General features: G+C 36.7%; 6 protein-coding genes and 1 long non-coding RNA gene across 14 annotated transcripts; 2 read left to right on the top strand and 5 right to left on the bottom strand.

Annotated features, from left to right (window-relative positions):
* The first annotated feature begins 68247 nt into the window (after positions 1–68247).
* On the top strand, positions 68248–71731 carry LOC149948391 (uncharacterized). The gene is made up of 5 exons (XM_090173349.1): positions 68248–70818; positions 70877–71059; positions 71119–71346; positions 71401–71469; positions 71530–71731. The coding sequence occupies exons 1-5, from the start codon at positions 68416–68418 to the stop codon at positions 71641–71643; spliced, it is 2997 nt and encodes a 998-aa protein (XP_090029475.1). The 5' UTR covers positions 68248–68415; the 3' UTR covers positions 71644–71731.
* Positions 71732–71766: 35 nt separating this feature from the next.
* LOC149948390 (E3 ubiquitin-protein ligase KCMF1-like) lies at positions 71767–77022 on the bottom strand. 6 transcript variants are annotated; one of them, XM_090173355.1, is made up of 7 exons: positions 76671–77022; positions 75496–75663; positions 75276–75430; positions 75107–75208; positions 74797–75028; positions 74389–74674; positions 71767–74316 (listed from the first exon to the last, which is right to left on the bottom strand). In XM_090173355.1, the coding sequence occupies exons 1-7, from the start codon at positions 76684–76686 to the stop codon at positions 73452–73454; spliced, it is 1824 nt and encodes a 607-aa protein (XP_090029481.1). In that variant the 5' UTR covers positions 76687–77022; the 3' UTR covers positions 71767–73451. The 6 variants fall into 6 exon arrangements, with proteins under 6 accessions (XP_090029481.1, XP_090029482.1, XP_090029477.1 ...); XM_090173356.1 differs by having other exon boundaries at positions 74389–74661; positions 74796–75028; positions 75291–75430; XM_090173351.1 differs by lacking the exon at positions 76671–77022 and adding an exon at positions 76315–76538 and having other exon boundaries at positions 74389–74661; positions 74796–75028.
* Positions 77023–77822: 800 nt separating this feature from the next.
* Hsc70-5 (Heat shock protein 70 cognate 5) lies at positions 77823–81070 on the bottom strand. The gene is made up of 12 exons (XM_090173348.1): positions 80741–81070; positions 80541–80593; positions 80204–80473; positions 80020–80144; positions 79774–79954; positions 79554–79716; positions 78956–79486; positions 78676–78898; positions 78505–78599; positions 78336–78428; positions 78127–78267; positions 77823–77973 (listed from the first exon to the last, which is right to left on the bottom strand). The coding sequence occupies exons 1-12, from the start codon at positions 80843–80845 to the stop codon at positions 77884–77886; spliced, it is 2070 nt and encodes a 689-aa protein (XP_090029474.1). The 5' UTR covers positions 80846–81070; the 3' UTR covers positions 77823–77883.
* Positions 81071–81779: 709 nt separating this feature from the next.
* Positions 81780–83418, bottom strand: LOC149948388 (nucleoplasmin-like protein ANO39). 2 transcript variants are annotated; one of them, XM_090173391.1, is made up of 7 exons: positions 83070–83411; positions 82702–82799; positions 82415–82634; positions 82194–82345; positions 82076–82119; positions 81988–82015; positions 81780–81929 (listed from the first exon to the last, which is right to left on the bottom strand). In XM_090173391.1, the coding sequence occupies exons 1-7, from the start codon at positions 83089–83091 to the stop codon at positions 81906–81908; spliced, it is 588 nt and encodes a 195-aa protein (XP_090029517.1). In that variant the 5' UTR covers positions 83092–83411; the 3' UTR covers positions 81780–81905. The 2 variants fall into 2 exon arrangements, 1 of the variants encoding a protein (XP_090029517.1); XR_016480632.1 differs by lacking the exon at positions 81780–81929 and having other exon boundaries at positions 81995–82015; positions 82076–82141; positions 83070–83418.
* On the top strand, positions 83313–101891 carry unc80 (unc80, NALCN channel complex subunit). Its single transcript, XM_090173389.1, has 52 exons — positions 83313–83590; positions 83675–83723; positions 83787–83807; positions 84065–84144; positions 84667–84895; positions 84970–85305; positions 85365–85454; positions 85511–85713; positions 85789–86761; positions 86816–87075; positions 87255–87496; positions 87568–88055; positions 88126–88279; positions 88357–88641; positions 88738–88928; positions 88985–89197; positions 89259–89397; positions 89469–89735; positions 90119–90247; positions 90325–90495; positions 90562–90758; positions 90818–91279; positions 91353–91673; positions 91839–91973; positions 92040–92247; positions 92607–92750; positions 92822–93006; positions 93098–93181; positions 93410–93478; positions 93539–93637; positions 93706–93802; positions 93867–94168; positions 94234–94278; positions 94348–94532; positions 94594–94723; positions 94784–95068; positions 95135–95292; positions 95356–95481; positions 95549–95777; positions 95845–96048; positions 96122–96217; positions 96405–96575; positions 96638–96761; positions 96814–97077; positions 97153–97241; positions 97296–97464; positions 97528–97782; positions 97964–98173; positions 98743–98913; positions 99532–99800; positions 99863–99987; positions 100048–101891. Exons 1-52 carry the CDS (start codon positions 83496–83498, stop codon positions 100250–100252), a joined length of 10428 nt encoding a protein of 3475 aa, XP_090029515.1. The 5' UTR covers positions 83313–83495; the 3' UTR covers positions 100253–101891.
* LOC149948387 (uncharacterized) lies at positions 83780–99632 on the bottom strand. Of its 2 annotated transcripts, XR_016480634.1 has the most exons (7): positions 99554–99632; positions 97520–97778; positions 97378–97418; positions 97123–97309; positions 85003–85440; positions 84630–84935; positions 83780–84468 (listed from the first exon to the last, which is right to left on the bottom strand). It is a non-coding gene; the product is annotated as an uncharacterized LOC149948387 (long non-coding RNA). The 2 variants fall into 2 exon arrangements; XR_016480633.1 differs by lacking the exon at positions 85003–85440.
* On the bottom strand, positions 101857–131024 carry bun (TSC22 domain family member bunched). The gene is made up of 3 exons (XM_090173390.1): positions 129208–131024; positions 104230–104284; positions 101857–103106 (listed from the first exon to the last, which is right to left on the bottom strand). The coding sequence occupies exons 1-3, from the start codon at positions 130803–130805 to the stop codon at positions 102813–102815; spliced, it is 1947 nt and encodes a 648-aa protein (XP_090029516.1). The 5' UTR covers positions 130806–131024; the 3' UTR covers positions 101857–102812.
* Positions 131025–144179: the final 13155 nt, after the last annotated feature.

The raw sequence follows: 144179 nt of genomic DNA, 5'->3' as shown, positions 1-144179 counted from the left end.
TTGACGCGGTTTTCGCCATAAATTTCAGTTTTTAACGGGCTATAATAATCAGCTAGGCTAATACCCAAGGCACCACCTTAGGCCTAAGTCATCAAGCGACTTTTGAAGCCATTAATTCAGGTGGTCGGGTTACAATGCGTAGGAGGGTGGTGGCAAGCCCTGCATGCCACGAGATCGAGCCAACAGCTCCCTACACTAACTATTACCGTTAACCTCGACAAGTTTTTATGGAAGGGGAAACCGAAGAACTCGGGGGAAAACCCCTTAAACCAGTGGGGAGAGAACTTGCAAACTCAACGCAGAAGGAGTTATTCCGAGTTTTCACCCAGTGCCACAAGCTGGGATCGAACCCGGCTCCTCTTGCTGCGAGGCGAAAGTGCTAACCACTCCGCCACTATATAGGGCTATATAACTGGTTAAAGCCTGACCGTTCCCCTTTAAGTAAAATCTTTAATAAGAATAACTTACTATTGTAAATTTGTACTCTTTAAGGCCAAATTTTCTGAACCCCCATAAGTTTCCCTGACTTCTGTCTACCAGAACCCGGGCAAATTCAGAAAACGCTTTTTTTACCGTCATTTCAACCGTAATACAGTTTTGATTTCCCACACCAGGGCAAATGTAATAACGAAGGAATAAATCTTCACTTCCAATTATATTTAATGGAATCGAAATAGTGATCGATTTTGTCTATCTAGTTAATCGATTGCCCCGTACGATGCATTTATCAATTCGGTCATTCCAGCGATTACATACTTTACGATGTATAATGGCTTTAAACGCTTAAAGGTTCTTTGACTCTACTCAATGATTTTCTATCAAATCAAATATTAATGGTTTAATTAAGGAAAAATAGGAAGCAAACATTAGAATGATATAAAACATACGAATCAAGAAATTGATTTCACAAACATGTAAGAACAGAAGTATCTATTCCAGGGAAGTATGCAATTGTACGTGTATTTTGTAAGTAAAATGTTATAAAATAAACAACATGGGGTCTATAAAAATGTTATATTTTCATTATTTAATTAACGCTTTTCAGAACTTTTTTACCAAAAAAAAATTCCCCACGTGAAACCAAATAAATTTACGTAATTTTTCCAAAAAAAAACGATATCCTAAATATAATATTACGAATTATTTCGGTTTGGCAGGGCGCAGAGTTTAATATTTGTCTGGTGAAACCAAATACGTGGGAAACAAAAACCTAAAATTACCTATATAAAAAAAGTAATAATCCCCATGTAAAGAATATAAGTCATATTCCCCATATAAAAAATAAGTCATATTCCCCATATAAAAATGAGTAATATTCCCCATGTAAAATTAAGTAATATTCCCCATGTAAAATTAAGTAATATTCCCCATGTAAAATTAAGTAATATTCCCCATGTAAAAATTAAATAATATTCCCATGTAAAAATTAAGTAATATTCCCCATGTAAAAAATAAGTAATATTCCCCATGTAAATAAGTAATATTCCCCGTGTAGAAATGAGTAATATACCCCATGTAAAAATCAGTAATATTCCCATGTAAAAATTAAGTAATATATTAAGTAATATTCCCCATGTAAAAATTAAGTAATATATTAAGTAATATTCCCCATGTAAAAATTAAGTAATATATTAAGTAATATTCCCCATGTAAAAATTAAGTAATATATTAAGTAATATTCCCCATGTAAAAATTAAGTAATACATTAAGTAATATTCCCCATGTAAAAATTAAGTAATATATTAAGTAATATTCCCCATGTAAAAATTAAGTAATACATTAAGTAATATTCCCCATGTAAAAATTAAGTAATATATTAAGTAATATTCACCATGTAAAAATTAAGTAATATATTAAGTAATATTCCCCATGTAAAAATTAAGAAATTTTCCCCGTGTAAAAATCAGTAATATTCCCATGTAAAAATTAAGTCATATATTTAGTAATATTCCCATGTAAAAATTAAGTAATATATTAAGTAATATTCCCATTGTAAAAATTAAGTAATATTCCCCATGTAAAAATCAGTAATATTCCCATGTAAAAATCAGTAATATTCCCATGTAAAAATTAAGTCATATATTTAGTAATATTCCCATGTAAAAATTAAGTAATATATTAAGTAATATTCCCATTGTAAAAATTAAGTAATATTCCCCATGTAAAAATCAGTAATATTCCCATGTAAAAATCAGTAATATTCCCATGTAAAAATTAAGTAATATTCCCATGTAAAAATCAGTAATATTCCCGTGTAAAAATCAGTAATATTCACCATGTAAAAATTAAGTAATATATTAAGTAATATTCCCCATGTAAAAATTAAGAAATTTTCCCCGTGTAAAAATCAGTAATATTCCCATGTAAAAATCAGTAATATTCCCATGTAAAAATTAAGTCATATATTTAGTAATATTTCCATGTAAAAATTAAGTAATATATTAAGTAATATTCCCCATGTAAAAATTAAGAAATTTTCCCCGTGTAAAAATCAGTAATATTCCCATGTAAAAATCAGTAATATTCCCATGTAAAAATTAAGTCATATATTTAGTAATATTCCCATGTAAAAATTAAGTAATATATTAAGTAATATTCCCATTGTAAAAATTAAGTAATATTCCCCATGTAAAAATCAGTAATATTCCCATGTAAAAATCAGTAATATTCCCATGTACAAATTAAGTAATATTCCCATGTAAAAATTAAGTAATATTCCCATGTAAAAATCAGTAATATTCCCGTGTAAAAATCAGTAATATTCCCCATGTAAAAATCAGTAATATTCCCATGTAAAAATCAGTAATATTCCCATGTAAAAATTAAGTCATATATTTAGTAATATTCCCATGTAAAAATTAAGTAATATATTAAGTAATATTCCCATTGTAAAAATTAAGTAATATTCCCCATGTAAAAATCAGTAATATTCCCATGTAAAAATCAGTAATATTCCCATGTAAAAATTAAGTCATATATTTAGTAATATTCCCATGTAAAAATTAAGTAATATTCCCCATGTAAAAATCAGTAATGTTTCCATGTAAAAATTAAGTAATATTCCCCATGTAAAAATCAGTAATGTTTCCATGTAAAAATTAAGTAATATATTAAGTAATATTCCCATGTAAAAATTAAGTAATATATTAAGTAATATTCCCATGTAAAAATCAGTAATATTCCCCATGTAAAAATCAGTAATATTCCCATGTAAAAATTAAGTAATATATTAAGTAATATTCCCCATGTAAAAATTAAGTAATATATTAAGTAATATTCCCCATGTAAAAATTAAGTAATACATTAAGTAATATTCCCCATGTAAAAATTAAGTAATATATTAAGTAATATTCCCCATGTAAAAATTAAGTAATACATTAAGTAATATTCCCCATGTAAAAATTAAGTAATATATTAAGTAATATTCACCATGTAAAAATTAAGTAATATATTAAGTAATATTCCCCATGTAAAAATTAAGAAATTTTCCCCGTGTAAAAATCAGTAATATTCCCATGTAAAAATCAGTAATATTCCCATGTAAAAATTAAGTCATATATTTAGTAATATTCCCATGTAAAAATTAAGTAATATATTAAGTAATATTCCCATTGTAAAAATTAAGTAATATTCCCCATGTAAAAATCAGTAATATTCCCATGTAAAAATCAGTAATATTCCCATGTAAAAATTAAGTCATATATTTAGTAATATTCCCATGTAAAAATTAAGTAATATATTAAGTAATATTCCCATTGTAAAAATTAAGTAATATTCCCCATGTAAAAATCAGTAATATTTCCATGTAAAAATCAGTAATATTCCCATGTAAAAATTAAGTAATATTCCCATGTAAAAATCAGTAATATTCCCGTGTAAAAATCAGTAATATTCACCATGTAAAAATCAGTAATATTCCCATGTAAAAATCAGTAATATTCCCATGTAAAAATTAAGTCATATATTTAGTAATATTCCCATGTAAAAATTAAGTAATATATTAAGTAATATTCCCATTGTAAAAATTAAGTAATATTCCCCATGTAAAAATCAGTAATATTCCCATGTAAAAATCAGTAATATTCCCATGTAAAAATTAAGTAATATTCCCATGTAAAAATCAGTAATATTCCCGTGTAAAAATCAGTAATATTCACCATGTAAAAATTAAGTAATATATTAAGTAATATTCCCCATGTAAAAATTAAGAAATTTTCCCCGTGTAAAAATCAGTAATATTCCCATGTAAAAATCAGTAATATTCCCATGTAAAAATTAAGTCATATATTTAGTAATATTCCCATGTAAAAATTAAGTAATATATTAAGTAATATTCCCCATGTAAAAATTAAGAAATTTTCCCCGTGTAAAAATCAGTAATATTCCCATGTAAAAATCAGTAATATTCCCATGTAAAAATTAAGTCATATATTTAGTAATATTCCCATGTAAAAATTAAGTAATATATTAAGTAATATTCCCATTGTAAAAATTAAGTAATATTCCCCATGTAAAAATCAGTAATATTCCCATGTAAAAATCAGTAATATTCCCATGTAAAAATTAAGTCATATATTTAGTAATATTCCCATGTAAAAATTAAGTAATATATTAAGTAATATTCCCATTGTAAAAATTAAGTAATATTCCCCATGTAAAAATCAGTAATGTTTCCATGTAAAAATTAAGTAATATTCCCCATGTAAAAATCAGTAATGTTTCCATGTAAAAATTAAGTAATATATTAAGTAATATTCCCATGTAAAAATCAGTAATATTCCCCATGTAAAAATCAGTAATATTTCCATGTAAAAATTAAGTAATATATTAAGTAATATTCCCCATGTAAAAATTAAGTAATATATTAAGTAATATTCCCCATGTAAAAATTAAGTAATACATTAAGTAATATTCCCCATGTAAAAATTAAGTAATATATTAAGTAATATTCCCCATGTAAAAATTAAGTAATACATTAAGTAATATACCCCATGTAAAAATTAAGTAATATATTAAGTAATATTCACCATGTAAAAATTAAGTAATATATTAAGTAATATTCCCCATGTAAAAATTAAGAAATTTTCCCCGTGTAAAAATCAGTAATATTCCCATGTAAAAATCAGTAATATTCCCATGTAAAAATTAAGTCATATATTTAGTAATATTCCCATGTAAAAATTAAGTAATATATTAAGTAATATTCCCATTGTAAAAATTAAGTAATATTGCCCATGTAAAAATCAGTAATATTCCCATGTAAAAATCAGTAATATTCCCATGTAAAAATTAAGTAATATTCCCCATGTAAAAATCAGTAATATTCCCATGTAAAAATCAGTAATATTCCCATGTAAAAATTAAGTAATATTCCCATGTAAAAATCAGTAATATTCCCGTGTAAAAATCAGTAATATTCACCATGTAAAAATTAAGTAATATATTAAGTAATATTCCCCATGTAAAAATTAAGAAATTTTACCCGTGTAAAAATCAGTAATATTCCCATGTAAAAATCAGTAATATTCCCATGTAAAAATTAAGTCATATATTTAGTAATATTCCCATGTAAAAATTAAGTAATATATTAAGTAATATTCCCCATGTAAAAATTAAGAAATTTTCCCCGTGTAAAAATCAGTAATATTCCCATGTAAAAATCAGTAATATTCCCATGTAAAAATCAGTAATATTCCCATGTAAAAATTAAGTCATATATTTAGTAATATTCCCATGTAAAAATTAAGTAATATATTAAGTAATATTCCCATTGTAAAAATTAAGTAATATTCCCCATGTAAAAATCAGTAATATTCCCATGTAAAAATCAGTAATATTCCCATGTAAAAATTAAGTAATATTCCCATGTAAAAATTAAGTAATATTCCCCATGTAAAAATCAGTAATATTCCCATGTAAAAATCAGTAATATTCCCATGTAAAAATTAAGTAATATTCCCATGTAAAAATCAGTAATATTCCCGTGTAAAAATCAGTAATATTCACCATGTAAAAATTAAGTAATATATTAAGTAATATTCCCCATGTAAAAATTAAGAAATTTTCCCCGTGTAAAAATCAGTAATATTCCCATGTAAAAATCAGTAATATTCCCATGTAAAAATTAAGTAATATTCCCATGTAAAAATTAAGTAATATTCCCATGTAAAAATCAGTAATATTCCCGTGTAAAAATCAGTAATATTCCCCATGTAAAAATCAGTAATATTCCCATGTAAAAATCAGTAATATTACCATGTAAAAATTAAGTCATATATTTAGTAATATTCCCATGTAAAAATTAAGTAATATATTAAGTAATATTCCCATTGTAAAAATTAAGTAATATTCCCCATGTAAAAATCAGTAATATTCCCATGTAAAAATCAGTAATATTCCCATGTAAAAATTAAGTCATATATTTAGTAATATTCCCATGTAAAAATTAAGTAATATATTAAGTAATATTCCCATTGTAAAAATTAAGTAATATTCCCCATGTAAAAATCAGTAATGTTTCCATGTAAAAATTAAGTAATATTCCCCATGTAAAAATCAGTAATGTTTCCATGTAAAAATTAAGTAATATATTAAGTAATATTCCCATGTAAAAATCAGTAATATTCCCATGTAAAAATTAAGTCATATATTTAGTAATATTCCCATGTAAAAATTAAGTAATATATTAAGTAATATTCCCATTGTAAAAATTAAGTAATATTCCCCATGTAAAAATCAGTAATGTTTCCATGTAAAAATTAAGTAATATTCCCCATGTAAAAATCAGTAATGTTTCCATGTAAAAATTAAGTAATATATTAAGTAATATTCCCATTTAAAAATTAAGTAATATTCCCCATGTATCTTCATTTGATGGAAATTAATACCTTAAATGCGTTTAAATATTTTTTAAAAAGGGTAAAAGAAATATATTAAACGTGAAAAAGAAAAAAAATGTTTTCGGAGCTTTCCGGATTTCCTTAAGCCCTCGCAACTTTCTACGTTGCTGAAACGAAAACTTTTGTCCAAAGATATATTACTATACATTATACGTTATATAAACTCTACGTATGAAATAAATTATTGACGTTCTAACTATAATTATATAATTAATAATCAATATCGCGGTAAAGACAGCGTCAAAAACTAATAAATCACGTCAATATTTAATTGATAACGTCGCGACCGTTTCGAAGCCGACAACGCTGCCCCTGATAGTCGACTCCACCCTGAACACGAAAGGAGTCGCCTGTTGTCGAAAGCGGACAGCTTATAAAATTCCATTGAGATAAAAATCAAATCCATAAAAAAATAAATCTTCCAAATTGTTCAAAATTGCATCGTGGAATTAAATTTAAATCCATCTGGGAGTCGTCGTGGAGCTGTTGGCCTGCTCGGAACAAAGGTTTATTTTGGGTATTTATTCCATTTCGCCGTGAGCCGCGCGACAAAGGAGTTAGAGAAGACATCCAACAGAGCTACAGTCTGGGGGGTGCACCAGGGGGGGGCTTTTAAAAGGCGGCGGCGGCGGACTTAATCGAGCGTAAGCGGACTCGTTTGGACGTAGGACCGGGCCACGATCAAGAGAGTACCCCCCAAAGGCTCGCGATACTCACACACGGCTCACAAAGTGTCCAAAAGGTTGAGCTTACCGCCGACGGACTCGCGCAGCACCGTCTCCGGCCCAAAACCAGCGCCAGCACCCGTATTTAACGACGGTAGGAGGCGCCGGGGTCGACGCCGCGATTCCAATATTATTGATTCCAGGCGCTCTACATCCCGAAGACGCGATGTTCCTCCAGCCCGCGACCGTGTCCGTACAGGGTGATGCTCGTCGACCGAAACCTGGCCTGCGAGATCGTTTAGCGCGACGACCCACTTCCATTCGATGGCGTCCGGTCTCACGTTTACCGATGAAATTATCTCTCTTTGCGCGGGGATTATTTGAAATTAGTGTTGTTACCTACAGGGTTGGCATAGAACCAGCCATACCGGTTATAGCCACCTGGTTAAATCCAGTTATAGCCACTTGAAAAAAAATCCTGATTTTTGTGGCTTTTTAAAAAAAAAATTACAATATGATTATTTTAGTATATTAATAGTTTTTATTTAGAAATTTTGTTTATTTTTTGTTTCATATTTAGAAACCGGTTTACTTTTACCAGTTTTTCGGTAGGTTTAAAGTTCCAAAGAAAATAACTGATTAACAATGTAACGCTATTAATGTTTTGTAGTATGTTTACTGATATTAGACATTTTATATCGATTAAAAGTTAAAAACATTAAAAACCCTTAAAAAGGAATTTATGTTTCAATTTCTAATTTTTCCGATGTGCGGAAAATTTTCTGGAAAATTATCCGCATTTTATTTTTCCGGAAAATTAACAACACTATTTGAAATCGGCCGGCTTGAAGGATTACTCGTATTTAATCTGATTAGCGCTGTGAAATTATACATTACATACGATATACGAGTGTTTCTAAAAGATTATTCCAAGCGATACGTAAAAATCGTCGGGTTTTGGGTATTCTTTTTCATTACGATGGATTTGGTTAATCACAAAAAGCTTTAAAATGCAGAAATTTTACATCTAAAAAATGTTGTATTTTGAAATATGACGATGTTGAAAATTTAAATGGAAAAATATTTGAAATGCTATTATGTTGAAATTGGAATGTAACTGCGCAACGTCTTTAAATTTGAAATGAAACTGCGCAACATATTTATATTTGAAATGTAACTACATGACGTATTTAAATTTGAAATGTAACTACATGACGTATTTAAATTTGAAATGTAACTACACTACGTCTTTAAATTTTAAATGTAACTACACGACGTATTTAAACTTGAAATGTAACTACACGACGTATTTAAATTTAAAATGTAACTACACGACGTATTTAAATTTGAAATGTAACTACACGACGTATTTAAATTTGAAATGTAACTACACGACGTATTTAAACTTGAAATGTAACTACACGACGTATTTAAATTTGAAATGTAACTACACAGCGTATTTAAATTTGAAATGTAACTACACAGCGTATTTAAATTTTAAATGTAACTACACAGCGTATTTAAATTTTAAATGTATCTAAATAAGGTATTTAAATTTGAAATGTATCTATATAAGGTATTTAAATTTGAAATGTATCTATATAAGGTATTTAAATTTGAAATGTATCTATATAAGGTATTTAAATTTGAAATGTATCTAAATAAGGTATTTAAATTTGAAATGTATCTAAATAAGGTATTTAAATTTGAAATGTATCTAAATAAGGTATTTAAATTTGAAATGTATCTAACTACACAAGGTTTTTAATTTGAAATGTATCTATCTATACAAGGTTTTTAATTTGAAATGTATCTAACTATACAAGGTTTTTTAAATTTGAAATATATCTAACTATACAAGGTTTTTTAAATTTGAAATATATCTATATAACTACACAAGTTTTTTTTTTAATTTTAAACATATCTAACTACACAAGGTTTTTTTTTAATTTTAAACATATCTAACTACACAAGGTTTTTTTTTATTTGAAATGTAACTGTGAAAATTTCCGCCATTGATTTTCTTATATATACACGTCTCTAAGATGAGAGTGTCATTTTCTAAAAATAAATAGGTCTTCAATTGATAGATTCTTCAATCCGCTTAAATAATATTCGGCGTGATGTTTACACCTTTTGGTTTCAAAATACCAAAAATAAAAAGAAAACCGTGTTTTCCATTAGTCGCCTCCCATTTTATCTCGCTCGAAAAGGTAACTTTAGAAACTGGTCCATTTTGAAGAGGCACCCCTCCAAAAGCCTCGAGTGGAAACGCGACTACCCCCATTAGGCCGAACTCGCCGGAGACTCTTTCGGCCGAACGAGAAAAACGAGCCGGATCTAGTTTGCCTTTTTTCAGAAGACGAGGATTTAATGGACAGTATTTAGACTCGGTTAATTAGCGAAGAGAGGATGCTTTCGCGAAATCGCTGCTTGACAGGAAAAAAAAACTATATTTAGGCGCTGATTAATTACGTAGCGAACTAAAATAGACCCGATAAATAAAGATCAGGAAAAGACACTACGAAGCGGCTAGAAATGAAGTTGGAAATTACGCGTCAATTAAACACTCTGGCTATCTAGGATTATAATCACCAGTAACATCGTAAGAATGATAGTTAAATGTAAAAATATTTCGATTTGAAATGTAAAAATAATACAATTTGAAATATAAAAATATTTCAATTTGAAATGTAAAAATATTTCAATTTGAAATGTAAAAATATTTCGATTTGAAATGTAAAAATAATACAATTTGAAATATAAAAATATTTCAATTTGAAATGTAAAAATATTTCAATTTGAAATGTTAAAATATTTCAATTTGAAATGTTAAAATATTACAATTTGAAATGTAAAATATTTCAATTTGAAATGTAAAATATTACAATTTGAAATGTAAAAATATTTCAATTTGAAATGTAAAATATTCCAATTTGAAATGTAAAAATATTTCAATTGAAATGTAAAATATTCCAATTTGAAATGTAAAAATATTTCAATTTGAAATGTAAAAATATTTCAATTTGAAATGTAAAAATATTACAATTTGAAATGTAAAAATATTTCAATTTGAAATGTTAAAATATTACAATAATTTGAAATTTAAAAATATTTCAATTTGAAATGTAAAACTATTTCAATTGAAATGTAAAATATTCCAATTTGAAATGTAAAAATATCTCAATCTGAAATGTAAAATTATCTCAATCTGAAATGAAAATATATAAAAACCTTACTAAATTAAAACCTCAAAGTCGACAGTCTGCTTATCTACGACTAAAATGTTTATTCAAGGCATCTGAAAAATAAAAGAGAAAAAGCTCCACCTGGCAGCAGCTTCGTGAAAATATATACTTCCGGGAACGTGATCGCCTTCGCTCGTTTGTTTACCATTCGACGACAAAGCGAAATTTAAAACGTTTTCAAACAGAAAACCAATTCCAATTTGTGGCCAAATAATGATGAAATTTTGAATCGAAACATAAAATTTACGATTAAAAATATCCGGTTCGTCTATAAAGGAAATTTTTGGAATTTGAGATATAATCGTGTTTTCCTCTCCATTTGGCTGAATTTAAATTTCGCTGATAACTATAGCTCAGAAGGACGTCAACAAAGACTACTAATTTTATTGTGAATTTCCTAATTCGTCGGTGGGCATATAGGCAGAACTTCGCGGAAGTAACAAAAACTAACAAACATTAAAATAAGACTCGTTCGATTCTCCCAACACTAATTGGTCTGTTCGCCAATAACAACATAAAACAACTTTGCTAAGGACTGACACCTGGTCTTTGGAACTGCCAGGTAACGATTTCCGAGAAATCTCCGCCTTGGACCTTTTCCGGAGCAACCAAGGCCTATTGAAAATTGAAACGCTTTTAAAAGTAAAAATACCTATTTTTCAAAATAATGATGAATTTTCGAATAGGAATATAAAATTGATTAGTATAAACACTCGCTTCATTACTGAAGGAACTTGTTTTCGAATTTAGGACGTTTTGGGTCGGATTTATCATCATTAGACCAGCGAAGGTAAATTTTTGGTGATGTACAAAAAATTTCGCTTTTTTGTTTGGTTTTCAATATGTTTATCGGATATTTGATATACATTTTCACTAAAATAGAGCAGAGTTTAGCAAATTTCAAGTCAAATTCAGTATCTAAATCATTTTCAAAAGCTATTCCCACAAGATAATTATATTTTATACAGGGTGTTTTAAAAGGTTATGCAAAAATTTGAAGGATTTGTAGGGGGTGAGTTGAAAAGTATGCCTATTTTCCCCCCATTTTCCTACGATGAGTTGAAAAGAACGCCAGAGAGCTTCAAAGTGTGGCCTACTAGCCCCTGGAAGTAGGCTGCGACAAGCGCGAAACCAAACAGCAGGGAGACGCGAACATTAAGGTTTGGGTTCGTGTGATAGGTGAAAAGGACTTTGTAAACAAATCGAGGTAAACAGCTTAAAAAAGTAAACTTAAACAGTATTTAATTAAATTTAAAGCATAACCTTTTAAAACACCCTGTATAATTACGTATCATATATAATTATATGGTTGCATAAAATATTCTTCTTCTTCCTGATGTTTTTTGTGTTTTTCTACAAATTAGAGATCGATATGTGATTTATTAAATTTTTGGAAATGTAATTTAGGTGTTGGTCCATTTGATCGAAAAATATGTGATCGACAGTCGATCATTATACGTTGCAATTGATCGAAATTCCATTTGATCGAATTTGTCATTTGTTTCATAAGATCGAACCTTCAAATGATCGAATACTATTTGATCGAATTCAAAAGTATTTATAGTACCAGTTGGTATGTTTTTATTTTACCGAATGTCAATATGAAGTGCAGAAGGAATAATGATAGAATAATTCATTGCTTAAGTGCGGAAGGAATAATGATGGAATAATTCATTGCTTTAACTGTAATACTTTTTTACTTTATACACTATATGATGGAATTTTTTATGACATCGACGATAACGGCCCGTTGTTTTTGATATATATAAATAGGGTTAGGTTAGGTTAGGTTAGGTTGATGTACGCGCGCCGTAGGCGCGTATGCACCGTTGTATACGAGGGGTCTGACCACGTTCACGGCCCTTCTATTGCTAAAAATTAGGTACAGAGTTCGTTTTTTTAATAGGTCTTTCTATTAATTATGTCCGAGATAATATTTGGTTTTCTACGTCACTGCGCTCAGGTTTTTTTCTGTATATTATTTTTCTTTAGTACAGTTTAAAGAAATAATTATTATTCATAGAGTCTACTTTATCTCATTCTGACTAGATGTTGCCTTTTCGATTTACTCCCAAAAACTAGTAGTTTTACCCTACAGTAGCTTTCGATCAAATTTCGTTCGATCAACTGCAATTCGATCAAATTTCGTTCGATCAAATGCAATTCGATCAAATGCAATTCGATCCAATTTCGTTCGATCAAATGGAAATTCGATCAAATGGGACCCGTTCGATCATTTCTGAATCGATCAAATAGACTCAAACCGTAATTTCGGGGGCTACAAAATACAAATACATTTACCCCGACTGGAGGGCGAACTGTTGAGGTTAACTATAATAGTTAGTGTATGGAGTTTTTGGCTAGCGTGGCATGAAGGGCTTGCAGTATAACATGGACGTCTGAATCGATGGCTTTAAAAAAGCCTCTAGATGACTTGGGCCTAAGGTGGTGCCTTGGGTATTAGCCTAGCTGGTTACTATTATTATTTACTGTACCCCTATATCGCCGCCATTGCATCAAACTAAACGTGGCAATTATTCCGTTAAAAAATCATTTCCTTTTCTGACATTTCTACTTACGGCTATTTTGTTACTTACGATAGCTGTACGAAAGATCGTTATACCTACTATTACGTTGATAATTATTTTATGGTTAAAAAATAAATTAATTTACCAAGAATTATAATTAATATCGGCAAATCAACTCGCAATTAGATCAAATGATAGGTCGGGCAATTGTCAACAATATCGCGTAATGTTTGTACAATGTTTAGCTCTAACGTTGGTTCGAGTCCCCGAGGGAATTCATAAACGGGTAACGACAATGGATACTTCATTTAGTTAATTCGAGTAGGCGTTGTGGTTGCCTGTACCGCGAAAATGACTGAAATATAAATGCATTTTGAAAGCCAATGTTACGAATACAAAACGAAATAAGGTTATTTGATTACAATAAAGTTTCATTTTACCCTTTATTAATCTTTCACGAACGATGATTTGATTGGTCGGGAAGACATTGCAATGCCCGAAACATCTTTATAGGCATTATACATAAATCAGGAATATACAGGGTGTTTCATAAGGTTATGCAAAAATTTGACGGAGTTGTAGGGGGTGAGTTGAGAAGTATGCCTGTTTTTTTTGCCATTTTCCTACGATGAGTTAAAAGAGCGCCAGAGAGCTTCAAAGTATGGCCTACTAGCCCCTGGAAGTAGGTAGTAGTGTGGTAGGCGAAAAAAGACATTGTAAACAAATCGAGGTAACCAGCGTAAAAAAGTAAACTTAAACAGTATTTAAAGTCCCTGCTGCTTGGTTTGGCGCTTGTCGCAGCCTACTTCCAGGGGCTAGTAGGCCACACTTTGAAGCTCTCTGGCACTCTTTTAACTCATCGTAGGAAAATGGGAAAAACAGGCATACTTCTCAACTCACCCCCTACAACTCCTTCAACTTTTGGCATAACCTTTTGAAACAACCTGTATATCCAAAATTAGGAATGATTATCACTGAGAACGTATTTTGGTTTACGAAGAACGTACGCCTCTATCACACTAGCTATCACGGGAGGTCTTAAAATTTCAGATTTGATTTATAATAAAGATTTGTGTTTTTAGAATTAAACATTTGAAATGTAAAGATAGGCATCTTCAAGGTCGATTCAAGGTCGAGATGGCCATTTGTTAAGCATCTCTCTTAAACGGAAACCCTCCATCTAGTATCGGTCGTAAGAAAGTTTTATAAATTACTTTTCGACTAAAAGTTTTTGAGTTGTTAATTTTCCGGCAAAATAAAATGCGCAAAAATAAAGAATTGAAACATAAATTACTTTTTAAGGGTTTTTAATGTTTTTAACTTTTTATCGATACAAAATGTCTAATAACAGTAAACCTACTACAAAACATTAATAGTGTTACATTGTTAATCAGTTTAAACTAGTCTAGAAGTTTAGTTCAGGGTTGCCACAAAATTTTCAGATTCAAATTCCCTGACTATTCCCTGTTTTCCCTGACCATTTTAAGAGATTTTCCCTGACCTTTCCCTGATTTCCCTGTTTTCCCTGACGTGTGGCAACCCTGTAGTTTTACTTTTAGATTAGAAAAAATGAGGCGGAAATACCGCTTTATTTATATTAGACTAATCATGGAATGAATTTTTTTAAATTTTTTTCGGAAAAATTTCCGGCATACAACTCTAAAACGTCTATAATTAGTTTAGAAATCACTCGTTCTAACTGTTAATTAAGTTAAACCTTTTATTAAAGCTAAATGAAACGAATAAAATGTTAAATTTAACATAAATATCAAAATATTGGGTAGATTCTCAATTATTGTGCCGATAATTTTTTTTTAGAATACGTCCCCACCAGATCGCGTTACTGTTTCACCTTCATTTGGGAATTTCAGTAACCATCTTCTTATAGATTTTGTTTCGGTGTTAGTTTGTTAGTTGACGTTTAATTAAATTTTAGTATTTGCAATTATATCTCAATTTTTATTAGCTTAAAAGATGAATCATAGTTAGAAGGGTTTTCATCCGTGTTCTTCGGTTTCCCCTTCCATAAAATCATCCAATTATTTTCTAAAAAATATCTCCCATAAAACTTAAAAATCGACTACAAATTTCATATTTTTCTTATTAACGTTAAGTACTTGAAGCCAACTAGCACGTGGATTGCCCAAGGCCTTACCAGAACAAACGTACTCGACAATACCCGTGCTTCTTGGTTAGCACACTCGCCTCGCAGCGAGAGGAGCCGGGTTCGATCCCAGTTTGTAGCACTGGGTGAAAACTGGGAACACCCACTGGTTTAAGGGGTTTCTCCCAGAGTTCTTCGGTTTCTCCTTCCGTAAAAGCCTTGTGGACGTTAGCCGTAATAGTAAGTGTAGCGATCTGTTGACTCGCGTGGCATGAACGGTTTGCCACCACCCTTCTACGCAATTTAAGTTACCCGGCCACCTGAATTAATGCCATTAGAAGTCGCTAGATGATTTGGGTCAGTCACTGTGCCCAAATTTTGGATCGAAACTATGGCAACGTTTACACGTAAGGGGTAGAAAGCGGTTTGAATCGCCTTAAACCGATTTAGACTGGTTCATCTAACTCCCTCGAAACGTTTTGAATCGATATCAAGGCAAAGTGTGAACGCGTCAAAATTCTATTCTGCTTGAAAACCTTCGTTGATTTATCAAAAAAAAGTTTCGAAAGAAAAATATTGTGCGGGGTCAAGAAATATATTGTAATTTTCTTGAGTTGTTACATATCGGAAAATATACTTTATAAATAAATACCTCTAGGAAGTGTAATATTAACATTTTATTATTGTAACCGAGAATAATTATCAAATTTTCCGCTCAAAATTGTCCCTCTTTTGCAATGTAGATTTTTAAAATATGTTCTTTATTGTACTCTTATATCTCTTTTTTTTGGTTTTTCTGCACAAAAGCCAACCTTTGGCTAATTTGCAGTTGATATTTCATGATATTAAATATCTGAAGGCGATAAAAATTAGCATCGACACAACGAAGATCCACGTTTTATTTTAATGTCTTATAGATAATTACTTCTCTCGTAAGAAATACGTTATTAACTTCTGGTAACACCACATCGAACGCGCTCCACTAGGGTACCTTAACTACCAGCTAGAACGTCGGCTGTTTGAAACGTTAAAAGAAAAACCACATTATTTCGCGTATCACCTCTCTTTTTCCGATAAAAACGATACTCCATTTCGGCGAAAGCGAATCGACGGAGGCCGCCATCTTGGAAAAGCCCACCTCCTGGAAAACTCCCAGCTCGCTGAAAAAATGGCCCCGTTAAAATGGCCTATACAAATAAGCCGTAATGGCGTAATATTTTTTTTGTCGCGCGCGACACCCGGCCGTTGGTTGTAGGTCGGCTATTTCCAAAATAAATACTCGTCGAGAACAGAATACTAAATGTTGGAGAATCAAAGGTTACGATACGGACGATCCTCTTCTAGCTTTGGCGGCAGTTTAAAGTCAAAGTGGCGGCGAAGGTGGCGAATAGCGAAACGTTTAATTCGCTCGCTGAACCAGGTTGTCGTGACGGCGGCTGCGAAGAATTAAAAGAGGAATTTTTAACGTAAACAAAATTTGCGGAGGATCTTCCGCTTCGTAACGTTTACTTTAGAGAGAGACTGCTCTTCGCCGAATTCTCTCGTTGCGCGAAATAGAGACTCTGAAACCAATTTCTGAAAAACGGCTTAACGGCTGACGGAGAATATTACGCCATATTTATATAAATATTAAACGTTGTTATTCCTAACTATAATTTAAGGCGAATGACTCATTTTCGGGGCTTTCTCGCGTTGTTCAAATTAATAATCGAGTGCCAAAGTGAAGAGACGCCTAGATGCTGATTCTGCAAGCAAACCTTTATCTCACCCTTTTAATACAATCGAATTCATATTATATTTCAATTAATTCCAATATAAAATAAAATTAGTTTTATTTAGACCGAAACTAAAATATTTAATTTAATTCCGATATAAAGAAAACTTTCATTAAATTCAGATTGAAACAAACATTATTTCACTTCATTTCGGTAGGATAAAAACTAATTCATTTCATTCCGATCGAAATAAATTTATTTAATTGAATTACTATTATAAATATACTAGTTCATTAAATTCATATTTAAACTAAACTATTATATTTCATTCCGAAAAAGTAAACATATTTCATCTCATTTCGGTCGAATCAAACAAACCTTATTTTAGCTGATTCCGGTCGAATCCAAACCATTTCATTTCATTCTTATAAAAACAAAACTTTTTCATTTCAATACGATCAAATCCAAACTATTTCATTTCATTACGATCAAATTCAAACTATTTCATTTCATTTCGATAGAAAAATATTTCATTTCATTCCATTTCGATAGAAAAATATTTCCTTTCATTTCATTCCATTTGGATAGAAAAATATTTCATTTCATTTCATTCCATTTGGATAGAAAAATATTTCATTTCTTTCGATAGAAAAATCTTTCATTTGATTCCATAGGAAAATCTTTCATTTCATTTCATTTCGATAGAAAAATATTTCATTTCATTTCGATAGAAAATTATTTCCATTCATTTCGATAGAAAAATATTTAATATCATATCAGTTCATTTTGATGGAATTTTTTTCATTAATTCCGATTGAATCACACATTATCTAACTTCATTTCGGTCGAATCAAAACTATTTCACTTCATTTCGAAACACACATTGTTTCAATTCATTTCGGTCGAATCAAAACTATTTAATTTCATTTCGGTTGAAACGCACATTATTTCACTTCATTCCGGTCGAATCAAAAATATTTAATTTCATTTCGGTTGAAACCAAACGAATTAATTTCCTTTCGATCGAAAAAATATTACATTTCATTCCCAATTGAATCAAACCCATTTCCTTTCATTCGATCGAAAAAATATTACATTTCATTCCCAATTGAATCAAACCCATTTCCTTTCATTCCGATCTAATAAAAATATTTCATTTCATTTCGGTTGAAACCAAACGAATTAATTTCCTTTCGATCGAAAAATATTAATTTCAAAAGAATCCAAAACCATTTAATTTCATTCCAATTTAATGAAAATTCTTAAATTTCATTACGCTTGAATCATAATTACTTCGTTTCATTCCCATTAACGAAAAAAAACTAATTTAATTCCTAAAAGTCTTAGGTCTCATCCGTAACAAAGGAAAAATATGATATTTTCAACAAATGTACTTACACCAAAAAATAATTCCTAAACGAGGAAATTGTTCAAACACTGCCAGGAAAAAAGGAAATAACGCATTTGGTAAAGCCTTTTTTTTTGCCAGTACGAGATCGCTGTCGGAACTTTGTCTGGAAACAGATGTAGATCATTGGAAGATTTAAGAGGAGCCAAAATCCTTGTTAACAGCCACCCTTTCCCTGCATCCCAGTGTTTACAAATATAATTTTCGAAAGCAGTCCAACGCGCTTAAAAGCGTTCTCTTCCATTTCCAATTTCCAGAGACGCTGAAGCTTAGTCTCGTCTCGCGGGGGGAAAAGTCGACAAATATTTAAAAAGAGGCAAGATTTCGGAGAGTGAAGTGGGAGAGCTTACGAAAGGATGGAAAACTACTTTATAATGATACCAGCGAAATGAGGACTAGATTAATTCGCGCCACGAAGAGTCATTGACGGTGCTAGCTAAATTCTCCTACTCGAAGCGAACTCCTTAGGCTCGTTTACGACCAAAATAAGTATACGTGAAAATCTTTCGTCACCACCACGTTCCCTTTCTTGTAAATTTTGATTACAAACTGGCTTGCGATCTGCTCCGTATTGAATAAGATCGTCAGGTGGAAGTTTAGGTTTTATTACGACCTAAATTTCTAAATTAAAGGTTGCTTTTCACTAGCCAAAAATTTAATTTATTAAATGAAAAATAGGATTAATTGGATTATACTTGTCAATTTATAGGATTATCCAGGACGAAACATTTTATTTTATAGGATAATATAGGACTAACACTTTCTCAAATATATAATTTTAAAGTTAAAATTTCGGCTTCGTTATACGCAATATGATTAAAAAAAATTAAGAAAATTGACATATTATTTTTTAGTTAAATTATTTAACAATAATTTTTGTTCATTTGTTATTTTTCCAAACATTTCAGACAGTCGCCAACCTAAATTATGTAGTGATAGTTTTCGGTCTCGAATTATGCGATTTATAAGTATTTCGGAAAAATTGCAGGAAAATACAATATACGATTTTAAAGGAATTATAGGATCGCTGGGATTTTTTACACGTTTCTCGACGTCTAGAGTTACATTTTCGTGTAACGTAAGGCTCTTTATTATCATAAGTAACACAATAAACATAAGAAAGACACTAACCAATTTCCGAAACCAAAAGGAGATGTTTATAATTCTCAATCTATATCCCGATTCAATAATATATCATAATTTTGCCAAAATAAAAGTTATTTTACTGTGGAAACCGTGACATTTCCTTAGACTAGTAACAGTTCGAGGAAAGTTCATAGCAGGGTTGGACATAAGGCACTAGTCACGGCATTTGACTACTAAAATAAATGCTTTGACTACTAAAATTAATCGAAATTACCTAAATATTCATAAATAATGTCGAATATGGCGTATTATAAAGTCAGCATTCATCAATCTATTTATTTTAAATAACATCATGTAACTCAAGTTATAATTAATTTTAATTCTGTCGGGTAAAGCAAAATGTTGGAGGCCCTTCTTGTTTTTATACCCCCCTTTTTACCCCCAATAGTCAGTGACTACTAAAATAAATTCAGATAGGAGGCTCACTAGTCAGGCTTATGTCCAACCCTAGTTCATAGTCCTTAGCCATGTGTTGATTGATATGGTCATTGGAGAAACCGGTTAGGGCTCAGTGTTCGGATAAGAAATTTTCCATTCATTTCTTTTATATCCATATCCGGAAAAAAAATTATTTGTTGCGTATTAATAGTCGTGAATAATATCCATAAATAAATATTTAATAAAATTTGTATGATTCATTGAAATTTTGGTGGTTAATTTATCCGTTTCCACGAGGTCTACTTATGAGCCGCGTTCACACCTACCCTCTGAAACGATGCGAGCGTTCCCGCAACGTTTGGATGGCATCGTGTGAACAGTGACCGTTGCGCGTCCCAGCGTTGCAGATCGCTTCGGCTGAACCACTTCGTCGACAAGTTTGGCAGCGATTCGTGACGTCATCCAGTGACGACAACCGTGGATTTTTTTGTGTCAGAAGCAATTTTTATGAATATTTTGGAAGCAATAGTCTTTCAACTTTTGGTCTATTTGTTTAAAAAAATACAAATTTCTTCTGTCCGCGTGTATTTTTAATTTTTAAAACGTGACTCAAATGCGTGAGCAGACGAACTTCTAACTGTACGACTTTACTACGCATGCCGAATTTTCTTCAAAACTCACTGGAAATCGAACGTGTGAACAAACGCTAAGAACCACAAGGGTACGTGTGAACGTGGCTCATGGTACGTATAAGGTTCTAGTGGAAGAGAGGGTAAAAGACTCGCTATTGGCTAATATTTCTGTGTCGTCACTGGTACACTAGACGCTGCCGTGACGTCGCCACTAAAAATGAGCAAAATCGTAAAATAAAGATAATACGCAATCTTAAGTAGTATATAATGTTTCTGCTGACCTTAATTGCCGAGGAAAATGTAAAAGAGTTCATTTTAAATATAAATTTTACAGAGTTCAAATGTTAATGTTAACACTTAAGGATTTACTTTAAAAAATGGTGCTGAGTTAGAGCCCGTTCAGCAGGACGTAGGAGCACCTCCCAAATATACGACTTATAGCGCCGTCGCCCTCTCCGACGTTTTGGTCAGCTTAATTCTTTAAATTGACGCGATAAAGGTATTAAAGGTTTAATGAAGCCAAAATTAATCCCACACGAGAGAGGCGAACACTCGCTTTCAAATTATACTTGAAATTTACTAAACTCAATTTTGGGGTTAATTATCGTCTTAAATCTATCTCAAAATATCCAAATCTTGGTGGCTTTTGGATCTAAACAGTTAGATTTTGACTGTAATTAGAATACGTTATTAACCCGAAGATCAAGAAAAGATTAAGATGAGTACGTCGAGATTACGCGGAGTACGAAGAGAGTACACAAATTACGTAATCATGAAGTACTCTATGATTTCGCAAAGATTAAGATGAGTACGTCGATATTACGTGGAGTACACAAGTAGTACGTTAAGATTAAGCAAATATTAAGATAAGTACGTCGAGATTACGTGGAGTACGCAAGCAGTACGTCAAGATTAAGCAAAGATTAAGATGAGTACGTCGAGATTACGTGGAGTACACAAGTAGTACGCTAATATTAAGCAAATATTAAGATAAGTACGTCGAGATTACGTGGAGTACGCAAGCACTGCGTCCAGATTAAGCAAAGATTAAGATGAGTACGTCGAGATTACGTGGAGTACACAAGTAGTACGCTAATATTAAGCAAATATTAAGATAAGTACGTCGAGATTACGTGGAGTACGCAAGCAGTACGTCAAGATTAAGCAAAGATTAAGATGAGTACGTCGAGATTACTTGGAGTATGCAAGCAGTACGTCAAGATTAAGCAAAGATTAATACGAGTACGTCGAGATTACGTGGAGTATAAGATTACACCGAGAGTACCAAGGTTTCGTACTCATTACTCTTATGATTACGCCGAGAGTGCCAAGATTTCGTACTGATTACTCTTATGATTACGCGCGGTTCTCGTAAATCAGGGTTGGCGAGATCCAGCCAGACCGTATTTAACCGGAATAAGACACTTTTTTAAAAAGTATAAATGAAAGCGCTAAAGCTGTTAAAACAAGCGAAATTATCTTTTATTTCGAATGAAATATGAATAGCAAGTCATTCAATAACGAGAGTACGAAACTTAATCTTTCTGATTTGAATCGTTTGCTAAAAACATCAACACTAGGTTGTTTCTTTTCGCCTGTTCTCGGACTAAAAGTGTACTCTTTTTAACCTGAAACGTTTTATTCGCCTGTTCTCGGACTAAAAGTGTACTCTTTTTAACCTGAAACGTTTTATTCGCCTGTTCTCGGACTAAAAGTGTACTCTTTTTAACCTGAAACGTTTTATTCGCCTGTTCTCGGACTAAAAGTGTACTCTTTTTAACCTGAAACGTTTTATTCGCCTGTTCTCGGACTAAAAGTGTACTCTTTTTAACCTGAAACGTTTTATTCGCCTGTTCTCGGACTAAAAGTGTACTCTTTTTAACCTGAAACGTTTTATTCGCCTGTTCTCGGACTAAAAGTGTACTCTTTTTAACCTGAAACGTTTTATTCGCCTGTTCTCGGACTAAAAGTGTACTCTTTTTAACCTGAAACGTTTTATTCGCCTGTTCTCGGACTAAAAGTGTACTCTTTTTAACCTGAAACGTTTTATTCGCCTGTTCTCGGACTAAAAGTGTACTCTTTTTAACCTGAAACGTTTTATTCGCCTGTTCTCGGACTAAAAGTGTACTCTTTTTAACCTGAAACGTTTTATTCGCCTGTTGAGAATTACCCGTTAAAAGCAAACTGGCTTTTTAAATTTTTAGAAAAATCCGTTTAAGATGAGTACGTCGACATTCCGCGATGTATGTAAGATTACGTACTCAAAACGGGTAGCGTATACCCCAATTACGCAAATGGAACCCCGTGGCTCGTTTCTACATCCCCTGACGTACACCACCCACCTTCCGTCTACGAAAATAAAATGTCAAAATAATAATCAAAACATAATACAAATGTGGGCCCACGAAACTCAATGAAAATCCAATCTACGTGTGGGTATCCTTCTCCGGGAAATCGACGCCACGTCCTCCGAAGACAGCGCAGAAACAAACCCGAGAAAAAATCTATTCGTAAAAAGAGAGCCGGTAGCATCTTGGGGCGGGGGGGGATCCAATCGCTATTTTTTACGGCCCAATGACGTCACGAGAAGAGAACTATGACGTCAGGGCCGGGCTAAAGAGAGAGAGAGAGAGAGAGAGAGAGAGAGAGAGGGGGGGGGTTAATCAATAGTAGGCCATATTATGAAGGTGCTACTTGGCGCCCCCCTAAATTGTTCTTTATAGAAAAGGACGATTTTCCCTATATTTAGAATATGTTTACATTAGCTTCTATGGCAATTCAAATATTGAAATATTAGAGGGCTCCCAGAATAGCGTTGGCTTTTTTTATGGTGTGCTTCTGCAGTGCTGTGGAAAGCACTTTTGGGGTCACGTACGATGGTGTTATACAAAATGAATTTCGTGCTTATCTACCCATTTTTAACAGAGATATATTTTTTAGAACCATTTCTAACACAGATAAATTTTTTAGAAACATTTCTAACACAGATACATTTTTTAGAAACATTTCTAACACAGATACATTTTTTAGAAACATTTCTAACACAGATACATTTTTTAGAAACATTTCTAACACAGATACATTTTTTAGAACCATTTTTAAAACAGATACATTTTATTAGAAGCATTTCTAACACAGATACATTTTATTAGAAGCATTTCTAACACAGATACATTTTATTAGAAGCATTTCTAACACAGATACATTTTATTAGAAGCATTTCTAACACAGATACATTTTTTAGAAACATTTATAACACAGATACATTTTTTAGAACCATTTCTAACACAGATACATTTTTTTTAACCATTTCTAACACAGATACATTAATAGGGACAACAATGCGGTGCTAGAGGCTAAGAGGCAGTTCTACCAACCTTGTTTGAAAAACGTAACCGGTGTGTTCAATGAGCTACCGTCTTAAACGATTCTGTGAACCTTTAAGAATGCTTTTCTGCCCCTGTTGCGACTGACATTAGAAATTAACTACGTTAATCAATGCGTGAAATATATTTTAATTACTGTTTATTTTAATTTGTTTCTTCAAGATTAAATATATGTATATACTAAACGGATAAACTGTTTAGCTAACTTGATCTGGAGGTATGATTCAAATAAAATAATAATGTAATTATAGGTAATCATTTCAGATCCATTACTTAGGATAATTAATCAGATGGCTGGGTGAGAAGAATATGAAAGATTAACCAAATCTGACTAACTTATTGTTTTCAGATATCCGAAAATTAAGACCCGAATAACCTTACGAAATTTTACCTCGAATATCTCAGACTACAGATATAAATTTAAAATTTGGATTCCGTTACTACACAATAAAATTTCGTTTGAATCTCAACACTTTTACTATGCCTACGACAATGCCCGAACTAGGGCAACCTTGATAATATAAATTGAGAATATTTCACAGAACTTTTTCAATGAAAATAATTCTTTCTCTCAAATTGGAAATTTCGGAATCTCGAAGGAGATCAAATCATTTGAATAAGAATTTAATATTTTGTTAGTAGAGACAATTCGGAATCAAATAATATTTAGGCCCGGTGGGGGGCGGATTGCGTAATCTAACATAGTGTATCAAATATTCAGCCTCCGGGTTGAACAGTGATATAAAATGTTGATATTTTGAATATCGGAAAAGGCGAAAGGTCAAGAGGCTTCTAGTCGAGCTCTGGCGGCATTTTCCAACCCCTCCTGAGAGATGGAAGTTAAAGCGGTAGGGCGGGCGGAAGAGAAGGGGCTTTAAAAGGGGTGTACTTTTCAATTTGGGAAATAGAGGCTTCTCTTTGGCGGACAAATTTTTGACAGCTATGTAGAGACGCGTCAGAATAGGCTCGACGTCACCCGACGCGGTAGACGAAATAGTTTCCCACAAACTTTACTTCGTATACGCTTTAGCGTAGTAGTGGCGGGTGAATGGGGAGGAAGCCAGAATGTATTGTCCATCGGGAAGATGGAGAGAGGAGATTGCAGGGTTGCCGGGTTATCTCGAATAAAAACCCGCCCAAACATTACTTACAATGTAGCCCAATTTCGTATCATTAAAAAATAAAATTTAAACCAAAATTTTAAAGTTAAGGAACGAAAAATATTATAATTTTACAACCACTTCAAAATATTTTTCCCCTCTAATAAAACCTCACAAAATCCAAAATTTCGCATTATAAAAAAGAAAATTTAAAAATAAATTAAATTGTGGAAAAAAATATATAATTTTAAACTATCACATTTTTACAAAAACTAAAATTATCTTTAAAAAAATTCCATTGTTTTCCGTGGAACAACAGCGTTAGAATATCGTTTTAAGCGCAAATTTCAAAATGATGGTCTCGAGAAGATTTCGTTGCAAATTTACGGACGTTATCCTTATCCCTAATTTAATTTCCCAAAAACCCATTCTTGAAACGTAGTCCAAATCGGGCGGGCAGAAGCCGAACTGGCAACACGGAAGGGAGGGAGGGAGGGGCCAGCCAAGAGAGAGTGAGAGAGACAGACTGGATTCTAGATGATCCGGCCGCGTCACTTGGCCGAAGCCTTTTAAATCTTTTGTCGAGGCCAAAAAAAATTGATTTCATTTCCGGCCTTGGCGTGGTCTGTTTCGGAATGACGTGTCGGGGGGGAATGCATTCCTCGGTCAAATTTTTGGCCACGGCCACTAGACGAAAAGGGAGGGGGGGAAGGCCAGGGGGAGGAAGCGATCTGTTGGACGTCACAGACTCTCCATTATTTGGCTGGAAATCAACAGCCACCGCAAAAATTCCAAGCCCTTTTAGAGCAATCTTGAAGAGAGCCAAATAAATTGTTTTTTTTTTGTATCCACCATTAATATTAATTTGTTAATTGAAATGAATAAAGATTGATTGGCGAGAGGGGACTCGTTAAACGAAGTTGCATCTTGATGGTTACGTATTCTGGCTGTTCGTGATGACTCGTATACATTTATCGACTTATAAGAGAGGTATTTTGAATGGTATAAAATATTTTAATAAACTAAGGTGGAAGATTTTTTTTTATTATTTCCTTTCATTTTTATTTTATTTCGTTTCGCTTCATTTCATAATATTTTATTTTTATTTGAAAACCATGGCTTCCGAGATCATTAAATTAAATTTGTGAATAATAGTCCTGATTTTCGATCTAATTAAAGCTAGAATTTTCCAGTATTTAATTATTTTAAAAACCATGAACTTAATAAATTTTAATATTTATTTTCAAGTTGATTTCGAGAATTTTTAAATATAATTTCTTAATTAGAGTCCCGATTTTCGATCGAATTACTACTAGAATTTTCCAGTATTTAAAAAACTATGGACTTAATAAATTTTAATATTTAATTTCCAGTTGATTTCGAGAATTTTTAAATATAATTTCTTAAATAGAGTCCTGATTTTCGATCGCATTACTACTAGAATTTTAAAAAACCATGGACTTAATAAATTTTAATATTTAATTTCAAGTGGATTTCGAAATTTTTTAAATAGAATTTTTGGGATGTAAACGTCAGTAGTTATGCGATGCGACAACCATAAATATTAAAAGGTCCATTGTAATAAGAGAATTAAGAACTTTAGAAAAGAAGCATATGTGATGTCGATTAATTATGTTCTGGTTAGACTGGTTCTAGTTGGTTTCAAGTACTTACTTTATTAAAGTCAAAAACGATAATAGGAAAAATAGGAAATTTGTAGTCGATTTATAAGAATTTATGGGAGATATTTTTGAGAAAATAATGGAAAAATAAGGTACTTTCCAAAATAAATTTGTTTTAGGAGGGGAAATTTTCAGCGAGTTTTAAAAACTTTATTATTGAGTGTACGAGGCTCACTTACCAGAATCACCAATTCCTTACCAATCGAAATATTCTATTATACTTTAAATACTTGGAAAAAAGATTTAAATTTTAAATCCTTGTATTTTAAAACTAGCTGTGTATTTTCCTTCCAAAAACAAATTTATTTAATTATCAAACAAAACGTTTCTCTATTTAGAATACTTTATGTTGAAATTAAAGAAAATTATAAATTTCAAATACTTAGGAAATCAAAATCTATCGCGTTTTTAATAAGAATTCGGTTTATTAATGACGATTTCTAAAAGGGTTGAAAAACGTATAACTTGAATACTGACGTAATTTTGTTCGAAATGTTTTCTAAGTTTGTAATTTCCGATTGTCATTACAAACAAAAGAAAAATAGTGTAATTAAAATAAGTTATAGGAATACATTGAAAATATAGCAAAAATTATAAAATATAAGAGGTATGGTCACGCTACAAAATAATCCAATTTGATAATTTCAAAAATTGAATTATTATCCGTTCTATTCGTGAAATTAGAGAAATGTGAAACCTTCAAATTATCGAATAGAAAGTACCATTTTATTTAGTTATCTTAACCCGTGTTAATAGATAAAAAATTCGTAAGGGAGGGGGCAGAACCACCGAAAAGGTCAAGAGTTGGTGGCAATAAATTAAATAGATCCGAAGCAAAAATCCCGGTTCCCTAAAAGAGAAAAATTGAGAGAGCTGCTACTTGGGGTCGGCCCTGGGCATTCAGACCCCTCGCCTCCCGCCTCCCGTTCTGACCTCATCTACCTCACTCACGCTGATCCCGGAGGCTGGCTCCGAGATGTACCTCTACCCGGAGAGAAATACACTCAAATGATATCGGGCGCCTGGAGGTTTTTCTTTCCTACAATATTGGACAATCCATAATTAGAAGACTGAGAGAGAGAGAGAGGATTAGAGAAAAACGGAGTGCGCCAAAGAAGTTGTCCTTTTCAATTATAATTAGTGTGAGCTTCCACTACGAGCTAGCTGCTAGATGGCGCCCTAATCGTTGCTGCGTTTTCACGCTTGTCTTCTCTAACACTAAATATAGAGGAATTAAAGCACTCGTTCTAATAGATATTTCGGAAAGATTAAGTCCTACCGATGAAACGCGAAGCGGGGACTCCACGCGTTAGATAAATTAATTTATAATAGTGTTGTAAGTCAGAAAATATTCCGTATTTTTCCGGAAAAAAGGTATCATTCCATGATTAGTCTAATATATTGTTTGCAAATTTCAATAATACGGAATTTTCGCCTCATTTTTTCGAATCTAAAAGTAAAACAAGAACCTCTAGAATAGCTTTAAACTGATTAACAATGTAACACTATTAATGTTTTGTAGTATGTTTACTGTTATTAGACGTTTTATATCGATAAAAAGTTAAACACATTAAAAACCCTTGAATTTTTTATTTTTCCGATTTGCGGAAAATTTTCTGGAAATGTTTCCACATTTTATTTTCCCGGAAAATTAACAACACTAATTTACAATGAAAAGCGTAACAAGAACGTATTAAGGTCCACAGAGTACGTACAAGGTGACCCATTCAAACCTGCAAATGTATATGTGGCACTTCTTTATTTGATACTTCTGGTTACACGTACTTTGGTTTTTGCTCAAAAGCGATAGAATTCCCGGAATAAAACCAATTTCAAAAGAGGGAATTACAAAAATGCTCAATATCGAAAATTTCGTTGTTAATCATAAATAGCATAGTTTTTATTTAATACTTAGGGATAACGTTGAAACTATACGTGGTCACCTATTGTAATTCCCCCCAGACACGAGAGGGGGAGTAAATACGTCCCCCTCATGTATTTCAATCCCATCGGAAGATGGATGTTTCAGGGAACCAAAGAAACAACTGAATTTATAATATGTAATGTACTGTAATGTAACGTAATATAACTTAATATATCGTAATATAACGTAATATATCGTAATGTAACGTAATATAACTTAATATATCGTAATATAACGTAATATATCGTAATGTAACGTAATATCACGTAATGTAACGTAATATAACGTAATATATCGTAATGTAACGTAATATAACGTAATATCACGTAATGTAACGTAATATAACTTAATATATCGTAATGTAACGTAATATCACGTAATATCACGTAATGTAACGTAATATAACGTAATATATCGTAATGTAACGTAATATAACGTAATATCACGTAATGTAACGTAATATAACGTAATATATCGTAATGTAACGTAATATATCGTAATGTAACGTAATATAACGTAATATCACGTAATGTAACGTAATATAACGTAATATATCGTAATGTAACGTAATATAACGTAATATCACGTAATGTAACGTAATATAACGTAATATATCGTAATGTAACGTAATATAACGTAATATCACGTAATGTAACGTAATATAACGTAATATATCGTAATGTAACGTAATATAACGTAATATCACGTAATGTAACGTAATATAACGTAATATATCGTAATGTAACGTAATATAACGTAATATCACGTAATGTAACGTAATATAACGTAATATAACGTCATATCACGTAATGTAACGTAATATAACGTAATATATCGTAATGTAACGTAATATAACGTAATGTAACGTAATATAACGTAATATCATGTAATGTAACGTAATATAACGTAATATATCGTAATGTAACGTAATATATCGTAATGTAACGTAATATAACGTAATATCACGTAATGTAACGTAATTTATCGTAATGTAACGTAATATAACGTAGTATCACGTAATGTAACGTAATATAACTTAATATATCGTAATGTAACGTAATATAACGTAATATCACGTAATGTAACGTAATATAACGTAATATATCGTAATGCAACGTAATATAACGTAATATATCGTAATGCAACGTAATATAACGTAATATCACGTAATGTAACGTAATATCACGTAATATATAATATAATATATTGTATAATATATTGTATAATATATAATATAATATATTGTATAATATATATCTAATGTATAATATATAATATATATCTAATGTATAATATATAATATATATCTAATGTATAATATATAATATATATCTAATGTATAATATATAATATATATCTAATGTATAATATATAATATATATCTAATGTATAATATATAATATATATCTAATGTATAATATATAATATATATCTAATGTATAATATATAATATATATCTAATGTATAATATATAATATATATCTAATGTATAATATATAATATATATCTAATGTATAATATATAATATATATCTAATGTATAATATATAATATATATCTAATGTATAATATATAATATATATATAGTATAATATTTATCTAATGTATAATATATAATATGTATTATATATTTAGAAATTTCGCTCACACCATAGAAACCATATGATAGGGTCAACGAGCGCAAACTTGACCGTCGTCCGGCCCCTTCCAGAGAGTAGCCAGTCGTAATCAGGCACACGTACGTACCTCTCCCGGCGACAACAGGCCATAAATAGGTCAAAAAAGGCGATGAAAATATCCGCGTCCGAACAATAGTCATAAAAGTAATGTGGAGGAAGGGACAGCGACAAAACCAAAGCGATAGCGCAGAAGCCGACGATATTAGTTCGGTTCCGTTGTCATGTTTCTAGCAGGAAGAGATGAAGAAAAGAATCCCGTCGACATCGGGGGGGGGGGGGGGATTTTATCGACCCTCCCGCTCTCCAACGACACTGCGAGGTGCGTTTTGTTAACCAGCGAATTAGTCGGTATTTTCGTAATGGACCAGGAAACGAGGCTCCGACCAAAACGGAGGGGTGACATGAGAATGGAGAATTTCGATCCTCGGTGGGTCCCGCTAACAACCTAAGCCTTTGGGGATTTAGGAAAACAATCAGTTTCTGGTGGGATTTAAATATTTCAATCAAATTGTAATCAAATTAAATTAAATAGACTGAAATTCAATAAAATATAACATAAAATAAATCCATAGCAACTTTTACGTATCACGGTGAAAAGGTATATAGTAGTTTGTAAATTGTTTGCGAAGAAGGGCATCCGTGAAAAAAGATTAAACGTAAATTATTGTTAAAATAATTTATTTTAAAAAATTGAGAGACGTTTCGAGCCGCGGCTCGTCGTTCAGTCTGAAGAAATATAATTCGATATAGAGTGATCATATCGAACAGGGTATACAAATAAAGAGGGTAGAACAACGTCATTATGCTATCATGTGACAGTGAATGTATCAATACAGGGTAAGTGGTTTTTTATTTTTTATTTTTTTATTTTTGTTTTATTTTTTGTTTATTTTTTGTTTAATTTTTGTTTATTTTTTTATTTTTTTTTAAATATAACATATCTTAAATGGTAAATTTTCGAATTCAAAGTGGAAATTGGATCTTTTCAATTTTGGATATATTTTCGGCATCAAATTTGAACCGCCGTTTTCGTAAGGGTAGTAAAACGTATTGAAAAGTAACAGAATCGTTTGAATATCGAGGGTGAGGCTACCTGAAATTTCAGTCCGAATATTTTGACGAATACGTTACATCTAACGCTTGCCACCACCCTCCTACGCATTGTAACCCGGCCACCTGAATAAATGGCTTTAAAAGTCGCTTGATGACTTAGGCCTATGGTGGTGCCTTGGGTATTAGAATAGCTGATTATTATTATTATTATTTTGGTCATGGTGAAAAATAGCCACTGGTATAACTTTAAATTGTAGAAAATATTATCTCGAAATATTAAAGTAAGAAAAAAAACAATAAAAATTATCATTAAGGAAACCAATTATATTTCGTAATAAAAATGAGTTTTATCTCAGTAGTTCAAAAATAGACCACAAGCGCCTGTAGAAGTGTTCCACACGCGGCGCTCCGGTGATCAGGGAAAAGCCAGCCACCAGGTGTTAAGTATTTCCATACGTAGCAGGACGCCGAAGCGTACAGATAACTATTGAGTTGGGAATATTAATCTAGAGGTCCAATCAAAACGTCGGATTTCAGAATTTCGCGAAAGTTCAAGATTTTTAAAAAATAAGAATACTGCCGTCTGCTCCCAAATGACGAGAAAACTTTATCATTCTACCCGTGGCGCCGTCTATCTCTCAATGGTTCGTTCAAATAAGACCCGTTTTCCGGCAAAAAGATTTTTTTTTCAAAAATAATGGATGGCGCCACGGGTCATATGATAACGTTTTCTCGTCATTTTAGAGGAGACGGCACATTCGTAATTTTCAAAAACTTGTTTCGCGGGGAGCACATTTGATTGGATCTCTAGATTAATATTCCCAACTCAATGCAGATAACGATTATCCGTAACGCCTAAGAATCCGGCGTTTACAAACAATAACGATGATTCATCTTCGAAAGAAACAATATTTTACAAAGACTCGTAAAAATCGAGCCGAACAAAAGAATGAAAGAGCAAAGAATATCCTAAAGATGACTCTGAAAAGGAACGAAAAGAATAGGCTTTTGATCATGCAAATTGCCAAGTCCCGTAAGCGTCGCTTTTCCAAATCTCACCGAGTTAAGAGGGAATACTGGAGAAACAAAATGTTAATTAAAATACCGAGATACAAAGCCCGGGAGGGAAGGAACATTTCGAAGAATTCTTAGCTTAAACTCCTCCCCCGCGTTGCGACCGCGAGCTCCAATTTTACGATAATTTTTCATCTCGAGAAACATTTATCAAAACGGCGTCTTGAGCGGTGGCTGTTCGCTCGATTTTTAAGGAGACGCGGCGTTCAAATTTGGAGGAAATCCAGAACGGAACGCTTATAATTATTAATAATAGCATAAGTAACATAATAACAATAAGTATGACACTTCCTATTGCTTTAATGCTAATTTTCTTCGGCACTGATACTCTCTTAAAGCTGTGACTTGGACTTTTTCAAAAAAAATTAAGCCTAATATCGGAGAGCACCTTCTGGAGTCGCGAGGGGCTTTGGCTTTGTTTTGAAGCCCGCGTGCGAATCACGCGTGATAAAAAACATGAGCTCGTGGCGCCGAGAAAAACTTTTTTTATTTTTATCATTTTAGCCTAATATTCCGCCTATCTATCGGAAACCAGATATTTCGGCTTAGCGGAAGTCTCGCGTGTTTTAGACACTAGAGGGCTCTGTGATGAGAAACCATCGGTATTACGCAATAGCTATGAAAATCAGTTTGGTTGTAAATCTCGTTAATTGTCATACTTATTGTTATTATGTTACTTATGATAATAGTAAACAGAAATATACGTATAATTATTTTCGTCGAATGAAGTTTAAAATTTTTAGTAGCATAGTCCTGAACGCTCTGGTGTGGCAAATAAGGAGTTTGGAGTTTTCGTTATTTCACCAGAAGATGCAGAGCTGCCGGGGAACCATTTGCACATTCAGCTCAAATGTGGACACGCGGCGTTGCCAAATAAAATACGAAGAAAGGTAATAACGCCCCGAGAGGGCTGAGAAAACAAACAATTCAAATATAAAAAATTTCTGAAAAATAATTTGGTTTTTTTAACTAACAACTTGCCTACCCGAAGTGGTTATCACCGATTTTGTTGAAACTTGGGGGTTAGGTGAACCTTATGGTAGTATGAAAATTCCTAAACGGAAAAGTTGCAATGAGGATTAGTTTTCCTATGGCAACCTAAAATGTTTTTGACTTCTCCATTTAAAAAAGCGTGGGATTTTCTCGGTTACCCAAATTTTTTTTAAATTTAACCAAAATTTATAAATTTTCCCAAATCCTTGATCAATTTTACCAAAAATAGGTCAAATTCATCTTTTTGGGTAAGTTTTGAAACTGAGAAAGTCGCATGCTTTTTTTAAATGAATTTTTTGTTTTGAGAGATCAAAAACATTTTCGGTTGCCATGGAAAAAATAAAGCTCTTTGAAAATTTCCATACTACCATAACGTCTACCGTACCCCCGAGTTTCAACAAAATCGGTGATAACCACCTCGGGTAGTCTCCTTGTAAGTCAATTTCGTACTTTGACCATGAAACAAAAATCAAAAGAACGCCACTGTGATATACACAAAACTTAAACCTTGAAATCAAGAATGTATTTTTAGGCCGGTTGCTGAGTCACACAGCCAAAATTAGTGATTTAAGTGACTAACAATTTTAAAAATAGTGACTGAAAGTGACTAAAAAAGAAAAAAAAAGTTTTAAAAGTTTAAAAAATGCTTTGCCATTCGAAAACACACAAGCAGACGAATTCAAATACCCAAGCTCCTTCCACGCGCAGCGGCAGCGGCAAAAGGAAACAGCTACAGATTTAGTAACTGGCGGGATTTGTTTCGCTAAATCACACCGAGTTCATTTCAGTTTGGTTTTTAAATAGTTTAGAAGTTTTTTAAAAGACAAATAACATTAAGAAGACAAAATATTTTGAAAAAGTGACTTTTAGTGACAGAATTTAAAAAAAGTAATTATAAGTGAGAAAAGTGATTCAGAAACAAGCCTGTATTTATTTACAATTAAGGGCCATGACTATTTATTTATAATTTAGGGCCATGACTATTTATTTATATTTTATGGCCACGACTATTTATTTATAATTTAGGGCCATGACTATTTATTTATATTTTATGGCCACGACTATTTATTTATAATTTAGGACCACGACTATTTATTTATAATTTAGGACCATGGCTTGTTATTTATAATTAAGGGCCATGACTATTTATTTAAAATTTAGGTCCATGACTATTTATTTATAACTTAGGGCCATGGCTATTTATTTATAATTAAGGGCCATGATTATTTATTTATAATTAAGGGCCATGATTATTTATTTATAATTAAGGGCCATGGCTATTTATTTATAATTAAGGGCCATGACTTTATTTATAATTAAGGGCCATGGCTATTTATTTATAATTAGGGGCCATGGCTATTTATTTATAATTAAGGGCAATGGCTATTTATTTAGAATTAAGGCCCATAACTATTTATTTAAAATTTAGGTCCATGACTATTTAATTATAATTAAGGGCCATGGCTATTTATTTATAATTAAGGGTCATGACTTTATTTATAATTAAGGGCCATGGCTATTTATTTATAGAAGGGCCATGACTTTATTTATAATTAAGGGCCATGGCTATTTATTTATAATTAGGGGCCATGGCTATTTATTTATAATTTAGGTCCATGACTATTTATTTAGAATTAAGAGCCATAACTATTTATTTACAATTTAGGTCTATGACTATTTATTTACAATTAAGGGCCATGGCTATTTATTTATAATTAAGGGTCATGGCTATTTATTTATAATTAAGGGCCATGACTATTTATTTAAAATTTAGGATCATGACTATTTATTTATAACTTAGGGCCATGACTATTTATTTATAATTAAGAGCCATGGCTATTTAGTTATAATTAAGGGCCAAGGCTATTTATTTAGAATTAAGGTCCATAACTATTTATTTAAAATTTAGGTCCATGACTATTTATTTATAATTAAGGGCCATGGCTATTTATTTATAATTAGGGGCCATGGCTATTTATTTATAATTTAGGTCCATGACTATTTATTTAGAATTAAGGGCCATAACTATTTATTTAAAATTTAGGTCCATGACTATTTATTTATAATTAAGGGCCATGACAATTTATTTACAATTAAGGGCCATGGCTATTTATTTATAATTAAGGGTCATGGCTATTTATTTATAATTAAGGGCCATGACTATTTATTTAAAATTTAGGTCCATGACTATTTATTTATAACTTAGGGCCATGACTATTTATTTATAATTAAGAGCCATGGCTATTTAGTTATAATTAAGGGCCATGACTATTTATTTACAATTAAAGGCGTTTCTCCAGTATGCTCCTCCCTTTAAATCTTACGTCTTCCTACGCGATTGAAACACGGGTGGTTGACGATTCAGTAAATAAATAAATAAATACATTCTTGCTTAAATCTTCCATACGAAATATTCGAAGATTTAGTCAAAGTCTGGTAATCGGGGTCGGTAACCTTAAATTCGATTCGATTTCTCCCTATAATAAAGTCGGAATTTGGGACATTCATAATTTAGGAATATAACAAAACTTTAGGGAAAATACGGATTTGAAACGAAGCGAATTTTGATATATAGCCTCGGAAATATTTTCGTCGGATGGTCGTCCTCGCAACAACGGGAGAAGATGGGCCGAGAGTTTTAATTATACCCCGCTTGTTTGGTTCCGAAGCAATTTAAAATTTTGTAATTAAACTAGTAATACGGATTTGGTCGTCTTCGTCCACGGAGATTCGCCCGAAAAGTCGTTGTTGTTGTTAGAAAACCGACGCGGCGCCAGTTCAAAGAGGGCGCTGCAAGCCTTTGCGCGCTATTTACCCAAGGCCAGTAACGCGCTGTGTTCGTAATTATTCCACTTCACACGACATTCGCCGCTGTGTTTATTGACATTTTTCCAAAACGATATTTCGCGGAACACGCTCCGACCTTCAAATATCAATAATGTCATCCGTTCACCTTGCCATCACCTTATTATGAAATGATTTGTATTTCAGAATCATCGGATAATTTATTTTTTATTTGCCGTGGGGGGGGGGGGGGGAATAAGAAATTCTATCTCATCTATTACTTTCGATAAATATTTCCCTTTACTATCAATATTAATGACTACTAGAATAATATCACCATTAAACGTTGAAATTAATTTCGTAGGAATATATGGATTATTTATAGTATAGAATCGCTAATAGATTCGCGTCGATAATAATCAATCTTAAAAAATAGCATTTCCTTAGACGCGCCTAAACAGTCTGCCTTTCATGATCCACCCATGTTTATAGCAGTTATGTAGTATAAGATTTAATTATTATTTAGAATTAAACATTTTGAAGGTCGGCATCACCATGTTTACAGCAGTTATTTAGTATAAGATTTTACTATATTTTAGAATTAAACATTTTGAAGGTCGGCGTCACCAAGGATGTTTATAGCAGTTCTTTAGTATTAGATTTTACTAAATTTTAGAATTAAACATTTTGAAGGTCAGCATCACCATGTTTATAGCAAGTAAGCTAGTATAAGATTTTACTTTATTTTAGAATTAAACATTTTGAAGGTCAGCATCACCATGTTTATAGCAAGTAAGCTAGTTTAAGATTTTACTTTATTTTAGAATTAAACATTTTAAAGGTCGGCATCACCAAGGATGTTTACAGCAGTTATTTAGTATAAGATTTTACTATATTTTAGAAATAAATAATTTAAAGGTCGGCATCATCAATTTGAAGGTCTTGATGGCGATTTGAAGAGAAATCGCCCATCCTAACAGTTGGTTAGTACGTATACCACCCTCTCCGAAGTAGGCATCCCAGTACAGCACCCTCTCCGAAGTAGGCATCCCAGTACACCACCCTTTACGAGTAATCCGTCAACCACACCACGCTCTTGTCATTTCAAACAACAAACTTCGATTAAAAAAATATAACGCGAGAAAAATGGGTACCCGTAATTACCAAAGTAGGATAATAACCTTCGAAAAAATGCCATTAATGTTGGAATAAATTTGCGATGAGGAGCTTGGCGGGGGCGGGAGGGCAGGGGGTATTATTTTGGCTAGCCTCTGAATAAATCAATAGTTTTTGCGAGCTCCGATTCACCGACTGAGGGTGAGAGCCCGGTACCGCGTAGCTTCCGTCGCCGCGGATCAGACAATCGAGCGGAGGTCGGAGCCCCCTTTCCTGCTGAATTTCAATTCTGAAACAAAAGACGTGTACGGCAACAATCTAAATTATATTTGGACACCGGCTGGACCCTCATTCGGGACTTGTTGACACGCAATATTATCCTTGTCCGTATAAACATAAGGAGAGTAATAGTTTTTACGTTACTTATATCATAACTTAGTTACAATAAGTCTTATTGTTTTAACAGTAATTTTTTTGAACGAACATTTGTTTTAGCACTGACACTTCTGGTCCATGCAGCTCCAACTTGGACTAGCAACCGAACTGAGCTGTATGTTATCAACACTCACTTGTCAGTTGAAGGTTAAGAAACGCAAAATATCTAGTCCATTTTGCTGAAGGATACTAGCACTGTTGAATTCCTAAAGGATCCTACGGGTGTTATATTAATCCATATTTTAAATGTATATTGCGTAAACTTCAACGTGATCGATAAATATTTAATGTAGATCATTATTTTTAAGCTTTATTATAGCGCATTTTTAGTATTATGCTTCTAAACAATCATGTACCTCAACGTGCTAATCTCGGCATTACCCGTTCTATACTTACCCTGGGCTCGTGTAACGGAATTTGTTTAGGTATGCCTCACTTGTAGTAATAAATATAAATTATTTAATCTTATCTATGTTAATTAATTAATGGTCACTTTGAAGTATAATGCAATAGACGGTATTTACAAAATGTATATAACCAAAGAGGTATACTTAGAAATTCAATCGTAAACAGGGCAAATCCCAAATTCCCGCCGCCGATTTACCGGAAATTCGTGCTAGTATCGTTCCGCCAAAGGTTCTAGATATTTTGTCTTTCTTAACCTGCATCTGACAATTTCGAAATTTTTGTGAAATTTTTTCGCAATGTCATACGTAGGGGTATTATGTTATAACTAATTAAAGGTACTATTTCATTTAGGTTAAATTATTATTATTTTTTGTCCTAAAGTTATCAAATCGCACTAGGAGGCTATATTCTGTAAAAATCAAAAATGACCAAAAAATCATGATCCGTCAAAAATGACAAAGCGCTGCTATCCAAATATCAAACTCTCGATAGTATTGGTCAAATTCAAAATCGTGGCGGTCTGTAATGACGATTAGGGAGGCACCGATATGGGTACAGCCAAAAGTAAATATTTACTTTTGGTACAGCCGATATATCGGTTATTCGTGGCCGATAGTAATATCAGACGATATATCGGCCGATATTAACAAAGTTATCTATCATAACAGTAGTGTATATGATAATGGCTTTAAAATTCGCTTGATGACTTAGACCTAAGGTAGTGCCTTGGGTATTAGCCTAGCTGATTATTATTTTTTTATTTATTATTAAATCATTGAAAAATACGGTTCAGTGCACTGTCATACCATGTTATTCTAATTTTTGTAAGAGCATATCCGAATATGTTTTTTTTTTTCAATTTACTTGATACATATCACAAATCGAATATCCATGTTTCTTATTTGTTTAAACTCGTAACCCCCGGTCTAAAAAAGGTATGATCTAGCTTCTGAAGTCTGGCGTACGTGGCGCTGCCAATCAAATAAAATATTGTCATTAGTTAATTAATCGACAATTTTCTTATTTTTAAAAGTTTTTCCTGAAAATATTTTCCTAATACCGGTCTTGGCCAATATCGGCTTCGTTTAAAGGCCGACTACATAGTCGTTCGCTTTTAGCAGCAAGTTGGCTGCTTGCATAGCACCTATGTCTTGCAGGCAGCCAACTTCCAGTGAAAAGACAGATTAAACCGAACAACTATGTAGTCGGCCTTTAAGCCGATATTGGCCGATACCGATATTAGAAAAATAGGCCGATATATCGGTGCCTACCTAATGCCGACATACGGTCGATGGTGCCAATTTAAGTCTTGACCACCAAATATAAACAGGTATTTTACGTCCGCTTAAGCATTTAGTTTATGATTTGAATAAAATAGCGGATATAGCGTAACATAATGCCACCTAGGAGCAACAAACACAAGGAGAACGCAGCTAGCCTTTAAACACGCTAACGAAGGGTTGTGTACGAATTTCATTGGACGAGCGTCACGAGCCTTTACTATGAACGTTTTACGGGCGGGGGGGAAGACATTTTTCGAATTTTCCCCTTCCGACGGCAGCAGGCGCTAAAGCGTTTAACCAATGAAAAACGTACACAAGAAAATCCACGACTTTTGACGGGTTGCGTTCTCCTTGTGTGGGGTGTTGTGTTTGTTGCTCCTAGCTGCCACTACTTAAAATTGAACTTACACAATCGATAGTTTGATATTTCGATATCCGCCCCTTCTCCACACGCGCGTGGCCATTTTTGAAGGATCGAGATTTTTTGTAATTTTTTGATTTGGACAGAACAGGTATCTAATTGGTGACGTTTCTGCTGCCCCTCCCCTCTCATGACGGGTTGAACCTCGGAACCCGTCGATCGTCTCAACACATAGTTATGGTCCCTAAGTATATATATAAGTCTATAATATTATTCCATAAGTTTGTCACTTTGGGGAAAATTTGACTGAAAGCTTTAGTAACGAAGTGACGTCATCACAAGAAGAAAATCTCCCCCTAGCGAGGCGCTGTCAAAGGCTACGCGTGACGCGTTAGCAAGCGGACGCAAAACAGCGACGAAGCCCGTAATGCAGTCTGTCTCGTGAATAGCTCTCAGTAAAACATTTGCACGTGAAGAATAAGAAGTGTTACACTTAGGTAATAATATTTTACCCTTATGGTATAAATAAGTTCTAGATACAACCAATACTTTCTTTATTTAAAAAAAACTTTAAAATTTTTAGCTTTAACTTGCGCAAAAATACTAATAAAAAGGTAGGTATACAACGTTATTTCAAGTGCACAAAAATATCACAGTCTCTTACTTTTACAAGTGTACGAGCGCGAAGAATGTACTAAGAATATAAGGGGGAAGTTGGGCCAGACCACTTTTTATTTTATAAAATCAACTATTGAATAGTTTTATAAAAAAAATATTACTTCTTAAAGGGAGTATAAAAATTTCAAGCGAGCTTCCGTCAATTGTCACCCGTGGCGCGATAGTCTAGAACCACCTTAAGCTTTAGTTAAACCATGTGACAGAACCGTGAAATTAGGCGATCCACCATAAATATGGAAGTGAAATATTTTATTATTTTTCGTAGACTCTATACGTGACCAAAAACTATTTGTCGCGAATAATAATGAAACAATGATAGTAGCGTTGCCATGCTTAACGGAAATCAATTCATCCGATTGGAATCACTTAAAATATTTCGATTTTTTTTTTATTTTTCTTATCTTGTTCAGAATTTTTATGGTATAAATGTTTATATTGAAATTCTATAAAACCATTTAGTGGAAAATTATAGTATATAAAAATTATTATTATCAAAAGTAAATAATTTCCCCCTGTTAGTGTTCCTACGGTTAATAGAAGTTGATGTTTTCATCAAACAGGTATCATTGCAGCTGTAAGTTTGAAACTTGGTTGGGAAGTAAATTTTTCAATGATTCAATGGTGAAATATACGTATAAAATCTAAATTTAAAACATTTTTATCTCAACCTGAGCGCCAAGATCTACTACGACACATTTAAGATCGGCAATTAAACCATTGACAAATCTAATTAGTTCGCGTGGGATGGCGATAATAGAAATAAAGAATTTACATTTAAGCGTGAACACTGATTAAGATTGCGTATCAAATGTAGTCGCTTGTCACCGTTAAAAATCACACACAAATATTACTAATGCTAAACAAAACTCTAAACGTTCTTAAAAAAATCGCGAAATATTTATTCCAAGTACCTGTTATAAATATAGACGCAAAAACGCGTCAACTCCGATACAGGTACGCTAAGGCAACTTCTTAATAAAACTGTCCCCTCCCCAAAAAATAATATCAAGAAAATAGGTCGAAAAGACAATGATACGCGTATTAAAGAAAGGGGCGCACTTACTTTTGGTGGTTTGGAAACGAACGCTCCCAAGTCATTTTTGAGTCCGAAGGGGTAGGTGACTTCGGAGGAAGCCGCCGAAGAGATGGAGGCGTTGCGGGCGCGAGAGGTGTTCGGTTGCGGCGGGCCGAGAGGGGCAATCCCTTGGCTTTTAGGGAGCATGCCGTGTAACTTGGCCGACTAGAGGTCCGCATGTCGGCCTTCCGCCTTCAGAAGGACCGCAGAATTCTCGCAGTCTTGACGGAAACAACGCGTAATCCTCTTCGAGAAGAAACCGGGTTTTAATTTAAATAAAAACCGAACCTTTCCCAAAATAGAAGTAGAAAAAAAAGCGACGGTCGTTAAATTCTTTTATCCACTCGTTCTATTTTATTCGGCGAAATTATATCGGTAAAAATGAGGCGCGGGCGTCCGCTGCGTTTGTGTTTGCGAGAAACGGAGAGCGCGTCTAACGGTCGAAGCGAGGACGCGAAAATTTCCTCTTCGCCGCTGCCGGCCTCTCCTATTCTGTCTCTCTCTCTCACGGTGGATTTTTCGCGTCGATCGATGAGAACCGACGGATCGCGCCGCCCCGAGTAAACGCTTTCGATTAGGCCGATTACGAAATCGCGGGGCCCTAATGCCTTAACGAATCTTACATTCTTCGCGTAAGCAATCAATATGGATTCTTTATATCCAATAGGTACGCGAAAGGGCTGTAAGAGGGCACCAGGAGGGGACCCTCTCGAGATCAATTCGACCAAGAGCGTAACGATACGCTTCCCCGATACTTGGACGCGAAAGTTTGACCGCCTAAAATAAGTTCGAAATTCTTTTTATAGTCTCCCGATTATTTTGCCATTATAAATATCGAAGATTCCAGTTTCCTAAAGTAATCGAATCCCAAATGCTTCCAGAGTTTCGGTTTGTTTCTACTGAAACTAGCGAAACTTCCTAAAATTACTTGATACATTTAGCTTATTTAAATATAAATAAATTGGATTTATTTAGTAAAGGAGTTGAACTACAGTGTACTTTCTGAAATCATAGTAAACTAATTATTTAACAAATGTACGTGTATTTAAATTAAATTAGTCTCTAAGTTCATAAAGTGAATGCTTCTAATGGGTATGGTTTGGTTCAGTCCTTCAATTTATCGTTTAAAAAACCGCCTGATGATGCAATACCGCCATCTGTGGCAAAGAGTGTAACTATTTATTACTAGCTTTCAACACAGATGGCGACACCACACAAAGAAAGCGAAAATCGAAATTAAAGGAAGGAGTATGGAAAAGCCTTTAATATGGAAATATATCAGATATAATTATTTTTCCAAACTAGTTATTATTAAGTTAATCTAGTGACTTCGGGATATTAATTAATTGTTAAATTTCGCTAAATATAGGGAAGCTTGGGTAAATGCGAATAAATTTCGGTAAATGTAGGGAAATTTGAGGAAGATACAATTAAATTTGGCTAATTGCGAATAAGAATTGGGTAAATGCGAATACGTTTGGGTAACTACAGGGAAATATGGGTAGCACATTGAAATTTTTTCTTAGGGGAATTTTCAAGATACATGAAGGTCTACTAAATCCCCGAGTTTGAACAAAATCAGTAAGTATCACCTCGGGTCGAGGGGTCGTCTCCTTGTTAGAGGTTTGATTACCCTTGGATTAATAGTAGTAATTCCTACCTGGATATATCACTTGGAAAATACCTGACAAGCAAATGACTTTTGCGACAGCATCGCCGCTTCGACGAAGTTAACGGATAATTTCCGAAACTCCCGTAACACGTAGCCTTCTACAAGGCAAAACCCGTAACAAACACTTACAAGTTAGGAAATGCACGCGGAACGCTAGAGTGATATATCCAGGTAGGAACAAAGATAATCTAGACTACGTAGGAACTACTATTATTTATCCAAGGTTTAGCACTTCTCGGTGGCGCCCCTTTAAACGGTTTGGTGGGCAATGAAAAAATGCTCAATAACGTATTACAACAAAAAGCGTCTACACTATTTGAAAAATGCATCTAAAATAACACGAAACAATAAGTTTGTTTGAGAGATATTCTTCTTGAAGTAAATTAGCCTCGGAATTAAGTTTTTGTCCCCTTCCGTTGTTCAAATAAATATTTTCCAAAAATACGGGAAATGACCACCCTTTTACAAAATGGCGGTGACGTATTTGCGCTCGCGTATTCGTTTGAGGGGTTTGGTAAATTGGTATATTTGTATTATACCAAAACCTACATCTACAAATTTCAGCTTCTTCTCAAATTGGTTGATTAGAAAAATTAATTGTCTGGACCAAAAGATTATAAAATTATAAAATTTCCGATTAGTCTTGGAATTAAAATTATAGTGCATTCTGTTATCGAAATAAATGTTTTTTTTTATTTCTTAATATGTTCTCAATTTTCCAAAATGAAGGGCGTAGCTAATTAAAAAAGTTTCATCTGTCAGATTTTGTTGTTAAGGGGAACGGCCAAGCTTTTCCAAATATCGCCTCATTTGCATATCAAAAGATCAACAAGACGTTCAATATACTTATACCAGGGTAGTACAACCCTGCTTATACGTACCATATTTTGTCTTGAAAAAATATTTTTTTGGCCCAAAAAGTTTAAACGCAAAATAACGCCAAGTATTTGGGTTTGAATTTTCGCCGCCATCTTAATCGCCAGCACCAGCACGACCTTAGTGAGCGATTTTCGAACTATCCTAACTTTTGAAATCGCGCAATTTAGGCTTAGGTCTCATATTATCGTATAACTGGAACGCGCCGCGCGTGCAAAATATATAAAAAAAAATCTTTCGCGTCTTCAGCAGTGCGCGCTTTTATATTGCTTTTCAATTTTAATCAAGCAAGGAGTGTCTCACCGATTTCTCACCAGGTGTCGCAGCGGACGCGCGCTTTTCAATTTCTCGAAATTTCTTTATTTTATTAAAAATTAACCGCTTAATATTATTTGATGCGATTTTCACCATAAATTTTAGTTTTTAACGGGCTATAGGGCTATTTAACTGGTTAAAGCTTGACCGTTCCCCTTTAATGAAAATTATCCGTTGGAATGAGGTTTTTGAAATGATTTTAGATAAAAGGGGGCGCTGCACAACATTAGGGGACCGAATCTGCCTTTGGGTTTGTATAAGCCGCACGAGGCATGGCGCGCCGATTTTGTTATTTATCACACGCGCTCTCCCGTGGCCGCGAGTGGCATATAAAAAGTATAGGCTGATTTAGTCCCCTAATGTTGCGCAGCGTCCCCTTTTATCTATAATCATTTCAAGAATCTCATTAAGTTTTCCACCCATTTCGTTGTCCAGATACGAATTTTCTAAACATACCAGAAATGGCCTCCATTTTCCAATATGGCGACGAGGCATGCGTTTGAGGCGAGGGGTCCGCCCATTGAATTGGGAATAGTACCGCTAGAATGACAATTTCAACTCTATCATTTGTTGGTGGCGCCATCTGCTGTTAGCGGTGGGAACTATGTCCTATACAATTGAATTAATAGTACTAGTGTACTTTGAAAGTGAGAGATGGCGCCACCCATAAAATGATAGAGTTGACGGCTGAGTGCGCCGTCACAAAATTTCAGAATTTGTTTCGCGAAACCACGACTCCCGAACGCGCCTATATGTCATTCTAGCGGTACTATTCCCAATTCAATGGGTCCGCCACTTCAAGGAATCACGTAAAGGCCCTGATTCCCTTATTCCGAATCACAGGAATCTGGGCGGGAATCCTAAATTTTTCCGGAATCAAAGAATCATCTTCGGATCTGGAATCATAACCGAATCATGGAATCTTACAGGGTATCAAATTCGAATCATTGAATCATCTCAGGAATCTGGAATCATACCAGAATTGTGGAATCACCTCGGCAATCAAACTCTAGTGATGGAATCATTTGGGGAATCAAACTCTAGTGATGGAATCATTTGGGGAATCAAACTCTAGTGATGGAATCATTTGGGGAATCAAACTCTAGTGATGGAATCATTTGGGGAATCAAACTCTAGTGATGGAATCATTTGGGGAATCAAACTCTAGTGATGGAATCATTTGGGGAATCAAACTCTAGTGATGGAATCATTTGGGGAATCAAACTCTAGTGATGGAATCATTTGGGGAATCAAACTCTAGTGATGGAATCATTTGGGGAATCAAACTCTAGTGATGGAATCATTTGGGGAATCAAACTCTAGTGATGGAATCATTTGGGGAATCAAACTCTAGTGATGGAATCATTTGGGGAATCAAACTCTAGTGATGGAATCATTTGGGGAATCAAACTCTAGTGATGGAATCATTTGGGGAATCAAACTCTAGTGATGGAATCATTTGGGGAATCAAACTCTAGTGATGGAATCATTTGGGGAATCAAACTCTAGTGATGGAATCATTTGGGGAATCAAACTCTAGTGATGGAATCATTTGGGGAATCAAACTCTAGTGATGGAATCATTTGGGGAATCAAACTCTAGTGATGGAATCATTTGGGGAATCAAACTCTAGTGATGGAATCATTTGGGGAATCAAACTCTAGTGATGGAATCATTTGGGGAATCAAACTCTAGTGATGGAATCATTTGGGGAATCAAACTCTAGTGATGGAATCATTTGGGGAATCAAACTCTAGTGATGGAATCATTTGGGGAATCAAACTCTAGTGATGGAATCATTTGGGGAATCAAACTCTAGTGATGGAATCATTTGGGGAATCAAACTCTAGTGATGGAATCATTTGGGGAATCAAACTCTAGTGATGGAATCATTTGGGGAATCAAACTCTAGTGATGGAATCATTTGGGGAATCAAACTCTAGTGATGGAATCATTTGGGGAATCAAACTCTAGTGATGGAATCATTTGGGGAATCAAACTCTAGTGATGGAATCATTTGGGGAATCGAACTCTACCCCAGTAGCACATAGGCGCCGAAATACAGTTGGTTAAGAGTCCATGTGTCGGGTAAGAGTCCAAAGTTTGTAGACGGTAAATATTACCATTGGCCGACTGTTCAAATAACTGTCGGTGGTATACTTGTTTCGTACCTGATTACCGACAGTCGGCCGACTGTTCAAATAACTGTCGGTGGTATACTTGTTTCGGGCCTGATTACCAACAGTCGGCCGACTGTTCAAATAACTGTCCGTGGTATACTTTTTTCAGGCCTGATTACCGAAATGTTGGAAATAATAATTAAAATTTTTAAAAAAATTTAATTTTGATACAATTATCTTAACGTTGGAATTCAACGGAAGCCTGAGAGTAAGAGATGTCAGCTGAACAGCGACCGCCATGCAATAATTGGTGAAGAATTTCACTATAAATTGCAATGGACTGCTCACATATAGGGCACTCTGAATGTATATTAGTTTTACTGATATCGGCAGATTTCTGAGTTAAGCCAGAGTTCCTGCACAGTACTGATGAGCCCCAAAAAGGCCGAAAGCGGTCTACTGTTGGAATATCTTACTAAAATTTTTAATTTTGATTATACTGCACTGTTTAAATTCTGGATGTATTAATATAATATAGGTTTATACCAGAATTATACGTCTAGAGACATCTTAATAATCCAAAGAGTTCGTGTTGGGTATGACTCCGTAACGGGGTCGGGTATGAATCCGAAACGGGGTCGGGCATGTATCCGAAACGGGGACGGGTATGAATCCGAAACGGGGTCGGGTATGAATCCGAAACGGGGTCGGGCGTGTATCCGAAACGGGGTCGGGCGTGTATCCGAAACGGGGTCGGGCATGTATCCGAAACGGGGACGGGTATGAATCCGAAACGGGGTCGGGTATGAATCCGAAACGGGGTCAGGTATGAGACCGAAACGGGGTCGGGTGGGTATCCGAAACTGGGTCGGGTATGAAACCGAAACGGGGTTGGGTATGAAACCGAAACGGGGTCGGTTATGAATCCGAAATGGAGTTGGGTATCATTGCAATATTGAGTCGTAATACCTACCCATTGTTAGTCGGAAAGTAATTTCTTTGTTGTAAAACTAGTTTCCCCGACTGTAATTCGGGCGGACATAGTACCAGTCAAAAGAGTAGTTTCCCGACTGTATTTTGGCTACGAAATAGTAGCCGTCAGACAGTCGGCCCAACCGAAAATCGGCGCCGTCGGGCAGGCGACATTTGCTACTGGGGTAGTGATGGAATCATTTGGGGAATCAAACTCTAGCGATGTAATCATTTGGGGAATCAAACTCTAGTGATGGAATCATTTGGGGAATCAAACTCTAGTGATGGAATCATTTGGGGAATCAAACTCTAGTGATGGAATCATTTGGGGAATCAAACTCAAGTGATCGAATCTTTTTCGGTGAATCATGGAGGATATGAATCAGAATCACGCCCGCTCGATCGTGCCACTGAATCTTTGCTTCTTTGTCTATTTTATCTTTTGTTTGCTACGTAGTTTACAAATCCATATCGAGGTCGGTGTTGGGATGGGGCGTCAGTCTTCCAAGGCTGGTGGGGATGGGGGGGGGGGCGTGTCTGTCTTCCGAGAGAGTTGAAGTTTGACCCCACGTTTCATTTTAGGTAGTATCATTTTAAAGAGATGCGCAACCTAATTTGCAGAAAAATAGAAAAAGTTGGGTGTAGTGGGAATACGTAGTGAACGCTGATGCTGGTGGAGGGTCACAAAACATCATTATCAGACTGATAATTTTAAATGCTGCAACGTAGGTTGCGGACCCCTTGAAATACAAAATATAACATTTCCTGTTCCCTTTAAATATAAACAAAGAAATAACCTTAATCATATTCAACTAATAGTATGAGGGATCAATTAGGAAATACGGAATTTACATAAATTGTGATTATTTGGAGTCTTAGCAGAATCTTGAAATCAAGCAGAATCAACGGTTTTTTTAAGGAATCCAATGGAACACCCCATTAGCATATTCCCGCGCTTTGTTGTTTTTCGTCTGCTAGTAATTTGAATTTTTGCGTCTTTGTCTGCCATTTTGCAAAATTATTTAAAAGGAACACGCAAAAATTTGCTCTGATCTCGAAATCGGCAGATCGGTTTTGGGCGATCTCGGAGCACCCGAGAGCGGGAAATGGAACACGCGAAACTTGATCGGAGCAGATCCGAGCACGCAAATGGAACATAAAATGTTGATCAGAGTGATCTAGAGCGCTTGAGAGCAGTCAAATGGAAAACGCTATTATACTCTGGAACAAGTTCGCCAAGAAGGCGATGATATTATTACATTGCCAGGTGTCACACTTTTGGTTACTTCAGGTCATACGTTGTAAGCATCGCGTATTTTTCGGAGAAGTGTCACACTTATTTGTTACTTCAGGTCATACGTTGTAAGCATCGCGTATTCCTCTGATAAGTGTCACACTTATTTGTTACTGCAGGTCATACGTTGTAAGCATCGCAAATTACTCCAATAAGTGTCACACTTATTTGTTACTTCAGGTCATACGTTGTAAGCATCGCGTATTACTCCGATAAGTATCACACTTATTTGTTACTTTTGGTCATACGTAGTAAGCATCGCGTATTATTCCGATAAGTGTCACACTTATTTGTTACTTTCGGTCATACGTTGTAAGCATCGCGTATTACTCCGATAAGTGTCACACTTATTTGTTACTGCAGGTCATACGTTGTAAGCATCGCAAATTACTCCAATAAGTGTCACACTTATTTGTTACTTCAGGTCATACGTTGTAAGCATCGCGTATTACTCCGATAAGTATCACACTTATTTGTTACTTTTAGTCATACGTAGTAAGCATCGCGTATTATTCCGATAAGTGTCACACTTATTTGTTACTTTCGGTCATACGTTGTAAGCATCGCGTATTACTCCGATAAGTGTCACACTTATTTGTTACTTCAGGTCATACGTTGTACGCATCGCGTATTACTCCGATAAGTGTTACACTTATTTGTTACTTCAGGTCTTACGTTGTACGCATCGCGTATTACTCAAATTTTCGCGGGCAACATGGTATTTCGCGCCACCTATCAATTAGGGTATACCAATCTATATATCTATTATAGACTAGAAGTTTTAACGCCCGATTGATAATCTAGAGGATGGCGTAGATCCTAAGGGCGTCAGTTTTGGAATCTGAGGGCCGTGTGTTCGAATCTCGGTGACGACGGTTTTTTAAAAAATTGGCTCTTCTGGTAAAATCCGGTAGGGGATCCTCCCTTGAAAATCGGTCCTTCAGCTGGGAACGGCGGCGTGACCCTCTATAAAATTTCATCGCCACCTATGTGAGGCAATGAAATAAAAAGCGAATAGTTTATGGGGCGGAGTAATTCCCATCCCCGGTCCCCGGAACAGGCGAATGAAACGCTTTAGGTTAACAAGAGTCCGAGAACAGGCGAAAAGAAACTGTCTAATATAGTACGAGCGATTGACGCGCAGCGCCTCTAGGGGCGAGCTCGGGCGTAATTTTGTTAAAAATAAACTACAATAGGCTTTGTCGGTTTCAAATTATTAAAATGACACGCAGCGCCTCTCGTGGCGTTACTTGGTTAAAAAATTTTCCCCGCCCCCATTGAAATTAAGTTGGCGATAATTAAACGTTAATTAAACTACCAAATGATATAAGAAATATTCCAATGACAATTTTTCCCGTTTATATGAACTTAAATGTAATATTAAATCGTCTTGAAAAATCGTTTATCGCTTTATAACATTCAAAAATTATATTTTTCCCGCACCATGTAGATAACCGAACATCTACTCTTCTAGGTAAAGTTTGCGTTGTCAACCGCGCGTATTAGAAAACAAATGAAAGGCGGTGAATTTTGCTCAGTCTTAAGCCTCGGTTAAATCTACCGCATATTTGGAAACGGAAAAACGTTCTTAGCCCATTTAACGCCAAAAATTCCACGTATTTCGTTATTTGTTTCATATTATAATTAGCGTTCGCCATCATTTAACCTTGGATTAAAAATATCATATTATTAATCCAAGATTTAACGATAGTAATCGGGTTTTTCCTTTTCAAAATACGCGGTAGATTAAACCGAGGCTTAAGACTGGGCAAGATTCATCGCCTTCAAATTTTAGTCTACTTTAAAGAGTAATTCTGAACGAACCAATGGATGAAAAGTTATGAAACTAGCTTTTAAATAAACCTTGAAACTTATTTCAAGTCATATTTATATTTCATTGATGACCAAATTCGCGAAAAGTATTAATATCGTTCCGAATTACAACCTACTTTCTAAGACATCATTTTGCTATCTAATACGCGCGTTGACAACGCAAACTTTACCTAGCCGTTCGATTATCTACATGGCGCGTTAAAAATTTTATTTTTGAATGTTATAAAGCAATGAACGATTTTTCAAGGCGATTTATATTACCTTTAAGTTCATATTAACGGCAAACTTGTCATTGGAATATTTCTTACATCATTTGGTAGGTTAATTAACCTTTAACTATTGCCAACTTTACATTAATTTCAATGGGGGCGGGGAAAAACTTTTAAACAAGTTACGCGCGAGCTCGCCACGAGAGGCGCTGCACGTCAATCGCTCGCTCCCTATTCCCGTTGACGCTGATGTAGCGATGATTTTAAGAAAATTCACAAATCTTTTTGAGAAAAAAATAATTTATTAGTATTTTTCCATAATAAATTAATTTAAAATAAACACAAAAAATCCTTTAAGACATATTTTATCGTTCTATTTTCGAAATAGGCCGCCTCAAAGTGCATGCGTATGCCTAGATACAAGGGCGTATGTAAGGGGGGAGGGTTTGGGGGTTCAACCCCCCCCCCCCCGAAATGCTGATGACCGGGGGGGAGGGGTGCCTAATAAATATCAGTGAAACTTACGTCAGCACCCCCCCTTGAAATTTTCCCTCAAAACCCCCCCAGAAATAAAATCCTGAATACGCCGACGTCTCTCGTATCATTCGTATGCATTGCCCTTGAACTACTGAGCTGTCTTCGTTAACTGTTACGTTGAATATACGATTGCCTACCAAAAGAGCTTGACCTTTTCTATACGTAGATTCTTTAAAATATTTTCTAAGTCCATTTAACGCCAAAAATCCCTCGTATTTCGTTATTTGTTTCGTATTACAATTAGCGTTCGCCATCATTTAACGATAGTAATCGGGTTTTTCCGTTTCAAAATACGCGGTAGAAACCGAGGCTTAAGGCTGGGCAAGAGTCACCGCCTTAAAATTTTCGTCTTCTTTAAAGATACACTGTGAACGAACTAATCTTTACTGTTTTGTTGGTTACCGAGGGTTAGAGCAAAGAACTTGAGATTAGGTTTCAGAAGTTAAAATCGTTTATTAACACTTCGTATTTACATTGCGTTCCTAGGGGAGCATGCGAGAAAACCCATCGGTTACACATTTACGGAAGCTTATATATTCAGAGTAAAAAACTATAGTTATCAGGTTACGAACTGATAACGATTTAAAAGATTAAAATGACTTTTTATCTACATAATGCAACATTTACTAATGGATGAAAAGTTATAAAACTGGCTTTTAAATAAACTTTGAAACTTATTTCAAGTCATATTTATAATTCATTAATGACAAAATTCGAGAAAAGTATTAATACCGTTTAGAATTACAACCTACTTTCTAAAATCTCATTTTGCTTTCTAATACGCGCGTTGACAACGCAAACTTTAGATGTTCGATTATCTACATGGCGCGTTAAAAATATTATTTTTGAATGTTAAACGATTTTTCAAGATGATTTTATATTACATTTAAGTTCATATAAACGGGAAAAATTGTCAGTGGAATATTTCTTATATCATTTGGTAGGTTAATTGACGTTTATTTATCGCCAACTTTACATTAATATCAATGGGCCGGGGAAAAACTTTTAACCAAGTTACGCGCGAGCTCGCCACGAGAGGTGCTGCGTGTCATATTCGTTTGAAACCGACAAAGCCTATAGTACGTCATTACGTAACATTCGAAAAGTTGACACGTGTTTAATTTTCTAGCGCGCGCGAAATTTCAAATCAATTCCAACGTAGAACTGAAGAAAGACGCGCGTTATTCTATTTAAATCAAAATAAATTAGGCCTAATAATTCTCAACGATTTTTCGAAAATGTCGGAGTGGAACGTCGGAGCTTTCGATCCCTTTAGTTTCTCGTATGTTCCACCAAGAAGAACTGCATCTAGTGCCACACCAAGAAAGAGCTTGTCGTCGACAAAGTCAAGAAAAGGACCGAAACACCGCCCAGTTACAAGTGGAACTTCTCACAAGGGAAAGGGTTCGACCACACACCATGCCAGAAAGAAGGGAATCAAGAAGAGGTCTAGCAAGATGCACAAGAAGGGAATGAGGAAGAGGTCTAGCAAGATGCACAAGAAGGGAATCAAGAAGAGGTCTAGCAAGATGCAAAAGAAAGGAATCAAGAAGAGGTCTAGTAAGATGCACAAGAAGGAAATGAGGAAGAGGTCTAGCAAGGCGCGTAAAGCAATCAAGCGCAGCAAGTGAACTGTTCAAGATTCAAAATGATGATCCTTTTGATGGAAGATTTTCAAACATTATAATTATTATTAAAAATATCAAAATTTGTAAACTCTAAACAAATGGACAAATATAATTTATATTTGTTCAATGTATCGATTAAAAATTACTCACATTTTCTCATAATTCGTATCGTTAAATGCCAAGTACAATTTGAAATATACACATCAAGTGGTGTCCACTAAAAAACAAAAAATTATAAATAACTGAAAAACATTTTTTATTTTTAAAATTTAAAATTTCTATGGAACCTTATTCATGCAGGGGTACATTTACTAATGTAAAATTGATTGACCTTGAACCATGTATTCTAGGTTGGGTTTACGAATTTGGTTCCAATTAGAAAGTTGTTGCTCGTCATATTATTAGTTCAAATAGCTTTGATTTTTTATTCATCCTAGTAAAAGAAAAGTTTTGGGGAACATGACCAATACGGTTCGGTTCAGTGATCGCTTTCCGAAATTTCAACAAGACGTCGAAGTGGGATATTCCACTAGCGTTATTAAAACCCATACCAAGCCTAGAAGAGTTAGGCCTAAGCTCCAACCTTCTAGATGCCACAGAAAAACTACCTGAATTTCAACTATTTTTTCCAATTAACCTGCTTCTTTTATTTGACAATGCAAATTTATTTTAGAACCTGAGTCTCCGAAAACTTTATTAATAATCAGCATTTGACAGTATATTGTAGTTCATTTTAGCTCCTAAGCCTTGGTTGTTCAAACTGGTTTGTTTACTAAAATAATGGCCGTCGGTTTATCAGACGTAGAGCTATTAGGCGATATTATAAAGTCAGATATGCTTGCTCAACTTGTTAAAATGGGATAACGAAATAGTACAGTTAAAGCCTACGGATGAATTCATAGGCTCTTTGGTGGGAAAGCTAATGGAAGCATAGTGGAAGGTGGCCTTTCCCATCAAAACAAGAAGGCCACGTTACTTTATTATATCGCCTATTGCGCGACGGCATAATCGGCAGTTGAGATTCGATGACGTGTAATATTAACAGAGGTGTATGGGGCGCCAAACCGGAAAAAACTAAACAAGATAGTTCTAGATATATTTCAGTTTTCTAGGAATATTTCAAGCGTTCTAGACACATTTCAAGCGTTCTAGACCCATTTCAGTTTTATAGACCCATTTCAGTTTTCTAGACCCATTTCAGTTTTCCAGACCCATCTCAGTTATATAGACCCATTTCAGTTTTATAGACCCATTTCAGTTTTATAGACCCATTTCAGTTTTCCAGACCCATCTCAGTTATATAGACCCATTTCAGTTTTCTAGACCCATTTCAGTTTTCTAGACCCATTTCAGTTTTCCAGACCCATCTCAGTTATATAGACCCATTTCAGTTTTCTAGACCCATTTCAGTGTTCTAGACACATTTTACGAAGCTCACTCTAGGTATTTTACCTTATGGATTACGTCACACCTATTAAAGGTTAAAGACTTCAGATAATAAATACCACCGCAACGGTACAAGTACCATTCGATCCTCCAAAATGGAAGCCCGTGTCTGCCATCTATAGTCTTTATCTAAGATGTATTTATCAGTCCCCACGACGACGCGTTCTTTTGGTAAGCGCGACCGTTCAGTTGAATACGCGGCTGAAACCGTTGAATGCAGTTTTCCCTCTCTCTCACTGGCGAAGGCGAAAGTTTTCGAAGTCCCTAACCCTAAAATACATAGAAAACGTCGCGTAAAATACCTAGAGAGAGCTTCGTAAAATGGCTCTAGAAAACTGAAATGGGTATTTGAAGTGCTCACTCGTTTCGAGAGGATTTTCAAAAATGAACGCTTACAATGTTTGCTTACCTCTGATATTATAGGGTACGAATGACACAATACCTGTGACACAAACCGTTAGTGAAGAAATAGAGCTAGTAGCATACTTATGAGTAATTATGTAACAGATGGTACCAGTATTAGGCATTGGGGTCAGATATATAAACGTTTCTTTCACCAACTAGGAGCAACAAACACAAGGAGAACGCAGCTAGCCTTTAAACACGCTAACGCAGGGTTGTGTACAAATTTCATTGGACGAGCCTTTACCTTGAACATTTTACGGAAAGGGGAAGACAATTCCTGGTTCAAATGAGTCATTCTATTACAGACGTTCGAGATTTCCCCTTCCGCATTTACCCTGGACGTACGCGTACATAGCACCCTCTTCGTTACCCACAAAACGTTACGTTGGTTGCGCCGTAAAATATAACTTTTCTGGCCTAATGTTTTATGGTCTTCTCATTTTCAAGGCATCTCGGACTTTTTCGCTTATCCTCAATCATCCTATACAATTAATGCACTATAAAAGTTATGGCAAGTTAAAATGAATTAGTGCAGAGCTCTGTAAACGTAGTTTAGAATTATTAAACCCCAACCAAAAATATCATGTTCAAAGAAATTGAGATTAATTTAAAGGGATTCCTCACTCACAACAGGGGAAGGCACAGGGGTCACAAAAAAACTGGTTTTGAAGCACGCTGCAAGTCTGGATTTTATGTTACCCCTACGCCTCCCCCTGTTGTGAGTGATGGATCCCTTTCAGAAATGTACAAAGATTTTTTAGCGAAAATTGATAAATCACAAAAAATGGTGATGCTCAAGTTCTAGGGCCCCATCACTAAAATTGGGGCAGAGAGGGTTTGGCATTTCCTATCGGTGTGTCATTTACCATTTTAACCCTCAGGGTTGAAGAGTTACGTCCAACAGGCAACCGACGTACGTGAAAAGATAAGTTTGTCACTTGCAGCTGTTAAACCTTTATTTCGAAACATTTCTGAATAACTTGGCATTTTCGGGTGATTTCAGTATCAGTCATTAGGCCTAATACCGTCGCTTTGCCTCCAATGCCTCTTCGTCCTAGCAAAGAGTATAAAAACTACGTAACCTAGAGATATAATGACGGTTGAAAGCAGTAAAGGAAGTTGTAGCAACCGGGGGGGGGGGGGGGGGAGGCACTCAGTGAATTTGCACTTCAAATTTCGGTACCGCAGCGCCACTACGGCAGTTTTTAGTACAATAAATAATAATACCGGAGAAAAATGGCAGTTACGGTGTTGCGGAGGTGCTAAATTTGGCATTTTGGATATTTAATTGTCTAATATCTGTCAATTCAAAAAAGTGACAGTAATTGGTTACTGTTTCGTGATTTTTTAGTTAGAATTTGTGGATTCGTTGTTTCGGTGTTTATTTTCAAAAATTGAAGAATAAGGCGTTTGTTTTCTAACCTTGCCAAGTCCTTAAGGAATTTTCAAGAATGTTGAACTAAATCAAAATGATTGCCACTTAAAACTGCCGTAGTGGCGCTGCGGTACCGAAATTTGAAGTGCAAATTCACTGAGTGCCTTCCCCCCCGGTTGCTACAACTTCCTTTACTGCTTTCGACCGTCATTATATCTCTAGGTTACGTAGTTTTTATACTCTTTGGTCCTAGTGAGCGCGTGCATTAAGACAAGCCGAGGCTTAGAAACGTCTCACTCACGACCATAGATAAAATAACTTCGTATATAGATAGGAAACTTCAATGGGGCAAACTGACTCTCACGAGATTGCCCTGACATCTAGTGACTGCGCCAGTTGGCTGTGTTCTCAAGAGCGTAGAACGTATTGAGAAATTTGAGGTCGGAGTTTTGGGAATAAACGTATTTTGCGAGGTAAATGTCTTCAAATATACCAGAAATAGCATTTAAAACAAACTTGAAATCTTTAATTTGCTCTCAGTTCAAGAAAAAGCACTTTTAATACATATAGCTCGCTTAAGCCTTTGCAATTGGGATTGCGTTACACCAAGGTTCTAGTACGTACTTCGAGTAGTGCGAACTTCACCAAATAATATTATTCCGGTGCCGCCACCAGATGTCGGCCAAAATTCTGGCGTCACTTCTACATCAAAAAGTTTACTATCTACATACGAAGTTATTTTATCTATGCTCACGACGTCACCAATGTAACTTGAAACACCCTGTAGGCCTGTATAATAAAACTAAAAGGCTGTTTTCGAGCCTGGATTTTTGAAGTCGTTCTATCGTCCCAGCTCCAAATGTACCGTCTTTACCTTTCTCGCGCCTGGCGATTGTTTACAGATTATATTGTCGGAAATATCTGACCAGAAGAAACACTCTAACGTCCCACCTCCGAAGGATCCATCTTCGCCATTCTACGCCTCTGGAAAATTTTAACACGTTATACTGTCGGAGATTACTGACCAGATACACCAGATTTTTCATTCTAAACCAAGGATAAAGGATCCTTGTTCTAACTATAGGCGATTTCCGGTTTTCTTTATAACCACGCTACCGTCGTATCGCTGTAGGTTCCTTCTCGGTCGTTATCAATGAGGTAGAACAAATAGAGATCCAAATCCACCTTCCAGGACCTACCGTTTCGCGAGACAGTATTTGTTGAGTTGGAGAGTTAGGCCTAGGAAATGAACTCAATCAAATCGTGTTGGCGCCGAGGGGCTGATCACTCCGCGTAATCGGTGTACAGAGCCGTACCTTTGACTGTACTAATGGGATTACGCGTAATCTTTGAAGTCCCTGCCTTTGGCAGTGGTAATCTAAGCGTAATCCGGTGTACAGATTTTCTAAGAGTGGTTAGCCCCTCGGTTGGCGCCATCTATCGTTTTATCGGAAAACTAAACCTTAATATACTTTGCAAAAGTGTCTCCTTATAGAAACAGATGGCGCCAACACGATTGGATAAACTTGAAACTTAAGCCTAATTCTCCTACTCATATAAAACGTGTCCCGTGAATTTCAGATTGGTTTGGATCTCTATTTATTCTACCTCATTGGTAATCATAGTTCCAGGCCAAAATTATCACGCAATATTGACTATTAAAGCAGCCGAAGTGGCTGTCTGTCCCGGTAGGTACGATCCGCTCTAAAAGTTCGAGGTGTTAAATACATTGGGGGTTTTATACCTACTCCCGCCTTTAAGTGCCCACTGTGGTGTGTTCCCTATTCAAAGGGTTAAACTGAAACTAAAACCATTTATTAATTTTAAAACCTAGTAAGTCCATGGTATGTAAAAAATTGAGTCAGTTACGAAAAGATTTCATGAATAGTGTCGGTTGTAAAAATGAAAAAATAAGTATTTCCGGGACGTTTTCTGTATTATTGTAATTGAAGATCGCTGGGCCCGGGTAAAAGATTTAAAGATGGGGAGGGTTTTAAAATTTGGATTTATTTATTTATTATTCATAATCGAATGTTAAACTTTTTTATAGCTTTTGTTTTTCTTTTTGTATTTTGTTATTTACTTCATTGTTCTATTTGAGATTTAATATCGATCTTTAAGATAGTTAATAAAAAATAATAATATAAAAGAGGACTATAAGTCGCTGTTGACTTGGCCCCTCACAACATTGTATCACAAAAAAATCCTGATAATAAACTGATTTGATTTGATTTGCTAAAATAAATTTGTCTAGAAAGAATTGTAGCAGAATAGCCCTTCCGTTGTGCAAATTAGTGTTACCACTTGATAAAACTAATTGACACAAATAATTACATTAGCAACAACATTAAGTTAATCTAGTTTGTACCAATTTACAATCGCTGGAGCACATGAAAAAATTTCAATTCTCAGATAAATACTGAAACTATAGTTTAAAACGTTTTCCGCTCAACAAGAATTCCATATTTTAATTAATATAACTAACGAGTATAATAGTTTAAAATCTTACGAACAAAAAGCAATATTTCTCGATAAAGATAAATTTATAGCTTTTAATGTTATTATGTTCGGCAACGATATATCTCTCAAAAACGGCGTTAGTGATGAGCTTGAAATTTTACATGGATATTCTTTAGAGTACTGGGCTGTGCCTTTTTCTAATTATATGTATTTTAATTAAAATTAAGGCACTGAAAATGAATTTTAAAGATCATTATTGTAAATAAAATACACCAGATGGCGATACTTCTATTTGATTGATTTTATTTCGTAGTCCATCAACAATCAAAAATCTAATAGGACTCTATGTTCCCGATATTTTGCGAAGAAATTCCAAGTCCTTAGTTTTCATCGCCATGGGGCTCACACTGAACTTTGCGTACCAAGTCGATGGCACTGCTATTGATCACTTGACGGAATTGAAATATCTTGGCGTCACTCTTTCTGCCACACTCCCTTGGGATCGTCACATATCCAGAGGTTTCGCTAAAGCTCACATAGCCCTCGCGGTTTTATACGTCAGCATCTCCATGGATGCTCCTTTTCCATAAAGGCGTCGGCAGTTAAGACTTACATCTTGCGGATCCTGGAATACTGTTCGACGGTGTGGTCTCCACCCACGGCGGCGGACATGCACAAGATCAAAATAGTCCAACGAAAAGCGGTTCGGTGGGACGTGAGTATCACGAGGGTCCTTACCAACGTCAAATTTCCTACTCTCGTGCTGCGCTGGTGTGCCAAGCGCCTAGTTATCATCAACTCTGTAATCCACAAGGCTAATGGGGCGTTGTATCCAGCTCCATCTCTTCGTGGTCACGTCCCGCCCATGGCTTAAAACGCGCCACCTCCTGCCGAGGGGCTGACCACTAGCCGTAATCGGTGTACAAGGCTGAAGCTTTGACTGCACTAAAATGATTACGTAAGTGAGTACAGATTTAGCACTACCAAAGGCTGTACTCATTTTCATATTTATGTAATCGGTGTACAGATATTCAGAGAGTGGTTAGCCCCTCGCCTCCTGCATCCTCCCATTCGTAAAACTATCGGTTCGGAAGCACAATTTTGCATCCCCTTCGGTTTTGGAATGGAACTCTCTTCCGGACTACCTTAAGTGCCTCCCTAACCGTTCTAAGTTCACCCGTGAACTTAACATGCATCTCGGGCTAATTTAATTCAGTCTTCTATACTCTGGCGTGATGAGCAATGCCTTTGTAAAACTTTAGAACCTTTGACACGGTTGGCGTGACCTAAATCGGAAGGCTTACTGAGGTATGCCCGCCGCTTTGAAACGCCTCAAGAATTATGTTATATTATCACTACGAGAGGCTTAGGCGACAGTACGTGTGAGAAAGTTGATTAAATAAATTGAAGTTTAGAAATGAAATGGATTCCAGTGAATTTGATTAAAAAACCTTCATCTGCCACAGAACCTGGTTCGATTCGATCCCGTCCGGCGCGAATGTATTCATTTCCACCGAAGAAGATTAAGTTTATTTTTCGCTTATATTCAATGCGTTCTTATGCTTATTGTTAGATTAGAGTTATATATATACAAATAATTGTTAAGTTTCTTGTATATCAAAAGGAAAAGATTTACTAAAATTAATATACAGGGTGTTTCAAAAGGTTATGCAAAAGGAGTTGTATTGGATGAGTTGAAAAGTATGCCTGTTTTTTCCCCATTTTCCTACGATGAGTTAAAAGAGCGCCAGAGAGCTTCAAAGTGTGACCTACTAGCCCCTGGAAGTAGGCTGCAACAAGCACAAAACCAAGCAGCAGGGAAATGCGATTTCAGGGGTACGATGAATTTGCGAATGCGAGGGAATTGAGATAAATAACAAAAAACAAATGAGTAAAAGTAAATAAGAAATGTGCGATGAGTTTAATTAAACAAAGTCTAAGAAAAAGAATAAAAATGTGTATTTTGTACAAGTGACAATAAATGTTCGAAGTTTCTTCCTTCAACTCTCACACAAAGACGGCAGCCTTAAAATACTCCCGGTGTGTTCCGAATCTGTTCGTTAGCGGCTTGGATCCTTGCCACCAAATCAATGTCAGAATCTACTGGTGGGACGTATACCAGATCCTTCATCCATCCCCACAAGAAAAAGTCCAGCGTAGTTAGGTCGGGTGATCTCGAAGGCCATAAGACTGGACCTCCTCTCCCTATCCATCTGCGTGGAAATCGCTGGTTCAGTTCTTCACGGACCGCCAAGGCATAGTGAGCAGAAGCCCCGTTGTGGTGCAACCACATTCGTCGCTAGTGGTACGTCGTCCAGAAGATTAGGCAAGACATCTTGCAGGAAAACCAGGTACGATGCCCCAGTGAGTCGTTGCGGCAACATGTAAGGACCAACCAAGACGTCTCCAACTATTCCAGCCCACATGTTAACCGAGAATCGCTCCTGAAGATTCAAGATTCAAGATTTATTAATAGGCCCGTATAAAATACAACTCTTTTGAAACAGAGCGGCTCACCACCATATGTGGGCGCACGGTCAAAAACAAACAAACACAAAATTTAGAATTAAAAACTAAAGACAAAAACAATTATAGTAATGGTGAAAGTTCATATTAACAATTCAGCCTACGTCATTCGGCTTTGTATTTCTTCCAATAGACTAGGATATGTTTCACCATGTTCAAATGCCCGTACTTTCCCGTAAAACCTAAATATATGTGCAAGAGCTATTTCCTGGTTCTCCTCAATTCTTACGCGCCATTCCAGGATGTCCTCAACCATTTCCGTCTTCGGGCGGTGAAGGAGAATATGTGCCAGAGCTTCATTTTCCCAGCCACAAATTTTACAATTTTATAAGACTTAACTTGTTCCAGATCGACATCGTCGGTGGTGAAGCCTACACACAGAAAAGTATTATCGTAAATTTTACAGTAAGCGGTCAGAATGCTGTTAATTTCACAACCAACTCTGACTGTTTTTTTATTGTCATGCTTCCTGTTAAATTTACACTCTGCTGTTTAAAAATACAGCAAGATAAAATTATATTTACAAAGTATTGCTGTTTATTTAACCTTCATTTCAGACGTATTTAATACGGTAAATGCATGCAGATTTTACAGTAAAATCCAATGTTTGCAAAATTCCAGTGTTTGCCGTAGTTTTAGTTATCGTACTTAGTACCGAACCCATTCACAACCTTAAAATTTAATCAAAAAATTTGCGGATCAAACCATTATCACGTTGGTATAATTAAAAAAAATTTGAAATAATTTATTAATCAATTCATGATAGAAATATATAAAAAAATATCAATTATTATAATTATTATAACTTTGACAAAATATTTTCATAATCCAATAGAACAATTTTAATCACAAATATTAAAATTAACTACAACTCTAGTTGATCATGGTTAGCTCGAGCCATTGTAGCTTAGATTTATAGGGAAAACCAAAGGAAAGTAAACTATTAACTTGGTTTCAAATTATTAAGCACACGATGAACAAGGGTTGTAATTAAAAAACATTTTGCGTGGGATGCTACTTATACAAAAGAGTATATAAAAATATTTTTATCGGATATTATTATATTTAAAACTAAAATGAAACTTGTGCGATTTAAAAAAAAAATTTGACAACTAAATAATAATTAGTTGTTTTATATACTCGCGCTTGCCGTTTAAAACAGAAAAAACAGCAAAGTGTGGTAAATTTTACGCATTTTTGAAGTAAAACGTCATCTACGGTTTCATATTGTTAATTTTAATATAACTGTCATTTTAAAAACAGTGCGAATATGAATTTTTACAGTAGCTACTGTTTTCTTCAAAATACAACAGAAAGCTGTAAATTTTACGACAAACTTCTGTTAACCCACTTCAACTGCACCTTGCTGTAAATTATAAACCGTATTTGCTGTTTTTTCAACAGTAAGTTTTGAGTGTGTAGCAATTCCTCCGTAGATTTCGTATTGTTAAGTGTCCACCATTCAACGATGTCTTCCTTTATATCAAAAGCCGGACAATCTAGTAGAATGTGTCTGATATCCTACAAATCATGTCGGCACAATTTGCACGAAGGTGAGATATTATTCAGGAGTTCGGATTGGCGTAGGCTGGTTAGAAGAGCACCTGAACGTAGGTCAAACAATAGGCCACTAAACCATGAACCGTCATAGAACGGTTCCGGTGTAGGTTTACTCTTCGTTTTATACACCAAAAGGCTACGTTTTCCAGCAACTTCATGTATCCATAGTCTTTCCGCAGCATCCCGAACCTCCCTCGTTACAGTGAAGCTCTATTGATGTTCTGATGTCGATGCTCCCCTCTGGGTACCCTTTCCATAGATTCTATCCAACTGGTCTACTCTCTTAAGGAAATTCGTTCTAATTCCAGCCTATCGGAGGTTTCTGAACACTATACCAGGAAGCATGTTGGCCGGCAGCAGTTGAAGGCGTCCTAAATACTTTAATTTGCTTAGCACTTCACGATCCCTCATTGTGCTCCAACCCATTTATCCCTGAACAGCCGCATTAGCCGAAAAGGGTCCCGCCGATAAGGCACTACGACCCGCTTCTCTTTGGGCATAATCCAAGGCCTTTAGCGTCGCATCCGAAAGAGCAAGAACCTCCTTTGCATAAGTTACCGCAGGGACCGCAACGGTTTTCCACAAAGTACGACCCACGGAATACTTATTGTAAGAGTTGTTCGCCAGGTTTTTCATCGCCCATCTTAACCGTGTGGCGTTTAGGGTCAACTCCCTTCGTGTTCATGGATATATTTGTCTCCTACCGTAGAGAAGAGGACGCCAAGGTACGTATACTCCGTGGTAACATCAAGTGGTACATTATGTAGAAAGAACTTATCACTGGTATCTTCTTTTCCAAAAATCAAAACCTTCGATTTTGCACTTCCAAAGTGCAAACCCTGGTGATCCGCAAAAGAAGAAGAAATGTTGAGGAGATTCTGGAGATCAGACGGAGTAGTAGCCAAGAGACGGACATCATCAGCAAATAGTAGGGCAGAATCACTTAATCCATCTTCACCATTTACGAAAGCTCCGAAGCCTGAGCTTTCCAGTTAATAGGCCAATGCATTGATGTATATTGAGAACAGAACTGGTTAAAGAGGACATCCTTGGCGAAGCCCGACGGAATTTAGCATTGGTGAAGTGGTGACACCCTGTGCACAACATATGCTGGTAGCGCCATTGTACATTTGCTTCAAGTTTTCAATCGTTTTATCTCTAACGCCTAGACCGCTCACGGTTTGCCGTAATTGAGGAAGCTGAACGCTATCATACGCCTTTTCTAAATCCAAGAATCCACAAAATAGTGGTCTGTTCCTCAATCGATACACTTCAATGAGTTGGGTCAGCACAAAGATGTTGTCCGCTATCCTACGACCATGACGAAATCCATACTGTGACTCATTTAAAAAGCCATTAAGCTCCACGTAAGTGGAGAACCGTTCTTTCCAAAGAGTAGCGTAAATTTTGTACATAAGAAGTCACTGCTATTGGCCTGTAAGATTCCAACTCGTCTTCCGGTTTGGCTTTTCCCTTGTGGATGAGACTAACTCGGACAAACTTCCAATCGGCAGGGATGTCACCAGACTCTTTAATGTCATTATAAATATAGCAGAGACAATTTAGTGCCCGAGGACCAAGCACAAGATGCTTTCAGCATAGATTCCATCAATACCCACAGCTTTCCCACGTTGTAACTTTTTAACTGCATCTTCAAACTCCTTTTGGTGAAACGGATCGTTAAGTTTCTCAGGGGATACAGTTCTTGGTTCTTTCGACTCAGGATTTCTCGTGGACGAAGCACCAACAGGGTGGTTCAACAGGTCATATTCTAAGTCAGATATATATGCTTGTATACGCGCAATCATTGCTTGTTTCTCGTACAGTAGGACTCCATTTTTTCCACGAAAGCCCGTTTTCTTAGCAGGGCCGGCTTGGTGTTTTGCGGGGCCGGGTTCGAAATATACTAGCGGGGCTCTCGCCTTTCAGATTTCATAACCCCTATAGCCTTACCCTCCCTTTTACCCTCGTCATTTTATTGATCAAATATTGCACTATTTTAAGTTTCTAACATTGGAAGACATTAATTTTAATTTTCATAGTTCATTTACACTTGTAACAGTTACCCTTTAAAATTGACATCTAGATCTTTTAGCAGAAAAATCTTTTATTGCGTCATCAAACTCTAATGATTTCGGCACTTTATTTTCGATTGACAATAAGGCTAGTGATGACAGTCTCTCTTGGCTTATAGTTGATCTTAGTTAGTTTTTAATTAATTTCAATTTTGAAAAAGATCTTTCTGCTGAGGCTACAGAAACTGGAGTGGTCAACAAAATTTCAAAGCTATTACAATATTAAGGTACAAATCAACCATATTATTTTTAGTTATATAATTTAAAGTATCAATATCTGTAAAGACTGTTTCAGGAATAACATCTCTAAACAACTGAAACTCTTCAAATAATTCTTCTCCGTCTACATCGTCAATTAACGTTGTTTCAAGATTTTTACAAGAATTTTGTAGATCTTCTTCCGAAATGTTTTTTATTGCACTCCCACCATATAAAAAGAAAAATACATCTTTGTGCTCTCTGTACATTTTAAATCTACTTTCCATGGCGGATAACGCATTATCAACTAATAATTCGTTTTAAATTGAACCTCACCATTGTAAACTGTTTCATCGGGACCCTCATAACTAAACATTTTCTTTTTTTTTCGTGTCCTAACTTCCCTAAAAACTGGTTGAATATCCAATTCAACAGCTATCTCTTTGGCCTTCTCAACAGCATTAAGAAAACCATTATACCGATAATTTGAAAAAAAATTACAATTTCTTCCAAATGCTTAGTCGCTACGTCCATTGCCACTTTTTGGTTTTGCATTAACTTGCTAACTATATTATTTCGTACCAAATAATCAAACTAACGATGAAATCGAAAGACGTAAGTTCTTGAAATAAACCCTGAGCATCGCTCTTAATTTTCACATCTGAAGCTCTTTCTGAAATCTCGCTTAGGGCTTTTAAAAAGGCCGGAATTTGAAATCTAACAGTTCTAACGCTCTCGGCACGGCATTCCCATCTGGTTTCCGACAATGGTTTCGGTGTTAAAATTTTGACGTGAGTTTTAAGAATACCCCATCGAGATGTCTAAGCGGAAAAAAATGTATACAAATTCTGCATTACACCACAAAATGACACAGCCTTTACTGACGACTTTGCTATGTCTCCAAGCATTAGGTTTAGATTATGGCAGCCACATGGAATAAAGAAAGCCCTAGGATATTTCCTTAAAAATCGTGCCTGTAGACGTTTATTTATACCTCTCATATTGGCGCCGTTGTCGTATCCTTGACCACGCCAATCGGAAAGTTTCAGTCCATTCATAGCTAAAAACTCCTTCAGTGTTTCATATAAACCCAACCCAGTTGCGTCATCTACTTCTAAAAATCCTAAAAAGTATTCTTTAACTTCAATTTCAGAATCGCAAATATCTACAATTCGAATAATAATTGAAAGTTGTTCTTTATGGCTAACATCGGGAGTGCAATCTAATAAAATCGAAAAATATCTGGCAGACTTAATGTTCTCTAATATTTTTCCTTTGGTTTTATTCGCCATACTCATTATAAGCTCATCCTGAACTGAATGAGACAAATAGTGGTTAGGAAACTTATTCTTTTTGTTTGTGCTAATGCGGTCTACATGGTCTTGCATAACAGGATCGAATTTTCCGAGAAGCTCGATTAACCCAAGAAAGTTTCCGTTATTAGGCGTAAACAAAGAGTCAGAAGACCCCCTAAGGCCAAATTGCGTTCACTTATAAATAAAATAACTTCTATTATTCTCTTAAATATATTTTTCCACCTCAAAAATTCACTTTTGATTAGTTTTTCATTTTCTTCGTCTATAGTTTTTCCTGTTTTCAAATGGTTTTCCGTTTCTATCCAATTTTTCATTGCCTGTCGATGACTTTGTGACCTTTCATGCGCTTTCATTCTTTGACTTAAATGAACCTAGTCATCGAAGCCTTTCCCACTAAAAGCCGACTGAAAATCGCTTAACAACTTACATGAAAAGCAAAACACGGCATTTTGCTTTTTAGAATAGACAATCCACCTCCACTTGGATGAATCATAGTTTCTTAATTCTCTTTTAAAATACTTGACAGAAAAACACCGATTTTCAGAGTTTTTTGGAAATTCACAATCGTCAATTTACTTGGGTCCATGTTCGACTAAAATTAGTCTATTCTTATCATTCAATATTGGCCATTCAGGATTTTCCAGGCATTACACGTTAAATGCTTGAAAGTGTGAAATATCAAGAAACCAGCGGGGGGGGGCTCGCTGGTCCACTACGCTGCGGGGCCGGTTTATTACAAAAATAGTCACCCGCTTCGTTTAATGGTTTCTTAGAAATTTTAGATGTATAATATAATAGGTGAAATGATCCCACAATTTATTTGAATATGAAAAAAAAATATTTTTCAAAATAACTTATTTTCTAATATAAAAGTGAAATTTGCGGGGCCCCTTAAATTCTAGCTAGCGCGGGGCCGGGTGCGACCGCACCCTTTGCACCCGCATCACGCCGGCCCAAGGCGTTTTCCGCAGTTACCTCACGACTGCTAGGTCCTAGGACCTCCTTCCCCTTGCTCCTTCCCCACGCTCTCCACGTAAAATCGGGGGTCTATTTTATATGTCTATGGCATAGTCCGCGGTTTTGTATTTTAATTCACAGGGAAATAATTGTTCGGCCACGGGTTTTTAAAATTCTGGCTAGGGTATATTAATTTAATACTAACAATATTTAAAAACCAATAGAAGTTCTTTGTACTTCCTAGAAGAAATAGCTTCGATCTAATGGCGTTTTCCATTGGGACTGCTCCGAGCGTGATCCGGATTTGCCTTCTACGTCATCGCTCTACCACGGAGAACTCCGCTAGGTGCTTGGAGGACTAGACTTCCAGCCCTCCCAATTGGAATACGAATTTTTCTCGGAGTCACTTTGCTTAAAAATTGCTCTTTTTTGGTTGCCCCGTCCCTCGAGTTGGGGCAGCTCGGATCAATCCGCGAGGGAGCAACAGTGCCAATGGAAGACGTGCCTCCTTTTTGGAGTTGCCCTTTTTGTCCAAATGGAACACGTTTTATATTTAGGAGCGCTCCAGGAGCGCTCAGAGGACTCCAATGGAAAACGCCATAAAATATCGCTGTCTTGCTCTAAATTCCGTGGGTTTTTCAACTTTGGTTCGCGGGAAACGGGTTTCACCAGTTGGCAACCCTGATTGGCGGGAAATTTACTTAAACTCAACATACATGAAACGTGACGCTCGTGTAAATGTCTTTCCTTTTTAATTTTCCCAAGTTCCTTTGTTATTGTTAGTTTAATTAAACCAAGCAATATCTTACTTTGAGAACTGTATGTTCTACCTTCTTTCATACAAGTATTTCAATATTCATAGTTTTGAGCCTTTGCTAATTGCTTGTGATGGTGATGGAGCAGGAGCATGAAGATAAGAAATTAAATTCCAGAAATAGCATATCACAACAATGCAAGAACAAAAATGACTCCAAGAACGTTGATGAAACGGACGATATTTTAAATTATGAATCTTCAGATGACCGGTCGGGTACCAAAAGAAGGTTAAATGCAAAGAGTAAAGATATATCCAAATGTAAGAAACCTGCCACAAATGTTCGTGCCAAAAATGCTAATCAAAATTTAAAAGCAAGGAAAAAGTACTACAGTCTTAAAAAGAATTCACCACAAGTTGGAGCAGATGATGATAAAAACAATTTAAACGGTAGTATCACCAATTTCTTCAAACCAAATCAATCAAAGGTTTCCAAATCGCCAAGTGATATGTTAGATGTAAAGCGAAGTAATTCCCAAATAGAGCCCACAAAAGATGAGCCTCAAATTAAGCTAACAAAAATTCAAGCACAGCCTGAAGATCAGTTACCTACAGATGGCAAGTGTTTAGGGAATAAATTAGAAACAAAGCGAATATCTGAATTGGCTGATGTATGGGGATTAAAAAGACTTCGAGAAATACCACGTGCCAAATCAAACAAAGCTCCTGAGTATGTTAAATTGGAATCCAAACTGTCAAAGGATGATTCAGCAAAGGAGATTTCCCCAAAAGGGACTGCAACGTCAAGTGAATTTACTGGGTCACAAGAAAGGGATAAAACAAGTGAATATAAAAAGTGCAACGAATCTGATTTATTCAAAGAAATAACTGAAACTGATGATGATAAAATTGTAGAGAAGAAATCTAAAAAGACCTCCCAAAAAAGGGCTCTAATACTGAAAGGTGGAGGCATAGAGAGATATTTTAAAAGTAAAGAATCTAAATCAAATGAGAAAGGTTCTAAGAAACCAGCTATGAATTCCCTATCATCTACTGATGACGAACTTATTCCACCTAAAAGAGTGATCAAAAAAGCTTCAGCAAGGGTGGAAAAGAAAAAAGATTTAAAGTTTGATGAATCGAGTTCTGATGATAGGTTACCTCAGAAAAGACTAGATGACAAACAAAATACCAAAACCGAGTGTATTGGTCGGACCAGTTTTGAAGGTATTTTCAATCACAACTCTGAGAATAAACCTTGTCTGGACATTTACACCTTCCAATCTAGTCAGTCCAGTGAAAAATCTGAGAAAACAGTTCCTAATACTCGTTCAAAGAAAAATAAGCCTTTATTTAGCAGCTCGTGTCCTAGCTCACAATCATCTCAAGAGAATGACAAATTAAAACCTCAAGGATTAAAGTGTATACCCAAAAAAAAGAAAAATGATAAAACAACTTCTCCATCAATTAGCAATTGGCTTAGTAAAAAAAAACAGCCCAAAACAACAACACCACCGAAAAAGAAAGTTACGGCTTCTAAAAGCCACACTAAGTTGAATTATTCAAGGCTGTCTGATGAAGAATTTCACAAACAATTCAAACCAGCCAAAGGAAAGAACGATAGAAGTAAAAGAATACCTGAGAAAAAGGAAGACATTTTGAAACAACCCGAGGAGATTCTTAAAACCCCACCGAGACCTAAAAAATCAAACATAAAGAAGCATTTGGCATTAATTGACGAAATTGGAGAGAAATTAAAATTAAATCTAGAGAAAAACAAGAAGTGCGAAGAATTGGAAAAGAAACTGGAGAATATTGTCATTACTAGCAGTCCGACTATTGCAAAAACCAGAGAAAGACTGGCGGAAATGAATACTTTCATCCTAGAAAGCACCCTATTGAAACTACCACCCGGATTAAACATTGTGGACAGTGAAAAATTTCATTGTTATTTACATAATGTCTGTGATCTAAATGATGAAGACTTTGAAAAGCTTTTGCCCAATGTTTTAAACGATAAAGAAATTGATGATACAAGCGAAATATTTTTGGATAAATTATTCAAAGTTGTGTCAAGCCTCAATGATGACATCTCTCATGATGTTTACCCACTTTTAGAAAGATTGGCTGAGAAAAATCTAGAATGGCAGCCTAAAATACACCACATAGTTGTTGCCCTTATTAACTTTGGTGTTACCATTCAAGATTGTCCATTGCAAGAACTATTTCTAAATCAGAAGTTGAGGCTTGACAAGATAGGAGCTAGGGAAGAAACTATTTTTGACGAAGAATTGTCTAGTGAAGAAAAACAGCGCAAAATATTAGGAGGGAATAACTTGATCATGATTTTTGAACTGTTACATTTGTGTCTTACAAGAGGAAATACCTATGATACATCCACTTTGTGTAATATAATCATCATGAGTTGTTGGATTCGTATGGAGAAAAATTATCTCGAACATCCGATGGTCATCAGATTTCAGGATTGCTGTTCTTTAGCTCTTGACCACATTCCTGAAGAAATTTGGGATGAAAAGGTTCAACTTCAATTGCGTAATTGAAAATTTTCTCTAATATGAAATTTATAATTTGTAGAAGCAGTTCCTATCTTCAAAACTTAGTCAAATGGATCCAGAATGGCATCATCATAATTTAGCTTATATCGCCGAATTCATCCCAGCTACAGCGAGAGGGATAAAATTGCGACAACTGACCAGTTTCAAGTTCCTAAAATTTCTTAACAACTATCCTGTATCAAGTGGGGATAAACAATTTGATGTAATAATTATAAAAAAAAATGAAATAAAAGGTGCAATTTATAATATTTTTCTCCATAGTATGCGATTCTATATGATTTCTTGAAGGAAAATCCAGTCATTGTAAACAAAGATAATTATTACGAATCTCGATCTAAGATTCTCCTAATTAACTACTGTCTCGATCTGCAAGGCGACTGGCTGAAGGAAAAAGAGGATTCCTTGACATATTTGAAAAGTATTGGCAATTTGTTGCACAATTTTAGCATGCGAATTATTGATTCTATGAGACAGCAAGACAGTACCGAAGTAATATTCAAAATAAAATTATGATTTTCATAAATTAACATCTGAAAATTTCAGATAAAAAATTTGCTAATCGAGATAAGGTGCAAAATTGTACTCTACAGTCACGGGAGAGATGTGAAAGAAGTAAATAATTAAGTATACTTTGTACAGATTTGTAGGTATTTATGGTATCAATTTGTTTAGGCTTCTTCAGACCACCTTATGGATAATTCTCAACCCACACCCAAAAAGGGACGAAAACGGGTACGCAAACCACAAGACCTATTTCCAATAGAAGATGAACAATGTTCATGTTAAATTTTTATATATAATGTAAATGTACATATAACCTTTTATACTGTACTTTTAATATCGAAATAGTTTAATAAATTGTATTTCTTTTTTTTTGCACCTCATTGTATTTTGATGTTTACACAAGTTCTGACATCAAATAAAATTCTTAAAAGTAATTCTCCCTAAACTGAGGCTAGCCAATTCAAAAGTACATTTTCAATGATCTTCCTATCACATATACAATTTATTTTATAATACTGAAACTTTACCTTTGTAAAATACCTTTCCATGTAGACAAATTGATATATTACAAAGATAGCAGTGTTTCCAGTTTTTAATAAAAAATTTCTAGAATTGAAAATGCACAATATGGCAACACGATTAAAGAAAGCTTCTCATGATTAAAGCTTTAATCTCAATTTGTATATACACAATGCGTTTTCTATCAAGTATTAAAATTTACACAATTCTGCGTGGAATTTTGTCTCCCTATTCTTTATATTCCTTGAATTTTAAGCCTGCATCATGAAATTCCTCGGGAGAAAATGTGAAGTAAAATAAGGTCTAATTTCTTCAAAATAGCCATACAAGTTTTATTTGACTGGGTTTTTCCTGCTTACACTAACGTAAAAAAACCCACTCTAAAACATTTTGGCTGATTTTAACTTCAATTACGTTTTAAACCAAAATATATTTTCTTTAATGAGGGCAAAAAAGTTTAAGCGAAAAAATAAAACACTCAAAACTATGACACTCGCAAAAAAAATGTTTGTTTTTATATATATATCCTCGAAAAAACGTCACTGTACAATATGGGCACAAAGTTTTTTTGCTTTGAATTAGAATTATTCAATTTAGGCTTTTCGGTATAAATCACTAAATAAACAAATTATTTTCTTAAATATCGCGAGTCATGGACTATCGCAGTTTTCTTAATAAGCCCATATATTTTTTTATTATAATAATATTAAGACGATTTCAAATTAGTTAATCAAGGCCACAAAATGCTACCTCCATTTGTATTATATCGTTCTTAAGAACGAGTGTTTATTTAAGTCGTAAATTCTTAAGCGCAAAAATTCCCACACAAAGATTACGGTTTTTTATCTGGATAATTTATATTTTTTCTTAAGTTAAATTCTTTAATACACTTTTTAAAAAGCATGTTCCTAAAAAAAATTGAAGCATGAACAAAAAAGTGTTAAGTTGCAGTTCTTTTTCACTAAAATCAGGGAGGTTACGGCAATTTGGAAGAATAGAATTTATAACTTCCCTGACAATATTACAATCCCTTGGCGACAATTTCAAGCGTAAAAAATGACTATAATTACGCTCATTTACCACAAAAAATATTTAAGCCTAATATTTAACAAGTGTTCCTTTAGTTAATAATAAACTGCTTAAAGTTTTGAGATTATAAAATTATAGTTTTAATATTGTAACTGGCAAGTGACTTTAGAAAAACATATCATAGCAAATCTCTAGATGAAAATGCACTATTTAAAGTAGTAGCTGTAACATACTTCATCTTCAGTATTATGCTAAAACTGCAGGGAACAAAGTAGCTCCTTTCTCAAAAGGCACTGGCCAGTTAGCCTAATCTGATAAAATGACACGATAATAGGAAATTGCGCATGTATTTGACTGTAAGCGAAACAGAGGGAAAACGACATTTGAGTTTTAAATTTTTTACTAAACAAAACCTAAGCTTATTTTAATTACTAAGTAATCAAATTTGAAATCAATCTAGCGAGGGTTTGGGATATTTTCAATTGAAATAGGGGTGGAGGATTGAAAAATTATTAACAGAGTAGCCGTAAATTCATTCGTAATCAGTGTGGTGGCGGAGGTTCGCTAGATTTGTTACGGTCATCTACATGGCGAGGCACCTTACGACGAGTTGAAGAAGGGGATGTACCCCCAGCGCTTTCCCTAGCCCCATTCCCACCCACAGCATTATTTCTAAAAACTCCCCGGCCCACTCCTGCACCTAGATGGAGTCCATCCCGGTTAGCTCCGCGAACGGAGCCAGCTGCACCCGTCGAATTGCCACTCCTGGCTCCTCCCCCACTTTGCGGTTGCTGCTGTTGCTGGGATTGAGGTACTCCCATTTGGTTAACTTGATTAATAGAAGCGAAGGCTCCGTTCGAAGACCTACCGCGAGAGTTAGAGCCAGAAGACTTCCTTGACCCTGTACGACTGTGGCCACTCGAAGGATTTTGCTGGGACATTGAAGAGCTAGCGCTAGAATTATGATTCTGCTGAGAAGAAACTTGTGGCCGTATATTCTGCACCGAATTATGATGTTGGGCAGATATTTGGCCCAGTTGCGTCGTGACGTTGTTTAAGCCACCATTTCCAGAACTGCTCAATCCTCCGGATGAGATTGTTTGACTCTGCATTGTTTGAGACACTTGATCAGAACCATCTTTGTCACTAGCTCCCGCTTCATTTGTTAACGGAGAAATGGAAGCAGAATTAGTGACTATTTCATCTTTGTTGTCATTGTCAGGTGGCGGAGCGTCGGAAGTTTGGGCTAATTGTCCTAACTTCCTGCTTAAAGCCTCCCAATCATCATGAGGCGGGAGGGATTCGCTTAGAGTAGACAATATAAATTCCTGGACAAATAGACTGCGATCTACTCGTTCAGACTCCAAGGACTGTTGCTCAGACTCTGTTAAAGTAGGTTCTGTACATCTAAAGTAATAGATTTTTTTATTTAAAATCTCAAAACATAGTCAAATTTAAATAGAAAAAAATTAAACATACCGCGAAAGAAGAAACTGTGAACCAGCATTATTTGAAGGACTAGGTGAGGGCTCCAAGAGCATAGTATAGTGGGACTGCGTTCCATTAGAACTCTGACCGGAAGAGGCAACGGCAGAAGCAGCCGCATTAGCACTGCTACTTGTAACTTGGCCTTGTCGACGAGGCAACCTTTCCATTTGTGCCCGGGTAGCCTGAGCCTGTTGTCTCTCCAATTGCAGCTGCATTTGAAGCTGGTGTAGTTGCGAGTTGGGTTGGGGAAGATTAGCCGTGGCCCTTTGAAACGATCAAAAATTGGGATGGCAAAACCAAGATATGAATAAAGTAAGGAACAAACCCTGGCTGAATATGCTTAAAGCCCAGCCAGCTGAAGATAAAAACCATTTAATAAGTATGGTTTAGATAGTTACCTACGAGCCCCAGATAATTGGGAGAGTAATTCAGTTATGGGATCCATAGAATCCCTAGCACTAGTTCCTCCCACATTTGAAGTGCCAGAATTACCACTAACACCCCCAGGAGAGAGAGAAGACAACCCTGTTGATGAGCTGAACTGCATGTGAGCTCTTCTAGAGCGGGCTCCACTTATACCGCGACTCGGGTGAGGAACTCTTCGAACGTGTCTTGATCCAGAAGGCTCATCGTACAAATACGAAGTTTAATTAAGGAAAATAATTTTAGAGACTGCATTTTCAAGCAAAGTAAGAGAGTAAAAGGATATTAGATCTCTAGGACTACGATGCTCCAGAGTTAAATGTGAAGCAAAATCATCAGTAACATGATTAGGTTCTCCTCCTGGTAAGGCTGCGCAAATAGGACAAACCTTTCAGACACAAAAGGATAATTAGTTCAACAAGAGAGAATAAGAAAGTTAACCATATAATATATACATTAATTATCTGTACCACTTCGAAAGAAGAATCGGAGTGATCCGAAGTGACATGTTCCTGTAGACTGGTTTCAGTAAAGCCCATGCGACCACAAAAAGGACATGTAAAAGCTTGAGGTTGTTCTATAGAGATAGCTTCTCCGCCGTAAAACAAGTCTTAAAAAAAAAATTTTATTTTTTATTTTTAGAAAACATAACCAAATAGAAACAGAAACTCATACCAAAATCCATTCTGGTTAATATACACTGCATTGGATGATCTGTAGTATGTCTAGTGTTGGTGGCTCCAGAATCGTAGCAAGTGGCACATAAGTCATAGTCGTAACATATTAAGCACTTGTATCGTTTCCCCCGAAAATTTCCTTTTAGACACGAATCACAGCTAACACCTATAATAAAGTTAGAAATAATTTAGAATCATGAATAAATAAAATAAATCATGAAATACTACCGTAATAAATCGTAATACAACTCGCTATCAGTAGGATTAAACCTAATAAAGCCTAATATTTCATTCAAATACCAAAATAGTATAAATGTGAAAAGCCAATATTTCTATTGCTATAAATGATTCAAGAGATCTCAACCAATATTATCCATTCCCGGCCGTGCTCAGTTCCAGAAGGCCCTTGCTACGTACTTGGACCTGTACGATTAACGCTCCTCCTCGTCTCAACGTGATGAGTTTTTAAAACCTTTGTTGGGCTTTAATCGAACTAAAGAACGGAGCCCGAGATCTTGGCACCCATAGGCAAAGGACATTTGGTTACCTTTAATTTCTACATAATTAGGATCTTACCCCTTAAACATTTATTTCGGTATTTTCTACAAAACTTAAGTGCCTTTTAAAATGGTTGAAACTCCTTCTGGTAACTTCTGTTTGAGAATAAATGTAACATCTTGCTATACTCACAATACTTTTTAAAGGGAAATGACTGTTTAAGGTATATTAGAATTTGTAAGAATTATGAGAAACAAAATACTTAATAGCAAAAATACACAACAAAGATTTATAATAACGTAGCAATTTAACCATTTACCAATAGACTGATTCGACTGAGTACCATTGGGTTGATTCGAGCGAGTATTATTCATTTTATTATGGGTTCTTCAGTTTGGCAAATTTCACTTATTTAAGGGCTCTGATAAACACGGGCATTTTATAACAAAATTTACCAAGGCTTAATGGACTCTGCGTAATTACCCAATAAGTTAAAATGGCGCTTATGAAACTATTTAACACAAAACTCTCTTTAAAGTTTAAAGGATCTTTCTGTACTCATAAATACGCAGTTTGTAGAAACAAGCAAAAAAAACACACAAACGTAAAAAACTTAGGCCTATAATTAAAGGTGAAAAAATGAAACTAGGCCTAAAACTTGGCTCGAAAGCCTACCTTCGTGACGAGACATTTCGAAGCCGTAGGTTTAAATGCTGAAAACCGAAGACTTCAACAAACTTCACCGGGGATTTTAGGTTTTTTCCTTACGTTGTAGACATAAAAAATTTAATATTACTGGAGTAACATCTTCCTCAAAGTCAATAGAATTAAGAAATCACGAATTTTAGGCCTAAACACTACGCTATTAAAATCTATTCATAGCTCTCGTCGTTACGCAGACAGTCAGTCCTTACGGCAAGAAATTTTTTAGAGGACAAGTTATATGACGTCACTTTATGCATGTGCCTCTTGCAGGAAACTGCAATAGCAACTTACAGGGTCAGCAAGTTAATTATATTTATTTGGTAAACTGACTAATTAGACACCGTCCACAAATAGCAGATTGTTTGTTTTAAGAAAAAAGTAAAACAAATCTATGGGTGATGATATTTATTACGTGAGAGTATGAACTGAATCGAACTCTTCCGACAGACACGGCCAACTTTTGACAACGCGCTACCGATGCGACCATAGAAATCGGAAAATAATATACGTATTCAGACCATAGAAATCCGATTTCAATGTTTCCGACTGAATGCGGTATAGAGTCATAGCCGTCTTCTCTACTCCAAGGTCTAAATACTAAATATTTAGACGGCTATGATAGAGTAGTAGCACTCCGTAGCTTTGGCCATGGCCGCCATTTTGGTCGCAAATTTTTTATCTATAGGAAAGAGCATGGGTGACGTACTAGGACGTCACAGTGCCATTACTCTATTCTGAGAACGAGCGAAAAACTCACAAGATTTCGAAATTCTTTAACTAAATCCTTGAAAAATTTCGGAGTGAGCCTAAATCAGTACAAAATCTTCCCATTGTAGGGGTATCAAACTTGTAATATTTTAGATAGGGCTCCCAAGCTGGAGTATGTGATTAAATTGTTTTTGAATGACTCCTTATGTTTTATGAAATATAGTTGGCATTCCCCAATGACAAAACAGTCGTATTTCAGTAGATGGAAAAAAATTTCTTTTGAGAACAATAAACCATTATTAACTATTATAGTTAAAGGAAATAAGCTAAGGAAAAGATACCATATAGTTTGTGAACTATAATTTATTTAGTTTTTAGCTCGCGTAATCTTCCAATAACATTAAAGAAAAGAAATTAATTTCAAAACTATTTGGGTTTTAATAAGATATGTACTACAAACAATTTGAAGGAAATTTTAGTTTTTCTCCTCTTTCTTTTCTGTGCTGGTACTGTCTTCCTGTTGTTGGGTTTGTTGCTGTGATCCTTGATCTCTATCAGCAGCCATCTACAAAAGATTATTTTATAATTAATCCATTTTTATGGGCACTCTTAACTTTCTCACATAACCAAAAAAACATGCGTTCTCATATTTTTATAAAAATATCTATTAGAAGGAACTTTAATTTCCTTGAAGCAAAAATTAAAATTGTCAACATACTTTCTTATAGGCCATTTCAAAAAGTTTAAGAGAAGCTTGTTGCAGATCATTTGTGGCAGATTTGATCGTTTCTCCAGATTCATTATCTTTGTTTGTGAGCAGTTCCCGAACTTTGGCTATTTTCTCTTTCAAACTTGTACACTGGATTTTAAAAAAAAATGGTATTTAAAAAAAAGATAGATTTTGGGTTTTTTTTCAAATAAGTATACTTCTTCAGCTGGAAGTTGATCTTTAAATTCTTCCATTTTGGACTCTGTATCGTGAATAATGCCTTCAGCTTGGTTAACAGCTTCTATGGCTTCCTGCACAATTCAAACCAATAATTTGAATAATGAAAAAACATTTGGCTGAAAAATGAGAAAGAAATACTATACTAACTTTCTTTTTCCTATCTTCTTCAGCATGTATTTCAGCATTCTTAATCATGTTTTCAATTTCTACTTTGCTTAAACCTCCAGATGACTGAATAACAACTACAAAAAAATGCAAAATTATTATAAAATTCAATGGCAAATTTTTACAATAAGTAAATCAAGTAAGGGATTTTACTTTGTTGTTCTTTTCCGGTGCCCTTGTCACGAGCTGATACGTGAACTATGCCATTTGCATCAATATCAAATGTCACTTCAACTTGCGGAACTCCTCGTGGCGCCGGTGGGATTCCAACCAATGTAAATTGACCTAAAAGTTTATTAGCAGCAGCCATTTCTCGTTCACCCTGATGAACCTTGATTTCAACCTGAGTTTGGCCATCAGCAGCTGTAGAGAATACCTAAAAAAAGGATAATTTTAATATAACTAAAACACTTAACTTCAATAATAGGCTAACCTGACTCTTTTTGGTTGGAATTGTAGTATTTCTATTAATGAGCTTGGTAAATACACCTCCTAAAGTTTCAATGCCCAAAGATAAGGGTGTCACATCGAGAAGTAGCACATCAGTTACGTCACCAGCCAAAACACCTCCTTGGATAGCAGCTCCAACCGCTACGGCTTCATCTGGGTTAACAGCTTTGCTAGGTGATCTCCCAAAGATTTCTTGAACTATTTCTTGCACTTTGGGCATTCTAGTCATACCACCAACCAAAATAACTTCTCCAATATCAGATTTCTTGACCTCAGCATCTTGCATGGCTTTTTTACATGGCTCCAATGTTTTCTTTATAAGGTCACTGACTAGTGATTCAAATTTGGCTCTCGAGAGTTTTAGGTTCATGTGTTTAGGGCCACTCGAATCCATTGTAAGATAAGGCAAATTGATGTCAGTTTGAACTGCAGAGGAGAGCTCGCATTTTGCTTTTTCCGCAGCTTCTTTAAGCCTCTGCATAGCCATGTTATCTTTAGCTACATCTACTCCTTGCTGTAATACGATTTAAATGCATTAAAATATTAAACAAAAATGTAAAAAAATTACGATATTAACATACATCACGCTTAAATTCCTTCGCTAAATAATTAACTAAAGCATTGTCAAAATCTTCTCCACCCAAGAATGTATCGCCGTTTGTGGATTTCACCTCAAATACGCCTTTTTGGATTTCCAATACTGATATATCAAAAGTACCACCTCCTAAATCATAAACTGCGATACTAGAAAGAGAAATGAAAATTGAGTTTTAATTTTTAATACACATAATATAAGCTTACACTTTATCTTCAGTTTTGTCCATTCCATAAGCCAAAGCAGCAGCTGTAGGTTCATTAATAACACGCAGGACATTTAAGCCTGAAATTTGTCCCGCATCTTTTGTTGCTTGCCTTTGAGAATCGTTGAAGTATGCTGGAACTGTAACGACTGCATTTTTAACTGGCTGGCCCATGTAGCTCTCTAATTATGTAAAAGTAATAAATATTAAATATCTCTTTAATTTCAATAAACTTAAAATGCCATACCAGCTGTTTCCTTCATTTTTAATAAAACAAATGCCCCAATTTGGCTTGGTGAATACATTTTTCCTTTACTTTCTACCCAAGCATCACCATTTGATGCCTTAACAATTTTATATGATGCTGTTTTCCTATAATTTAAATGAATGTTATAAATTTGCAGTAAATTTTTGGGAGGAAATCAACTTACAAATCTTTCTGTACTTCTGCATCAGTGAATTTTCTACCAATTAAACGTTTGGTGGCTGAAAATGTGTTTGCTGGATTTGTAACTGCCTGTCGCTTGGCTGGCATGCCCACCAATCTCTCATCATCTGCGGTAAATGCCACTACCGATGGAGTTGTTCGAGAGCCTTCAGCATTTTCTATAACTTTAGGCGTTTTTCCTTCCATGACAGCCACACATGAATTTGTGGTTCCCAGATCAATACCAATAACTGTGCCTTTCGCAATGTCAGATCTTGAACATTATAAAAAATAAACATTGAAAGAAGTATTCATAAACATAAACATGTTTTTCATATTACTTTTGTCTGTTTGGAATGCCATTGTATAGTTGAGATGCAGTGAGCGGTGTACTCTAAAAAATGTAAAGTAGTAATAGGATTAAAAGGCTAATAAAAAATCAAGCATGGCCCCTCTACAAAAATAAATTGCAATAGTGATTTTTAAGACTTGGTCAAAACTACGCATTTGAAACTATAAGCAACAAATAATTAACACATACATTTTTAGGTAATGTGATGAATCCTCGTTTAAGAAGCTGTTCACTAATAAAACAATACGACGTAGGAGCAAGTTTGGATGTTGAAACTTTCGCTGCGTTAATCATTCTCGTAAGCCTTGGTTTTTTTTTGTTAAATTGCTTTGGTATAACTTGATTTAAGAATAAACTACCACTTAATGATTTATTCAGACTTAAAACAGACCGACTTGACCGACTATGTTTGAAACTTCTATGGAAACCTTTTAAATTGCAATACTTTCATTTACTTTAAAAAATTAACCACGAGTCGGTCTGTCCTCCACTTTTGGCGAGAACTTGAATATTGAACGATGATGAAATATTTTAGCGCATGATACTGGTTCTGTGGTTCACTCAAGAAAAATTAAGGAGGGTTGAAAAGAGGGCAGGGCAAATTTTGGATATTGTTATCCGATGAGTGCCAGTTACTATGAAGATTCTGTTCTCTTCGCTATCCTTTTAAATTTTCCAGCACATTTTAAAGAGTTTAAATTTTTTATAGATTCTAGAATCATTTTGGTTCAGAACCGTTGAAACAAGGACCAATACCAAAGACTAGGTAAGCTATTTATATAGTCTTTGGAAAATATTAGGTACTCCTGGTCTGACGTTACCTGAGAGCAGAAGTCAAGTAAGTCGAGATACGTGACTATTGAAAGAAATTCAAAATAAGAATCCTCGAGTGTTTTTAAATCGAGGTGCCTCAGTACAAAATTTTCACTCTATTTTTATCAATTTTCATTGTAATTATGCTGATTTCGAACTGGTTATTCTCAAATAGGGGTTTTCAGACTTGCTTGACTCTTGCTCTAAGGTAGCGTGGTATTAGACAACTTTTGGCAATGGAAATGAAGTTAGGAGAAACTTTAATAACTACATAAATATTCTTTCCATGTTTTTAAAAACATTCGAAGCTTTCCCATAAGTCTTTCACTGCATTGTAGGTAATTTTGACTTATTAAATAAATAAAGTTATATCAATCATCATTCTGTCAGATGTAAGTCAGAAAGTAAACAAACATACAATATCAAAAAGCTTTACTGGAAATTTTTAAAATTGTACACAAATTCTAGTTTACACTCAAATAATCACACCAAAGTTAAATGTGTCAATTGAGCTTTGAATGAAACCCATTTGACTCAATGATCACTTAGGCTTTCCAGTCTTCGACTAAAATAGAAATTTATTAAAATTCCATTCATTTTATTTAAAATTAATCATTTATTACCTTATTGTTACCCTGATTTGCTTTTTTTCTAAATAACAGAAGAAAAAATTAATTTATGAGCAAGCTAAATTTGAAAGAAATTATTTACTTTGGCTTTTCATTTTCATCTTCGTTACTATCATCATCGTCATCCTAAATATGGAAATGCAAATTACTAAATTAAAATTAGTAAATAAAACTATAAATATACAGTGACCAATACATACTTTCTTGATCATCTTTTTGCCTTTATCAGAATCATTCTTCTTCCTTTTTCCAACTGGAGTGACTAGACCTTCATCCTCATCATCCTCATCTATTTCATCAAATTCTTCATCATCTAATTCATCATCACTTCCAAGATCATCACCAATATACTCTGTGGTTTAAAGAAAAACAAATTAAACATGTTCTTCAAATAAAACAAAATTGTGAAAAAAAAAGTTACCAGAAATTTGTTGACCAAGTAAAGTTACTGGACCTGAACCTTTAACTAATTTAAAAGTGACTTTGCTGGTAAAAGTGAGATCTAAAATATTTTGGTCATACTCCTTTCCTGCAGCTTGTAAGCAGCATAATACACCTTCATATTTACTCTCTTGAAACCCTGTGGTTGAAAATTCGATGACATTTAATTCGTCTTTCTTTGCATTCGGCCCAAGAGTAGCCTATAATTTTAAAAATGATATACTGAGTAAGATCAGTGTATTCGTATAATAAAAACCAAGCTTATACCATTTTAAGTATAAGGCTATGATGGATAGGGATATTGTTGCTTTCTTTTCCAGTCCCCACAAATACATGTTCTTTTTCACTCTCCGTCAGCTTTGTAGCTTTAAAAAATAATATTCATAAGCACAGACAACTATTTACCTTGGTTGATATTAATATAAATTAAAAAAATTGGATCTAAATAGAAATTATACAATGTATAAATTAGTAGACCCATTTCCAATGTAAAATAACCTCAACAAAAGCGAGCAAGCTTTGGAAAATGGAGTAAGGTTGGGTTGGATCAACCGCTTAAAAACAAGGCTTAAGAAACCTTTGTTAAATCTCACAGAGGTGTTCGTAACGTAAACTTAAGATAATTCCACACTTACCCCATGTAAATTCCTTTGACATTTTGCTAAAACGGTTTCGGTACGCAATGGTTAATAAATAAAGTGCAAATCTTCAATAATGAATCTTTGGCGAATTAGTTTAAGGCGCGGAAACAAATGATAAGCTACTCGCCGCATTCAAGCCGAAAAACAAGATGGCCGTTTCAAAAATTTCGCGCCCGCTAGAAAATTTCTAGTGGTGGCCTCTATTTGTGAACTTCAGCAGTTATAAATTGCGGAAAAGGATGCGGCTCTTGAGACGTAGTTATTTTCCCGTCCCCCGTTAGTTAGACTTCCCAAAAAATTTTCTATTTTAAATATTTTAACTACGCATTATCTGCGCGATGAAAATGTAGTCAAAAACGTTACGTTATAAGCTACCGAAATAGCGCAAAAGCATGAAATTTAAATATATTTTTTAAAGAAATGCCCAAACGAACATTGGACCAGGATGAGAATGCTGACGAGAAACTTCTATCCGTACCTCTACCCATTCAGACATTTCTATGGCGGCAAACAAGGTAATGAAAAAAATTCCTATTGAAATCAAACCAAAAAATACAAAACGTAATATTAATTATTACTTTTTTTTTACCAAACATTAGCCCATTTATCAGGCCAAAAATCGGCAGATTACGAGAAGCATCATGCTTAGTAAGCTATTTTTATTTTTCTTTATTTTTAAAAAATAATAATTTTTAATTGCGTTGGTTATAGGAACAAAGAGAGGCATGCAAGGTAAAATATACAAATTTTTAAATGTTTTTTTCTTCGTTATAGGTGTAGTTTTGAAATTAATGGCTTTAATTTCCATTTGAAAATTGTTGTCGTACATTATATGAACTTATGATTTCATATGAAATTAGTTTGTACGTGCATTTATTGTACTTTAGTGTAGCATTAAATTTCGTATTATTTGTTATTTTTTGTTGCTTCTCTAATTTTGATCAAATAAATAAATTATAATTACAAAATATACATTATAACTTTCTCAGTCGTTTGAAAAAGTCCTGGTACAGAATATCCAATTTGGTTTGTCCCCCAGTTTGACAGAAGCTATTAGAAGCATTAGCAGGTTTGTACATTTCTTTAAAACAGAGGAGTAGCCAGGTGGGGTACACGAGCACGTGCCCCTCCCCGAACCAATACCCTGGCTACGCCACTGCTTTATAAACGAGTATACTACAAGGCCGTTGACAGAAAATGTCCCAAATTGAGAGTGCTTTAACACTGTAGCATTTTCACCAATCAACAAATGGCATACATTGTTTCTTAACGACGTCATAAAATTGATCACTTGGTACACAAGTTCTTGTACGAAAACGTTGAAATAGGAAAATGACATTCATTCGGTTAAATTTTCAAGCTGTGTTAATTGTTCTTCACGCCTTTTTGAAACCTAAATTTGGATGAAAAACACAAATTCAGTAACGAAACCACGAGCCAAAATATGAATAACCCCGCGAACTGAAATGTCTATTAACAGAATTGCCCCGTAATTACTCTCTTAAAAAAAAATCAGTCTACGGCTTTCGTAATGTACAAGCAAAACAGATTCACTTCGATTGCAACATATTCCGTATTTATATCCTGGAAGATGGCATTTAGTGCGAGCCTCGCTACCTCACGTAATGCACTGTCTGGCGGCCCTTCTTCACGCCCGAAAAGACTCTTGCATCGAAAAATTAGGGGCGGCTGAGACGAAGCTGCTGTACACTTTGCATTGGATACTTTTAGACGCTGCTGAGGAATGCGCCGACGCCGAGGCAGAGAAAGGCATCCTTCGAACCGCCACCCATTACTTATTTTCCATCAATGCCATTCAGGTACGAGGAATACTAGCATCAACCACCGTCAAAATGACGCCTTGAAAAACAAAAAAAATCCTAATTATTTCCAGGTTTTCATCTACTTACTGGCGCCCTTGGCGTACTTCCTCAAACACTCCGACTTTTTGGCGAGTTTTCGACTGGAAAACGGGCTGAAAATTTGGGAGCCTATTTGGGGATATCGTCATCCGGACGTACCATGCTTCACGTCGCACGTCAAACCGAAGCGTACCATCTTGAGAGCCAAACGGGACAGGAAATCCAACACCAAATTCGGGGATGTTTTCTTGGGCGCCGATCAGTTGTCGCCAGTTAATGGTGGCCAGCAATCGGGCGGAAGCAGCGACAACGCGTCCCAAACTCAGGGTGGTCCGAGTCCGGCGTCTTCCATTTCGCCTTCGATACAAGTAGAATTCCGAGACGCGAACCGTAACCTAAGGCGTTTTAACAACGATTTCTTCCATAGCGCAAAGATGTAGACGCCAAAAGAAAATTATCGGACAGTGGCGACCAACGAGCCTTTTGCGACGTTTGCTGTACTCCTATTAAAAAATCAGTACGTTTACTACACGCTTAAAAGTTGTTTCTTTAAGTTCTTGTACTATTTTACAGAGCGACGGAGATTCACCCGTTTGTAAATGTGTCCCGACTCCACCGGAGAGCCAAAAAGGAGAGGGCAGCAAAAAGCCCAAGCCAGGGTCTTTGACCGATTTGACGATGGCCACTTACTTGGACGTGGCGGTACTACGGTGTCTCTTTGTATCGCAATGGTACGAAGAAGGGGTCAATTGGGCTCTGAATTTTCTTTATAATAGGTAAGTTTTACGTGTAAAGTCAATTTGGATATAAGAATCGTAATTGGTCGAGCTAATCTCGTTTAACATCTAAAGATTGCGAGCCATCATAGAGATCCAATCTTCCCACGCCTATCCGCGGAAACGCAGCAACTCCTTACCAATCCCCAAAATCGAAGTTTCCTTGTACCAATCACCGGAGCAAAAGCGCAAAGAGACCGATGCCTTAACGAAGACAGTTGACTTGGAATGCTCGCTGCTCCTAGATTCCGCTTATCAACCGCCGAGTCACCATAGTAGCATGCAAGAACTGCGCCATTCCTCGCTAAGTGGACCATCCGAGAAACCGAAACACAAACGAATGAAAATAGGCGATTTTCGACTCTTCGTCGAAGAGAAGCTGAGGTTGTCCGAGAGACTTCTGGACAAAATCGGTCGGGATGACGTTCACGTTGTGGCTTCACACGACGACCCCGACGTCACTATCATAGCCTACGACGTCTCGCAGAAAAGAATGTTAAAAGAGTTCGCGTCGACCTCCGATCTTTCAGCACCGCCGAGGCCGAAATCCGCTTTAGCTATGTTGGACCACAAAGAAGTACCGTCGTTCAAGGAAATTGTGAAGAGGGAAATGATTCGAGGTAAAAGCATGCCCAGTCTTCACTTGGGCATCGACGGCAAGAATATATCTAAAGCGGAGCTTATCAACAAGTTACGCAAAATGACCCCACCGCCACCCTTACCGGAAGCCCTGAAAATTAAGAAGATTCCGGCTCACCATACGCATAGCGTTCCCAACCCCATTATCACAGTCACGGAGCACTCCCCAGTGGCGTCAGTACAGTTCTTTTTGAATCAGGAGTCGATGGATAGTCCGAAAGAAGAAACGCCACCGCCTTCGACGTCAGGGGCGGCCACTGGACCAGGTATCCCTACCCGACAACTTTCTATCACTAGAAGTCAAACAGATTCGAACATTTCATACATCGTGGAGGAACTATCGGAAGCGACAGGATCTACTCATTATATAACCAAAGATGGTGAAATCAGTTTCCACGTGGTGCTCAAAGTACGACTCATTCAATCCTAACTATATTTGGTACTCACAAAATGATTTTTCCAGGCCGTTCACGCGGTAACTCTACGAGATAACGCTTGCTCAGTGCGGGTTTGCGAGGTGATCCTCAACCTCTTGGACTTGTTTATATCCGTTGGTCTACTACCAAAAAAGCCGCCGTCTAATCCGGAAATAGATTCCTCAGGAGATAAGTTCTTTCCTGAACCACCGCGGAGTAGGTCATCCGATGCCCCATCGGACTCAAAAGCTGGGGACAAAGAAGAGGAACTCAGTGTTCATCACTTGTTTATGGATTCGACCATGAGGTTTTGTATACATTTATAGGCTATAGCTAGACGAAAATACAATTCCCATCCTCTTTAGCTGATCCATTTATCTTCTAAAATAAATTTTTTGTTGGCCTTATTATTTAATAAACGTACATGTAGTTCCTACAATCCTATTTCTATCGTCATTCTAATATTAATCTTCGCAATCATTAAAGAATTATAAAACATCTGGGTTGCCCCCATGGTTGCGGCGAAGGACAGAGATCTCCAGCGGCAGATATTCTTCGCTCTCAAGCTAACAACATGCTAGTCACATTATTTCAAAACGACCAGAAGCAGTTCAATCGTTTTCTTAAAGACATGATCAATCACCGATCATTGGCCGAAGTTATTGACATATTTCACGCTTTCGTGGGGTTCTGCGCCGAGCCCGGGTCGATCCTTTCTCCCCTAGGTAGTTGTACTTTAGCCCAATAAGTATTTAAAAAATAAATTTCATCGGTTAATGGAAAATTATCCCGTAACCAGGTCAAAAACGCACAAGTACCGGAAGCAGTCAAGACAGCAACTCCAGAACGGGTTACGCCAACAATTTCGGCGCGGGATTCTCAGCATTAGGACCCAAAGGAATCGAAGGAACGGTCATAAGGTGCATCTTTAAACCATTTATTCTCAGACTGGTTAACGCTCAAAGAGATCTGAAGAACCAGGAGAATATGGCCCTGTACTGCGACGTCAGGCAGTTCATTGGGTTTGTGAGAGACAACCACGGAGGGGTTTTCCGCCGAGTGGCCTTCAGCGGGATGCTCGACAGCGCGGATAACCCTAACAATGACAAACAAACGACACCCACCACTCGGATCGTGCGACATACGAAGTCTTTGGATCAAGATGACTATTACCGCGACCCCCTCTATTCGCCCGCTCTCTTTGTCGTCGATGAAACCGTCTCGGAAAAAACCAGTCGAAAGTCTTTCTTCAAGAAGAGGGGAGTCAGAAAGGCTCCTAGCAATCCGGTACACTGCTTTCGTAATTCCAGTCGCGGTTTTTGAATGCGAGTGTTATAACTTCCTATGTTTCGCGCAGAGTCTGTTGGACGACCGAGAGGGTGATTTTTCAACCTGCCCCAGTCCGGCCCTGTTTCAACACAGGGCAGTGACACCGAGGCTCAGCGTATCCGAAGAAGAAAGTCAATCCTTGACCTCAATATCCAAAGGAAAAGGAAGCAAGTTTCAGCTAGGTAATTGCGGGGTTAGGCTAATGGTAAATAACCGGTTCGGGACGACCCTTAAATATTTTCTTTCTTGGTGGATTAAGTAAACTGGTTAAAAGGCGATCGCCTGAAAGTGGACAATCTCCACGGAGACGACGATGACGACGGTGGTGGTGGTACCAGTCCTATACCACCGGACAGTTATCCGGGAACCGAGCGACTGGCAAGAAGGGCCAGCATGAGCAGAACTCCCAAAATGACGCACAAATCTTCGAGTCATATGAGTTTGACTTTGTTGAGAGCTAGAAAGAGGATGGAGGACCACTTGACCAAGATCGGATTCGGAAGGAGCAAAAATAAACACGGCAGTTTCGAGGAACCCCTAGGTAGTGGTACCCACTCCATTAAAGCCCTAAAAATACAATTTGAGGCTGATTTGGGTAATTAGCTGTCACTAAATTAATAAATTGTACGTATTTGGTCAGATTTAAGTCGTCGTAATTCGTACGACTTCGAGCACGGTACGCGTGAAGGTGACACTTTGCTTCTGAAGGAGAGTAAACTGGTCAGTGTGCCTACTGTCCGGCGTGGAATGCTTTGCTTTTCCTTCCTGCTGGAGGCGACACACCCCGGATCGTTACCCGATCCACCCTTAATGGCAGCGGCGCTTGATCTGGTTCGTTTTAATTTTTGTCTCTTAAAGAATCGACCACTAATGATTTCGCGTTTCAGAGGGCCCCAATCGTGGCGCGAGCGGCATTGTATCTAGAATGCGCCGCTTTCGTCCATCGATGCAACAAAGGGCAATGGCCCGCGTGGATGAAGTTAAACTTACCGGTGTTTAGACCATCGGGACCGCTGGCTAACAGAGGAACTCCGTCTGGACCAAGGAGGACGCATATACTGCAAAAGGCGGCTGGAAGAATGTTCTACCAATGGGCCGAGGTCCGTTCCCGCGTTGAAGGGGTACGTTACAGCGTATACTGACGGTTTTCGTTGTTCGCAGGCCATAGGTGCTAGAATGGAAGAGATGATGTCTTTGGAAACAGCTGATCAAGGAGGCGATGGCGTAGCCGTGACCACCGAAGACAGTAAGAGAAGGCAATTAAGAATCGAAGATGAAGAAGAAGATTTTCTAGATGAAGGTTTGTTTCGAGCGTTACTTGGACCTACGATATCGAACCCTGGACCATAAAATGAATTTATTTTTGAACAGCAAGCGTCAACCCGAACAGTTCGGGTTGCCCATTCGCCCTAAAGATGGCGGCTTGCCAACTCTTACTGGAGATCACGTCATTCTTGCGGGAAACGTACCAGTACATTCCATTGAAGTCGTCCAGGATGTCAACGAGGGAAAAACCTACCTTCGAGCCTAGGAGTATCACTGCCAACAGACGTTGGAGCATGGCACTAAGCAGTCTCGGGTTCAGTCAGAACTCCGCTCATAGCCTCGTGTCACTGGCAGAACAAACCACTCACCCCAGTAAGCGCGGGAAACATCGCAATTATTACGACTCCTCTCTCTATACAATACAGCCATTTTCTCTCTCAATTCACTCTTTACTTCCCAAATTGTTTTATATCTCTTTCTATATTCTATTCTCTTTTTCAAAATTGCACATTTCCTGAATGAAACTTTTATTTAACCTCTCTCCGGTCTTTGCCATCATCTACCTAGCGGTAACTGAAACATCGTATACGCAATCGGTAAATAAGTCTGAAAACAGTCGGAAGCGCGTTCGTGTCGACTGGTTTTTTGAATGTCAATGTGAAGAGGCGAAGCTTCCGCGGCCGCTTTACTGCCAGGATTGATGAAGGCAAATCTCACCCAATGACTAACTCCTTTTTTGTCTCGATGACCTCTAGTGACTATTGGAGAAAGACGCATCAGTTTCGTATTGCACGAAGCGGATGCCGAGGGAGAATCGGAAAATAGCAGCAACACTACTGTTACCGCTCAGGGTGAAGAAGGTACACCCGAGGAAAATAAGCATGGTACATCGGAAAGATTTGAGCCGCGAGTCGTTGTCGTTAAGTTGCGTTTGAAACCTCGGTCAAAACTTGTCTTTCAGCTGCTGCTGGTAGGAAAATCGCCCAAGGAAGACCTCATCTGTTGAGAAGAGGTCCAGGAGCTTTACCGGGACACAACTCCAGTTTTAAAAGGCGCAGTTTGAAGTTAAAGAAAGCCGACAGGAAATCGCGTCCCAGGTCTTCAACTTTCGCTGAAGACGAAGAAGAAGCTAGTAAATGTCAAGAAACTCAAATGAACGAGTAAAATTATCAATGTACTGTACCGTTTTTTAACGCAGTCCTTAGGAGAGCCGAAAGCATTTGCTCGCGACGCAAAGTTAGCGCCGTTTCCGACCGCAGCGACACGAGCGATCGAGCGGACATTAGTGGCGAGGAGTCTCCAGGGGTACTAAGCGACGATCAACCTCCCGAAAGTCCGGTGGACGTTCTAGAGGCTGACGACGCGTCATTAACCAAGAGCATGCCTTGGTTAAAAGTAACGTTAATGGTAATTAAGCTAAATAATTCAGTTCCTAATTCGTCCGATTATCTAAGGTGGTTGTACAAGTGACGAGCGGCTTGAGTTTCTCTTGTCCACACCAACACTGCTGCCAAGTGAACTGCTATCGTAGACAGATGCGGGCTTGCAACCGACTCGAGAAGGCAGTCAGGAAAGTCTACGGTGACGATTTCGGAACTGCACAGGCGGGTGAAAAACACAGGGAAGACAAAGAGGAAACCAAAAAGGATAAGAAGTTGAAAAAGATAATCACGGCGCCGAGTTCGCCGTTGAGACGCAAAGCAAGCGTACCTCACAACTTGGACCGTCTGGAGAAAGCCCAGGATATACCGCATCTGGTGGCGCACAGATCACTACACAGCAGTACCACATTCTTGGCCCATGATTTAGAACTAGGCGTCAGCCATACCGAAAAGGAATCCAAATTCAGAGTCGCCTCCCGAATGGAAGACAAACCCAAAGAAGAGGAACCCATTGTTAAATACATCAAAACACAAGCAAGAAATAGATCTGCTCTCTATATACATATATTGCTCTAGTATATACCAGTAATATAATGAAAATTTTCAGGGGAAAGGATTGTTCCACAGCCCATTTTCGATGTTGGTGAAAGGAGCGGTCATTCTTTCAGAAGACACCTACTGTAACGTCATGCCCATTGCCTGGGAGCTAGTATTGGAAAGCAGCCAACAAGTCGCCTCGGCGGCCGCGGTCTTGTTTATATTGGCTTCGGTGAAAGCGCCCGAACAAGCTACGGATCTGCTGCACAAAGAACTACACCACGAAAACCCGACACAAAGATTGAACGCGATTCTGAGATTCCACGCCATATGGAAGTTCAGATACCAATGTTGGCCCCGCATGGAAGAAGGAGCACACATCGTTTTCAAAGTAAACAAACGTTATACCTATTTACGATTGTAAATGTTTTCGTAAACAAAAAACACCACATTCTAGATGTTAATAATAATAAGAATAATAATAATCAGCTAGGCTAATACCGAAGGCACCACCTTAGGCCTTATTGAAGCATTATTTAAACTTTATTTTAAATAGGTACCACCTCCAGCGATTGAATTCACATTACCATCACCTAAGATAGCGTTAGAGTCCGTGCCAGTCGCGGATCCTCCATGGATGCCGCACGCAAAAGCCAAAGTCGAGGAAGTGGCAATCAATCAAGACCAATCGGTAGGGTCTTAAATAAATTTATTTTATGGCCGACAATTTACACATTTTTCTACCAATGAACAACAGCGATCCTTCGTAACCGCGACGAAAACCAGAAGAAAACAGCAAATGGAACTAGTACATCGAGCCCTCCAAGAGGAAGAGGAAAAGAAACGGACGGAAAGGGAGAATTTTTATTTATCTTCAGTAGCCGTCAACATTCAGGCCGCATATGAACCAGCCTTGTACCACGTGCCAGAAGAGCACGAAGAAGGTACCAACACCGTCAACGCCGGTAATTGAGATGTTGGACAGGACTTTACCCCTTTTGGCCCATAGTATAGAAGGTTTTTGTAAGTTAGCTACCTTAGCATCTTTAAACAGATGCAGACTACTGGTAACGCTAACTTAAATAGTAATTTAATTAGAATATAGGATAGTGTTCTGGGGCATGGTAAAAGCTTTCGTTAGTAATTTACGTTAAAACGTAGGTTACTAATCTCTTTTCCCTCATAGATTTCCCTTTAGTCCATCAGCTAACGTAGCAACATCTCAAGTTAGCCGCATGGCATGTGTACTTGTCTTTCCGTAACGAATCAAAGTAAATACTATGTCCGCTAAAATATACCCTGGAAATTATGCTCAACCACCTAGGAGACGAGGATTTGCAGACGGAGAAGAGTGTGGGACATCATTTGCAAATAGCCCACCCTTTATTTCCTTCCTGCTTATGTTCCGCCGCTTTACCCATCATAAACTCGTTAGATGATGCCCAAGTTAGCGCGGACGGAATAGCTGGTAACTATATCTCGAAGCAGCTGTCTTTGCGTCTCTTTCTAATATTTTTGGGATTATTTTTACCCTTTAAGTATACGAGGTAGCTTATAAAGTAATGTGGATGTGTTTGGTTGAAGACACGGCGCTATTCCTGAGGCATATACTTGAGAAACTGACCAGAGAGAAGCAGGACACCATGATTCAGATCCTACGACGCGTTTTTCGATTCGTCCCTCGCCTACCGGCCCAAGCCGCTTATACCGTGTACAATTATCTGGTAATATTTTGAACCAATGACTACGTTATTAATAACGTAGGCATTGGTAAATACCCGCTCGACTTTGTTGCATAAGAAAATATCTTTTAAGGTCGGATTCGTGATGTTTTACGTCCGTTCGCCGTCGGAGGTGGGGCAGGAGTTGATTGGAAGCGCCCTCTCGATCATGTGGCTGGTAGTATTACTTGACTGTTGGTGATCGTAGTGTCCCGTTGTGTGTCTGTAGTGTTATGTTGTTGTCCGTTGTTTGTAGACTTTAATTGTGGCCAAGAACCAATTTCCCAAGTAAGTGTCGGGACTTTCAGCAGAGAGTCCTTGTGAACGTAAAAATAGACAGCTGATACGTTAGAATACATATTGGGAACGGAAATATACGACAAGACCATTTTTCCAAATTTTACAGGTTATTCCATCAGTACAGGGGCTTTTTCTGAAAGACTTGAAACAAATACTAAGAAAGGAGCAATGCGATGTGAGATTCCCCACTTTTTCAGTCGATGATAAGTATTAATTTGTTTAATTAAAAATTAAGGCTACACTTCTGATCACCGCCAACGTTCCAAGTGCCAAGAAAATCATAGTTCACGGACCGGACGTGGGTGGAATTCCATCGCAATTTCCTATTCACGAGGTAAAGAATCATATTGCGACAACGGGTTAGTTGTAATAAAAAGGATTAATTGACAAATTCGCCAAAAGGACACCCAATTCACTCACATACTCCAAGACAGTATCGACTTCTTCGGAATCGACGAAGAACAACAAAACTCTTATTTCTTAATCGACACCAAATCCAGTAATTTTCCGAGATATTCGAAAGGCGTAACGCCGTAAACTATATCCCTAATATATCCCACCAGATCAGATGCACAACTTAAACTCTTTCGTACGGGACTTTTACTTCTTCAAGAGGTCCCAGTACCCGCAACTGACGATGGTACACATGAACCCTTCCGAAGCCTTCGACACCTTGCAGAAACAAGCTTTAATACAGCGCTTCGTCGAACTGGGCAAAGTGATGATGAGTCTATCGGTGGTCAAGTCCCAATATCAGGCACCGCAGAGAGTGCTCTTCTTGCACGAGGAGCTCATGAAGTTGCCTTCATTTCCACGCAAGGCTCTTGAAGCGGATTTTGGCCTGTACTCTGGGAAACTTGGAAAAGTAAGGTGGAACTTTTAAGGCCATGATAGGCGTATTGCAAATCTAATATAATTAAAAACCGTTAGGAACTACTTGGGATGGACACCCTGAACAAAATGGTTTGGGTCAAGGTGAGAAATGCTTAAATTATTCAATGAATTCACAAAAATAACGCGAACACTGATGACCTCATTGGGCAGTTGGTAGCGCGCATGTTCGAAGTGATGGCGGGATTTTTCGTCCATTCCTCTGACATTCACTTATTCCTCAACGTGGTCAACGGAGCTCTGGTTTTACATTGCGAAGACGGCGCGGTCTTGAGAGTCTGCATGGCAACTTACATCAACGCTGCCCAGCAGTTCAAAAACATCTTCGCCGCCAACGGGTAACTTCCCTAATCACGATTACTTCTGGAAGTCAATAATTATCATTAATGTCTTTCGAAGATATATGTTGATTATGCCAACGGTGCTGAGGATATACTCCAACCACCAAACAAACGGACTACTCTGTCGAACAGTGGAATTCGTCTGCAAACAATTTTATATTATGCATCGTAAACCCTTCATTTTGCAAGTAATTTTACCAAAAATGTCGTTCAATTAATGACGTACTTAAATCGAGACTTTCTTATAGATGTTTGGTAGCGTAGCGACAATTTTAGATATGGACACCAATAGTAATTACGGAGACGCCAGCAAAGTTCAACCTAAAGCAATTTTCCAACTGCTGCTGTCAATGGCGCAGCATATAGCCGATCCCTTGGACATATTGGAATTAGTAGAAGGCGAGAAACCACTAAGAGCCCTTGATTTTTGCTATCAAATGGATCCGGACACAATTACGGTGCTGGACACAATTTCATTATGCGTCACCGTTATATCCTACTCCGCGGATTCTCAAAGAGGACACCAAATGCTGGTAAGACTTCAAAGGTTCAAAGAGTAATATTTTAGGATATTCCGATAAAGCGTTAAAATCGTAAAGACCATACTGGAAGCGATCCTACCCTTCTACCTCCGTCACCTGCAAAACCTAACGACTAGAAAAGAGACTCCGGGCGGTCCCAGGACTGAACTGATGATGATCCACAACGTCTCTGTATGCATGAAGACCCTCGTCAATAACTGCGAAGCTTTGGCACGGTACGATCGAGTAAATGAAACCAAACGCTTGACCGAGAAGATGAAAAACAACTGAACTTGCAGTCTTAATTTCAATAGGAATTACACGGGTCCCCAAAGAGCGGTTGACTTGAGAAGTTCCAGTATCAAAAACGCTTCGCGCGGCGCCGTGTCTCCAATGTTCGAGTTGGACGAAGATTCTCATTCCAAGTAACGCTTTAAACGCCAGATTGGTTCGCGCTAGCTTCCTACAGAAATAACGATTTTTCTTTGTCAGATTCATGTCGGACAACTACTATTCTTCGAGAAAGATGCAACAACAGCAACAGTACGAAGTCGAGGACAGCGAAGTACTTAGGTCAGAGTTCCGAAGACCGAGAGATACGCTTCTGTACGTCGTTTGCGAATTTATGACCAAATGCTCCGCCCGACTCGCCGACCTCAGCAAGAAAATACCCGATTTGAGCAGCAAAACCACGGAATTATTGGACGTCAAGTGTCATTTGGTCAGTACTTCCTCGGCTGACTATAGCCTTTATACGCGCGGCTAACGATATATTAAAACCAAAACAGCGACTGGCCGAAGTGGCTCACAGTCTCTTGAAGGTCTCCCCTTATGACCCCAACACGATGGCCTGTCGCGGTCTACACCGATACTTGAACGAAGTTCTTCCGCACTCGGAATGGGCCCAGGAAGCCATGAGACCGGCTTTAATCATGGTTCTTCGCAGATTGGACAAAACATTCAATAAAATCGCCAAGAAGCCAACGATACGGGTTCGAATTCTACGACCAATACTGATTCCTATATTGGCTACCCGTTGTTCTTAAAAGGTATCGCTTATTTCAGCGCCTGGTAGATTGGGACGCGGCCCGTTCACTACTCAAAGGAGTTTACTTGACGCTTTTTAAACACCCTTACATAGCTCATCTTCCGCACTTGAAGGTGAGACGCGAAAATAACGGCTTGTTTGCACTATAGGACAAAACCGTCCCGACAGTTTAAGTCTACGCCAAAATAAAATGTATTAGGCTTAACCGTCGTTAGGTTTTTGTCTTAGTGAAACAAGCCTCAACGGGGTTTTAGTTTAATAGGCACTGTTTAACCTATGCCCGTCATTATCTTTCGTTAGTCTTTAATAGCTGTTTGCCAGAGCATAGTTTTAGGCGATCAAAACAGCTCTCTGGTTTCAGACAGCATTAACAACGTCATGTCGGCGGCTGTCGCCCTGGGAATGTCCCCTCCACCCGGCTTCTGCTCAGTCGTAGTACGACTCGTGGCTATGCAAATGTCCGCGTTAGGGGTACGTACGCGTTTTAAGACCGGAACGAATATTCTTACATCTTATTGTCACGTTTCATCCAGGATTCCCTCTCCTTGGAAAGTATTTGCGGAGGAGGTTCGGCCATATCCAACCCAGAAAAGATTGAAATTTATCTCATGAACTTAATTTTACCCATGTGTATAAGGATAAGTAGCGAAGTTAAAGGTAATGCTTTCGTACAGATAGCAAACACATCCACTAAATTACACTATTTCAGACGTACCGAAACTAAGACCCTCTGATATATCATACGCCCTGACTGTTGTCCTGTCTGCCCTGACGCCCCCATCTACGAAAGGGCCTACTTCGAGTAAAGCCGGGGACAACCATCAAGATAGATCGCCAACTTGGATTAGAAACACCTTAATTCAAATTGGCTTTTTAGGATTAAAGATTCTCATCATCTGCTTCGAAAAACAACTAACGAGTGACTGGCACCATATCGGCAGTCGTATCAGGGACATGGGAACCAAGGTACAAGGTGAGTACACAAAGGACTAAACTTAAGGTTAAAAAAGAAGCTTACTGCGCTCTTGATGTCTACTTTGTTTACAAGGTGGCACAGCCTTCTGGAGTTTCTTGGACTTTGTTGTGACTCACAGGACGCCACTCTTCGTTCTTCTGTATCCTTTCATTAATTATAGGGTACGTCTTTCGTTAAACGTCTCGAAAATTAGAAGCTTACAGTCTTCCTTACAGGTTCTTAAAACCATCTGCGACAATGAACACGAATATTACTATCAACAGTTGATTCGTGAAAAATTGCAAGGCTTTAGCTTACCTCCCCCCAAAAGTCGAGGTCAATTGTTCCAAGACGTAGTTCTGGAAATGAAGAACATAAAAGAAGACGTCATGGCGAGAAAGATGGGTTAGTTTAACTTCGAGTTATAGAGGTGCCATGTGTAGGGTCAAAAATGTGTGACCTTTTCAGGGGCCGACATGGACCGTAAAATGTCCATGAGTTTGGAAAGCCACAGTTTGACGGAAGCTTCCCATTCTGGCAGTTACAACAGAGGAATGGGATTCACCGGAAGCTTAGCTGGTAACGGTAACGGATCCGGCACGCCAGTCAACTTGCCGTCTAGCCCTCCTTGCTCCAGTTTCACGGAAATACAAGCCGATAAACAAAGCGTCACCAGATTAGGTAATCCGCCTGGAATGATCGCTTCCGGAAGAGCTAGACTAGGTGAAAATAACGGATAGTTACTTACTAACAACACCACGCATAGTCGGGGAAAGCCGAAACTTTGTAAACGCGTTTTGACTACACGAGTTTACGAAGTTGCGGTAACCAACTATCTGGATTAAACTTAACCGGTCCAAATACGCAGTTATAAGGGATGTTTGACGCGTTTTAACCCACACAGCTTCAATCGCTTCCATCACCAGTAGTTTCACCCACAAGCCACCATTGTCTCGAGACTGGAGTACCCAAAGCGAGCGAGTTCCACATCGAGCCAGTAGAGGGTTAAGTATTCGACTCAACTCTCGCGAAACTGGACGCCGAGTGGTAGAAAGGTTTTTAAGAAGGACCAGTTTTCCCTTCCCCGAGGAAGATGGCATGAGCTCACAAGGTAGTAAGTGTCTATTTTTTATTCCAAATGCGCTTGTCTCGTTCTAAAAACCCGCTTAAGTAATTTCGAAGATAATTTTATACATTTTTTTTGGAATTACCGTTATATGCAATATTTTGCTTTGATTTTATGTATAGCTTTTCTAAATATAAGTCTTTGTTATTATTGCTAATATCTTTTAAATGTCGCTTTTCGTTTGTAACTATAAATTTAAAGCATTTCAATTTTGACCACGCAGACGATTTTGAGAGGCGCAGCGTGACTGACAGATTCGTGGACGTATTAACAATCCGCGTCCATTTGGGCTGTGTTCGAACGCTCCGCCTCCCCGAATCGAGCAACTAACTAAACCGCTGCCAATTATGATTAAAACTGAGGTTTGAGGAAGCATGCCTTTACCGAACCTCAAGCGGCAGCCAAACACGCATGGCCTTAAATATAGTATTAAAAATTAAACGGGTCTTGGGCGCATGTTAATATTTTTAAGATAATTAAAGTGTAAAATTAACCCCCAAACATTTTGGGCATGTCAGAGAAGAGTCCCGCCAAATGAAACCCTAAAACGTTAACAGAGATCCTTGGTGCCGAGCACACGGCCTCGTCCTCCGAGCCCAGATTATTCCGAAAGTCCACCCTGCAGATTAAGAAAAGAGGCAGCAAAAAAGGTAGCGGTAATCTGTACGCCGAAGGCTCCGATTCTAGGGAAGGAATGGACGACAAGTACATCGATAGGCAAGAATCAGGTATATGGCTATTCCAAAGAATTAAACGCAAAAAAAAACCACACAAAACATTCGGGTAGGTATTATCATACTAGGATGCCAAGGAGAATATTTATTTTTCGATTAACTCGATTTCCGAAGTTTTTGGCTTGCTATGCTTGTGTCGTTTTGATGTGCCTGTTGTTTATTCCTTCGTTTTTTGGAACCGTATCGTTATTAATATATTACTATCATTACACCCTTCAACCTTTGACTTTCGAAACGCTAGAGACCAACTAGTAGTGTTTTCCCTAAAAATAGTTGATTAGCGGAAAAACGATAAATTTGTACCTATTTTTAGATGCGAAATATCCCCATTGATCATAATTACAATCAGGAATACGTTTGTCTCTAGCGTACTAAAATATTTCAATATAAAATTTCATATATCAACTACTTCACTTCATATTGGTAAAATAAGCAAAACTATCATCGGGTCGAAGCCAGTAGCCTAAGCATTAACATTTCTTTCCGCGATGGTACTCTTCGACTTAACCAAACGAGAGACCGCGTTTATGGATTACCACCACAGACACGGTCTCTCGTTTCCAAAACATCGCGAACTATCCGAGTACAAAACCCTCGTAATAACATTTAAAGGACCAAGCAACCAATCACTCACCGACACCGAAAGAAGTCCCGGAGTGCAGTCGCCGGATCAGGACAAACCTCGTCATCGTCTGCAACGACAGAAAGCCCAGAGTCGAAAGACCTTCAGATTCCGGAAGAGTCGTCGAGGCGCCGGCTTCGCTCCGCACCCGGAAACGGGGGAACCGGAAGCCACCGAAGAGATCGCGATGGGCACACCCAAAAAGCACTCTTCCTTAGCGGACGACGACAGTGATCCCAATTACATTTACAAGTCCACGGTACGTTCCGTCAAGTATTCACCACCAACCGCGTAAATAAAACGCAATTATTAAAAAAACAGGAATCTGAAAGAGGTTTAGAGTACTCCAACCTACCAGACATAGAATATCCCCCGATGCACTCTCAACCAAGTGGTGAATCTGTGGACTACAAGGCTCCTAGAAGACGAGGCGCAGTTCATCACAGGTACTTGTCGGTCACTTTATCTGAGAAATATAAATAATTACAAATATTAACACGCGACAGGTCACCTTCACCAAGCCCAGAACGTGGTAGCAGTATTACTTCTACGAGTAAAGACGGGGGTACCTACATCATACAGTGCGAATCAACGGAATCCTTGAGTAACAGCGAAAACGCGGCGCTGTTGAAGGAAGAGGAGAAAGGCAGCGCTTCCCAGTCTTCGCTGTTGATGGTGTTCCCATCCAAAGAGGGACTCAACTGCGTTTAGATCCTAAACCTCCTTGATATTGTTCAGTTATCCATTTCAAAGCGACTATCAAATTTTTTACACTTAGTTTTATTTCACGTTCAATTTATTGAAATAAGGTGCGCGTGCGTCGAAAAGCGCATTGGCAAAAGGTACTTTTTCTACAAATTATTGAAATCGAGGTTCTATTTCCTAAAGCGGCAAACGAGGCGCCAGGTTTTTCACTATTGAAATTATTTAGAGAAAAACGAAGAATGACGATGCTAGATGTAGTAAGATTATTGACGTCAGAGGCTTTAGCGTCACGGGTCTAATCTAGTAACTTAAATAATTTATTTATGGCGTAATGTTCCTTATTTCTAAAAAATAAGGTTAAAATTGTTTTAAGAAAGTACATTTTTCGAAATAAAAATCGTACCATCGCGAGAAAGTTGGTAGTATGCCGCCATATTGGGAAACAAAATCGCGGTATTATATTTTCGAGGTACGGCGGCTTCCTCTTTTTTTCCCGCCACGTGGCGCCCTCGTCTCTGACGTCAGTTCGTCGCTCGCTCTAAACTACTCGTCATATACTTACGCATGCTCACACGTTTAAGATTTTTTAAAAGAAACGACAACATACGCACATAGCAAACGTCGATTTATTAAGTACGTGAACCTTTGGCTTTGGCGTGGAGGGTCGAAATCGTCGAATGCCCAAAAAAAGGTCATTTTTTACACGATGCTACAAACGTAAATTTTATTCAGTTTTTAATTATTCTAAATAGACCTATAAGGTCCGAAAGTTGTCATTATTCTATTTCGTATTTTATCCAAAATATAAGCGACGTTTTGAAACCATTGATGAAATATAAATTAATTTCCGAAAATGTTATCCAAATTAAAAAGTTTAAATTCAAAGCTTTATATAAGAAGTTTTCTTAATTAGTTAAAAAAATGAATGTTAAAATTAAATGGTTCATAGTTCCAAGCCTAAATTATGATTTCCCCGAAAACGTCTATAAAAAAAAATGATTGAACTCCCGTCGCTGTAATTTCTCGTTATTAACAGTATTAACATGAATTTACCAAGTATACAAAGTTTATATTACACGTTCGTAATCTTAGAAAATAACTTAGGAAATAAAAGTGATTTTTAGTACTTTTTAGAAGAAAATATAGGCATAGTAGGCCAACCGAAAATAGGATAGAGAAAAAAATGTTGTAATTTCAAAATACTGGCAAGTTATTTAAAAAGTTTAAACGTAAAAAAATAATTAATTCAAACTTAACACGGTTTTTAAACATCAATAACGTCACCAGAAAGAACGACTAAATGAAGACGTTTTAAAAGCGGAGTTTAAATAACTTGCCAACGACTGAACCCAATGTTTTCAATGTTTATAAATGTTCTATTAAAAATTGGCAAATGTTCTTTTAATTTTACGAAAATAAGCTTTTTTGTGCCAAATTTTATATATATTTAATAAATTAGTGAAAAAATAGGCCTAACATAGTTTCCGTAATCGCTCTCAATGCGATCACATTCCGTGTTTAATTTCTAATTGAGATTAACACGGGAACTCTTCGAGAACCATAAGAAAAACACTATTAATTTTCTGTTGGTAATATATATTGGACAAAAATAAAATGGACGTTGCCTTAAAAATTTATTACGGTTGTCAAGCTTAAACTAGTAATTATAAGCGGGCACATTTCATTCGTTTAATATATTTCTTTTTTACACACTTTGCCCAGGTGCCTATGTACAAAAACAATCTAAGTAAAAAAAAACAGTAGAGCTGTAAGTTCAAAAGATTTTTTTGTTTTAAAGCACAAAAAATATTTCTTTTTCTTCTCAATATTCTGTTTAATTCAACAAAAAAAAATTCAAAAACTAAAAAAAATTAATGAAGATATATTTTAGTTTTTAATCCACCGGCGTTGCTGCTTGTGAATTAAGCGAAAAATCAAACCCTCCAAAAATAGTTCCTTCTTTACATTTTCCATTTTCCGCACAAAAATAGTGTTTCATATTGGTTTTCCGGATGGGTCTACCTGAACGTCCGAAGCACACGCTCAAAGCTACACTGTAGTCCTTCGTTTCTCTTCGTAGTAAACCCGCGTGGTATCACATCGCTTATTATTTTTTGTTAGTCAGAGTCAAAATAAATATTTACGTTACACTCCTCTGAAATAGTGGATGGACACTAACAAGCTCGCAGTCCTTCGATATTTAATTAACAAAATTTAATAAACTTTCCTAATTTAATAAATCAAATCGGAGGGGGGATTCTGGTAAACGTTTTTGTTTCGTTATTTACACTAATAAAAATAATTCCAAATTTACATCTAAAGCTATAGTTAATAAGCCTAATCGACCCGAAACAAAATATACAAAATTCACAGTAATAATACTCGTAATTATAAATCATGTAAAATTTTTTAATATAAAAAAGCGGAGTTTTAGGCCATGGCTTATCATAGTCGAGTTAAATAGCTATTTAGGATTTCATATTCTTTTCAATATATATATATAACTGTATTTTTGAATTTTTTTGTTTCGTATGGTATTTTTGACGTCTATGAATATGGGTCGACATTAGGATGTTGTTTGGTTATTTTGAGTTTGGTTCGCGTTGTTCGGCCTGATGAGTTGGCCGCCAGCTGGTACCGTTTGCTGTTGCCCCGTTTGATTGTTCTGGGTATTTTGAGTGACCACTTGACCCGTTTGACCTTGGGGAAGTTGGCTCAAAGTCTCCTGGGTGGCGTTCGCCTTGAGGATGCCGTTCTCCAACTCCAACTGCGAAATACGGTCCATCAGCTCCGTTATTTTTTCTTTCAGTACGTCCACTTCTTCGCGGACTGCGAACATCAAGTGGCTCTTCACCAGGTCCTGACACGGCAAAAGGGGTTCAAACATTAGTCATTTTTTTACGAAGAGGGGGTTCGCTTAAGCCCCAGAGGTTAGACACTTATGCGAAACCGTTTTCAACTTCGATTAACTGACCCTAATAGAAAAAACATCGACTAGAATTATTGTAAAACGCGTTTCAAACTATAGCAAAAAATTCCTAAAATAATGTTTGTAAATTGGCACATTTTTCTTTCAAAAAACTGCTCAATAAAAACAGTTTTACTATCATTAATACAAGATAGCTGTTACCTCGACATTACGTTAAAGTGAAAGTGTAAAACCTTCCCGGTGATCCAAATCTCAGGTTAAACTCTGTAGAACTCACCGTGAACTTGGTGGCACTGGGCCAAACAGACATTTCAAAGCGAGAAAGGCAAATATTTTGTGTCTAACCCCTGCTTAAAGGACAACACAAAGAAACACTCGAAAAGAACTTTGTTTAATAACTCAATATTGTACATTAAGTAACGCGAATCGAAACAAAAGCCAACATTAGCGATTTATCACGACCAGGCAAAGCGTGAAGATAAGACTAGCGCATTAAGTGGAAAGTTTCAGCTTAATAGAATAAGTATAATCGGGAATAGTCTAGTCATGGCCGGTCTTTGTGAACGAGCTAAGGGGTTTAGCCACTGACTTACGCAGTCACTTTAAAAGGTCGTGTCTCTTCACAATGAGAACTCTCTACTCACGGTCATATCCCGCGACAATTTGAGCATTTCAAAAGATCGGACACTTCGAGGTCACGTGGGGAAGACCCCGTAAAAACGTTCGAAAACTAATTTGATTTCGTAGGTTTAAAATACGCTCGTTAAATTCATCGTCGACTAAGTGTTTGTTCTCTATGGATTTGATGCAAAATTCATTTCAGGGTTTGATATAATATTAGGAGATAAAATACCGTAGCGAAGTACAATAATAAAATGACCTTGCTTCCAGTGTATGGCCTTAAACCGAATGTTGATTCAAAATATGGCGTACTTTCCAGGGACTACGATAAATAACGGACCACACCACCAAACGTGCAAACCAAACAAGCCAGCAAAACAAATTTATACGTATGTATGTGTATGGATATATATATATGAAACGCATTTTTTACCATAGCTTGTTCAATTTTGTTGTCAATGGCGACGGTACTGGTACCTGCCGGGGCACTGCAAAGGAAAAACCAAAACATCTCCATCAGAAACAACAATTTTTCATACAACTCAAACACAAACAACGATTGAGACCTTTATTAGAGCCTTGAAAAAAAATTAAAAAATACAACAGTGAAAATATAAACTTAACGGATGTTATGAGTCACACAATATCGAGCTATAAAAAACTGGTTCCGTAATCAGGGAATTACATGGCTGATTTTTAAACTTCCTCTGGAGAAAAAATCAAAAGCCCAAACCTAATTTGCATAGAGGGGAAACGCTTTAAATAGGTTTTTCAAAAAAAATTAACAAATTATTTTTTAATTATGCCGTATCATTATTACGCATACATTAAAACTAATTATCGGATATTTAAACTTTTGAATATATTAAAAGGTTAATAGTGGTTTAATGGTATTTGCTTCGATGGTGTGTTAATAGAAGAAGTCTGTGCCCCAATGAATCAATAAAAGCAGAAGTATATAAATAAAGCTATTGCGAGAGGAAGTATCCAACTAGACCCGAATAAATGAAACCTGTACCTTCGCAGGTTTGAGGCCGTTTATATTACGTCATTTCAGTATTTATTCTGACGACATTGAAAGCAGATACGGTTTCGGTATTGGCAGAAACGGGTGAAAATGGATTTCCTTGGGCACTATCTTATTAAAACAATTTGGGAGAACCTGCGAATGTGCATGTTTCAAGCGAATAATATTTGTGGTATAGATAGATGGATACTTCTCTAAAAAGGTTGATAAAAGACATCTTTAAAAGAACCGTACATACAAAGGGGGGGGGGGGAACGCTATTTGGACAAAGGCCATTGACCTTCAAGACCCTGTAAAGTCCATCACAAAATACCGATGCATATATGACACGCATTAAAATACGCAAAGACTAGTTAAATTATGAAAAAAAGTGCTAATAACAGTATAGCTATTATATTTAACATTAAAAAATCTTGCGTAACTAGAAACAATACAAGACTAATATACTGGAATACTATGTTTACTAACATCTCAACATATTACAAAATTCCACCGTTAAAGTAAAAACGTAAATCGAATGACCTATATTTCGTAAATATAAAAATTCATTTAACAAATAATAGTGCTTAAAAATAGCTACGTCATAAATCTTAGTAAAACTTACGAAATTATCCAAAGAATTATAATATTTTTTAGAGAAAAACGCGTTTCTTAAAAACCGCACACGAAATACACGTAGATCAGTTTTTGGTTTGTCGAAGCGAACGATCGGCCAAGGCCCGAGTTATATTGATTAGACCAGATAAAATATAAACTTTTCCCTATAAAAAAAACGACGACGGTTTATATAAATGAAGGGAGAAATTAAGAGGTAAAAATGCCCGAACAATATTCGACAAAAAGGGACGCGAAACCATAGAAACGCGAGGAGTGAAAATGGGATCCGCTGACTACTAAGACGGGGGTACGAAAAAAATTACGAACATAAAAATACAACGGGGTAGAGTAGATCGGAACACTTTATTTTGTACGGATACCTACGTAATTTTTCAGAATGACGCCGCGCGGGAGACGGGGGAAGCCTGCCGAGAGAGCTCGCGGGCCAGAAGGGGGCCCTCTTCATATCACGCGTCCGCAAGGTGGCCGTCCAATCAGAGACGCGGAGAATCGACGACGCGAAGCCAGCGCAAATATGGCCGCGCAAAACTCGATTCCCCGCGCTCTCTCCCAGACTCGACGCGAAAAACAACACTACTCTTCCTCTCTCTAGACTTCGGAGCGTTTTATCACAAATTTCGCAAAAACACACGATGTGAGAAATACTTCGTTACAATCGTGATAAATGGGTTATTTTGGTACGATAAGAAAATACTTCTTTACGAACGTGATAAATTAGTTATTTTGTAATAATTTTCATTTTATAACCATCAAAATTAAGATAATAAAATTTTTCACAAATACACAAAATAGAAATACTTTGTTATTGCGAACGTTATTTTTCCTTTAATAACCACCAAAATTAAGATTTTGATAAAATCGTAATTAATTCAATTTGACCGTTTGAAAGGTTAATTTATTATTCATGACAGAGTTACTGCTTGAACTTTAAAATATTACTTGATAATAATAAATATTACGTTACTTATACACAAATCTAATCATTAGAAACACTTATAACAAACATACATTATCAATTATTAAACAAACGATTAGAAATCAGTGAAAGACAGGTGTTAATTTTCATTTTATCTAATAACACGTTCATTTTATTGTTAATAAATGATGATTTCAAATATGAATAGATAAACCGGTAAACGGCGCTATAGACGAGATAACCGTCTAGACTTCGTTATTAAATTAAACAGACTAGAAAACGCGTAGGGATAAACGTGTATTGTAAACAGTCTGCGCGCAATACAGCTATGTCCGCTTAGGCTTTATTTACTAAGTTACGAGATTAATATTTAAGTCGCTAGATGGCGAAAAATGACTAAATGCGGAAATTACGCGCTACGTACGTTCTCAACTTTAAACAAACGAACTTTTTAAACGCGTAAAAAGCCCTAATAACCTTTCGAATTAAATCCGAAAGATGGCGGAAGGGTAATTGGTGACAAATCGTTTCGTTTCTTTAAATAGTGCCAATGGCATTCTACTAATCTCCTCATCATGATTACGCTTAATAAAGAAGCCTTGAAAATTGACATTCCATCTAAAATAATAAATATAACGGTGCTTCATAAATATTTATACGAGCCTTGAAGTTATTATATTTATGAGACTGTTTCCCGAGAGCGGATGCCATTATGTTCGAAAAAGACGGGCATTTCAGGCCCCTCGCGATGAAACAAAACTGAGCCCGAAGCGATTTTTATATCAAAACGAGAAATTTTTAGAGGATGACTCAGCATCAAAATCATTACCGTAGTACGCACCGCAGATTATTAAAACAGGTGAAATTCCCAAAAGCTACTTAAACATTTTTTTGCAACCAGGGTCTCTCGTAACAAAAACATACATTTCCGGAATCAAAAGAATCGGGTAAATAAAATTTGTTTTTATTAGAAGATGCGCGCGATGGGAATTTGAGCCTTCATTTTTTCTTTAATTTCATGATTTCTTTCATCTTATCCCTTTTTTTATGTAGACCTAATTCAGGGTTGCCACAGTTTTTTCAGATTCAAATTCCCTGATTTTTCCCGACTTAATTTAAGTTAAAATGTACACATTTTTAACCAATATTTTATTTTAATAAACTTTTTCTATTTGCCGCCAAAATTAAATTTCCTGATTCTATCGGGTTAATTTTGATGTCAAAATTCTGGGTTTTAGAACTGTAAAAATCGAAAAATGAAGTTAACTTAAACTATACTTAATTTATTTGTGCATAAAGAAACTATTTTTTTTAAATCAACGGTATTTATTGCGCGCAGTATTTAAAATTTTGAGCATCTAAATATTTAGTAACTTGAACTATATATTAAGTTATTATATAAATAAAGTTGAAATTATATTATTATTAAGATTAAAAATAAAAGACAATTGCCTATGGTGACATACGTTACTATACCAATTTCAATACAAAACCAATCTGAACAAAATAAAATACTAAATTGTAATTAAGATTTAATTTAATTTTAGTAAGTGATAAAAGCAAAATATTCACCAATTAGACTAGAAGAAAGCTCCATTAAAAATCAATATAAACCAATAAAAATTTATTAAACTAAAATTAAATCAATTGATTTTTATAAGAGTTTTGTTTTAATTAAATAAAAATAATTTGAGAAGGCGTAGGAGTGTAGACGTAGCTTTATTGTTCATTCACCTACGCGTTATCTAGCACGGGTTGAACTTTTTCACACGCTAAAATATACGCGATAAATTGCGTAATTTCCACCTTGGACTAATTAACGACAGGGACGTTTCGGCTTCTCTACCGGTAACAAAATACGTAACATTACCCGCGCGTGTACGGAGGTATATCTGGCCATGTTACACATTTTGACGTCGGTAGAGGGATGAGAACAAGCTTTTTTGCGCTTGCTATGGAAATAACAGTGGCACCGAAACGTCCCTGCACGGAGTACATTAATTAGTTCAAATTCTCCCGAGTTAAAACTAGGTTTCTAATCGAGTTTCAACACTTCAGGAATTAGGTCTGTCGCCGAACTTCGTCTACGGGAATTTTCAACAGTACACTCTAACGCATTAACTTTGATATTTCAAGCGCCTTTGGAAAGATACAACGATTTTTACATTAAGTGGTATAACCTAGACGTAATAGAACTAACCACCTACGCCATTAGAATGAAAGGCAGTAACTTGTACCTTCTCGAGATCTAGGGGTAAAATTTTAACCCTTGTATTAACTCCGAAAATCGACGTAAGATGGAAAAATTACACTCCGATGTTAATTTTAGACATAATAATGTATTCCGCCACACACTGTATTTTTTTCCGAAAAATTCATTTTGAAAAACCAGTGGGAGCCTGCGAAGGCACATAATATTAGCAGGATATCGGCAAACCCCAGTAATCATCAAATTGAAATTTTTTGAGTTGGGAGTAAATTTAAATACCAGGGCTCCCACCAAAATCTCGAATAGGGAAAAAATGGACTTTTCACGATAAAAATAGGGTAAAATAGGGAGCAGATTTTTCAAAATAGGAACAAAATAGGGATCAATGTAACACAAGAAGTGCTTTAGTTGCATTGCCCCCACTTAAAAAAGGATTATATTTCTAAAAATATAGGATTTTATAGAACAATTTTTCATGTACTAACTTTATGCAATTAAAAACCAAATCTATATTTAGTGAATTAAATCTTTGATTTTCACTTATAAAATAGAAACAATTTAACCATTTTATCACAAAAATATACTAGTAGCATGTTAGCAATAACAAAATTATAGACTAGAATGACTTTGTATAGGAATTCATCCTATAGCTAAATTTAGCAATTTAACTAAGTGGTGGGATTTGATATGGACAAAATAAGAAAAAAATATAGGATTTTATAGTACTTTTTGGGGATTTTGCTAAAAATATAGGATTTTATGGGACATTTTTGAAAATATACGATTTTATAGGATCTCTGGGGGCCCTGTTATTTAAACTAAATTTCAAAAGTTTGTGGCACCACCCGTGTATGCTACTTTCGAACTATCCTCAACTTTGATTACTTTGTAAACTGTCCTTGAGCAGATGTTTAAACATTTTAAGATAAAGTTGGATTTCCTGGATTACAGGACAATAGGGTACTTACTTTAGGGACCAAATCTCGATTTTAGGATAGAAAACTAGGGACTTTAGGTATTTTAGGGACATGGTGGGAGCCCTTTTGATATATACCAGGAAAATGCACTTACATTAGCGCAAGAAATTATGTTAATCAAAATAAAAAACTTGAAATATCTGAAATTAAAAAAAAATGACGTTTAGAAGGTTTTGCCATGGGACTTCTGATATGGTATCATTTAAGAAATATATTACTTACTCCTGGTATTACTGTATATGAAATCAGCGCGAAATTACAGACAGCTAGGTAAAGCGAAAAACGAGATATCACAAAATGCAGATGTAAGGAAAGGGGGTTACGAGAAAAAGCCTCCCCCCCCATCCACGCCGGCAATCGTCGTCTGTATAAGCGTGGCCGTAATTGGGTCACGAGTCGGGCGCTGCCTGTCGTTGGAAAATAACGCGTTAACAAGTACCCTTGGAGAATTAGGCGTAATTAAGCCTTATGAGACCACCAGTCCGCCACCGACGAGAAAAGCAGCCAAAAATCCTCAATATAGTACAAGGCGCGTACGGGAGAGGGCGCCGTCGCGACCCCTCGGGGAATCCAATGGCGTTGAGTAAATAGTAAACCAAAATATGAGTTCCGCATTTTTACGAACACACCGAATCTAGTTTCTAGAAGCGGACTGATCTTATCACCCTCGGCCTCCCGCTCCATTCCCCTATAAGGCCAAAGCTGCTAACGGATTACAGATTTACTTCGTTTAAAGCGGTGATCAGGGCCGTGCAGGGGGAGGGGTGGGCCAAGAAAGAGCCAGAAAGGGCCCACAAGCGTGCTTTTTAAGGGCCCTTAACTAGCACCGCTTCCTTTGGAAAATTCAGGGCCCGGGACAACACAATAATAATAATAATAATGAGCTAAGCTAATACCCAAGGCACCACCTTAGGCCTAAGTCATCGAGCGACTTTTAAAGCCTTTTAATTCAGGTGGCCGGGTTACAATGCGTAGGAGGAACCACGCGAGCCAACATCTCCCTACACTAACTATTACCGTTAACCTCAACAAGTTTTTATGGAAGGGGAAACCGAAGAACTCAGGGGAAAACCCCTTAAACCAGTGGGGAGAGAACTTGCAAACACAATTGCGCAGGACCTCCGCTGGTCTTTGCAAGGCCCTAGTGGTATAACTCATAAGATAAACCGCAAAATTTATGAACATAGAATCCCAATATAAAAACAAGAATGCAATTTTTTATTCTTAGGGAGAATGAACCATGCAGAGATGATTTTTAGGTGTTTCTCCCGCAAGGCACCTCATGGCCTGCCAGGATGCTCATCCCTTTCAAATCAATCATATCGGGACTGTATCTAATTGGTTCACCCACAGCTTACGTCTTTAGACGCGATTGCAACACGCGCGGGTTGCTATTATCCATCCTCACGTGGCAGGGGGGGGGGGGGGGGGGATAGACCACGAAGCCCAAAGTATAAATAAATACACAATTCAAGTAAAATAAAAGTTATTGAGAATTACTGCGCAGCCCTCATAACATTATATTCTAAGAATTCTTTGCCCCACAAAAAAGATTCATAGTCTTTAAATAGATTTGAGTCAATGTTATTTATTTTTGTAATATAGGAGAGTGATCAGCCCCTTGAATTGGTGTTTATGTCTACGAATTAATTTTGCACGTGAAAATACGCCGCCATGTTAGGGCAGAAAAGCGGGTAAATAAGCCTGCTAAACCACACAATGTAAAGGTACTGTCAATCGCAAACACGTAATTTTTAAATCGGTCAATTCAGATTTTATTAAATAGATGCAAAGGCTTAAAATCGAATTTGATATATAGTCCGTATTACTACCATGACATTTACGATAACCGTAAACAGGGTTCAAACAACTAACAGCAACCCAGTTTCCCTGATATTTCATGGTTTTCACCCGGATATTTCGCTGATAACCACAATTAAAACTAAGATTTACAGAGTAACTCATTTCGTAATTGTCATTTATGCTAAATTGGTTCCATGTTATCATATAAAAAGTGTAATAAAATAAAATCTAATTATTATTTGTACAAAAAGGTAGATACATTTTGTATAAGAAAACAAATTGATGTAAATTTGTACTCATTAGGGAAAATTGATGTAAATTTGTACTCATTAGGGAAAACGTTCTGAACTCGTAAATTTCCCTGACTTTAACTAAAAAAAGGGGAATTTTCCTGAAATTTCCCTGACTTTTCTGTCAACACTCGAATTCCCTGATATTTCCAGGTTTGCCAGGTCTATATGAACCCTGGTAAAATTTTACGTAATAAAATTGATATTCCACGTTTTGTTTTAAATTATGTCTTGTCATTTTTTTTCTCTATGAATTATCCTTGACGTTACAAAAATAAAAGTTAAACATTTTTCTTTCAAACCATTTAAAAGAGCATATCCTGATAAAAACGAGAAAGTGTTCTAATTGCAAAATATTACAAATAAGGAAAGAACGATTGTTAAGTTTATACCATAGCGCGTATGCCTCCAAGGCGAAGATAATACACGCGTTATTTTCCATAAATTACGGTCTTGAGTTCGACCCTGGTTATTTAAGTGTCAGATAACGTTAAAGTCATTGCTATTAACGGTTCTGGCCATACATTTTCGTCAAGAGGTGGCGATTAGCCATCGGGTAGCGATGTAGTCTAGACAAAATCAATAAACTGTCTTATCGCTAGTTCCGCTTCACCAAGAAATAATAAATAAAAAAGTAGGTCTTATAACGATACAATCGGAATCGGATAAAGGCGGGGCAGAAAGGGTAATAATAACGGACACGGGGCTAGGGCAGGCTGAAGCTACTTTGACGCTAAACGCGCGCAAGAACAAAAACCACTTAAAAGATTTTACCCAATGAAATTCTTGATGAAACAATAGACCGAAAAAAGTGCGTTGTCCGAGTTGGACAAATCGAGCTGTTTTGGTAAAACGTGCGGTTGATGGTGGTGGTGCCTTTGATGTCTGTCCGCCAGCGATTTAACCGAAGGCGGCATGACGCCATCACCACCTCCCCGACCTCCCAAGACGACACCCTGCTGATGAGTAAGACGAGTGTCCGGCATCACGCTGACCTGGATAATGGTGCTCATGGCCACTCCGCCACCGACGCAGACCCCGACGGGCTCGGCTACTAAGCCTGCCACCGTGATGAATGAAGTCCTCGCGAATCAGAGAGTAAACAACAGAAACCGCCGTCCGTAAATTAATCACGTTAGGCCTCGCACCGCCGCTGGTACGACTCGAAAAATAGTAAACGCATTCCAGTATACACGCCGAGGCTTAGGCCCGCCGCAATCACGTTGTAATACGAGTTTATAATCGGCTACTTTATACCCAAACACAGCGCCGCGACGGAAGAAAAACTCAGTCACAACGGAACGTTAGATTACGACAAAATGTCGCTCGTCGCGAATTCGCCAGACAATTTGGTGCCAAACACTAGCGCCCTTCTCAAATGTTTTTACCCCCACTTCTTTTTTGATCCACTGCGGGAGACGGAAACACTTTCGAAAGGGTTCTACGATTTCTATCGTTGGCCGCGCGAAACAATGGCTGGTAGAAGTTTTAATTCGCGATACCTCCGCTAGGGACGCGAAATTCTCAAATATTTGAATCTCTCTCTCTACGTTAACTCAGCTGCCGGAGGAAAAGACGCTAGAGCCACGAAAAACTAAAATCACACCACTTCGCTTGCGTAACGCATAGTTTAATGCCGGATAAAATACGCTTTCCAACTCTCCGAGGCAGAGAGATGAAAGGAGGGGGGTAGGAACACATCGTAGCGTATCGCCCCTCCCTCTCTGATCGAAGGAAACGGGCTTCCCTTAGCTACAGAGGCAGCAGCCTCCCCCCCCCCTCCCAAGTTCCCCACATCGTAGCATTTTCATCCGCGCTCTCATCCAGTTAGAACTAGTTTTAGCGCGAGCCTTCGCTAAGGCTTTATGTAAGAAAATCGGCGGGGATGAGGGGGAAAAGGTAGACGCCATGTTGTCTGACTGAATCCAATGGAAGATTACCGAAGGCAGACCCAGCCAAGTTTTATAAGGCTCAACGGTGACGCAAAAAACTTAAAGGGTCGCCGATCATATCGCGCAAATTATACAGACAGTGGGTGGCGAGAAGTAATACGAACCGAAATAAACTAACAAGACCCAACAAGATACGCGTCATTATTTCTAAAGAACGAGTAATTTAACACCATCTTTAATGAATATCAATTAGCTGATAAACGTGTTGCTAAGGGGAAGAGTATAATTTAAATTAAGCTCGTAAAAATGGCCTATTTTTAAACCGCTAGTACTCTTTGCCAAAAGGAGCTATAGCATTGTATTTTTCTCATTTCCTTGTTCCAGAGTCAGCCAAGAACCAATTCCTTCCTTAAAAAGTAAGCTATCCCGCAAGATCCACGTGTTTACGAAGACGCGATAAAGGGTTAAAGAAGAGGATAATAATGATTTCGAGCCTTAATCCGACCTATCGCGTGAGATCAAAGACCCTTCTCGCCGCGTGCGCAAAGGGTTAACTTTGTCACGGAAAGCGCGCGAAGGAAAAACACATTAGGCTTAACGTGAGGTTGCCATAGCGACGCTCTCTCGCGTTTAATCAAATATTAATAGCCAATGATCGATGCCGCGAGCCCCCCGCCCCGACCCTTCCACGCGAGACTCAATGGGCGTGTACATAATCTACGATCTATTAAGCCTTCGCTTATAGTGTTAAGAGTCCAATAATGCGAGACAAAAACCATGACCCCATTCGCCGTAACTCCACCTATCGGATAGTTACGTATTAACCCTATCAACGTATCCAAGGGCCCAAGATGGAATGAAAATTAAGGCAGATTTTCAGTAGGACAAAAAAAGCCGCGCTTCGACGCAAAAAAATCTCCGTTAGGCCTAATAACGTTTTTTGCTCTAGTTCAAACTAGCCCCTAAAAGAGTGAAAATAACGCATTTTTGATGATGAATGTAGGACTTTGGCGTTCAATCTCACTATAAACGACAGGGAAAAAAAGTTCCCAGAGCGTGTACGAAGCGAAAGGAGTGAAATTTGGGTCAGTAGGGCTATCCCCAAGTATGCACACCTTTGTCGCGCGCAAAGGGAGGTTTTTCCGAGAATTGGTCGGGCGATGTGTGCGAGTGCGCGCGCGGGCTGAAAAAGAGGGACATAGGCGCTAAAATTAAATGAAATGGCACACGCGAGATTGCGGCGGCGGCGGCGACAGGGGAAAGTTAATTTGGTTTAAAGAGGGCTTCAATCGTTTTATCATCTAGGACATCCTTTAAAGTTTTCTTTGGTTGAGAATATATATTTTTTCTATTCGTGATTCACTTTCAATTTCTCGAAGATTGCTTAAATAATAGATACGCAACGTGTAACGTTCGCGACGCTTCGAAACGTGACCACGGGCGCGTCAAAATACTTCTAAAGATGGCGGCTTACGAGAATGCCACGAACGTTGTAAACTAAGCCTTTGACAATAAATATTATTTCTACACGATTTCACGAAAATATATGAAGGAAGAAAACATTTTATTTATAATTTAAAAGGAAATATTTCATCGGAAATTAACTTATTATTACTATTTTCTCTTAAATTAATTTTAATCTACAAAAATATAGTTTATTTTCTGCAGCATCAAGTCCCCCTTTTTTGACCAAGTGAGAATGCATTCTCACTCTTCTCAATAGAATTCGTGAGACGAGATTTAATTTACGTCACCCCCGCGAGAAGGACCGTCAAAATTTTGAGAATTCTCACTATCCAGGGAAGAATTTTTAAAATTTTTACGCCCCCCAATTGTCGGTTGTCTCATGGGGACCATTAAAAATCCCAGGACCGTAGAACGATTAAAAATCCATCTCGTAATAAACCGTAACTACCCCTCAAAAGGTATTAAAGCCGAGGGGTAAGACAGTCCTCAGATAATCTGTACAACGAGTTCGTGCATTTAGTACTGTTAAAGGTACATATTTTCAAGAGTTCGAGAGTTCCATTTAGCACTGTCAAAGGTACGGCAGTGTACACCGAGTTCGCAGGTTGTCTTATCCCTCGTTTAAAGCTTTCTAATCGGCTAAATATTCCAGAGATAAAATAGCCCTATTAAAGACTTTTTCACTAGGGCCAAAACGCGTGGCCGCAAAAAAATCCCGTTAGGCCTAATAGAATTTTTTCGCGTCAACGTACTCGTTTTTTCCCTAGCGAAAACCAAAATCTTTTAACGCGTCAGATAAACGAACGACAATAAATAAAACTTTGTCACGCGTAAAACCAACAGAAAATGATCCCTCCAATCAAAAAGTCATTCATCAATTCTGCAGGGCACGGAGGCGCTAGTGGAAAACTACTAGAAAATTACTCCGAAGGGACAGAGAAAGACCAAACGGAATACAACTATCGAGTCGTGAACTAGAGTTAAAAATGCCTTCGTAAGAGCAGTCAAATTACAGCGGTTCTCGGCGTACGTATATATAAACTCTTAAAAATTACGCGGGTTATCGCGCCCCAAGGCCATTGGCTTTATTTACGAGCCTTGTTACCAGGCGGAAATAACAATAGACTAACCACGGCGTAACGAGTGATAAACAGCTGCTACGGACTCGCTTTTAAATCTGTAAACTACGATCGACGCACTTATGGTTAAAATTTAAACTATAGCCCCCGAAAAGAGGCGATAAAATGGAGCATCATCGCGTTTTCGATCAATACAGTTGGCGAGATAGCGTCAGCGAGAATGTGGCGAAGTCTCCGCCGTTTAAGACGCCGAACAAACACGCCGGGACCACGTGCATTCCCGGCGCGAAATTCGGGCAAGGGCTAGCTGCCGTTTCCCGCCAAAAGGTCCGCGAGGGTTAAGTCTGAATCGCGCGGTTACGGACGCCGCTCCCAGCTGATTTCGGTAGGAACATTGATCGGTCGACGCGAGGGTTCCGCGCAGGCGCGAGACCTTGAACGGATGGTCCCAGACTGAGTCCCAGATAGGCCCGAGACTCGTCCCGCTCAATACGCGGGGGCTGGTCCCCATTGGTCCCGTTTCTTACGCAACCCCCGGGCGGTGGGGGATTATTTCTGGGACCCTTTACGCCCCGCCCCAGGACGAAATTGGGTCAAACGCGGCTCGCTAAATGCGTATGCGGGGCTTTTGACAGAAGAGGAAAATATTATCGTCGCTTCTCTGGAGTGTTGTCGCGTACAGGTGCCGTCAACAACGAACTCCTCGAGTTCTCCCAACTTCATTTTGATCCCGCGTCAAGGATTTCGTCGTTGGACAAAAACAACGGCTTTGTTTTCCTCCCAAAACAATAAAAAGAGTTCAAAGGTTATCTTTTTAAACACGTTAACACAGTACATTATTAAGATTTCTGATTGTATTTAAATTAAATTGTGCGGGTTTTTAAAATCCAATCTGTGACACACAGGGCCGCCTTATCCATAAGGCAGACTAGGCGAAGTGCCTAGGGCCTACGAAACTTTTACGAGACATTAGGGCCTACGATTCCATATAATAGGGCCTACGAAGGTCCGAAAAGTCGGTAAATGAGAGATTTTTGCCTTAGGCCTACGGAAAGGTTAAAACGGCCCTGGTGACACACACTATTTGAATAATGGAAATGATTCCACTTTTAACTAAAATCCAAATATGGTATATTGTAAACAATTTACTAGACTATTCGGTGAAAAATTAAAAATGACCAAAAAAATCATGATTCTTCAAATATTACAATGCGCGTTTGCAATATCAAACTATCGAGCGAATTGGTCAAATTCGAAATCGTGGCAGTCTGTAATACCGACATAAGTGATTTTATTGAAATGCTTCGACATACGATCGATGGTGCCAATTTAGGGCTTAGGCACCAAAAATAAATAGGTATTTATCGTCTGCTTAATCATTTAGTTTATGATTTGACTAAAATAGCGGATATAGCGTAACATACTGCCACTAATTAAAATTGACCTTACGCAATCGATAGTTTGATATTTCGATCTCCGCCCCTTCTCCACACGCGCGTGGCCATTTTTGAAGGATCGTGATTTTTTTTGTCATTTTGGTTTTTACAGAATAGCCTTCCTGCACTATTTTCATAGGAAATTATTATTAAATTAAATTATTTTTCAACTAATTGTAATAACTATAAAATATAATATTAATTAATAAATACTTATTAAATTTATGAATTATAATAAATATATAGTTATTACAAATAATTTCGAAAACATTAAATTAGAGCAAATGTTTCATTGCGTTATACCATAAGTAAAATAATATAAAATATTAAAAATTAGGCTATTTAAAGGTAGAGATCCCTTATTTTTCTTGGACGGGAATAACACGCCACTCGAGGTCGCTATCGAACCTAGAAACATCAATTTACACAAAAGCGATAGCAGCATTTGTAACTAGAAATGTTTTGAAAAATCATATCGTTCCATTTTGAACTTGCCCTATTCTGATATCCCATACAGCATTGAAAGCGCCGTGAACATCTGTTTCTGTATGTATAATATTTAACTAGCGTTATTTATGAAGCCCGCAATCGTATAATATTTATAATTTTTCTTACGCGTTTCGTTTTGCTAACGTACTATCATAAAGCGTAATTACTATCTAATCCAGGGTCTTTGGAAAATCGCTAAAGAGTCGTAAATTTTACGATACCAGAGCTGCTAATAAATGGTGTTAGTAGACGGAATTTTAACAGATGTTTGGAAGCCAAATTATATTGTCTTTGCCATATTTTACAAAATTAAATAAACTTCTTAAACGCGTTTTAGCGCTTTTGCTAGGCCTAGGTTCATGACCCCAAAAATACATGCCCCCCAGGGGGGACGCCGTAAGAAATTACCCGCTTATAATATTGTAGATGCAGTTTTTTTAGAGTGTGGGGCAAAACTAATCGGAGCGAACTAGATTGAACCAGTTGAAGCAACGCAATTTGGCGCGGGAGCTAAGTGTCATTTCTTCGGAGCACCAAATCAACTTTTCCGTCCTGCCAAGTCTTATTTCCACGCGAAAGACAATAAAACAAAAATAACATTCGAAGTTTAGTAAATGCCACGATGAAATATTCACGGATTATCTCCACTAACGGCTCAAATTTAAAACCTAATTTTTAAGAAAATCGGAGTTTGATATAGTTCATAAAATTAAGCTACGTATTATAAGTCAAATGTTGAATCTAGCTTATATTAATAATGACACGTAATAAAACGGTTAGATTCGTAATATAAGTTTTTCCAAATAAATTAATTTAAGGGAAACCCTGAGGCATTTTCGGAACAAATTTCTTACTGTTTCGTTTGGGATAGAATAATTCATTTTTAAGATAAAACTATGATATGTGTTCTCGAATTTATTCAGAGCGATGTTTTGATTGATCTTTTAATAAATCTAAAATTTTCCAAATCAATTCAAAACTATACATTTTAAATTTTTAATATAAATTTTTTTCGAGAATGCCGTTAGAAATAAATAAAAGGGAATTCTTTAATTTGGTTGTTAAATAACTTAAAATCAGTTCAGAGTACATTTCCAATTTAGACCCTTAATTTATAAAAAAAATATTTCAAAATAGGCGTTTTAAATCTCACTTCAACTATCGTACTTATATAGCGTCTAATAGATTGTTTTGCTTTATTTATTACAGTTTTATCACTTATAATAACAATTATTATTTTCTAATTTGGTTATTTTTCAACCGAGTTACGAATAGAGTCGAGTAAACACCGTCTTTTATAACTGGATAATATTTATACGAGCCTTAACTCTACTCAATATACCGCGATGCCGAGAGCGTCTACACTCAATTTGGTGGAAGAAAACGGCACCAAAAATTCACTTAAACCGTTTCGTAACGTCTACTTCTTAATTTTGTTTCGTTCACAATGCGCTTCTCGCTTGCTCTATTCAATCTTGTAATGTTGAGCTGCCAATAAACGTTTATTGTTCATACTTCCTAAAAGGGTAATCCATCAATAACTTGGACATGAATACTTTGTTACTAAGGCGTGTCCTCCGCAACCGATCTCTCGCGGCATATCACCCTCTCTGCCCGTTCAATCTGATTGAGCACTCCTAAAGGATGAATCACAACTACGTCAAAGCAGCCTTACATGCTAGGCAGTGCAGTGTCTACACCACCGCGTATGAAAATTTAAAATTTGAATCATGTTTGAATTACCCGCTTAGTATTAGTCATTCGTATACAGTAGTCCAGTACATAGTTACAAAGTAAGGTAAAAAAAGTAAGCCCCAAATAGCCCTGAAAATTAGGTTGTTCGAAAATTTAAAATTTTGGTCCAATTGAAATTTTCAATTTCATTCAGTGCTTTGAGCAGAAAATTATTTTTAATATTATCCCACTTAACTATATATTCTTTTAAAAGTTGTAACTATCTAGATAGGTTTACAATGGTGCTTAAATAACTGAAAAAAATCCGGGCTGTGCAGTTTGCCAAACTTTGTCACCGAAACTCTTAGAAAGAAGTTCAGTTTTTGCCAGCATCTTTGGAAGACTCGCTTCAAATCTAAAATATCCCCCAAGAATTGGACAACGGTCCTTACCTGTGGGTTAAAATTATCAAACGGTGGCTAAAGAGGTCCCAATCAATTTTTCTATTCGATTCAAACGACACAAACATTTTACGATAAAAAAAAGGTTTCCGGGAAAACTATTCTAAAACATTAAATGTTTTTGTAAGTTGGAAGTTTTATTATAGAATTTCTAACATAAAATGTAGCAGCTACATTACTGGATCGTATCGGAAACTATCGAGGCTGACGAAGTTTATCATTTGCAACCCGAGAACGACCCAAGAAATTCACCATTTGCAACCCGAGAAGCAACTTTTATTCAGAAATCAACCTTTCGATGGGGAGGGGATTAAAGAAGTTTGGACAACCTTAAAGATGGTGTTTATACGTTGAGAAAACGTTTTCTCGAAGTGAAAATCCCGGCATTGGATCATTGTCCTTCTTTGGTAACAAAATAATAGTCAACTAGACGAAAAACCCTCGCCAAAAACCAAACAATTTAAATTTAAAGAATTTCGAGTTTACTTTATAAAAACGAGACGTCACCGGATGATTTTATACTCTTCAAAACCCTTTGCCCTTTAAAACTAAACCATTAAGAAAAATTGGAAAAGCCAACGTAACACCGCTAAATAACCCGAGGAACAGGGTCAAGTCTGCGCGGTACGAAAAGAAAGCGAGTGTAACCATTAGCCAACAACATACTTCACGAGTCGGAAATTTATTTTCAGAAACCGTCAAGAAAAGTCGAGAATTTTATGGGTATAAAGAAATATAGTTTAAAAATAAACTGCCGTCTTTTCGAGAAGGTCGCCCTAAAAAACGTCCCTCATTTTATACAACGAAGAATCCTTGAAATTATAAAATATTACCGCTTTAACTTCTTAGTTAAAAATAATAATAAAAATTAATATAACCTATAATTTTTGGAGAAACGTAGTTTGAGGTTCATCAAAAACACGCGATAGTCGATATTGGGGAAAAAAAACCCATTTAAATACCCACGTGGGCCATGACGTAAACGAACCGCAAATGTCTTCAAAGTCAGGTACTTGAGGAAACCGAACTAACCGCCGGCCGACCTTGCTGTTTATCTCGACTGACAAATTGAGGGCATTCCTACGGAATTTGACAGACTCGGTTGACTACCGATATTTAGTTTTGGTTACGCCCCATTTACGTCACCGGAGTAGGTTCAAACCGGTCAAAAAAGAGCCGAAATAATTATAATTCTATTAAGAAATTGTGTTTTAAACAGAGGGTCGGGAATGGTTTTAAGCTCTTGTGTATTCCAGTGACGAAATACGGCATTAAGAAATGAAATTTTAAATTTCCAATTAAAACCACAATCATGAATCGCATCTACTTGAGAGACAGCGTGCCGACCATTGAATGTGGCTAGTCATTAAATTCAATGCTAACCAGATTTCTATACCCCCTCCCCCAATGCAATGTAAAATTAATAATCACCTGGCTTATGCTTTAGTTACAAATGTTTGTCATTAAGACTTGGTAATGAAGAAGATATTTAGGCTGAAGATGGATCTACAAAACTTAAGGGTTTTTTTTTACATCTTTAATTGGTTAAAAAAAAAATTAAAATTAAACCCCTGAAAATTAACTTCACCCTGGACACGGATACATTGCGTGTACCACACTTCTACAGGCGCCAATATAATTTTTTTTATTTCATTTAAAATAACGCAATCTGTTCAGTAATTTATGAACATTTTGAAGGGGAAAGAACTGGAATATTATTTCAGGTCTACGAAATGGAATTTTGTAATCATAAAACGTTTTAACTTTGTCAATAAAATATTGCGTAGTTCAAGCATACGGCATTACAAACTCGTACTAGGTAAATTATATGACAGTACGACTACGGCACAAATACTAAAATTATTTTCGCACTCTGCTAACAACATGAGAAAACAAGTTGCCAAAGGTCAAAATACAGTCCGGCGTTTAAGTCGCCATCTTCAATAGTACGGTAATTTTAATTTATATTAATTTAATTATTTTAAATTAACATTAATTTTAAAATTAGGCTATTAAGCTCCACTACCATACGTTTCAGAAACGAATTATCGACCATTTTTGAGTTTGAATGCTCCTCATACTAATTGTAGGGGCTGATTCTAAATTTGAATTTAAAATCGAAAAGGTTCGAAAATACTCCGCAGAAACGCATTAACGAACGTCGGAGATTTGCAGAAACGAATTATGTCGTTATTAACCAATAAGAGTCTTAATTTCGTATAATTTCGTCAGCTTCAATTCCTTCAGCTGCATTCCCATGGTAACAGTCACAACGGCCGTTACTCAGTATTATTAGACCACAGAATGAGTTTCTGCCAAGGGTTTTAACCAAATATAAACGTACAAAACGCATTCTGTAAAATTATTCCGAGATTTACTTAATTTTGGCGATATTCGTCGTCATATTTAGATTGCGGACTAAAAGAAACCCCGAACAACTAGTTTTCAGTTACCTAAATACTGTAGTATTGTTATTTTTCATAAGAATTACAAAAATCGATTTATCTCGAAAAGCCATTTTTGGAGATAATGCGTTTCTGAAACGTAGGGCAGTCCTAGAACAGACAGCGACGAAGCACGCTATATACTACCCCTATACCAGCGTTGCCAGACGTACGATAATTATCGCACAGTGCAATAATTCCATCGACATTTTTAGGGTGTACTATAATTTTCATGGCGTACGATATCGTACCATTATTTCGATAATTCTGCCTCAACGTACGATAATTTTTCGATTTTTTTAAAAACTTACGAATTATTTAAATTCTATTATTAATTAACTTCTACTTAAAAATGAATGATATACATTTTCTGCCACACGTGCTGCGTAGTGAGGGTTTATTACTCCTAGCTGTTACCGCATTTTTTAATACATTTTTAAACATATTAAGTTCATTTAATAATGATAATAAGCATTTTGTTTATTTCCCTGAAATAAAACTCCTGTAGTGCTTTCAAAAATCATCTAAATTCAACGCATTTATGTATGAATTCAAATTTAGCGCCAAAAAGAAATGTACGATAATTTTCCAGGAAAATCGATAATTTTTAGGCATAGATACGATAATTTCCGATTTTCGATCTGGCAACGCTGCCCTATACTGCCGCTCTACCTTTATAAAATGGAGTCAACCTAAGATAATTTAATGAAATATGTTCCGTTATCAGATTATAATTCCGGCGTCATCTATGATAGTCCAGACTAAAAATTATCATCTTGTCCCTAACGTGTTCAAATCAAAACGTTATTGGGGCTAATTGGTGAAATTAACCCAAAGCACTGTATATTTTAAAGTTAATAAGTCCCTGCCGACTCGCGCAAGAGGCCGATTTGTACTTGAAAGAAACTATAACGGTAATTAGGAACAAGCAATTAGGTGACAATTACACGGTAAGGACTATTTCGGGGAATAACATATTAGAACCGTAACAAGAACGGGCCTAAAGTAGTAGAGGGTATTTTACTGATGAAACCTAAATTAATACCATTATAGTTTCTTGGAGAAAAATTAAGGAGCAGTTTTGTAAAATAATTTTAATTCCAGCGAGAGGTCGGAGCTAACAAACAGGGGGTAGACACCGGGTCTTTTAGGTGCATGAAACAGCGGGGTGATATCTAAGGAGAAAAAGCCTTAGCGGGATAATGTGGCTTAAACGTCATCAAACCGTTTCACTTGCAAAATAATACCTGGTGTCGACCCCCATTTTCAGGCTGAAATCGCGCCGCTTCACATGCAAAAAAGCCCGGTGTTAACCCCCATGGTTGTCAGCCCCCATTATCCCGCTAGCACAGCTGGGCTTCGTGTGCAATAAAAGACCCTGTGTCGACCCCCTTTTGTCAGCCCCCATTTAAAGGCTGAAATAGCAGAAAAATAATAAAAAATTGTCTAACAATACGACTCCCAACCACTTTCTCTCCGTGGTATTTCCAACGAAATTAAATTAACCTTTTTTTCGGAATTGCGCAATTTCCGGAAGTTCTATTACGCGAAAGTAAGGGCGAAGGGTCGGGATTTCCGAGAAGGAGGCTTTATTTGAGAACTCCGCACAGGTTGAAAATGTCGACGCGTCCGTTTTGAGAGACAGTGCGTTCAACCCTTTGGGACTTCACGCTTCCCGAGATTGTATCTCGAATTATAAGATTTTCTTCTTAGTCGTTTCGGTTTGGCATGACACCATTTCCCCGGTGTGGTTACACCTTCGAGAGGACGACAAATTGGACACACGCCATCATAAGCAAGCCATCACTCGAGATGTTTATCATTCTTCGTCGATATTTTTATTTTGAACGGAACCCTACTAACAAATTTACCGCTCAATTCGCGTTAAAAATAGGGTTTGTCGGGTACGAGGGGTTCTGAAGGAAAAACCCCAATAGTATAAATCGATAATGGGTATTTATTTCTTCTGTCGGGAGGATGACAATTTTTTTTCAATCTCGGGGATTGCGTAGGCCTTCGTGTAAGAAAACGAGAACCACCGTTGGTCTAAAGGTAACAATGAACACGGTTGAAGAGGTAAAAAAGACCAACAACGTTTGGAGAAACTAAAACATATTTATTTATTTAATACGTTAATCCCGATACGCGGTACTTCGGGCGATAGGCCTTCAGGGCGAAGTTACAAGTTGAGACTAACAAGGCATTCATGTACATGTACCTCGAATGCTCCATGGCAACCAAAAATATTTTTCACTACTCAAGTTTAAACTTTCTCTACGTAAAATAGCATGGAAAAAAAATAACGGATTGTAAATCCTTACGATGTGACCGAAAGTTTATTGATTTTACCCAATGTGATCGATTTTACCCAATGTGATCGATTTTACCCAATGTGATCGATTTTACCCAATGTGATCGATTTTACCCAATGTGATCGATTTTACCCAATGTGATCGATTTTACCCAATGTGATCGATTTTACCCAATGTGATCGATTTTACCCAATGTGATCGATTTTACCCAATGTGATCGATTTTACCCAATGTGATCGATTTTACCCAATGTGATCGATTTTACCCAATGTGATCGATTTTACCCAATGTGATCGATTTTACCCAATGTGATCGATTTTACCCAATGTGATCGATTTTACCCAATGTGATCGATTTTACCCAATGTGATCGATCTTACCCAATGTGATCGATCTTACCCAATGTGATCGATCTTACCCAATGTGATCGATCTTACCCAATGTGATCGATCTTACCCAATGTGATCGATCTTACCCAATGTGATCGATCTTACCCAATGTGATCGATCTTACCCAATGTGATCGATCTTACCCAATGTGATCGATCTTACCCAATGTGATCGATCTTACCCAATGTGATCGATCTTACCCAATGTGATCGATCTTACCCAATGTGATCGATCTTACCCAATGTGATCGATCTTACCCAATGTGATCGATCTTACCCAATGTGATCGATCTTACCCAATGTGATCGATCTTACCCAATGTGATCGATCTTACCCAATGTGATCGATCTTACCCAATGTGATCGATCTTACCCAATGTGATCGATCTTACCCAATGTGATCGATCTTACCCAATGTGATCGATTTTACCCAATTATTTGCCAAACTTTAAATTTTTTAGTTTTTTGAAAATAGTAATCCGTGATTTTCCCATGCTATTTTACATAGCGAAAGTTTAAACTTGAGTAGTTAAAACCTTTTTGGTTGCCATGGTAAAACGAATGGCCATTGAAACTTATCCCTTTAGGAGCTTTCAAGGTACATGAAGGTCTACTTAACCCCCGAGTTTGAAAAAAATCTGGGATAAACACCTCAGGTCCTTGTTAGTGCACGAGGGGGGATTGGGAGCACCGCTAAACATCGTCTCAACATAGTATCATTCTCCTTAAACATAAATAAATACATCCTTGGCTAAATAAAATAATATTCCTTTCAACTTAAATGTACAGTGTAGCTTCTAACAAAAATAGCTTTTAATTTTCTTCGAATAAAGTTAAAGTTAGTTCTCCCGGAACTCTTTGTTTTTGTTAATTGAGTCATCGTCTGCTACTATTTCTGTACAATAAAAAGTTTATAAATCTTATTATTAAACAATAAGTCGACTTTTAATTCCTTTTATCGAAAATATTACGCGAAAAGGGAATATTACACTAGCATGGGAAGTCAATAGTCAGTCAAGTCACGAAAGTCTAGAACTTATACTCAGCGTGGGTCCAGAAAGGCTATTTTTAAGAATAGCACCTTTTGTTTTTTTTTGGTTTTTGTTTATTTTTTAGGTGTATTATTTGTCAAGGATTACAGAAATGCCAAAAGTTTTAAGCGCAATTTATTATTTAGAAAGATATGATAAATGTAAAATTTTTACTTACCCCCAATATTTACCTCGAAAAATACATAATATTTCGACATTTTTGTACGTATTGGGTGAGGTAGGACTGATGAAGAATTAGATTTAACAGCCAGATACTACTAAATTTAAAAAAAAGTGCTAAGTGAAATGTGTTTTTTACGGCGAATTCAATTCGCTAGATACTAGGTACGTTTTCACTGGATACGATGTCCGTATGTGGAGTTAATAGAAGGATGGAAAACTCCATTGTGTGGGATCTATTCATCTCTCAGTCGCTATCCCTTGTTTAATTCGCAACACAAGAGACTATACTAGGTACTGTCCTCTAGGTTGCGTTATAGATGGCACAGCTTGATTAGCAAGAATGGGGCTGGGGTGGCGCCGCGCGCCCCCAGCGCTCGAGCGAAGTGAGTGCGCGGCGCCGTAAGGCGCCAATACGTTCCAGTTTCACTTTTAGTTAGGAACTGCACCCAAAGAATAATGCCCGTTTTTCACATTTTCTAATTTTATCCTTCGTCAGTCCTACGTTACCCAAAAGCTTTGTATAATGCAGTACCATTAAAAAGCCCATTTTTTCAAGATTCCAATTTTTTGGCTCCTTTTTCTTTCTTGTAAAACATGTTTCCGTAAAATAATTTTTTTTTATTCCTTGACCACTAATTAACAATTAGAAAAAAATTAACAAAAAAAACCAAATTGAATTCGCCGTAAAAAACACATTTCACTTAGCACTTTTTCTTAAATTTAGTAGTATCTTGCCGTTAAATCTAATTCTTCATCAGTCCTACCTCAACCAATACGTACAAAAATGTCGAAATATTATGTATTTTCCGAGATAAATATTGAGGGTAAGTAACAATTTTATATTTATCATATCTTTCTAAATAATAAATTGCGCTTAAAACTTTTGGCATTTCTGTAATCCTTGACAAATAATACACCTAAAAAAATAAACAAAAACCAAAAACAACAAAAGGTGCTATTCTTAAAAATTCCCTTAAGAAATGCCAAATATCAAATATCTAGTACATTTATCGGAAAGATACTAGCACGAATTTCTGGTAAATAGTTCTTTTTATAAAATAACCTTGGCCATCTTGTTGAAATGTTGCCTCCCCGCTTCGGCTGTCGATCCGTTTTCTCTCCCACTAAAGAGCTTATGAACTCATTCTTAGGCATTAGCTGAACTATTGCAGGGCAACATTTCAACAAGTTGGGCAAGCGTAAAGACATGTTATTAAATCAACAATTGGCGGTGGGAATTACGAACTTCGCCTTTATTCTGTTGAATTCATAAAGGTTTCTACGCGTGTTATATTAATCTAAGCTAGAAATTTCTATTGCGTAAATTTCAAAGTGATCAATAAATATTTAATGTTTTTACCAAGTTCCTATAGTATGGTCTTCGCTTATGTAGTCTGCATTCTCGTCACATAAATGTACTCTCAATTACTTTTATCTTATTGTTATATCAAAGATAATTTAAACTCGTACCCTGGATTCGAATACTGAGAGCTTTCCCACTGACGGTTTTGTTACGAAGCGTTTACCCTTTTCCGGCACGTGACCTCAGAAAAATCGGGCTCCATCGGTTGCGGTAAGGCGCAAACCATGGAGCGAGTTTTTTCTGAGTTCCAGCGGGAAGTGGGTAAACGCTATCGGCAACGCGCGAGAGAGTGATTTCGAATCTAGGGTACGAGTTTAAATTATCTTTGGTTATATACAAGTGCCACGTTAAGTTTAAACAACAAATCATAATATTTTGGATGTTTAGAGGAAACCCCTTGATTCTTGAAAGGTAATTTGTCTGTATGTACATAACCATAAGTTTATGATGTTAGGTATCATAAACTTATGACATAACAAATAGGTAAAACTCACGTATTAGCGATAATACGCAACGATTTCAGCATTCGATCTGGGAACGCCAAAAACATTCACCTTTGCGGAGACACTAGCGCCATCCTCGGAGAAAATATCAATCATTTCTTTACCTAATAATATTTTTTTCGAATCACTTTTCTTACGGATTTTATTTCATCTAATTGTAATTAAACAATTTAATCAGCGTTTTTAATCATAATTGAAAAAAATCTTTTTTTAATTAATTTTAGGACGAAGGAGGTGGTAGAGGGTTAAATGACCTTGAATGGCTGCCATTTGATATGACTAATTTTGATCCCTCCCAAAAAATGTCCAATAGCCAGTATATTATTAATTCATCATAAATAAAAAAACACATTTAGGCAATGTAATTAAAAACTTAACACTCTATTAATGGTGGCTAAAAGAATTAACAACCCTAAAGATTTCCCCTTAAATATGATCTATAAAATCTGACAATGGCTCTTACAAAAATTAGGGGAGTGGTATGGTACCAACACTGATGATTAATATTTTTAAATTAAAACTAATTCCAAGCAAAAATTTTGAAAAATATATAACACTATAGTAGAATAATCAGTTTTGCATTTCACTATCACATTTTTTTTTAAATACAGTCTGGAATATGTCTCGTTCAGGACACTTATTAACTTCATTCCAAAATAAAACCTTACTTAAGAAGATAAAGAATTTTACAAAAAAACCAAAACTGATTTTTCACTATTTTCAAAAATCTAATAAACATTTATGAAATAATAATTTAGTTTAACAATAAATTTCAATACAAGTAAAATATTATTTATCCCGCAAGAGCCCAAGAAGGTTAAAGTAAAAAATATGTAACAATTGGTTTTTACCTTTCGGAGTCTTCACCCTCTTGCAAAGCCTTGGTTCCAAGGGCATCGGGTAACATTTCCAATAAAGGAGACTGATTAGAAGAAACAGTAGGCGCAACTGAAATGTTGGCTGGACTGTTAGTAATGTCCAAAGTGTTCATTTGCGCAGCTAAAGTAGGCTGACTAGAATCCACAGCAGTAGTATTGGGAGTCACCATTTCAGTAGTTGGTAGACTAGTCGCTTGAATGGGTATATTAGACGTAGAGACTATAGTAGAGGTTGGCAATATGGCTTGTTGCGCAATTTGGTTGACTTCTTGACTGGGTAATGATAGTGGGGCATTACTTCGTGGAGGCATCTGGTTCAGCGTCGGTGGCTGGTTGATTTGAGTTACAACATTCATATTGGATATTGTACTTGGTACCATCATAGGCTGTTGGATGATATTAGTTGGGGGAATGCTCGTTGGATTTGGCAAAACGGCAGTGGATATATTGGTAGTAGTTGCTTGGGGTACGGAAGATGTAATGACGGTTACTGGAGCAGTTTGAACAGCCACATTTTGGGCTATACTGGTCGCTGCGGGAGGTATGATACCAGGTCCAGTTTGAACCCCAGTTGCGGCTGTTGTAGTTATTACCGTCGGAGTCTGTACAGAATTGGCAGCTGCTGAACTTACGGGCACTAATATACTATATACAGGTTGAGAAGCTGGCTGACTCGGATTTAATTTGACTGCGATACTTCCGGGCAAAGACTGATTCACTGGAAACTCGTAAACATGGGTAACAGCACCAACGTTCTGTTTTTCAACAGAATCGCAAGTGGCTAAAATGTTTACAGAGTTCTGTATTGGCATAGTCTCATTCGGTAAAAGACTAGTTTCTGCTGTTTCTGCTTTTGGTTCATTATGAATTGAGGGTGGATCTGTGAAATCCATGCACAGCCATCTTCCTCTTCTAAAAGGTTCGCTACTAACTATTTTCACTACTTTAAACCTATGTTGCCAATGATCAGGCATTGAATTAACCATCGGAACTTGAGCAGTCACGCCTGGTGGTGAAGTAGTAGTTGTCACGAGAGTCACACCAGTATTTACAGTATTCTGTCCTATCGTAACATCAGTGAAATGCTCTTGGCTAACTCCGATTGTCAGTGGTACTGTGAAATTAACAGAAGCTTCATTAGGTTTGGATTTGACTGGAATGGGCTGTATAGTAGGTAGAACTAAATTAGGGATGCCAAATTCTTCAACATTGGCGTTACTATTATCCGATGACACTAGCTCGTTATCAAGATCTGTTGTTTTAGAGCAGTCTAATATATCAGAGCTAATATCTTCTGTGTGACTTTCATCTAAATCATCAGCGCTGTCATCGCCAGTATCATTACCCAAACGAGAACCTTGAACAGTTACGCTGGTTATTTGAAAAGATGTTGATTTCTTCTTGTGACTATTGTTACTAAACTCTGTGGCAGTCAAAACAGGCCTACTTCGAGGATCACTTGGTAAGTCCACGTACACGTTTTCGTGTGTCTGTTCGGTACTTGATGTCACTAAAGACGCAATTTCTTGGGCATTTGCAACGTTATCTCCAACTCTATATCTGTCAGCCATTATAAAAATAGAAATACTTAAAAGTGGGCCTTTGCCCTTTGGTTAGACCAACAGCCCTTGAACCTTGTTGACCAAGATTTCTAGGCTAGAGATCTGGCACCAAACGGATATAATTAGCATATTTCCGTTAATTATGAAACGTTCTATCCATTTTTAAACGAAAACATTATTACGCGATAATAAATTCTAAAAACACATAAATTAAATTAAAATTTTGTTCCACACCTCTAAAACGTCGAATAAAATGGCTACCATGTGAGAAAACGACGATAGGTTCGGAAAACATCAGTGCCAGAAATAGGCAGAAAAGCCAGTAATTTTATAAAACAGTTATCATTTAAGTATTATTTTAAAATATTGAATTTCACTAAAACTAAAAAAATACACAACCCATTTTTTATGCCCTTTCATAAAACAAACAAAATTTGCAATGCTCTGACCGATCTTTTAGTAGGCTATTCGTAGCGACATCTGGTGAACCGAAATGAGTCTAGGTCGTGTAACGGCGCTAGCTTCTCCCAGGTAACGCCTATGATCTAGCGTCTGCTACAGACCAATTAAAAAGTAAAAAGAACGTTTTTTCTTAAATAAACTTATTAAAATACAAGAAAAATGCCAGTATCATTATTTATAAAGTAAAATTTACGAATAACTATGAGGAAAAACTAATAGCGTCTGCTTTAACCGCTACCTATCTAGGTTTCAATGGCGAACCAAAGAGGACGTAGCGATAGTTTGCGGTCGCGAATAGCGTTTACCTATTTCCTGTCGGAAATCCGAAAAAAATAGCTCCATAATTGTTATCATGGTAAGACCACGGCCAACAGCGCGTCATCAAAGCTGGCCGTGATAGGACAATACAGCAACCGAATGTAGGCCGATTTTTCTGAGGTGACGTGCCGGAAGTGGGTAAGCGCTTCGTTACAAACCATCAATCAAAAAGCTCTCAGAATTCGAATCTAGAATGCGGAGTTTTATATTATCTTTGATATGATAAAATATAATGAATTATTTTACAATAGAAACTAAGTAACAATTTATAATATTGCTTTATTTTTAAAAGTACTCTATTCACGTAGCTATACGAAAAAAAAAACATCGGTTATGGGTGGTTACTGCGCGGAACTGAGCTTTTACCACGCCAAGATGCCTCACGGTCGCTTAACTTCGAATAGCTTTCCCAAGAAACATGTAAATATGAGCAAGGTTTCTTCAGGGTTGAAGGACGTGGAATTCGAAATGGCGCAGTTTTCTAGCGCCATCTTCTTGTAAGGCCTGGCAGTCAGCTTGCGTTTTGATACAATAACCTAACTTCGAATCGCGCTTGGTGTGAACATGGACTTAATATTATATTACGTCCATGGTGTGAAGGCTTTTCCAGCCAAGTACACCATTCTCTCCCTGTTTGTTTTTCTCACCCACCCACTCTCTTTCGAAGTAGCGCCTAATTATGATCTAGCGTCTGCTATTGCCAAAATCTGGGTGTCGTAAATGCTGTGTTGCCATGAAGCGAAACACAAAACAATGTAAAATTGCAATAAAATGAAATAATCGGACAATAAACTGTTGAAGTTTCTCAAATCAAGATCTAATAGATCTTAACTGAACACCTCGCCAGAGCCGTACCGAAGAGAGTACGTTGGGGGGGGGGGGGGGAGGTAAGTTAAATTTGCCAAATAAAAAACAAAGTTTGGCAAGTCGTCTAAGTTTGGATTGTTACGGTAGATTTCAATTTAAATGTTTTATTAAAATTATTATACAGGGTGTCTCAATTTGCTCGATCAGGCCATTTTTCTCAAAATGTATTTATGCTAGGGTTCTGAAAATTTCAGGGTTTATTTATTAGGTATGGAAGGCTTTGGTAACTAAATTTCAGAAAAATCGAACAATTTTGTGCCGTCTAGCAAAATGTTTCAATAGAAAAGTTGTAGGGCATAGTCGAAAGTGTAAAAATAATTTTGGTTCGGTTGAAAAAGACCTAATTTTCACTGAGTTTGGAGGTCGGGGAAAAAACAAGTTGTACTAGCAGGCAATAGCCTTTAACGTAAACAATCGTACATAATCACAACACACATGTACATTTATTTTACGGAACTTATGCTTTCAGCTATGTAGTTAATAATCAGATCTGCAAAAAGTTATTGTTAAAGAAAATTATTACGTTCAACACCTAATTAGACAAAGTAGACAAAGACCGCGTCTTCCATTTCGACGTGGTTACGAGTAAGATCATCAAACAAAGATTTTGTAGACCAAAAATTACGCTTATTTTTCTTTTGTTGTTTTTAACGTGAAATATCAATTGTCCGAGTAGTATTTAAAGCGTTTACATTTCAAATTTAAAACATTATCTCAGCTTAGCCGATTGTTGTCCAGTATGCCTCTTTACACTCGAGATCAGTGCGCTCATATGCTACAATTATTTTACGGAGAAGGTCGTCGTAATGCTACTCTAGTAAGTCAGTTATTTAGACGAAGATTACCCAATTGCAGACCAAGTCATACGACGGTTCTTAGAGTGGTCCGCGACTTCGACAACTGGGGTAATATCAATCCGAGGTTTAGTGGTCGTGGTCTCCAGGACATCAACATGGAAAACACGATACTTGCCTACTTCGTTGCCTATCCTCGAGCGAGCGTCAGGACTGCCAGCTTTGACTTAGGGTTGGATCGAAACTACGTTTGGAGAACACTCAAAAGACACCATTTTCATCCTTATCGAGCGACACTTCACCAAGGACTGCATGACGGTGATAGACAGTGCCAACTCGACTTCTGCAATTGGTTTTGCCTCGTGGCTGACGCACACCAGGATTTTCACGATCAACTACTGATGTCCGACGAATGTTCATTCGGAAGAGATGGGCCTTTCAACCGTCAAAACCAACATATGTGGGACTACGAGAATCCACACTGGGGATTTCCTCACCGCCACCAAGTGTAGTTTCGCTTAAATGTGTGGGCTGGTCTGTTAGGTGACAGAATTATTTGCCCGTTCTTCCTGCCAAATCGTCTGAACGGTCAAAACTACTTGGAGTTCCTTCAAAATGAAATATCCAACGTTTTGGACGACATTCCTCTGGCCGAGTACAGACGCATCTGGTTCCAGCAAGATGGGGCGCCACCTCAAAAATATCGTGACGTGGTTGCATATCTAAACGACGAGTTTCCTGGAAGATCCCCTGATCTAACACCACTCGACTTTTTTCTTTGGGGATTCGTAAAGGACTACGTATACCAAACACCTGTGACGAGCGTTGAAGATTTACGACAAAGAATCATCGAAGCATGTCGCCGGGTGACTCCAGAAATGGTTCGGGGAGCATTTCGCAATATGCAACATCGTGCATATTTGTGCATTGCATCAGAAGGTGGCATTTTTGAAAACATTTTGTAGAAGTCATTAAAAAAACATTTGTCACTTGGGCTAATTATTATTTGTTTATTTTTCGAAATCTTATAACTGAAATGCATGTTACCTACAATTCGTTAAAGGCTATTGCCTGCTAGTACAACTTGTTTTTTCCCCGACCTCCAAACTCAGTGAAAATTAGGTCTTTTTCAACCGAACCAAAATTATTTTTACACTTTCGACTATGCCCTACAACTTTTCTATTGAAACATTTTGCGTGACACCTACCGGTGAAAAAATAAATTTTCCAAAACGGCACAAAATTGTTCGATTTTTCTAAAATTTGGTAACCAAAGCCTTCCATACCTAACAAATAAACCCTGAAAATTTCAGAACCCTAGCATAAATACATTTTGAGAAAAATGGCTTGATCGAGCAAATTGAGACACCCTGTATATTATATTTCGTGCAATAAGTTTTAATTGAATGCGAATAGATTAATATTTACTGTGCGCCTACTCGAAATTTCAGAATTTGTTTCGCGAAACCACGACTACCGAACGCGCCTTGGGTGCCTATGTCATTCTAGCGGTACTATTCCCAATTCAATGGCGAATACGGTTCGGCGTCTAGTTATAGCAAAAGTAGCATAAGATGCTACTTTTGGTTATAGTGAGTGAAGCATTTGCGTACTCTCTTTATATATAAAGCAAGATACACGAAGAAGAAAAAAAGAGATTGAACGTTGCTACAGAAATTTAAAAATCTCATCAAACCCGCTTACTATTTTCTCGTCGTGTATCCCGCTGTAGAAAAAATAAATACATTTCATCCTGACGAATACTAGTTGTTGTTTAACTGAACTGCTTTGAATAACTGGAATTATTCATACCCAAATATAACATAAACAATTCAAGCACTTATTACTGAAATATTAACGTAAGAACAACCGACACTGTATCACACGTTATCTTTACCCAACGCAACTTTAGGAATATTGGCTTGTAAAATTTTAACTTTCCTAAAGAATATCACTATATTATTCACGACTTACCTAATTTACCCTAAGTAAAAAAACTGTAACATCTAATATAGAAATTAAAACTAGGTATTTTAATAAATTTTATACAGATTGCCAAATTTAACGTAGAAAATTAACACAGAAATAATAACGAACAACCGATATTCTCTATCACGCGTCTATCTGCCTTTGAATTTTTTATTTTTTTATTCATGATTGTAACGTGTGGGACAAATTCAGTCCGCTCGTCCACTGATTAATCAGGGCGAGATATGTGTAACGGCCACGCCAACGGGGGGATACGTGGGGAAGGGGTGGGGACACCCATGGCGGAAGTATTCTGAATACCCGTTGAGGGATTGGTGGTCGTCCTCAGTGAGATACGAATCGGTAATTTACCCTGGTAATTTACGCGGTAAATTACCCTGGTAACAGTAATTTACAATTTTCTCAGGTAAATTACGAAAATGGTAATTACCCTGGTAATTAATAGGGTAATTTATTGTGGTAAATTACCATGGTAATTTACCATCGTATTCGTGTTTCACTGTTTCTCAATTTTCTTTGATCTTTCTAGCTAAAATGTACCAAAAATACGTCGCGCAAGATTACAAAACTCAAAACCTAACGTTATTCGCGTTTTAGTGTATTTTTGCATCGTTTAGTAATGTAATTTCGCTCCAGCAAACACTAGATCGTAGGCGTAAACCGCGTAACGCACTAACTCGAAGAGCTAGGCATCGCTGCGCCACCTAGATTCGTTTTGGTTGCGAATTTTCAAGGAGTCGAAGGCCGTGTTAGAATAGTTTGATACGTTTAATAGGAAGAATACTTATGTCTATCCCTGTTTATACCGGTTCAATTAACTATCGATGAATCTGACGAGGATGAAAACGATAGTGAGTACCCTGAGGAATATGATGATACTGATAATTAAGCTCAAAATGAAGATAATTGAACATTTTTGGGCATTTATAACCTATTGTGGTAATTTATAAAATGTATAATACCCAACAAAAGCGTTTCTTCTTTGTATTCCTAGTTTTAATCGTAAAAAAAACCTTTTTTAAAAAAAAAAATTACGGTAATTTACGGCAACACGGTAAATTACGCGGTAAATTTGGAAAAATGTATTTTGTCTACCTCAGTGGCCAAACAAAAAAAGGACGAAGAAAAAAAGGAACGGCAACGGGGAGACTAACGGGAAGGGAAATGGGGAAAGCTAAAGCTAAAACAAAGCAACAGAAGACCTACGGTCATAAAACTAGAGGGCCCGAAGCCCCGAAGAAAGGCAAAAGAGAAAGGCAACGGAGACAAAAAGAGACGCATCCAAACCTACCGAGAAATGAGCCAGCTTCCTCTACCAAGTAAGTTAATATTTTAGATGTAGAAATTTTCAAAACGAAGATGGCGCTACTGCCCTATCGTCGTACGTTAAGTTTCTTATCTCCAGGACAACGCCGTTAACATGGGCCCCTATGGTAGACCTTTACTTATGGGGACCTTATGATAGGCAGTAGCCCCGCCAGGGCTTTTTCGCGAGTAGGCACTGCGTGATTAAGAGGCCCCCATAAAAAACTCCTTTGTAATTTTTGTTGTTCTTTAACTAGCCAAATTGTACATAATCATTTAAAAATTTTATTATTATTAAATCAATAAAATTTTTATTATTATTAAATTAATAAAAATGTTATCATTATTAAATTAATAAAAATGTTATTATTATTAAATTAATAAAATTATTATTATTATTAAATTAATAAAAATGTAATTATTATTAAATTAATAAAAGTTTTATTATTATTAAATTAATAAATTTTTATTATTAAGTATATTATTTACAAATAAATATTACCAACTTTACTTTTAATCGAAGAATTCCACCCTACGATTACCTCTTTACCCAAATTCATCAACTACTTATTTAGGCTTGTCTCCCCCATTGTTAAGGGGGAAGACTACAGTGGCCATTGTCTAGTTTCGCGCTATTTCAAGCTGAACTGTTTTATTGTTGTGTTTTAACTTATTAAATTAATATTGATGTGTAAAACAGCCTCTTGTTTAGTGCTTAAAATAATTTTGACAATTTTAAATTTCAAAGTAATCTAATTATTACGTTTTAATTCGGACCCCCGGAGCTAAACACGTTGGGCAAGCGCCCAAACTACCCTATAGTAGTTGACCTCTTGAACAATAATTTTTCTCACTAAACTTGCTTTTAAATCATGACATTTTTTTAAAATATCTAATATTGCAATAAAGTTTCCCCTATTCCCAATATTGTCGGCGGATGTGTAAGTGTTCCCCTTAAGTGCTAAATCTTGTTGGGCACATAAAATAATCACTTCCACGTGTGTAGATAGGACCTCTCTGTTTCTAATAACGTCTAGTCTATGGTGGTCGTTAACCTGGCAAACCATTGATCCACGGGATTTGGATTCCATGTAGTCTAAGTACATTTTGCAGGCTAGTTGGTGAGAAGATTTGTTGGAAGTGAAGTGTTCTTCGAATTGTGTCCCCATGTTTTTCCAATCCGAAAATCCCTTTAGAAATGCAGTGTTTCTACTGCCTGAAAAATGACGGCAACAAAAAGAATACACTGCATCCTTTGCAACTGAATATTCAATCATTTGATATTTGTCATACCAAGAAGAATTGAAACCTCGATTTTTACCGCCAATTAATCTTTTAGGAAAAGGATTTAGTTTAGGCTGAACTGGAAGGCAATCTTTATCTAGACTAATATCCAAGTTATTCAACGCGTGTAAGCCCATTTATTTTGAATTGGACACGTTGTTTGATGTATTTTGTGCATGGTTAGAGTTGGGGTTTGCAATTACTTCTGCAATTTCTCCTTCATGAGTCAGTTCCATTTCCATATCAGTACTGACGTTTGGAAGAACTTCAGCAGTATTACTAAAACAGTGACTGTTATCAGTCTCCAAGGATTCTAAACCCTTTCCCAATTCTTTGACTAGGTTTTTCTCAGAACTATAGTTATGGCTTTGCGCCGACGATTTCAAAAAACGTGCCATTGCACCAGGGCCGTCTTTACGTGATTGGGGGCCCCTGGGCAAAGCGATACGCGGGGCCCCTAATAATTTCAGACAATTTCTTAAAGGCCTAGGTTTTTTTCTGCCTGTCCCCCTTTAAATTAACTTATTGGAGCACAAATACCCCGGTGGTAGGCCAACCGCTGATCATGTTGGCCTAATTTAAAGAGGGGCAGGCAGAAGAAAAACTAGGCATTTAACCTCCAATGCAAAGTCCATCGTCGCCCGAATCTTCAAATATTGGTTCAAATAAAAAAATGCGACGGTCTACACCGTCTATATCACGAAAAGACATGTTTTAGATAGTCTAAAAATTTGTAAAATGTAAATAGACAATACTACAATTTAAAAAATGTGAAAAACAATATTTGTAAGATTCATCTTTTTCACCTTACAAAAGTTGAAAATGGGGCCCTCCAGAATCTTGGGGCCCTAGGGCAGTGCCCTATTTGCCCAATGGGAAAGACGGCACTGCATTGCACCTTTCTGATTACTAACGAAACTATCTTCCCTTTTCCATTTTTCTCATTTTTGGGACCCAGATAAAAATTTTCTGGTACTCATATTTGAAAATGCTACTATTATACAGGGTGTCTCAATTTGCTCGATCAGGCAATTTTTCTCAAAATTTATTTATGCTAGGGTTCTGAAATTTTCAGGGTTTATTTGTTAGGTATGGAAGGCTTTGGTTACTAAATTTCAGAAAAATCGAACGATTTTGTGCCGTTTTGGGAAAATTTATTTTTTCACCGGTAGGTGTCACGCAAAATGTTTCAATAGGAAAGTTGTAGGGCATAGTCGAAAGTGTAAAAATAATTTTGGTTCGGTTGAAAAAGACCTATTTTTCACTGAGTTTGGAGGTCGGGGGAAAAACAAGTTGTACTAGCAGGCAATAGCCTTTAACGAATTGTAGGTAACATGCATTTCAGTTATAAGATTTCGAAAAATAAACAAATAATAATTAGCCCAAGTGACAAATGTTTTTTTAATGACTCCTACAAAATGTTTTCAAAAATGCCACCTTCTGATGCAATGCACAAATATGCACGATGTTGCATATTACGAAATGCTCCCCGAACCATTTCTGGAGTCACCCGGCGACATGCTTCGATGATTCTTTGTCGTAAATCTTCAACGCTCGTCACAGGTGTTTGGTATACGTAGTCCTTTACGAATCCCCAAAGAAAAAAGTCGAGTGGTGTTAGATCAGGGGATCTTGCAGGCCAACGAACAGGACCAGTTCTTCCGACCATCTTCCAGGAAACTCGTCGTTTAGATATGCAACCACGTCACGATATTGGTGAGGTGGCGCCCCATCTTGCTGGAACCAGATGCGTCTGTACTCGGCCAGAGGAATGTCGTCCAACACGTTGGATATTTCATTTTGAAGGAACTCCAAGTAGTTTTGACCGTTCAGACGATTTGGCAGGAAGAACGGGCCAATAATTCTGTCACCTAACAGACCAGCCCACACATTTAAGCGAAACTGCACTTGGTGGCGGTGAGGAAATCCCCAGTGTGGATTCTGGTAGTCCCACATATGTTGGTTTTGACGGTTGAAAGGCCCATCTCTTCCGAATGAACATTCGTCAGACATCAGTAGTTGATCGTGAAGTGTCGCTCGATAAGGATGAAAATGGTGTCTTTTGAGTGTTCTCCAAACGTTGTTTCGATCCAACCCTAAGTCAAAGCTGGCAGTCCTGACGCTCGCTCGAGGATAGGCGACGAAGTAGGCATATATGGTGCTTTCCATGTCGATGTCCTGGAGACCACGACCTCGAAACCTCGGATTGATATTACCCCAGTTGTCGAAGTCGCGGACCACTCTAAGAACCGTCGTATGACTTGGTCTGCAATTGGGTAATCTTCGTCTAAATAACTGACTTACTAGAGTAGCATTAAGACGACCTTCTCCGTAAAATAATTGTAGCATATGAGCGCGCTGACCTCGAGTGTAAAGAGGCATACTGGACAACAATCGGCCAAGCTGAGATAATGTTTTAACTTTGAAATGTAAACGCTTTAATTACTACCCAGACAATTGATATTTCACGTTAAAAAACAACAAAAGAAAAATAAGCGTAATTTTTGGTCTACAAATCTTTGTTTGATGATCTTACTCGTAACCACGTCGAAATGGAAGACGCGGTCTTTGTCTACTTTGTCTAATTAGGTGTTGAACGTAATAATTTTCTTTAACAATAACTTTTTGCAGATCTGATTATTAACTACATAGCTGAAAGCATAAGTTCCCTAAAATAAATGTATTTGTGTGTTGTGATTATGTACGATTGTTTACGTTAAAGGCTATTGCCTGCTAGTACAACTTGTTTTTCCCCCAACCTCCAAACTCAGTGAAAAATAGGTCTTTTTCAACCGAACCAAAATTATTTTTACACTTTCGACTATGCCCTACAACTTTTCTATTGAAACATTTTGCGTGACACCTACCGGTGAAAAAATAAATTTTCCAAAACGGCACAAAATCGTTCGATTTTTCTGAGATTTAGTAACCAAAGCCTTCCATACCTACTAAATAAACCCTGAAAATTTCAGAACCCTAGCATAAATACATTTTGAGAAAAATGGCCTGATCGAGCAAATTAAGACACCCTGTATACTAATAGCGAAATAACCTTAAAAAGGTTTAAGAAAATAAAGCTTAGTTAAAGCTATGTAGTCTTCAAACAGACTTTTTAATAATACCAGCTATATCAAAGCCCTGAAAAAAGCGGTTTGAATATTTTTTCTAAAATAGCTAATTAGCCTTGAAAAAGGCTTTTTGAATAATTTAGCTAGAATAGCTAATAGGCCTTGAAAAAGGCTTTTTGAATAATTTAGCTAGAATAGCTAATTAGCCTTGAAAAGGGCTTTTTGAATAATTTAGCTAGAATAGCTAATTAGCCTTGAAAAAGGCTGTTTAAAAATTAGCTTAAAACAGCTAAATAGCCTTTAAAAAGGCTGTATTGGCAAAGTTAGTCTCGGAAGAGACTTAGAAAAAATTTGACTGGGAGAGAAACGAAATGGAGAACTACCTGTTTGTTCAGGAGCAGAAAACGAAATGAAGAAACGCGCGTTATCTGGGTCAAGTCCGACCACCGAAGGTCTAGGTCCTTTCTCTACGATCAGTGGTCACTGATATCACGTGATTTCGCAAAAAGGACAAGGAGTAAAAAAGAAAAAACCCTAATCCCCAGGACGCTCTCTATTCAAAGTAGTGACTAGTACGATGCTTTACGCTTCGACTTCAGCTCCGCTGGGATTTCACTTCGTTTAAGCGTTGCAACGGTTTAAGTCGTATTAAAGAAATCCAGTGAGTCATATACTCTATATCAATGTTAACAGAGTACACTACCAAAAGCAGAAACCACAGAGTTCGCTGCCTTTGTTTGTGTACTCAAGTAATATTGATTTCGAGTATAGGTGGTTCAAAAGGGAACGTTTTGTTAGGGACATTTAGGACTCTTGGAAATTGGAATTGAATGGGAGTTCTTTTTTTAGGGGGCTAGATGACCAATTTTTAAAAATAAATAAAATTTAAAAATCACATTTGGAGGCCCCAGAGGCAATTTTTTAAAACTTTTAGAGGCCCCTAAAATAGGCCTAAATTTTTTAACATAGGCACGTGCCTACTTGTGCCTACTGCTGGCGGGGGCACTGATGATAGGCTTATGACGCTACCTATCTAGTTTTATATGGCGACCAAAAGAGTGCGTAGATTTCCGTCGCTAATAACGAAGCCCCTCCCACCCTAGCAACTAAGGCAAACTATCTAATGCAGTTCGTAATTTATGATTTAAATGAATACATTCATGATGTTGCACATTGCATTTTTTTCTTTATGACACCAGAATAGACGCTTCAATAAAACATCTTCAAGGAAATCACCCAGAAGTAATATTTTCGAGAACCAGGACCTGATAGTTACTGTTTCTATAGTGCTTGAAATAATGCAAATTTTTTTTCACCTTTACGGTATGCAACAAGTGTTTTCGTTTAACAAGGTAGCTTTTTTTGACATATTAAGGCTCAGCAAAAGCACTATTTAAACAGGTCCTGGCGCTCAGATATATTTCTTCTTGGCGATTCCCTTGAAGATGTTTTATTTAAGCGCCTATTATTAAATCCTTTGAGTGTTACTGAACGCAGCCTAAATAAATGTTGAGGGTAGCGCGTTTGTAACAAGACTGCCAGTTTTCATACGTTTGGTTACCTTCTACGGTTTACCTAGTACACCCATAGATATAAGAAATTTATAATACTCTAGATACCCGGCGATGGGGTGAGTCAATCGGAAAAGTGGCTTTGGTGGGCGTATAAGCTTAGTAACTGCCGACAGACGGTCCACCATTTCATTGCCTGGAACTCCAACATGAGCCGGACACCACAGGAGAGTTATGGGTCACTGGTACCCATCACAAAGGTTGTGAAAGGTTAGGTTAAATTAGGTTACTTAGTTCTTTTTATTGAAAAATTTCTTTGGGTTACTAGAGGATTTTTGGTCAGTAAAATTTGGAATCGCTGTTACGTTTAGTATTATAATTTATAAAGGCCCCTGTACGCCTATAAACAAGACGGATATATTTTAACGACGTGACGACTTGTTCCTTTACGTCCGATTCACGAAAGATGGCTCTCCGATCATTGCGTAATAAGAGGTTTACAAAATGCTAAGCTTAACAACAGTTTATTTTAAGACCATTTTAATTAATTAAATATTATTGGATTTAAACTTCTTCAAAGACCTTAAAGAAAGTAAATTACACCCTAAATTTGTTACAGTAAAATTGTTTGTATATTGCACAGCCAAATTGTTTTGCTGGTCTTGACTCTTGAAAGTTGAAAAAACTGTTGCGTAGGCAACGGGGTTCAGAGAACCAGATATTGGCCAGAATTATCGAACTAAAATGACATAAATTAATTGAACAAAATTTCCCGTGAATGGACCTTTATGATAACGTAAGCCACGATTTTAGCGTGAAAAATTACTGACAAACAAATGTTGTTACGTTGGTCAGAGCGCTTTTCGAATCCCAGCAAATAACCAAAGTGCCTAGGAGGTTGACCGACGCGTAAGACAAAGCCATTTGAATAGCGAACAGTTCGATCCTATTTATAGGATTACCGGAATCCACAAGACACGGTGCGAATGTATTCATTTGTAGCTATCACTTTAAAGAAAGTGAAAAGGAAGTTGTAAACGGCAAACGGTGCCTTAAAAACACCGCTATTCCTACTGTGGCTTTCACTAAGCATTAAACAATTATTTCTACAAGTTCAAACACCGGAAGAAATGGCTTTAAATTTGGATCATGGATCTTTTCACGTATGTCTAAGAATGGTGTTATTTTTATGTTTTTAACGGTTTCCCAATAGGGGTTATTCTAGAAATATACCCTTTTATTTTTATTTTAAGAAATAGACCTACAAAATATTTTGGGAAAGTACAATTTCAAGATGACAATTGTCGAGCAATAATGTTGGACTGTCAGATAGATACCGGGGCAACGTGCGATATCATTTCTAGTACAGATTTGGCTAGGATAAAAAGAATGGATGCACCATTGTTACCATCCAATTCGGTGTTGAGGTTATATGGTGGATCAGAAATACGTCCATTAGAAGAATTCAAACTCAAGTGCCGAGTAGGGAAGCGTACGGAACACTTGATATTTAAGGTGGTTAGTGGAAATCAACATCCATTTCTCTCAGCTTTAGCATTTATTGATCTGGGGCCGGTCACAATTCATGTGCAAGGGAAATTTAACATAGACCATTCAGAAGGTGTTCAAGACTCGAGTGGTCAGGAAATAATGCAAATGTCAGCGCCCTCATCGACGTCGGCATTGGACATAATAAAAGCACATCGTCAAGCGTTCGCTGGCCTAGGTTGATTACCTGGCGAGTACAAGAAAGACATAGATTCAGCTGCATTTAAAGTACAAGAT

This window comes from Leiobunum rupestre, chromosome 4 (genome assembly GCF_980474605.1).
Source record: "Leiobunum rupestre chromosome 4, qqLeiRupe1.1.hap1, whole genome shotgun sequence".
NCBI classification, from domain to species: Eukaryota; Metazoa; Arthropoda; class Arachnida; order Opiliones; family Sclerosomatidae; genus Leiobunum; species Leiobunum rupestre.
The sequence above is the reverse complement of the archived record's forward strand: the minus strand, read 5'-3'. Positions and strand labels throughout refer to the sequence as shown.

Bases quoted from the DNA above. Each gene is read 5' to 3' on its own strand.
- LOC149948388 (XM_090173391.1), bottom strand. From the start codon at position 83,091: ATGTCAAAGGAATTTACATGGG. The intron at 82,635-82,701 runs GTATAAGCTTGG...TTAAAATTATAG, and splicing joins ATAGCCTTATACTTAAAATG to GCTACTCTTGGGCCGAATGC. The intron at 82,346-82,414 runs GTAACTTTTTTT...TTTAAACCACAG, and splicing joins ACTTGGTCAACAAATTTCTG to AGTATATTGGTGATGATCTT.
- LOC149948390 (XM_090173350.1), bottom strand. From the start codon at position 76,369: ATGAATAATACTCGCTCGAATCAACCCAATGGTACTCAGTCGAATCAG. The intron at 75,029-75,106 runs ATATCCTTTTAC...TCGTATTTGTAC, and splicing joins ATCGTAGTCCTAGAGATCTA to GATGAGCCTTCTGGATCAAG. The intron at 74,675-74,796 runs GGTAACTATCTA...ATCCCAATTTTT, and splicing joins CCAATTATCTGGGGCTCGTA to GATCGTTTCAAAGGGCCACG.
- bun (XM_090173390.1), bottom strand. From the start codon at position 130,805: ATGGCTGACAGATATAGAGTTGGAGATAACGTTGCAAATGCCCAAGAA. The intron at 104,285-129,207 runs GTAAAAACCAAT...TTTCCTTTGCAG, and splicing joins GAGGGTGAAGACTCCGAAAG to TGCCCCGGCAGGTACCAGTA. The intron at 103,107-104,229 runs GTAAAAAATGCG...TTGCCGTGTCAG, and splicing joins ACAAAATTGAACAAGCTATG to GACCTGGTGAAGAGCCACTT.
- unc80 (XM_090173389.1), top strand. From the start codon at position 83,496: ATGCCCAAACGAACATTGGACCAGGATGAGAATGCTGACGAGAAACTT. The intron at 92,248-92,606 runs GTAATTGAGATG...TCAACCACCTAG, and splicing joins TACCAACACCGTCAACGCCG to GAGACGAGGATTTGCAGACG. The intron at 99,801-99,862 runs GTACGTTCCGTC...TTAAAAAAACAG, and splicing joins ATTACATTTACAAGTCCACG to GAATCTGAAAGAGGTTTAGA.
- LOC149948391 (XM_090173349.1), top strand. From the start codon at position 68,416: ATGGTGATGGAGCAGGAGCATGAAGATAAGAAATTAAATTCCAGAAAT. The intron at 71,060-71,118 runs GTAATAATTATA...TTTTCTCCATAG, and splicing joins GTGGGGATAAACAATTTGAT to TATGCGATTCTATATGATTT. The intron at 71,347-71,400 runs GTAATATTCAAA...TGAAAATTTCAG, and splicing joins GACAGCAAGACAGTACCGAA to ATAAAAAATTTGCTAATCGA.
- Hsc70-5 (XM_090173348.1), bottom strand. From the start codon at position 80,845: ATGATTAACGCAGCGAAAGTTTCAACATCCAAACTTGCTCCTACGTCG. The intron at 80,594-80,740 runs GTATGTGTTAAT...TACATTTTTTAG, and splicing joins TCATCACATTACCTAAAAAT to AGTACACCGCTCACTGCATC. The intron at 78,429-78,504 runs GTTAGTATAGTA...TGAATTGTGCAG, and splicing joins AAGAAGATAGGAAAAAGAAA to GAAGCCATAGAAGCTGTTAA.